Raw genomic sequence first — 144,179 nt, 5'->3', positions numbered from 1 at the left:
AGTTCTCTTGCACAGATTGTTGAATGATATATTGAAAATTTGGCATTGGGTGCTGTGTTTGAAGGTGACTCTGATGACTAACTTGTGTCAATGATATTGTAGAATTCCTTTTTAAAGTATTGGGTTGAAGGTGATGAAACATGGATGATTAGTACTGTTCATCATTGTGGTGGTGCTGTCATGCATCAGGTTTTTTATCATTTCAGTTTTTGAGCTCTGTTCCATGAAGAATTTGTCACAGAAGACTAGCAATCATGGGGTCTCTGCGTTTTGGCACTCAAGGTTGTGAAATTCTGTCAGAATCTTGTGGAGTTCCTATGATTAGTAGCCAGCTACAATTATGTGTGTGAAGTAGTGCTGTCTTTTTTGCTGGTCTGATGGTTGCTTAGAAGGCTCTGTCATAGCCATGCAGTATGACGTTATCCCTTGTTTCCCTCCACTTGAACGAGTAGAAGTCCAGGCCGAGTACAAGGAGAGTAAAGGATGCAGACAGCCGCGGTCTGAGCAGTTGTATGCTGGGTCAGAGTCAACCTAATAAAGGCTGTAACAGCTTAAAGAAGGTGTTTGAAATGTTTGCACTGAGGAGCGGTCTCAAAATCAGAGTGGCCTATTGCAGTGGGCTGCTGTATATCAGGGATGGCAAGCCAGTAACTTGTGAGCCGTGTCTGTGGTCTGTAGTGACACAGAATGAGGTTGAGGCCAATCTGTGACCAACCTCTTTTACAGCATGTTTTGCCTGTCGGGATTGAGGAAAATGATATATCTAGAGACCGCGGACACGGCTCACCGGTTACTGGCTTGCCGTCCCTGATATAAAGCCGCCCACTGTAATAGGCCACTCTGATTTTGAGACCGTTCCGCATCATTTACTCATTGTGCTTGGCCTGGACTTCTACTCGGTCTTTGCCTGAAACAAACCTCCTCCAAGTCACTCTGACCTGAATCTAGGCAAAGTGTATACAGGCATACCATTGTTGATGTCCTGATGTTGATCCTATATCTTTTGTAAGTACCAAAACACCGTTGTCTTGTTGTACGCCATATACACCTCTTTATTTAATACTTATTATGTGTAATGGTGTCTCCACTATAATTTGTATGTCCTACCAAAATCTGTCTCATACAAACAATTTACTCTGCCTCAGCTTTTTTGTTTCATCTTGCACGTCCTTCTCACTAAGTTGGATACAGTCGTGTCCCACTTTATTTTTTTCCGGTTGGACAGCTGTAAAATGTAGTACTGATTGGGTCTATATTTATTCTTTGCTCTCAAAAATCTTTGTGTAGGTACCACTGTCTTTAGAAATAGCTGTGAAACACAGAGCAGTGGTAAGAAATCATGATGGAATGAAACAGTTGTGACTGGTGCAAGTAAGTGGGGTGGGGCGGGGTGGATGGGAAGTTGACAGATGATGGAATAGGCTTTATTTTTTATTTAATTTGACCTATTCCATCGTCTGTCAACTTAACTCCCCTCCCACCCCGCAACGCCCCCGTCCCACCCCACCGCACTTATCTGGGTCCGCTGCTGTTAAAATGAAACTACCAAAGGGTTTTAAAGATGTTATAACAAGACTTGTTAAAACTATCTATTTAACGGTTTCCACATAATTGATGAAAAATTACTCATGTTTTAAATCAATAAAATGTTTGTTTCTAAAAGGTACCTAGAAAGGTGAGTTGGGTTTTTAGTCCAAGAGCTGCATACAAAAATGAAAACGTCTCCATACACCATCACATTGCCATCTCTGCACAGCCAATGTGACTTTCCTTCAATTTGTCTTTATTTAAATCCGGAGAGTGTGCTTTAAGCAGACACAAATAGCTTTGCGGTGCAGACTTGCCATCTATGCCCCTGGGCTGTAAGCATTTCGAGATAACATATTCATGGCACTGCAGTTCTGAATGCATAAAAATGATTTGGCCAATAATTGAGCAGATACGATCATAAAGCAACCATACAGATCTAATTTTTACAGATTCCAAAGTTTGCTTTAAGCAAGCTAAGTCACTTACTCAACACGCCTTTTTATTCAAGAAAGAAAAGGCAATTTCTCTCTTTACTTCCATCCCTATTACTGCTGCCTCTCTGATAAAATCATAAGGAATATTTGATTTTCTGCACACTGAAATTTCATAAAATAAATGCAATATTTAATTATTTTAAATCTCTTTTACAGACCAATAATGAATGTAACTGTACCTTAATATTTAAACATGTCATAACTTCTGTAGAAGACCATATAATTAAATTGTTAGTTTAAGACCTGGTTTTTAAAATTGCACAGAAGTAAACATTGACATTACTAATATAAAAGAATATTTTGCAAGCATTATGATCAGACCCCATGCTGGTAACATGATGAGCTCAATCAACCTGCGGAAAATTGTTTCTTCTTCTAAGTCTTCTTTGTTTTACTTCAAACGTTCACACATAAGTCTATTAACTGGTCTAGAGGTAAACATTATGGAGATTTTTACTTAACATAGAATCCAATTCAAGTGCTGCTTGTGGTTCATTTTTATTGGGTGAGTGCAAAGGTTCTTTTGCTACAACTTCACAAAATGCAATGGAATATTTTGCAATTATGCAGAGTCTGCAAATTTTTGTGGAATACTTTAATAATGAAACCTACTAATTCTTTCTAGTTGCAGTATAATAGTAACACGTTTATGTTTGGAATATTGTCTTGGATCTACTGCCAAAAACTCATATTTTGGGCATTTTGTTTGACAAATCCCTCGTTCAATAACATTCTTTAAAGGTTTCAAATCCAGTGGTTAGAAGGTCTTTAGTTCTGCCAGGACATTACATTCTTCATAAAACTAATAGAAAGAAGGGAACCTCATCCTGACACATTTGTAGGAAGGGATCTGTATATTTTTTTAAAATATTAAATAATATAGGGATAACAACACTTAATTATAGTGGACATTTCCCTTAAAAAAGCTTGTAAGTTTGCTCGCCTTAAGTTTCAGAACCACTCTAACCTTTCTGAGACAATAACAATTTAACAGTTGCTTGATTACCAGGTGCCAAAAGCCCTACCTGACAATACCATTCCTTTGGGCAATTCAGGGACCCTGATTAGCAAATATGGATGTAATCCATGCCTAGCAGTTTTATTACCAGGCACAATTTTACTGAGCCTGTTGCATGCAGATGTGAATACACGGCCCACTGAATCAGCTGTTCTACTTTGCGGTATGACTACACCTGGTAACACTACATTGCAATGTGATGTTTGTATAAAATAGAAGAGGAAACACATCAATATTAAAGTCCTCAAGTGAATGAAAAGCTAGAAGGGACACTCTTCAGCACTCTTCCATCTGCTAAGGTTGCATTCTAACAGGGGCAGCTTGTCGACAGGAGCATTTGGGCCGTGCCCTACTCTCTGTGAGCTGCCATGTAATGCCCTCAGCCTATGCACTACTACTACTTATTTTGGCACGGTTCATGAACACATGTTTGTGGCTTTACATTTTTTTATTTATTGTCGAGAGTGTAAGCAATAAGAACCAAGACACATCATAATAATGCATACATCAGAAAATGTGAATTAATCATATATAACACAATTACTTCACGCATTTCGAGTAAGTCATTGGAGATCGGTAAACCATAATAATTAGCATAATCAACCATCTCTAATCTGGCATCAAATATTCTTTCATATTCCCCCAAATGCGATGTAATTTCAGGGTACAGCCTCTTACCTTAGCTATATGAAATTATAATTCACATGCCTCCATTATTTCTTTCCACCACTCCTCATGCTTTGGTGGAGATACAGATTTCCAATTTCTTGCAATAATACGTCCAGCTATGGAAAGCATATTAAGAACCCAGTCAGTAGCACGTGTCAAGCAAGATCATTTTTAAGGAAGTATCCCTGCATGAGGTTGTACTATATATATCTGCCATTGTATTCAAATACCAAAATTCGTTTAGGACATGAAGCAAACATATGCACATTACCAGCTGCTTCAAGAGCACAATCATTTAGATCATTTGGAAGGACTAAGCCATGTCCTCCCCTTCCCCGGGCCACTATTAGTCCCGGGGACCCCATCCTCACAAGGCTTGGCCATCCTTTATTGGGGGGGAAGGGGGGCCTTGTGACACCCCTCTTAAGGCTAATTATGTCCCGGGGGCCCAATCCCCCGTAGCCGGCCTGCCTTTTATTTTTAGCTTTTTTAGGGGGGCTGCCTGGCCCCCTTTTTAGGCCACTCCTTGAACCGGGGACCCCATCCCCCGGGGCCTGGCCTTTCCCGGGGAGTGGCGGTCCGCGGGCTGTGGGAACACTGAGTGCCCTCCCACATAGTATAATTTGCATAGCCCCGGGGGGGTGGCGGTCCCCGGGGCTATGGGGTTTCCAGCTACTTAAATGAATGCCCCGGCATCTTGGCCCACCCGGGGGCTTTGAAAACGAAGCCCGGGAGACCGCGCTTTGTTTTTTTAAAATTTTCGGATAAATTCGTGCACCATAGGGGCCCTGCCCGAAAAAAATTTAAAAATGATTTTCTGGGGCCTAGGGGTCCCTATCTGAGCCCCTGAGCAGGCCTGGGGTGTAAAGGTGTTTTTACCCTGCCCCCTTTTATTGTTTTGTTATCTTTTTGCTCACTTTTTCTTTCTCTCTGGGTCGACGAACAACATGGCTGTCAACACTTCCTGGTTTGAAGTGTTGGCAGCCAATCACAGTGAAGCTCGTACTCGGGAGGGTTCGCTGAGCCACCACTGCCCTAGATATCGAAACTTTTAATTTTTTTAATATCTCAGGAACTACTGAACGGATTTACACCTTTTAACAAAAAAGGCTCTTTCTGAACCAAGGGCTACCTTTTTGCCAAATTTGGTGTAATTCTATTTAGCAGTTCGGGCTGTAGCTGTGTCAAAAGTTTCCTATGGAAAATAACATGGGGAAAACACGTTTTGGGACCCCTCTTTTTTCTCGTTCCCCACTTGGCAAATCACTCCAAAACAGGACAGGAGCTGACAGGACCGGCCACTAGTTTTGAAAATTTCACATAGATTCATCAACCAGCGCCAAAGTTATTGGGAAAACAAAACACACTTTTCCTATGGAAACCAGGTCCTAAATATGACTACCTACTGGCGACCGCTAGTAGGTTATATATATATACAGGGAGACCCATTATATCGGCCAAAGGCAGCATGCTGGAAAATACATCCCTATATATAGACCACTTTCTCCAGGAATATGTACAATCACTTCCATCCTACTTGCGTGACACAGGGGATTTTTTTAGAGAAGATCAAATTGATCAGATGTCAATCAGACTATTTATTGATAACGCTCGATGTGACTGCCCTATATACAAGCATTAATCACTTGGATGGGGTTTGAGCAGTAGATTATTTTATGAGAAAAAGATCAGTCTCGATGCTCAGTCACAACAAAATGATTAGCGAGATGATACATTTTTGTTTATGCAATAATTATTTCTTATTCCAGAACATGATTTTCCAGCAATTGAGGGGCGTGGCAATGGGGGCCTGCTTCTCCCCGAGTTACGCGTGCTTGCACATGGGACTATGGGAGGAGCAGGTCCTCAGGACAACGAATGAAGAAATCTTGAGTAACAACATAATATCATGGTATAGGTACATTGATGACCTTTTTATTGTTTGGAATGGCTCAAAATCAAGCGTGGAAAGTTTTATTGCAAACATTAATGTAAATAGTCTGAATTTAAATTTTAATCAGCTAACATAAGTGATTCGGTAGTAAATTTCCTGGATGTGGAGATTTATGTAGAGGGGGGTTGACTGGAAACCAGGCTTCACAGGAAGGAGATGGCCGGGAATACAGTCCTGCATGCCTCAAGTCACCACCCAAGTCACTTGGTCCGCAGCATCCCTTATGGGGAAATGTTGTGGATCAGGCGAATCTGCAGCTCGGAATTAGAATGCAGGAAGGCCGAATCTGGCAGTAGGAGTAGATTTCTAGCTAGTGGGTACTCAGTTGGGGTGGTAGCTAGAGCAATTGCTAAGGCCAATCAGATCAGTGGTCAGGAACAGCAGGGGGTGGATGACTCGGTGAGTCAATCTAGCCAGACCACAGGCCCAGACCAGCCAAGACTTATCACTGCTTATAGCAGGCAGCACAAACAACTACATACTATCTTCCGTAGAAATTGGCCCATTGTTAAAGGGGACCCTATCATTGGCATGACCCTGTCAGACAACCCTGAAATTACATTTAGCCAAGCACGCTCAATGAGTGACATGTTGGTGAAGAGCAGCCCAGAGGTGGCCAACAAGACCCAATGGCTCCATACCACCAAAGGCTTCATCAAGTGTGCTGTGTGTAAGGAATGTAAACAAGGGAAGAATAAAACATCATATCAGACCCCATTTAGTAATATACCCATCCCAATAACTAAGAAGATAACCTGCAAAACAGATTTTGTGGTATATGTGCTGGAGTGTGTGTGGCCTGCGATATGTGGGCAGCACGAAGTTGCAGGTCCACAAATGCATACTCTAGCACATGCACGCGGTTGTCAACAGGGATGAGTCTTATCCAGTAGTGAGGCATATCAACGCATGTCACAACAGTGACATGAGTTGTCTGACATACTATGCCATTGATACAGTACTGCCACTACGTAGGGGAGGTGACAGGGAGGCCCAGTTGAGAACATTGGAACACGGTATAATATCGAGCTTAATATCAAGACCCCAAATGGGCTCAACATGGGGGAGGATATGTACACTTGCCTGGGATGTATGTATAGGCATTTATATAGCGCACTACTTACCCGTAGGGTCCCAAGGTGCTTCGACCGCTGCGAAACCCTTCCTGGCTTCCCTGAGAGATGGTCCCTTAATGGGTATCTCCAGGGTGAGACCAGGCATCCCCGGCGGTCTGGTGGGGCCGTTAGTGAAGATGAGGCAAGCTAATGCCCAGAGTTGCCGAGTGTGATCGCTGATCAGAGTGGGCACCGAGGCAGAGAATTATCGAGTCCGCTGACCCTGGTCCAGAAACCTGCCGCGCCGGGAATCGAACCCTGGTCCCGGGCCGTCCTCTGCTCTCGGGTCTGCAGCCTCTAACCAGTGAGCCACACTACATCACTTGGTAGTGTGGCTATCATGGAGAACTGTGTACCCGAGAATCAACTACGGTACCCCATATGATGTAGTGTATGTAGTGTCGCTATCATGGAGAACTGTGTACCCGAGAATCAACTACGGGACCCCATATGATCGGGGGAGTATTAACTGTTACTGAGTCTGAAATTTTCATTGAACATGTAACCAAGCTTCTTCAAAGGGCAAAAGAGAGAAATGTTAACATCACTAAGGAAGGCCCTTTACATTACCATTCAATAACATAAAAAAACAATGTAAATCATGTAGAGGATTACACAATAGGGGTTTGGTTCTCTGTTCCATTTTCTTTCTTTTTTTCTGTTTGTATTTATTATGATAGGATTTGAATGCATAGCACCAGTTGACCTAAAGGAAGGGGCAGTTGGGACACGACAATTCCAGATGACGCAGTAGTGCCGATGGTGGCAATACCAATAAAGCCAAATCAAACAATGTTGCCCACTGGGGCTATATTAAGGATGCCAAAATGCTGATATGACATGTTTAAAGCTGCTAATTGTTGCACATTTTTGCACTAAATTAGAATGCCATGTTGCACTGAATACCTTGCGATTTTGCACACATTTTGCATTAAGAGTGGATTTCTGAATGTTTTTAACAAAAAGTATTTATACTCATTTATACATTTTGTACATCAGATGAATTTTTTATATTTATGTGTTTTACCGGAATATTTATGAATTTAAATATTTGCGGAAATTTGCACATATCTATAAGAAACATTCAAACATGTCAAGCAGGAAATAATTATGGCATCTCAAATGAGTGGCAATGTATTAAACATAGGATTGCACTACAGCGAGGCAGGGGGAATGAAAAAAAGACAAAAACGACAGGCTTTTTTCTATGTCCTTAGGCCCGGGGTCAGGTGACTAGCACATGCACTGTGTAATAGGATGAGGTTTTTCACTAACGTCAAGTGATCAAGGGCTCAAGGGCCCGAAACGCGTCATGGCGGCAATTGTGTTGTACACGGAATAAATTGATGCAAAGTACCTGACTGGGTCCGTGTCTGTTTCTTACCGACGGAAAACTCGAGGAGTGAAACGGAGTTCTTCTCATATATATATATATATATTTATTCTCGCTCTCTCGCACCAACTGGATGCACTCTCGGTCAAGTGCCTTCGTTGCGGCGGTGCAGCCGCGCCCAAAATCCTCGCTCACTCTCCGTATGTCAATACTGAAGTTAGGCACTCACAACGGTCTTTTTTGGGTTATCCGCTTTTATTGCAGGAAACAGCAAACACAACGCGTTTCAGCCTCCGCCTTCGTCAGGTGTTTTGCTCTTACGCCTTACAAAGCCGACATTTTATACATTTATTACAGCAGCTATCTTTTGTGATCACGTGATTAGTTTGGGCATAAAAATCAACGATGGACTACAAATGTTCCGCCATATTGGAACAGATTATGAACCATTATTTCATATATATACACATTTCATTTGCAAACATTATATGTACACCATAATATATACATATATACAAATTTACACAATTTAAAGTGCAGTCGCTTTCATATTGCCCTGTTATTTTAAATGTTGCCGTGTATCGGCTAAGGTGCCTTCGAATGTCCTTGTTAGCACCTCCATCACTACTTTCAATTATTTGTGACTATATCTCGCCGTGTATCAGCCTATTCTCCTGTATGTGATCGTAAAGTAGTTGCAGTTTTTTAAATCTTTTTCTTAAAACGAGTTTCTATTTCTTTCTCTTGTTTTTGTTTCCTTCAGACTGGAATTCATACAATGATGTTAAAACTATCTATTTCCCTAAGTGTACTGCCAATTCTTCTCCACTGTTCACCCCTTTTGAAAACTTGGTTTCTAGATCTATTATAAATCGCGACTCAAGTCTCCTCAGCCTCTTAGTGCTATCTCCTCCTCGTACATTAGAAGATACCTGATCCAATCCAAAGTATCGCAATAGATCCCTATTGTTTTGATAAAATTCAGCGAAGTGCCTCGCAACCGGGTAACTGGCATGATTTTTGGCAATCGCTCTCATATGCGATAAAATACGATTTTTTTACTGGGTTGATCGTACTTCCTATGTACTTTTGTCCACATGGACATACTAAACAGTATATTACATGTGAGGAGTTACACGTTAGGAACTTATTAATTGGCCTTGGTGTTTTTCGTAAAAGTACATCATATGTTAGAGTCCTCCTGCTTGCCACACACGCTTTACACTTTCCACAAGGGAAAAACCCTTGCATCTCTTTAGTGTTCCCCCTGACTTCGGAGCTGGTTCTAAGTGGTTATGTACTAGGGTATCTCTTAATGACTGGGCTTTCCTAAAGGTGATATGGGGTAGTGCGGGTATATCCTGGCCTATCACACTGTCAGTTTTTAAAATATGCCAATTCTTTCTAAGGATTTTCCTAAGACTATTGGCATTATTGGAAAACGGTGTGATTAGTCGAAATCTGTTTTTATCATCTTGTGTCACTTTCTTTGCTTTAGGTTTGAGCAGTTCCTTTCTGGGTATGCTTTTCACTCTGACCAGAGTTCTGTTCGAAAGGCCTGCTTCATAGCCACTAGTCTCAAACCTGAGCTGACTGCTTTCTACTGTCCTTTTGAAGGCACTCTCTTTGGGACTATTTGTAGTAAGTACAAACGAGGTCCAACAGGTAAGTACTTGTAGAAATCAGCTTTAATGCAGCACAGAGCAAGTAGGACCATCCCCCATCTGACCAGAGCTCCAACTGCGAACAAGGCACATGAGAACTCCAGAACCAGGAACCCCCACAACGATCTAGAGTGCCAGCCTAAGAAGAGAGCTAAGCACTGTACAACATATCTTCCCCCCTTAACAAGGAAAAGAAAACAAAAATAAAATAAAGAAACAACAAGATCAATGTACATAGTCATCCAGATAAGTGGGTGGACGCCGAGAACGAGGACTCCTCAACCTAGCCTCAAATGAGGAGGAAGAAGAAGAAATAGGGACAGAATCAACCGGGACAGAATCAATCGTAAGAACCACCATGCACACACAAGGAAGTGGAAGCATCACCACTACCCCCCTCCCCCCGTACAGCAGACTGAGAGGAGGAAGAAGAACCACCACAAGGAGTTAACAAGTACCCATTACACCTCCCAGAACCACCACCCACCAACCCATCAGAAGAAACATCCTTCTTTCTTTGATATAGAGCCACCCTCCTATAATTCCAACTTTCCCCATTGTCCAAAACAACAAAATGTGGAAAAGCTTTCTTGACTCTAAAGGGGCCCCTAAATTTGCTAAGACCCTTAGCACACCTACCCGGCTTTACTTTAACTAGATCACCCACAAAAATAGGTAAAGAATCATCACCAGAAGGTAAAGACTCCTCATTCAAACACCTTAACCAAGCAGGAGTCAATCTTGATACCGGTGCACGCCCACGCATTAATTCAAAAGGAGATTTTTCTCCATTCTTATGAGGTGTTGACCTGTAAGCCCACACAAACTCTTGCACACGCTCATGCGAAAAACAAACACCTTCCACAAACATTTGAATCACCCCCTTCACAAGACGATTCACCCTCTCGCAGAGACCATTCCCTTGCGGATTGTAAAGGCTTGTCTTCTGATGTTTGATGCCACACTCACGTACAAACGAAGCCATCTTCAACGACGTCAATTGAGTGCCATTATCAGAGATAAGGACAGAAGGATATCCCTCATTCAAAAAGACACCCTTCAGGAAATTAATAGTGGTATCGGTGTTAATCTCCTTCACAAACTGCACACAAAGCCACTTCGAGTAACAATCAATAAACACAATGGCAAAACGTTGATTCATAGGTAACTCACTCATAGGGCCTATGAAATCTAAGCAGACACTGTGCCAAGGTAAATTCTCAAACCCAATTTTCTGTGGTCAGTGAGACCCCACGACTTTTAAACGCTTCTCCCCCTCTTTGCAAAAACTACACCTCACCACGCAATCCACAGCATCGCTATCAACAGTAGGCCACCAAAAGTTCTCTTTAACACGACGCTGGGTGAGACTCTGACCCAAATGGCCCTCATGAGCCAAACCGAGAATTCCACTTCTCAATGAACTTGGAGGAATAAAGCGATCACCTTGCATCAACACATCCTTCCCTTCAAAGGAAAGTTCATCCAAAACCCTCAAAAAGGGTCTGACCTGAGGCTCAACAGTGCTTTCCCTTCTTGCCCCCTTTGAGACAAGATTAATAACTGCCCTTAAAACCTGATCCTCCTCCATACCCTTCGACCACTCATCACGAGAAAAGGAACCACCTCCCAAAAACAAAACATCATCTACTACTACCGCAACCGCAAAGTCATCCAAGACAGCACTAGAAGAATCGGCACACTCACCAGATCGTACAGGAAGGCGAGACAAGCAATCTGCCTGAATGTTCTTCCAGCCGTGAACAAACTCAATCTCATATTGGTAGTCTTGTAGACGTGAGGCCAATCTCGCCAACCTGGGAGACCCCTTCCCAGTACCACCAGGAGCTAAAACATTGAGAAGTGGTTTATGGCCAGTACGAAGAACAAACTTGTACCCCCACAAGTAGGTCCTAAAGTAACTCGTGCCCCAAGCAGCTGCAAGAGCCTCACGCTCTATGACTGAGTAATTTGATTCCGAGACAGACAAGGGCCTGGACGCAAAAGCGATAGTCTTCTCCTCCCCTCCATGCTTTTGCAAAAGCACCGCACCCAGTCCTACCCCACTCGCATCAACCATCAAGACAGAGGAACGACCAGTATCAAAAGGGGTAAGAACGTTAGCAGACTTAAGTTCTCCTTTAATCATACCGAAGCAAGACTCATGCTCAACAGTCCAATTAAATTTAACACCTTTTTTCAATAAATACCTCAAGGGAGCAGTCTTAGCTGAGAAATCTCTCACAAATTTCGAGTAAAATTCAATCAAACCCATGAAGGACCGAAGTTGATCTTTGTCAACAGGGGAGGGAGCCAATTCGATGGCCTCTAACAAGTTCTTCTTAGGCTTAATACCCTCCTCAGACAGACAAAAGCCTAAATATTCTATCTCCCTCAGAAGGAACGCACACTTCTCCATCCTCAAAGTAAGACCAGCATCATCCACTCTTCGTAACACACTTGTCCCACCCTCGTCGCCAAATGTAGTAAGTACAAACGAGGTCCAACAGGTAAGTACTTGTAGAAATCAGCTTTAATGCAGCACAGAGCAATTAGGACCATCCCCCATCTGACCAGAGCTCCAACTGCCAACAAGGCACATGAGAACTCCAGAACCAGGAACCCCCACAACGATCTAGAGTGCCAGCCTAAGAAGAGAGCTAAGCACTGTACAACACTATTCCTTTTAATGTGTAAGAATTCCCCGTAGGGGATGCTCTTAATCAATTGTGGGGGATGATTGCTATCGGTGTGTAAAATAGAATTGCCCGCCTGTCATGCAGGGGGATGCTAGTGATGAATGAATGAATGAATGTGGGTTTTGTAGAGCGCGTAGTAACCCGTAAGCATCCCAGCGGTAAAACCAAGACAGCAGATGCAGAGTGGAGTTCCGGAGAGAAGAGGGACGGGGGATCAGGGGAAGAGGTGGGTTTTCAAACGTTTTCTGAAGCGGAGATGATTGGGTTCACTCCTGCGTTTGAGAGGTAGGGAGTTCCACAGTTTGGCTGTGTTCACAGAGAAACGCCGGCCTCCTGTGCGTTCCTTTTTAACTCTATGGACAGTGATAAGGTGTTCGTGATCCGAGCGGAGGCTCCTTGAGGCTTTATAGGGCATGATGAATTTTTTCAGGATGGGGGGGCCCTTGTCCTGAAGCACTTTGTGCGCCAAACAGAGGGCCTTGAATTTAATTCTCTCTCTTATTGGGAGCCAGTGCAGGAGTTTCAAGGCTGGCTTGGCCGAGGTTCTGGCCGGAGTGTTCGTGAGAAGCCTGGTAGCGGCGTTTTTGATTCGCTGTAGTTTGTTGAGGGTGGCTTCGGGAGCTCCTAAGTAGATGGCGTTACTATAATCCAGCCTGAAGAGGATCAGGCCTTGGATGAGCAATTTTCGGGAGGTTTGTGGGAGCAGGGGCAGAATTTTTCTAACTGATCTGAGGAGAACGAAGCAGATCCCAGCAGTTTTTTTCGCTTGGGTTTTGAATGACAGGTCCTTCTCTATCCAGATCCCTAGGCTCTTGATCTCCTCTTTAGGAGCAGGTGGATCTCCCAGGCAGGAAGGCCAGAGGTTTGGGGGGAGGGTTGGCCCTTTCTGTCCAAGGAGCATGATTTCTGTTTTGGACCCGTTGAGTTTGAGGGCTGATTTGTTCATCCACATGAAGATTTCAGAGAGACAGGTGTGAAGGTTGGATGGTTCTTGGTTGGGATGGGATAGTGACACTACCAGTTGGGTGTCATCGGCATAGCTAATGATTTTTACTCCGAACGGGGTGACCACTTCCTCCAGCGGGGACATGTATACATTAAATAATGTAGGGCTAAGGGAGGAGCCCTGTGGTACTCCGCACTGGAGGGGGATCACTGTGGAGCGGGTGTCATTCTCCCAGAACTGGAAGGAGCGGTTGTTTAGGAATGACGCAAGCCATGCTAGGGCGGTACCTTCCACCCTGATGTCTTTGAGTCGTTGGATGAGGACCTGGTGATTGACAGTGGCAAAGGCCGCGCTGAGGTCCAGGAGGATAACTGCCACTGATCCTCCAGCATCCAGTATGCATCTGGTCTACTCAACCACGGCTAGAAGGGCGGTGTCTGTGCCCTGGCCAGGGCGGAAACCCGTTTGCGATTTCTTGAGAAGGTTGTTGGACTCAAGGAAGTGAGAGAGTTTTTTGTTCACTATCTTTTCCGTGATTTTACTTATACCGGGGAGGAGGGAGATTGGTCTGTAGTTGGCCATGTCTGACGGGTCCAGGAGCGGTTTTTTGAGAAGTGCTTTGACAACGGCGGCCTTCCAGCTGGGAGGAACGGTTCCTTGGCACAGCGAGGAGTTGATGAGGTCGGTTAGAGAGGGGGCGATTGTAGGTGCCACTTTTTTAAGGATGCGAATGGGCACCGGGTCGCTGGGAGAGCCGCTTTTGATTGTGGCAAGGGTAGTAAGGACCTCTTCTTCCGATGCCAGGCCAAAAGTGTCTAAGTAGATGTCAGGGGATCCCGGTTGCGGGCTGTGGGCAGGGGGGCAGCAATTTTCGTCTGCTCAGGGGGTTTACTTGAGGTAGAGTGGCGAGGATCTTGTGAATTTTTTCATCAAAGTATTTTGCCAACTTGTGGCATTTGTCCTCGGAGTTGTTCGGAGCTGGGGGAGGGTCAGGGACATTGAGCAGTTCTTTCAGGATGATAAAAGTTTCTCTGGCGGAGCTGGAGGATTTTTTTATTCTATCATCAAAGAATTGGCTTTTGGCGTTGCGTAAAGCTGTTTTATACAATCTGATGGAGGCAGGGAAAGTATCTTTCCTAGATATGGACCCGTCTTTCCTCCAGGCACGCTCTATTTTTTTACATTCTTTGCGTAGTACTCTAAGCTCAGGGGTATACCAGGGGGCGGGATTGACTCTTTTGGCTTGTTTCCAGGTGCTAATTTTGGGAAGAAAAGAGTCTAATGAGTGGGTAAGCCAGGAGTTAAAATTCGCATCACTAGTTCAATTTGCGTGGAGTGATCGCGATAAGGCCACAAAGGAAATTGAAGTACTAGAAGCCGAATTAGATAAAGAAGAAGACAAAAAGAAAATTAAAGAATTCAAAGAAGATATGAAAAAACGCTTGTGAAATACGAAACAAAAATCAAGCTACGAAACCAGGAAAAATTCGAACGAGACGCTGGTGACTATGCCCAAGGTCGAGTTTTAACATTTGTGAAAAAGTTTTATGGCACAAGAAAGGAGATGGCAACCAAACCACCTCCGGTGATGACAGTAAGAGTAGAAACATCGAAATCAGAGGTAACAGGAGAATCCTCTGGCGACGACTTAGCAACCACTTCAACATTTAAGAAGACCCCTTTTCAGGAGGAATTTCGTGTCATGAGACAGACATGGCTACGAGGAGGCAAAAACAAGCCCCTAGAAACCAAAACAAAAAACGACCAACCAGAAGAAGGGGATGGAAGAAGTGGGCAAAGTGCCTCAAAAAGAACAACTCGCAACAAGAAAGGCAAGAAATGAACATAGAAAATTTAACAATAGTAAACTTGACGCCAAGAGCACTATCGAAAGATGAAGAAAGTGTGCTCAAATTGGGACTCACGTTCTGTCCATCATCCAACATGGAACACACACAAACCAGAATTGATCTTTTCAAGCTGATTAGGAAACTAAAACTGCACAAATACTTTAAGACAAGACCAAAGGGTTGCGAAAAAAGGAAACCAAAGAGACAGATTACACAATAATTGAAGATCTAAGCACCTGGGAAACAATAACGTTCATGACTAACGAAAACATCGACATTAAAGGAATACCGTTGAGCAATTTGGAAAGAGTATCGAGAATGGGGGTGGAACAGGAAAAGGACGATAGCCCTTTTAAATCAGAATCACTATTCGTACCCCAGTTACCCAGTGATGCCACAGATGTCTTTTCAGATGCAGTGATTAAGGACTTACTTGGGAACATGGCGGCCGCAGGCTAGAGCGGCACGCACGCTCCTGAGAACAGCCATCCAGAAACCTACACTGCTACCGCTACGATCATGATGTGAGCGGGGAAGCAGGCGAAAAAGAGAAAAAGAGAAAAATTGGCTCCTGATCGGCTCCTGAAACCCATACTGTGCGGCAGTTTGCTGAGGTTTTTCCTTCACCGCTCACCGCTTCCGATGGTGCTAGGCTTGGGATAGGGGGTGGAGTCCTCCACGCATGCATGCAGGCTTTCGGTTGTCAGCGGTGGGAAGGGTTTGCCAGTGAAGGCTCGTAGTCTCGTAAGTGAAAAGATTGAAGCCGTGTGACCCGGTATTCTTCTGGTCAGTGGTGTGCGTTTTCTTTTGGATGTGCCTGCCGACGGTGATTCATCTGCCGGTCCCCGCCTCTCGTTTGTGTTGGTGGCGGGCGGCAGTAGAGATCAGACGCAGCCGGGTGGCCACGGCAAGGAGACTACATACGGTGGCGGGGTGTGGTGGAGAGAGTAGGGAAAAACACCACAAGAGAGCAGTGGGAACCGAGAGAGACTCGGTCTCGGCAGAGCTGGAGCTGGAGGCTCAAGGTGGCAGCGCTTGCACAAGTAAGGTGGGGTTAATTGATGCAAGGGGGTCTGCAAATAGTGACTGTGATAGAGACTGCAGTGGGGATTTGACCAGGGAGCCTCAAGTAAGATTAACAAGGAGCAAGACTAGAACTTTAGGAAACGAACTACAAGACCCAGGGTGCACTTGGGAGGAAGTTCACAGGAAAGCACAGGAGCTAAAAAAAAAATCTGAATCAGTGATAGTCACTAAAAAACAACAAAAACAACAAAGAAACAAGAATAAACTCAAAAGTAAAAATTCAAAAGCCCCCGGTGATATTGTACCATCACTGCGTTCCTATTTTAGAGTTCTACCCCAAGTTTTGCAGATTACGCAGATTACGCAGGACATGGCAGCTGTAGCTATGGATAGCAGTAAGCAAATGCAGAGCAAACCTGATTCTTTACCAACTGGGGCCGTAAGCACTGTACCATCGCATGAGGCTACGGCTATTTTACTTACACCTTTGGCCTCTAATACTTCTAAAACCTCTACACAGAAGGAGAAGGAGAATTACAGTGCAATATCCCAAGAGGGGGTGTCCCAGGAGGCATCAGCTGGAAGGGAGGCCGAACAAAACACCGCTCTAGATTTTGGTAAATCACTCGAGGCTATAGTCTCTCCCATCGCAACAATGAGAGAAGAGATTAGACAGGAATTTGCAGTCTCTAAAATAAATCAAAACGAAATAAGAGCAACCTGTGAGGAACTAGGACACAAGGTCGATGGACTCTACCTAAGGACCGAGACTTTAGAAAGCTCTGTAGGTCTACTAACCAACAACTTGGAGTGCGCTAGATCAAAAATATTTAACCTCCAGAAAGAGGGTGAAAACATGAAAGAACGAATAGAAGTGTTGGAAAATTTCTCTAGACGCAATAACATTCGGCTTCTAAAGATTCCGGAAGGGAAAGAAAGTGGAGATCTCAAGGGATACATAATCAAACTAATGAAAGAAGCACTCAATCTGGAGGAAACGGCAGAGGAACTTGACAGGGATATCCAACGGATATATAGAGATCCGTTTCGCATGAACCCAGCACGGACTAAACCTAGGAAAGTTCTAATTAACTTCCTGACGTACACTCTTAAAGAGAAAATATTAAATTTAGCCCTGAAAGCTGGTACAATAATAGGTCCTGACTTTTCTTTTGAGATCCGCTCAGACCTCTCAAAAACCACGTTGGACAGACAGTGGGAATTGGGTCAGCGCATGGATAAATTCAGATCATACGGGGCTACGGTGCAGATGAGATTTCCTGCATTTCTTCGCATCATATACAATAACAAGATGCATAATGTACGCACTACACAGGACGCAGATGAGCTCTTAGAATCCATTTGTGACCATGCCCAAGCTCAAGATCAAGCTCACTCCCATAAGAATTAGGAAACTTAAACTTAAACTTATATAAATGTATATAAACTTATATAACCAATTGAAAAAGAGAGTGATCACATAGGGAGCTAGTAATATAAAGGGGGAAAAAAAATAAAATAAATAAAAATAAAAAAAAAAATAAAAAAAATATACACACGCAAAATAAATATAGATATCACTGGAGAATAAGCACAGGGAAGGGGGGGCTCAAACTAAAAAAACAAGTTTCAAAAAAAAAAAAGGGACAAAAGAAAAACACAATATATATAAACAAAGGAAAAAAGCACATAACTCCCACCCACGATTATGATTATTAAAAAAAAAAAAAAACCAGGGGGGTCAAAAAAAAAAAAAAAAGCTAGCTAGTTAGTTGAGGTCCTATCCCTTGTTTTTACTTGTTCGCTCATAGACTAACATATTCTTGCAAGGTTAGGTAGCAGTAGTAGCTCATGGACGGGCTGTAGATGGGCGTAAATCTGGCTAAAGATCGAGCCAGAGTAAATAAGGGGGGGTTCCCCGGGGTAAGGGTGGGGGGGGTGGTGGTAGAATTGGAAAAAATCCTCATCTGTGTTCCTATATCGTTCATTTAAATATCCAATCATCATCACAAGCTTTACAAAAACAGGCTTTTTTCATGCCAGATCTAAGAAAATTCCACATAGACAGCAAAAAACGAAGGGGGACTGGGGCAAAGGCAAAGAATGACAGGCACTAAATTTTTGTCCTGGAACGTAAATGGTCTGCGCGTGAGAGGAAGACGTGAGCGCATACTACAATACCTGAGAGACTCACGGGCGCAGGTCATAGCGTTGCAGGAAACACATCTTCTCAGAACAGAGGCTAATACTATATTAAAAAAACATAAGTGGATTGATAAATTTTGTTCCACAGACCATAATGCTAATATAAGAGGGGTAGTGTTCATTTTTAAAAAATCTGCAAAAGCAGAAATACTAGATTGTAGGGAAGACCAAACAGGGAGATGGCTAATAGTAAGAGTTTTGCTTGATGGTCAGATTAGAACTTTGGTAGGCTACTACGGCCCAAACTCGGACGACCCATAACACCTAGACGCAATAAGGACCCAATTAATAACAGTACAGGAGCCAATAATCTGGATGGGAGACTTTAATATCGTTCTTGATCCCAAACTAGATAAATCAACAAGATCTAAAAATATTAGCTCTATTAAATCTAGAGAAACACTTAAAGCAATAATGACACACATGGGTCTGGCAGATCTCTGGAGAGAAAAAGTGGGAAAAAAGATGGGGGTGTCTTATAGGAATAGCCGGTTTAAACACAAATCTAGAATAGACTACGCTTTCTTTAGCTATTGTCTAAAAGATACTCTTGAATCAATAGAATATTTACCATCACATCTATCAGACCATTCGGCACTAGAGTTTACTCTTAAGTCTGACACCACTCCCAAATATCCTTCATGGTCTTTTGACAGGACACTCCTGCTCGAGGAGGAAGAAGTTAGCTTCCTACTAAAGCAATCTATAACCTTTTTTGATGAAAATAGAAATTCAGCATCCCCAACAGTCGTCTGGGAGACATTTAAGGCGTATCTAAGAGGGCAAATTACTAATAGAGCCTCATATAGGCGGAAGGCATATTCTGACAAGATCAACAAAATAGAAAAAGATATGAAAACTTTGGAATTAAAAATAGCCTTGCCGCCAGGAACAGCTGTAGAGCAAGAAAGACTGGCTGAATTGAAAGCTGAGTTAGAAAATACTCTGCAGGAGAGAATAAATAAGAGGTGGGAAGCGAGCAAATCCTCTCAATTTGAGTTTGGAGAAAGTGCAGGAAAAATTCTGGCATGGAAAATCAAATCTGATAAAGCCCTAAACCCTAAACTACATCAGGGAAATCAAGATAGAAGGTGAGTGTTATATCCTGATCATCTCCTTCCCTGCTGCTCAGCCTGTGTGTGTGTGATGTCATTGGAATGTTCCTGTGTGCATGGTTTGAATGTGTAGTCAGTTTGATTGGTGGGGCCACCTTCCTTCCTCCTTTTATCTCCTTCTTACCTTCTTCATTACCAACGTTAACCAATAAATATCCATTTAAGAATACTAACGTCTACAGGATCTAATTACTCAAATAAGTACTTTTTTGAATGCAACAATGGCGACGGGGATAATGCAACAGTGAGCCAGAGACAAGAACCACCAGCCCTGAGATAGGGAGAGCATTTCTGGAGTTTTTTCAGGATATCTATAAAGAAGATCTCCCCAATGATCAAAATGCAAGGGATAGATGGTTAGATAACATTGCACTACCTACTCTCTCAACAACTCAGAGCAAAACAGTAGAGTCAGACATCACACAAGAGGAGGTGAAAAAAGCTATTAGCCAAACTAAGAAAGGGAAAGCAGCAGGCCCGGACGGTTTGCCGGGAGAAATTTATAGAGCCCTTGAGAACATCATTACACCTGTATTAACCGAACTCTTTAATGGCATTTTAATGGAAGAACAGCTAATGCCGAAATCTTGGGGTGAGGCCACAATTGTTCTCATCCCAAAACCAGGGAAATCCCCATTAGAGTGCGGGTCTTACAGACCAATATCGCTACTTAACAACGATTATAACATTTTTACAACTATTATTGCCACAAGATTGGCTAGCGTTATTGGTACTGTAGTCCACCAGGATCAGAAAGGGTTTATAAAGGGGCAACAATTAGCTGAGCTAACGCGGGAACTAATTGGGGCTATAGATATCGCTACTGCTTTCTCTCTGCCTTTGGCCACTTTGACTCTAGACGCAACTAAGGCGTTTGACAGAGTTAATTGGCTTTACCTAAATGATGTCTTAAAGAAATTTAACTGTGGTGAAGTGTTCTGTAGAACTATCAAGCAGTTATATAGTGCACCATCAGCTAGGTTGCTGGTTAATGGGTCTCTGACGGAAGCATTTAGCATCACTCGAGGAACAAGGCAGGGCTGCCCGCTTTCCCCTCTCTTATTTGACATGTACATTGAGCCTTTTGCCCAGGTGTTAAGGGAAGAGGCTAATATTCCATCTTTTTGTTTCGGAGAGTGGGAGAGACGGGTAGCATTATATGCAGACGACATCTTAGTGTTTACATCGAATCCAGTTAGGGCATTCCCAGTGGTCATACAACGGGCGGAAGAATTCGGACACGTCTCGGGCTATGACATAAACTCGAGTAAGAGCGAAATTATGGCATGGAATCTACCCAATTTAGATCTTGGGATAAACATCTCATCCTCAATGCGGTATCTGGGAATCAAAATAACCCAAGATGTTGCAATCTTGCACAAACTAACTTGGAAAGAATACACAGTGAAAGTAAAAGACGTATGAAATCTTGGACACATTTGCCTCTTTCTATAACAGGAAGGGTAAACTTAGTCAAAATGTGCATTCTTCCAAAATTCACCTTTGTTTTTAACACTATCCCAATCGCTATGGACACAAGAATGATGGAAAAATGTCAAAGAGAAATTAACTCTTTCATATGGAGTTACAAGACCACAAGAATTGCATGGAAGAAGCTCAGAAGAAGGAGAGAAAAAGGGGGCCTTGCATTGCCAGACCTAATCTTCTATTCATGGGCCTTTCAGATGTCTTATTCTAGAATGCTTCTCAAAATGCCATCTAATCTGCCCAATACATCTATGTACGGGGCCATGTTAAGGGGGACAAATCTAGCAGCAGATGGCTTTATGTTTAAATTTGGAAGCCAGACATTTTTCAAAAACATAAAATTGAAAATACTATACTCATGGGCCAAAAATTGGTTTAATATCAGAAAAAAATTGGGCTTATCGTATTACTCAAACTATTCCCCAATTTGGGACTCTCCCAGTTTACCCCCATGCCTGAAAGATAATCTGTCCAAAATAATAGAACAAGGAGGCATTATTAAATGGGGACAATTATTCAAAGAAAAAAAACTGATAACCTGGGACGAGCTATATGGTCAAGTAGTCCCTGGGCTTTCCAGATTTAAATATATTCAACTGGATAGCTGGGCAAGATCTGAAACCTGCATAGACAGTAATATCGGGAAGATTAGTGAAACGGAACAACAAATGGTAGAACGACCAACTGGAGGAAGAGAAGTAGCCATATGGTATTGGCTTTTGTTGGAGGAAAGCGAAGGGGAGTTTAAACTCCCAGATGAGCTATGGCGGGCAGAGACCGGAATTCTATGCGAGGAGAGGTGGATAGATTCCTTTGAGGTATTGCGTAAAATCGTAAAGCCTTCTTGGTTAGTACGAAATCATATTTTCTCAGTACACCGGGCATATTTAACACCAAGAAAACTCTCTAAATGTAGTTTAGCAGATGCATGTGATATACATATGTTCTTAGAATGCCCAAGCATAGCAAAATTCTGGGAAGACGTGAAAAACACTTTAAATTCTATACTAAATACATCCCTTTCAATAACTCTACCACTCGTCATCTTCGGGACGGAAGACTACATCAGAGGCAAGGAGAAGTTATTTCTGTTCTACGCAATTTTACTAGCGAGAAGACAGATCTGCATACAATGGGTAGAGAAGACACCTCCTCTACACTGTTCATGGCTCACATCCTTATATGAGACATCCAAAAGAGACCTTAAAAGATCTGTAAGTAAGAAAAAGTTGGCTTTCTGGGATTTCCTGACCAACTGGAGATGATCCGGGGTTTTTTTTTTTTGTTTTTTTTTGTTTTTTTTTCTTCCCCGGGTCCGATGATTATGCCATCTACACTCCTTTGGACCAAGGGCCAGGACAGTTCCGAGTAAGGTCCGGCAGGTTGAAACAAACCTAGATGGAGTCAAAAGAACGCACCGCTAACTATTAAAGCCGGAATATCTCTCCCACCAATATAAGTCATCACGTCAGCAATGGCGTGCAAGGTGGTTGGCATTATCCGTCTAAAGGGGAAGGCAGATGAGGACAAATAAAAAAAAAAAAAAAAAAAAAACAGAATTGATCTTTTTAAGCTGATTAGGAAACTAAAACTGCACAAATACTTTAAGACAAGACCAAAGGGTTGCGAAAAAAGGAAACCAAAGAGACAGATTACACAATAATTGAAGATCTAAGCACCTGGGAAACAATAACGTTCATGACTAACGAAAACATCGACATTAAAGGAATACCGTTGAGCAATTTGGAAAGAGTATCGAGAATGGGGGTGGACCAGGAAAAGGACGATAGCCCTTTTAAATCAGAATCACTATTCGTACCCCAGTTACCCAGTGATGCCACAGATGTCTTTTCAGATGCAGTGATTAAGGACTTACTGCATTAAGAACTAAGAAAGACAACCACAACACAGTTTACAACTTGACTAAAGGACAATCAATTGCGGTGAAATCCATACAGGATGATAAAACGTTAATCTGCAAACCCTCAGACAAAGGGGGTAATATTGTGCTACAAACACAGGAAGAATACTGCAAGGAGGCATATAGACAACTTTCAAATGCAACTTGTTACAAAAAAGTAGACAAAACGTTTTATCTAGAAAGTGTTTCAGATACAACTTGTTACAAAAAAGTAGACAAAACGTTTTATCTAGAAAGTGTTTCCAAATAGAATGAATTAATTAAAGTTTGGCACAGCAAGAAAATGTTAGATACAGATGAATTCTTATTTCTGAGATGTCTAGATACCATTGTTCCCATGTTTTATCATGGTCCAAAAATTCATAAACACGCCCAAAGACCACCTGGGAGACCAATTGTGTCTTCACAGGGAAGTCTCACTGAACATTTATCTGTCTTTACTGATAATTTTCTGTCTGATTTGGTAAAATAATTACCTTCAATTGTGAAGGACTCAAAAGATTTCTTATGTTGTATGGAAGATCTACCATGGGAGGATGACTATAGGATGGTCGTGTTAGATATAACAAGTCTTTACACCTCAATAGATCATGCACATGGGTTACAAGCGATTTCACACTTCCTAGAGAAAAGAGCAGTAAGATTTTGCCTACACGATCAAATGTTGTTACAGTTTGTGGAATTCTGTTTGAAAAACAATATTTCCTTATTCGGGGAGGAATACTTCTGGCAAATATCGGGAACAGCGATGGGCACCTGCTTCGACCCCAGCTACGCAAATTTATTCGTGGGCTGGTGGGAGGAGCAGGTGTCCAGGTCGCCTGAAGGAAAAACTTGGATGTCTAAAGTTATAGCATGGCATTGGTACATAGATGATTTATGCATAATTTGGAATGGCTCAGAGGAGTCAGCCAAAAATGTCATCACCTACCTGAATAAAAACATGATAAACCTAGAATTTACATGGGAAATCAGTGAGCAAACAATACATTTTCTAGATCTGCAAATTGACATTAGTGAAGGGAAACCACATATGTCATTATATCGCAAGCCCACGGCGGGTAATTCTATTTTACACGCCGATAGCAATCATCCCCCACAATTGATTAAGCGCATCACCTACGGGGAATTCTTATGCATTAAAAGGAATAGTACCAAAGAGAGTGACTTATGATCTTTTGTGGGAGGATTACCAGCATATCTACGCGATACCACACATTTTTTGATGGTAGTCGATGGGATACACTGGGAGCCCGGGTATACTTTGGTTATGTTAGATGTAAGTAGCTTATATACGAGCATACAACATCAGTTAGGGCTGTAAGCTATCAGACATTACTTAAAAACCCGGTCTATCTCCCTATTTGTCCATTCTGATGATGTCATATACCGGCAGTCACAAGGCACTGCAATGGGCACCTGCTTTGCCCCCAGTTATGGCAACCTATTCATGGGCTGGTGGGAGGAGCAGGTGGCCACCCAATTGGAGGAATTTACCAACAATGTCCTGTGGCTCCGGTATATTGATGACATCTTTTTAATTTGAAATGGAGATCGCGAATCTGCAGGCAAATTTGTGAGAACATTAAATGACAATGAGCACAATCTAATCTTTACCGAGCACATTAGTAAAACTGAAATAGAATTTCTTGATGTGTTGGTTGAGATTAAAGATCAAATGATTCAAACAAAATTGTTTTGTAAAAAGACGGCTGGAAATAGCATTCTCAGTGCATCCAGTGCTCATCCATGTAAATTAGTATATAGTATACCTTATGGCGAACTGTTACATGCGAAACACAATTGCAGTTCTGAGTCCAGTTACTTACAACAGAAATTAATCATGACCCAACGTTTTCAAAGAACGGGGATACAGCAGCAAGAGCATACTAGATGCCTGTAAGAGGGTAGATTCAGTTAATCGGAATCAACTCTTGCACACTGTCAGAGAACTCACTGAATCACAAGTCCTGAGATTTATTACGACCTACTCAGGACAATCACAAGACATTCGCCTAATTTTAAAAAAACATTGGCATCTCTTGTTGACTGATAGCAATTTGAGAAAACACTTGAGCAGTTGCCCGCAGATTGCGTTCAAAAGAAACAGATCCTAGAGAGATGAACTGAGCCTGAATTCTGTAACAAGCAAAATGTTAGATCTTCCCGTCCAGGGTTCCGTTGCAGCAGGAACTGGAAAGCCTGCAGAAACAGTGATGACTGTAACAAACTATCAATTGTGAGTATTGACAGGGATTAGGAAATCAAAAGAACACTAGCGTGTTGTACCAACATTGTGTATATGCATTAATTTGCCCATGCAGTAAAGCATATATTGACAGTACCATTCATCAAGCCAGAAAGCTTGATGCCCTAAAGTGTTGGAACACGTTAGGGCAATTAGACACAACAATAGACAGTACCCTGTTGATAGACATTTTTTTTTACAATCATTTCCAGAATGAAAAATCATTGAAAATGGTTGTAATTGATAAGTATACGGGGTGGCAACAGAGTCTTGACTCTTAGACAATTGGAGTCAAGATATATTGTTAAGTTGGAAACTATGGCTCCTTTGGGTCTAAATTCAAGTGAAGAATTGGCAGTTCACTTGCATGAGTAACTGTAATAATATGATGATGTATTTTGTAAGAAATGTTGGGCTGTAAAGTTTTTGTCCGTAAGATTTTATTAATTTTAACATTTTTGTATTTATTAAAGGTATGGGTGATCACTATATCGCGTTGATCATCGATGAAATTATATTTTCGCAATTGCTCACTTGGGCTTGATTTTGGTTCAATTATGTCAGCAAAAACTGAATCTCAGTGTAATATATTGCCCACTGGGGCAAAACTTTTCTTTTTCTTTTTCTTTTGATCGTCACTGTGTATATTACAGACAACGGAGCAAGTACTAGGACTTATGCTAAAACTGGAGCATTTCGTCATATTACAACATGTGATTTTGTATTTATTTTTTCACATTTACTTGTAAATATGCAGGAATTTGCTGTTATTTCTACAAAAGGTTACTAATTATGAGGTAGCAATATTCCGTGTGGCTTGTTCTTTTATTCAGTGGGATCAAATGTATGGTATAACTGACTAAATTCAAGTAATGGCGGTTCATGTTTGTCGTTTTATTTTAACAAGCTGGTTAATACGATCAGCAAATGACGATTTAATGCATTTATGAAGCACTGTAATATTGATTGTATTGCATATCATATTAATGCAGGTTGGTTGCCAATGGTTGGTTGTATCCCTACATAATACGTGACCAGTAAACTGAGATTGTGCTGAAAGTATTGAAAAACGTTATCCATACACTATACTAAGATCACATCCATGTTTTGTACACTAGTGGTGGTAACAGTCCTCTTTCTATTGGTATAAATGTGAATATATACGTTGTTTGTAGCTTTGCGTTTTCAGCATGATCAAGGCGAAAGCTGAAATGCGTTGTTTCTGCAGCAATCAATTTGGTTTTTCTGCATATACTCCAGGGTGTCCGTTTCTCTATTTGGATTTTCGGAAGAGTGTGGTTTGCAATATTGAGGGGTACCGGTATATATATATATTTTAACGTAATTTGATTAAAAATATACAATATATTTACCATAGGATAGCGGGTGGGTAAAAATTAGTATTCCCACTCCAGAGAGTGCAACAGTAGGGAAAGCGTTGGATAACATAGGAGTAACAATTACTATTCCCACTCCAGAGAGTGCAACAGTAGAGAAATCATTGGATAGCGTAGAGGTAAAAATTACTATTCCCACTCCAGAGAGTGCAACAGTAGGGAAAGCGTTGGATAGCGTAGGGGTAAAAATTACTATTCCCACTCCAGAGAATGCAACAGTAGGGAAAAGGTTGGATAGCAGAGGGGTAAAAATTACTACTCCCACTCCAGAGAGTACAACAGTAGGGAGAGCGTTGGATAGTGTAGGGATAAAAAATACTATTCCCACTCCAGAGAGTGCAACAGTAGGGAAAGTGTTGGATAGCGTAGGGGTAAAAATTTCTATTCCCACTCCAGTGAGTGCAACAGTAGGGAAAGCGTTGGATAGCGGGAGGGTAAAAATGACTATTCCCACTCCAGAGAGTGCAACAGTAGGGAAAGCATTGGATAGCATAGGGGAAAAAATTACTATTCCCACTAAAGTGAGTTTAACAGTAGAGAAAGTAATGATTTAATATATTAATAAAAAATAAATTAAATATTAATACCAATTAATAATCAATTAAAATTAATTACAATTTAATACTATGTAATAATAAAGTAATTAGAAATACAAACAAATATTATTAAAAATTAATCACATATTCATAATTATTTAACAACTACTTAATGTTCAATAACAAAAACTAATTAATAATACAAATTAATACCATTTAATATTTAATTTACAAAAAATTAATTAGCAATACACAAAAAGTATTTTTAATATGTAATTAATTACAATTAAATTACTTCCCACCCTATTAGCCTATAAACCCACAACCCCTATACGGAAAATAAATTAATAAAATTATCATAATTATCAAATACAAATTAATTACCAATTAATAAAAAATGAATTACCAATTAAAAATTAACAATAAATTTAAAATCAATACCAATAAATAAAATATTTACCTAATTGCAATTAACTTACTTCCCACCCTATTCCTCTATAAACGCTACGGAAAATAGATTAATACAATTACCATAATTATCAATTAATCAAAAATAATTACCAATTAAAAATTAATTAACAATAAATTCTAAATGAATATCAATAAATAAATAAAAATATTTCATTAATTACAATTAAATTACTTCCCACCCCAGTGCCCTATAAACCCACTACCTGCTACAGAACTAAAACGCAAAATTAAATAAAAAATAATTAATAATTTCTGAAAATTCCTATTTAATTTAATATAATTAAATTACTTCCCACCCTATTCCCCTATAAACCCACAACCCGCTACAGAATTAAATTAGGCAAAAATTAAATAACATAAAATTCATTACTTAAAAGAAATTAAACCTACATTACAAAAATGATAAACACTTTTTACACATATACGATATTATTAAAAAATTGGATATATTTTAATGCCTATATTATATACTTTGATATTTTGACTTCTTTATTTTGACTATCGATATTACTAACCTTCAATTCGATATTTTAACCTACTATATTGTGTCCATTCGATATTTTGGCCCTTCTATATTTTTATTTTGATATTATGTCCATTCTATATTTTTTTTCTTCGATATTTTGGCTAGTTACCGTCACGGCCATGCCTATCTAGTCTTGACCCTAAACAAATCCTTGATCTGTCTCTATACAACTTTCTGCACAAGCAATTTGAGAAAACTATTCATTAATCTTCAACCACACTCCTACAAGAACAACTTACACATATCATACTAATAAGAATGAAGCTCAAGAGGTAGCATGGATGCAATTTACATGCATGGTCTTGATGATGTTTGTCTCCTATTGTTTTTGACAGGGTACAAATAAAACACTTAACATTGAGGCAATTAGTGCAATTTGTTGATCCATTTTTGAATACATAAATTACATAGCTTAATTATGTAGATGGCTGTTGGATGGCTGATTAAATGTCCCACTAGGCTGGTCATCCTTATGTCTTGGTTGCTAAAGACCCCTTATTCTCGTCCTGTGCCTAGTTTTAAACATATAATATATACATATAACATATAATTGTTGGCGGCTGGTTGAGGATCGGCCTTATAGCACTGTGGATGGTTATCGCTATTTAGCTGTCTAGGGTGGTTTGTGCGGGTCTAAGCTATCTAATGATGACCACATCTCTCTGTTCAGTTTTCTCCAAGGTGTGTGTCTTAATGCAGTCATGTCGGCTCCCCTTAAGAACATTACCCAGTTTAACCACCCCTTGAAAGTGGCCTTGGTGGTGTCTTTCCACTTGGTTAGTACTGTCATTGTTGCACTAGTTAGGAGGAAGTATCGAACGTGAGAGATTGATAATAACCGACAGTAACATCAAGAACCAACAGGCTAAAACGGTGTACGTTGTCTCAATACAGATTTAGTAATCCTCTTTCTATTGAAAACATAACCTATTCACAACAAGGTTTTGATTTTTATTCTACTTAACATTTTTTCCCCAGCAGAACTCTAACTCAAGTAAAACTACAGCCTATCATGTTAAATAGTTAGCAGATACAAGAGTTATATCACAAATTGAAAGGACACAATGCCATCCTATTGGGTGTCTCATAATCCACGCTAGCACAAAATGAATGCTGCATATTCACTAGAGTTTTAAAGCAGATGCATAACGCCACTAAGTGTCAATGCACAGCTTGACGTGTAGGGGTGCTGTGATCACAGATAGAATGGTTAAGTAGCTGTATGGCATTGTATATTGAATATGCTGTAAGTTACTTAGTGAAGACGAGCGGGAAAGATTGCAAAGACCTTTAATATAGTCTAGGTGGTTTAAAACTAAAGCGATGGTAGTCTGTACCTTTTGGGAGACCCCAAAGTATGGGATGATGTGACACATGGCCCTGATGGTGAAGAAGGAGGTTGTGCTAACTTAATTTATCTTGGGTAATATAGAGAGGACTTTTAATTTGATCACCCACAAGTACATCCTCATAATAGCAGGACCATTGAGACCATCATAGAAGCCTAGAGATATTTAGATGCAGATATATTGCTTGTCTTTGGGGCTACTCTGACAGTTTCCTTTGCTGAACGGCAATCATTGAGTCATTCATGACTATGGGGGGCATATTCCAGTTGCCTTTCTGACCAACATATGCTCATAGTGCAGGAGTATGAAAAACAACTATCTCAGGTCTTGTTGAGTAGACGTGGATGTTGATAGAAAATGGTGCACCTTATCCACTTCAAAATGTTGTGCTTATTTCAGCTTAAGCAATCTCTGTCAAACTGCATCTAAGAGCAGTAGGCAGTCCTTCCTTTCAGCTGTCTTCTTGAGGCCATTAGAAACTAAATTGTTTCTCAATTTCCACCAGCATCCTCCGAGGAGTAAATAATAGTAGCACTATGCATTTTCAAGCATTAGTTACATTTGTGCTTATTCTATTTGAGTGGGTATGCGTGGAAGAGTCATCTTCTTCTACAGTTTGCCTATCAAAATTGCTTTAATCTGTGTTTTCTTCCACACAAGGAATTCAACTGGGGGGTGATGGGGGGGGGGATTCTAACCATAAAGTTTGAGCATGGGAAGCTTATTAGACAATGAGACTTCCTGGTGAAGTGCATTTGCCCTAACAGATTTTATGTTCCTTGCCTACTGCCATTGGGTATGAGGTAGTCACAGTCAGCGAAAAAACACCTGTCTGAACAAGTAATTAAGAGAAGACCTGCTCATGTAAAGAGTGACAATCCCACTTAGCCGGGAAAATATGGCATTTCACTGACAAGGATAAGTAGCTGTTGACCATGGAACCGCCTGAGGCATATGGGCCATTTAGATGTAGTTGTTTAAGACTGATTACCTAACATCACCAATTACATGTATTAGATATGATATGTATGAAGAAAAACACAATTAGCAGACAACCTTCTCTATTGGCAAAGGAAACACAAGGTGAAGCGAAGGAGGCGTTGCTATTTTTTAAGCAGAGAGAAGATTTTATGAAGCAGATGAGCTACTTGAGGCAGCCTGGTGATAGAGAAATGTTAAGAGATCTGAGTTCTAAAGCCACCCTACAATATGTGATACTCCAGGATAGCTTTCCAATCAGTGGACATGCTATTGAGATGTCTGAGTGACATTCCCAATGTCAGCATTTATTGGGTATTATTTAAAAATGACCTAAGGATTTTTAAGGGATAATGCAAATCTGAACATGCAAGATTAAGGTGTGGTGGACCACATCTGAGCATGCACTAAAAAATGCTGAGTATTGAAGTATATAATTGTGTCAACTCAAGGTTACAGTAGGATTCTGTAGGTACTTTTTTAATGAAATGGCACCATCTTGAGGTGTAGCACAGGTGTACCACAGGGTTCTCTTTGTCACAAGTTTTTTTCAATGTTTACCTTCCCCCTCCATTCAGCGTTTTCAAAGACACGTGTTGTTGTACAATTCTGTGCACGTAACTACCAAGTTTAAATCACATTTCATCAGGATGATGTTTCAGAATCGGAACTATGCAGGTTACTGGTGGCGAAGGGAAGCTGGGTGAGTTTTAATCAACTCTGGCTCAACAGTTCAGAATACGAGATCATGGTCTTTAGTATGAAAAGTCACGAGAACCTCAATACTTTATAACTATCTGATACATTTTCAAATGACTACTAACAAAATTGTTCTGTTTAAAAAAAATTATATCTTTTTTGATGAAGATATAATCTTTACGGCTTGAGTACTGAACGTGGAAGGAAACTGCTTTTGCCGAATTGATAAGCTTGAGCTTTGACCCTCAGCTTCCCTTGCTCTCTCTATCACAAAAGGCCTTAGTGGTGGGTGTTGTTCTACGTTTAGGTTTAGACTACTGTGACTACATTGATGCAGATCTACATACTAGTCAGCTAGATTGGCTTCATAGGGCCCAGAAGGCAGCAGGAAGACTGGTTGATGAACTTCATAGGAGAGACCATGTTGCCCATAATAGGAGATCCTTACACTGACTAAAGGTTACGGACAGATTTCACTTCAAAATTGGATGCTTGATTTAAAATTATATTAACAAGCCTGCCTCACTAGACCTTCCACAGTATGCAATGCATCAGAAATTCTATACATACTACAACGCCTTGCATGATCCAAACAACCTGATAAACAACCAAATATTGAACAATATCTGCAAAAAGCAAAGCTCCAAAACCTACGCCAGAGTAAGACAGCTTTCTGGCTGAGTTTTGTAAGATTGTCACTAACATGCTGGCCCCTATACATGCAATGTTATGTACAGCCACCTATATGGTAGGAGGATTAGCCCATATCCACTATACAAGCATTGATAGTACCCATCCCAAAGAAAACTGTCAAGGAGGCAGTAGACCCATGTGCTTGCCATCCATTGTATATGCTAAACCCAGACTATAAGATTCCAAGGAAAATCATTGCTAACCATAATATAAATTATTATGTATGATTTAAGTAGAGAACTGGAAGATTATTGATAGGGCCCTAGCACTGTCCTATGCTTCCAATGTATCTGGAAGCACAATGTGTAAGTTACTAATATTCAATATTCTGTTTGGAACCGTTTTTACCCCTAGAAAGCTTTGTAAAATATGTGAACTTTCCTCTGTAGAGTGCCCAATGTGTAGATTTGGTAGGATACTCTGAAAGCACAATGGGGATAAAAAAACTACTAGACTGACATAACAAACACACTAGAGGAAGTTACTGGGAGGTACATTTACAAAAAGCAGAAAGTGGCCAATGGGGCCAAATGTCTAGATGCCCAGATCTCCGAAAATATACAACTACTACTGCAATTCTAGAAAAAGACATTACTTATAGCTAAATGTTGCTTGGTCATTCAGTGGAAGACTAAAAAAGCATCCTCAATTAACAAGCTGAGATGATAAGGTGGGTGACAAATTAAGCAGAAACCCTACATAATATAGACAAATGGAGGAGCATAATCGACTCCGAAACGCCACAGGAATAGGATGCCCTCCATCTACAGACTGATAACTAAAGAAATTGTCAATGTATCTACTTGGCTCTTATTTTTCTCCTGGTGTGCACATCCAGAAGGTCGAGTTAGTGGATTTTTTTTATAAGATACAGAATTAATCCAAACACGGGCCATGTCACAACATACGACTTGGGGACCTGCTTCTTAAATTAATACCCACAAACCTTGCTCGTAGAGCTCTGAGTTAGGGAAAAAATACATTATCAATAAAGCATTTTGCAAAAATGCCATGCTTCTGTTATGACAATTTCAATATATATCGCCCAGCATATATTTTCCCCTTTACTTTTGCGGAGATTGTACGCAAATCTCTATGTACAAATTAAACGTATGACATATTTGCTTTGTCAATGTTTGGTTTCTATTGATTGCATCTAAAAGTGGATACTTTGTCCCTCATTTATGGCATTTTGGCATACGGCAGAGCAGCCACTGCAATGAACATGTAACGCCTACCAGGTGCAGAGTAAGGCAATGCAGTGATTAGCGCTGCGTTGCCTTACTCAAGATTTAGGAGGCCACTCAAAGCTACCAGGGTGGCTTTACATGGTTCAAAAGTGATGCAGGGTTCTCATAAATGAGCCCCTGTGAATGAAGCAGTCAACAATATATTGTTTCCTGGAAATTAGTTCTCCTTGCCTCTGAAAAATAGTGGAACAGGATCTTTGCCTTAGCCTTCACTGGGTGTTCAAGGATAAGGTAAAAAAAATTACATGAAAGGATATGTTGGAAATGGCCCTTTTTGCAGGCAGGGTTATCTCCAAACCTTTTGCTTCTTTCCTCCTTTATTTTTCCTGACCTGTGGTTGTTGGCTATAGGACTCTGGGCACTTTACCACTGCTGATCAGTCCCAAAGTTCAGATGCTATCCCTAGTGAAATTGGTATTGTGATTGGCTACCCATGATTGGCTTATTTGTTTTACCAGTAGGTCCCTAGTAAAGTGCACTGAGTGTTCAAGGGTGGGTGATGCAAATGCTACTAGTGGACCTGCAGCACTGATTGTGCCACCCACAGGAGTAGACCTAAAATGGTGTCTCTGGCCTGCCACTGCAGTTGTTAACTATCATGTTGTCCTGGCCAGTGTACACACTTGCCAGGCATGACCCTTCCCTTTTCCTACACATTGAACACCCCTATGGTAGGCCCAAGGTACCCCCCTGGGCAGGGTGCAGTGTATGTGAAAGGTAGGATATGTACTAATGTGGGTAACATGTCCTGATAGTGAAAGACTGCCAATTTTGTATTTCACTATTGATAGGCTATCTTGCTCATAGGATAGAATGGGGAATACTGTGCAACATGTTTACCTGCATATCTTTCTTATAGCAGCAAGATAGAAATCTGAAATTTGGCATCCCTGAATTCAGAATTTTTTAACACATCTTTTAGGGAGGATGGTTTTTAAATTCAGTGTTTGGGAATAGCACTTTTAGAAAGTGGCTATTTTGTTGTTCAACAGAAAACTAAGGCTTCCCTTTTCTTGGTTGTAGATGATAGGTCAGACTACAATTAAGCAGTCCTACTATCTAAGCGTAAAGATAAGCTACAGCTGGGGGTATGATCAGGTATAGGGTACACCACACAGTAACAAATTTAGACTTAGGCTCTAATCAGTCTGAGTAAGATTTTTATCTCCCGCTCAATTTTAGATACAATATATAGATACATAGGTGTCAAGCAAGAAGTAATGATCAGATAATAGAGGCTCTGTTACTTACAATTGAGAAATGTATTGTCACAAGAGATAATATTTGACATTCATTAACATTTTATAAAAACAAATTATCACATATGTTTTATTAAAAAAACACCATGAAAGAAATTATTTAAAAGAAAAAAGCACAATAACTGTTGACGCGGCGTTTCGGTGAACAAGTTGAACACCTTCTTCAGGACAATGCTTTCTATGGTTAAAAACAATCTATATGGCCTCTTAAGCGCTGCTGACGGCCAACGGTCGTCACCAGCGCTACCTCCCCAGTGCTGCGCACGTCCATTGGACGTCCATTCAGCCCTAGTTCCATTGGACAGCGCAGCACTGGGGAGGGATATTTACACGCAGCTAAGGTGTTAAAATACATAAACAAAACATTTTTTGTGTTACCAAGCATTCTCATTAAAAATTAACCTCTGTGTTGTTATAAATTTTAATTTTAATCACTCTGATCAAATTTATCTAAAACATCAAATGAGAATACGCCATCTAAACATCTTCCTTGCTGCAGTCAGAGGGTGCTGTTATACATCGTTTTTACAATAAACAGGATCTTTTAGTCTTCTAACATTTGTTACTCCATGGTGCCTCCCATTCTTTTGATCTACTCTTAAGCATCACATTATACTCACTTTTATCTCAATATACTCTGCGTTGTTAGATTTTTGCAGACTTCGGGCTATATGTATCATCAAACTATTTTGCTTTTCCTAAATAGCGAATTTTAAGGAAACGCTATTTAGGAAATGCAAAATGGTATGTATGAACAAAATCGCTTTTTATTTGCGATTCCTTAAGCTTCCTTAATTGCGAATTCGCATTTTGCGAATTCGCAATTAATGAATAATTTCCAATGCATTCCTATGGGCCAGGAGGCCCATAGGAATGAATGCAAAATAATTCTCAAATTGCGAATTCGCAATTTGCTAATCGCAATTTGAGAGTTATTGCAAGGGTGCAGGGGTGTCTCAAAGACACCCTGCTGCACCCCTGAAAAGAACATGTGTGTGCATATGGCGCACATACATGCCCTATGGGCATGTGTGTGCATCATATGCCACCTTTAAAAATGCCAATTTGTGCATTTCTGGAAGAATTCACAAGTTACCATCAACTGAAAGTTGGTGGTAATTTGCAAATTCTTAACCAAAATTCGCAAGGTAAAATTGCTACATACATAGCATTTAAGGAATCGCAAATTTGCGATTCCCTAAATGCTATGGAAAAATAAGGAATCGCACAAGTTTACAATTCCTTATTTCGGGAATGTTTCATACATTCCAAAACGTGCAAAATGGCCGTTTGCGAGTCGCAAAGGCCAAAATTCTGCAATTTCGGCCTTTGCGATTCAAAAACGGCTTGATACATATGGCCCTTCGTGCCCAAAGGTTGCTTTTGTTTAGGACGCTTCTTATGTGATTTGTACTAAAATGTAGAGAGAAATATCTTTACATTGGGTACCCAAACTATTATCAATTGTCGAGAGGTTGCTCAGCGTCTGTTCAGTTAACTTACGTAATGTTATATTCAGTAGGATTTTTACATCTTCTTTGTTACTTTATGTTCTAAAATCCTTTGTCATTTTGCCATTTGGCCATTGACCTAAGTCTGCAGTGAAAACAAAAGGGTTCGTTTTACTAATCTTATTCACTTGCTCAATTCATGTAGGTTGGCGCTAAAAAGAAATTACTAACCTTCAGTAGGATTAACTGATATTTAATTGTTGGACAGCCTGCGCATACTGTGTTGATTTTCAATTTCTTCACAGATCTAGCTATTCTGACTGTAACAAATACACAACAGCGTATGAGTAACTATTCCTTCCTAATTGGGATTTCAAGGATATTTTAATTATCATTCTTAACTCTAGCTAGTTATTAAGAATCTTATAAACAGGCTAGCTGTGGTTTGATCTCCTGGTAGCTGTAGGGGACACAACCAAAGGTTTTTTATTAATATTTATTTTACTTATTGGAGGCTAAATACTTTATTTCTGACATTCTTATTTCTGTTTAATTTCTGATACCTTTAAATTGTATATAGCCGTGGGTGTCTTCTATGTGAGGTTGGTCTACCTCTTCTCCTAGTTTAATATTTTCAGGGGAGTCTGTATCTAAAAGACATAAAGATAGAAAAAGGAAACCTGTAGGTCTTTGGTAAAATACTGTTTCCTTCTTCTTTTATTTGAAAGATGAGTTAAGCTCTGTCTAGATTTACTAGCTGAGAGGGATGCACTTACTTGTAAAGTTTCTAAGCCTGCTTCCACATCGTTCTGGGTCCGGGCTGCAACTGAGAAAGAGCTCAGTTTTGCTGTTATACTTATACTAGAGTTAATTGATTAATTGCCGTGTTGATTGTTTTCAGCTTTGATTAATATCTTCAGAGGCCGGCTTTTTATATGTACACATTTCGGCCATCTTGTAGCGCAATAATAGTGCTTATCGTGGGTCTTGTTGGTACCTCTTTTTTTCACGATATGTAATATAAATGTATTCTGCACTATATTCCGGTGTCCTACACCTGTTTTGTGTATTGGTGATCTAATTATGTTTATTTGGAGAAAATACAGACGGCGGTGATCCGCACTCCATATCTTATGGCAATTCCATGATCGAATTTTAGGCGGACCTGAAACCGCCGTTTCTTTTAGCTTGTCTGCGGCTTATCTTAATTCATTCTTAAAACGCGTATTTTACCCGTTCAGAATACAACTTTATCATCACGGGCCGCGTTAAACTTTTCTTTCAAATCGTTCGGCCATCATGGAAAGGGTTCAGATCTATCCTCTTGCTTTATTATTGTTCACGTTACACTAGCCGGTTTATTAATCAATGGCCTAAGTTGATGGAAAACTTATTACCTTCCATTGTCGGGACTGTTTTGCATGCATATTGCTGGAAGCTGTCATTGTATTTCATGCAACCCCCCCTATTTTGTGAGTGTGGCTTGAGATTATCTACCTCGAGCTATGCGTGGTTCTGCATTAATATTAATTTCAATCGAGTGAGTGTTCATATATACCTAAGTTACATGAATAGGGATGACTTGTATGTTTAGTTATCTACCCTCCCGTGTCATAAATGGCCGGCTATTTGTATATTCAAGTTTCAAGATACAACAAACCATTAGCCAGCCACTTTTATATGCAGACTAAACTATCCCTCTATATTTATCTATCAAAAAGTTTTTTTATTTTGCATTTGGATATTTTCAGCTATAGAGAGAATGCAGAGCTGGGGGCGTGCTTTTCAGAGGATTCTCTCCCATTCCTCTCTATTATCTAAGCCACTTTGAAAGGTCTCAAATTTAGACATGTAAAATTGTTCTCGCTTTCTGCGTTTGGTATTAAGATCACCACCTCTCCTATTTAGATTTACTGCTTCTAATACGCACCATCTTATTTTGTCCTCTTTGTGGTTTTCAGTGGTCCAATGATCCACTAAGGGTGCGTTTAACCGCTTCGTTTTAAATGCTGATCTATGTTCATTGAGCCTCAACCGGATCTCTCTAGAGGTCTCCCCAATGTATGCTAGTCCGCATGGACATTGGATCATATAAACCACATTTTCTGTTCTGCAGTTCACTAATTTATGATGCTTATGGTTGATTCCCTTATATGTGATTGTAGATCCTTTTATGATCATGTTACAATTTTTGCAGGTTCCACAGGTAAAGTTTCCCACAATTTTTTTCCCATCCAGCGTACCTGTCTTTTTAATTGCTGTGTCTGGGTAGGTATGGACTAAGCAATTTCTTATTGTTCTGTTGTGTCTAAACGCAAAGATGGGTTTTGGAAGTACATTTGCGTTTCCATTATTCAATAACTTCCAGTTCCTATTTATCAAATACCTTATTGGTAACATTTGTAACAGTGCGTTACACAAACAATTGTTTTGTCCTCACCAGCTGTTATTTGTTTTGGTTCAAATAAACTCTCCCTGTTGTAATATTTTGCTCTTTTGTAAGCTTTCTTGATCTTTTTTTTGGGTAACCTCTTTCCGTAAATTTTTTTGTTAGAATTTTTGCATGTTTTTCAAATTCCTATTGTCCATGCAGTTCCGCTTGATCCTAAGGAATTGACCAAATGGTATGTTTTTACGTTGGCTAGCTGGATGATTGCTTTCATAATGCAACATAGTGTTGCGATCAGTGGGCTTTCGGTAAAGTTCTACTGGTAGTCTTCCTTGAACATCTTTTATTTTTATGTCTAAAAAATTACAGCTGTTATTGCTGTATGAAGACGTGAACCTTAAATTACTGTCGCCCTGGTTGATCCACTCAATAAACACTTTTAGATTCTCGTCGCTCCCTTTTCATATGAAAAAAACATCATCAATGAAGTGGGACCACCTATCCACATTTTCGTTAAAAGGGGCCCCTTCATTGAAAATGTGCGTCTCCTCAAATCCTGCAACGTCAAGACACGCCAAACTAGGGGCACGTAATGCACCCATACTTGTGCCCTTCGTTTGTGTGAAGAAGTCCTCTTTAAATAGAAAAATATTATTTTTCAGGACCATTTCTTTTTTTTTTTTTTTTTTTTTTAATACATTTTTTTATTTTTCTTTTATGTACAAAGGCACATTTATAATACACAATAGCTTTTACACAATTTGCAGTAGATTAGTTATTACCACATTTTCCCTTAGCCCTTCATATCTACTTAAACTTTAATACAACTAAATCATATATCAATCAGACTCCTAACCGTAATTACACATACCCTTCAATTTTTACTTTTGCTTCTCTTTCCATTTGCTTATAGGCTCCCATATTCTACTCCCCAACCCTCTTCCTCTTCTTCCTTTCCGAGCATAGACATTTTCCTCAATCTTAAAGGCATACAACGTGGCTGCCAACCAGTCTTGAAATTTAGGGGGGTTTTTATCTAGCCAAGCCCGGGCTATTGTCAACCTATACACTGCCATTACTACAAAGAGGAATTCTGCAAATTCTTCTTGGTTCTGTTCAGCTACCCCTAACATAATCCAACATGGTGTGAGGCGAATTATGATCCCCAAAGATCTTTCTAAGAATCCCTCTATCTCCTTGATCAGTGAGAATAGCTGTGGGCATGTTGCAAAGATGTGAATGCTATCAGCTTCCAACTCGTTACATCGAGGACAATTTATACCTGTATTCCCACCCCATTTTGCTATTTTCTCGGGTGTATAGTAAAGAAAGTATAATGTCTTGTAATGTTGAGACTGCAGAGGGGCAGCACTCAAGATCGTGCGACCTAAGTTTAAAGATTCGCAAAAACGATTGCAGTCAACCCCTATTTTCTCTGCCCACTTTGTACTATATTTCTCTAAATCATCCTGCTTTTCTTTCAGCAGAGCTGCGTACAGAGACCTAATTGTGCAATCCCTTGACATCCTAATTTTCTCCATTATTTCAACCTTATTAAAGCCTACTGGCCCTCCAGATTTATTCTTTAAGTAACTTCTGATCTGTAAGTACTTGAAGAAGCCCCTGTTTTCTATACCGTATACCTCTCTCAGGTCTGCAAACTGCTTAAAGCCTTCTTGATCAAATAAGTCCCCAATTTGCGTAATACCACTCGCTGCCCAATCTATCATAGTTTGATCAGCAAAAATCTCCCCCGGGAGCGATCTATTATTCAGCAGTAAAACATATCTATTATATCTGCCCATTTTAACTTTTTTTAAGAAAGCATTCCATATCGTAACTGCAGCCTTAACAGTTTTAAACCTCGTTCTCTTGAAGTAGCTGTATTCTGTACATTTTAAAAAACAATTCTGTGCATTTGGCCCTAATACGACAGTATAAATCTTTGTAGACAGATCTTGTATTCTTACATCATCAACCTTCCCCCCAATTAACCCTTGTATATATTGCAATACAGTAACCACATAGTATAGGTGAAAATCAGGTGCACCCCATCCCCCTCTTTCCCTAGGTAATGTCATATATCTGTACGCTCTCCGGGTTTTGCCGTGGGCCCAAATAAATCTATTACATATGCCTTCTATATTCTTAAACCAACTGTATTCAAATAACAGTGGTATGGCCCTAAAAAAATATAAGAACTTAGGAAAGATCATCATTTTGATAATGTTTGTGCATCCCACCAATGATAGATGTAAATTGTTCATTCTTTCCAAGTCTCTTTTTATGCTGGTCAACAAGGGATCAAGATTGCTTTTAACAATGTTATCAATCTCTGCTGTAATTCTCACCCCTAGATAGGTTGCAGCTTCTACCACTCTGTCGTCATTACAAATTGCCCACTGGTTTTTAACAATTTGGGTTTTAGTGCTGTTCAGGCTATACCCTGAAAACTGACCAAATCGCCCCACTTCAGCTTCAATTGCTCTAATAGCTACTATAGGTTGTGCAGTCAAAATAGCCACATCGTCGGCGTACGCTAACGTTTTAAATCTGCATCCGTTAATAACTAATGGCGGGATTTGGCGATCATTTTCCAGTTTTCCGAATGTAAGGATCTAAATATAGAGCAAACAGCAGGGGGGAAGATGGACACCCCTGCCTTGTCCCTCTAAAGATTTTGACTTCAGTTGATTGTCCTCTGTTAACCCTTATTTTGGCAGATGGATTAATATAGAGAGTCTGTAAGGCCTTTACAAATCCTGCCCCTATGCCATTCCATCTCAGTACCTCCCATAAGTATCTCCAGGAAACCCTGTCGAATGCTTTTTCAGCATCTAAAAACAAAGCAGCTGTAGGGACTTTTAACGTGTTTGCTGCATCGAATACCGTAATCACTTGCCTAGTGTGTTGTGTCGTTCCCTTTCCTGGAATGAACCCATGCTGTGTGGGAACTACCAACGTTTCGATTACCCTTGCTAGCCTTTTTGCCAGGATTTTAGAGAACACCTTGACATCCGCGTTCATTAGTGTGATGGGGCGATACGAAACCGGGAGGTCTGTGGGTTTGCCCTTTTTAGGAATTACAATAATAACTTCTCGTCGCTCCCTTTTCATATGAAAAAAACATCATCAATGAAGTGGGACCACCTATCCACATTTTCGTTAAAAGGGGCCCCTTCATTGAAAATGTGCATCTCCTTAAATCCTGCAACGTCAAGACACGCCAAACTAGGGGCACGTATTGCGCCCATACTTGTGCCCTTCGTTTGTGTGAAGAAGTACTCTTTAAATAGAAAAATATTATTTTTCAGGACCATTTCTATGCAATTTATTATAAACTTTGAATGATCGGATAGTTCTTCTGCATGGACTTTTAAGAGAATCTCAATCATGACAATGGTGGCATCATGTGGAATGTTTGTGTATAGCGCCTCGATATCTGAGGTCACTAGCCACTCGATTTCCATATTATAAGGTGTATTCTCTATCTTTTCAATCATATGCGTTGTGTCTTTTATGTAGGCTTTTTGGGCCATTACTAGGGGTTAGATAAACTTGTCTACGTATTGACTTAAAGGTTCAGTTAATGATTTTAGACTTGATACTATAGGCCGCATAGCGGGGTTTCTTTTATGATTCTTCGTGAGTCCGTAAAGGGCTGGTATCGTTGGTGTATCATTGCGCAGTAGTCTTATCTTCCTGAGAGATGACACCATCCTCCAGTGCAAAATTCAAAAGACTAACTATCCGTTTTCCCAGGTCCATCCATTCCTCTCTATTGCTTACTGTTCAACCTTTGTGTGCCTCTGCCTGTTTTTGAATTGACTGTCTGGTTTGTGAGTGACAGGGGCTGGGGTGGCTCCAGAAGGTTGGGTGAGTCACCACTAGGATGAATAGACCTATCTGCAAGTAGAGCAGTGAGAGTAGTAGCACCTGGGTCTGAATAGGGCTGTACCTGCCTTCCACAATGCTAGCTCCACCTCAAGCGGTGCTAACAACCGAAATAGATTTAGATGTGAATCCAGGAAGTGGATTTAAACCTAAATCTGTCTTTCTTCCTAATATTGAATGTGATGCAATTGAAGTGTTTGAGAGGGGAGTCTTGAGGGATCTCAAGAGGATGAGGTATCAAAAAATTCCGGGCTATAAGAAAAACTTGAAAAGTGAACAAATAACTGCATTGGAAAATCTAAAGAATGACACAACTATTGTGATTAAGCAATCCAACAAAGGTAGAAATGTTGTTGGGAAAGATAAGACAGCCTACCTCAAAAAAGGTTTAAGACAACTCAGTGATCAGACGTGTTATACAATTTCAGATAGATCTGCAGTAACCAAACCCAATTTGAAATTTGGAGAATTATTGGTAGAGTGGAGGGAGAGAGAATTACTTGAATGGGAGGAATGTAATTATCTCAAATGCCCATATCCCAAAATCCCAATATTATATCTACTGCCCAAACTCCATTAGGACCCAGAGCACCCACCGGGGAGACCTATTGTTTCTTCAATAGAATCCCTATTGGTGAATACATCTCATTTCATTGACCACTACTTACGATCTTTTGTGGTAGGATTACCAGCATATCTACGCGATACCACACATTTTTTGATGGTAGTCGATGGGATACACTGGGAGCCGGGGTAAACTTTGGTTACGTTAGATGTAGGTAGCCTATATACGAGCAAACAATATCAGTTAAGGCTGCAAGCTATCAGACATTACTTAAAAACCTGGTCTATCTCCCTATTTTTCCATTCTGCAATATTAGTGGACATGGTGGAATTTTGTTTAAAGAACAATTTTTTCTTGTTTGATGATGTCATATACTGGCAGTCACAGGGCACTGCAGTGGGCACCTGCTTCGTCCCCAGTTATGCCAACCTATTCATGGACTGGTGGAAGGAGCAGGTGGCCACACAATTGGAGGAATTTACCAACTGTGTCCTGTGGCTCCGGTATATTGATGAAATCTTTTTAATTTGGAATGGAGATCTCAAATCTGCAGCAAATTTGTGAGAAGATTAAATGACAATGAGTACAATCTTATCTTTACCGAAAACATTAGTAAAACTGAAATAGAATGTCTTGATGTGTTGGTTGAGATAAAGATCAAATGATTCAAACAAAATTGTTTCGTAAAAAGACGGCCGGAAATAGCATTCTCAGTGCATCCAATGCTCATCCACGTAAATTAGTATATAGTATACCTTATGGCAAACTGTTACGTGTGAAACACAATTGCAGTTCTGAGTCCAGTTACTTACAAGATAAATTAATCATGACCCAACGTTTCGAAGAACGGGGATACAGCAGCAAGACCATACAAGATGCCTGTAATAGAGTAGATTCAGTTAATCGGAATCAACTCTTGCACCCTGGCTGAGAACTCACTGAATCACAAGTCCTGAGATTTATTACGACCTACTCAGGACAATCACAAGACATTCGCCTAATTTTAAAAAACCATTGGCATGTCTTGTTGACTGATAGCAATTTGAGAAAACACTTGAGCAGTTGCCTACAGATTACGTTCAAAAGAAACAGATCCTTGAGAGATGAACTGAGCCCGAATTCTGTAACAAGCAAAAGTAAAAATGTTAGATCTTCCCTTCCAGGTTTCTCTTGCTGCAGGAACTGCAAAGCCTGCAGCAACAGTGATGACTGTAACAAACCGGCATTTGTGACTATTGATAGGGATTGGGAATTCAAAAAAACACTAACATGTAGTACCACACATTGTGTATATGCATTCATTTGCCCATGCAATAAAGCATATATTGGCAGTATCATTCATCAAGCCAGAAAGCTGGTGTTGGAACACGTATGGGCAATTAGACACAACAATAAACAGTACCCTGTTGATAGACAGTTTTTTTGACAATCATTTCCAGAACGAAAAATTATTGAAAATCGTTGTAATTGATGCTGTACCTGAGAGTATACAAGTCTTGACTCTTAGACAATTGGAGTCAAGATATATTGTTTATTTGGAAACTATGGCTCCTTTGGGTCTAAATTCAAGTGAAGAATTGGCAGTTCACTTGCATGAGTAACTGTAATAATATGATGATGTATTTTGTAAGAAATGTTGGGCTGTAAAGTTTTTGTCCGTAAGATTTTATTAATTTGAATTTTTTAACAATTTTTATAGGTATGGGTTATCAGTATATCGGGTTGTTCATCAATGAATTTATATTTTCGCAAGTGCCCACTTGGGCTTGATTTTGGTTGAACTATGTCAGCAAAAACTGAATCTCAATGTGATATATTGCCCACTGGGGTGAAACTTTTCTTTTTCTTTTTCTTTTGATCATCACTGTGTATATTACACGACAACGGAGCAAGTATTAGGACTTATGCTAAAAACTGGGGCATGTAGTCATATTATAACATGTGATTTTGTATTTATTTTTCACATTTATTTGTAAATATGCAGGAATTTGCTGTTATTACTGCAAAAGGTTACTAATTAGGTGGTAGCAATATTCTGTGTGGCTTGTTCTTTTATTCAGTGGGATCAAATGTATGGTGTAACTGACTAAATTCAAGTAAAGCGGTTCATGTTTGTCGTTTTATTTTAACAAGCTGGTTAATACGATCAGCAAATGATGATTTAATGCATTTATGAAGCGCTGTAATATTGATTGTATTGCATATCATATTAATGCAGGTTGGTTGCCAATGTTTGGCTGTCTCCATACATAATACGTGACCAGTAAACTGAGATTGTGTAGAAAGTATTGAAAAACTTTATCCATACACTATACTAAGATGGCGTCCATGTTTTGTACACTAGTGGTGGTAACAGTCCTCTTTCTATTGGACTGAATGTGAATATATACCTTGTTTGTAGTTTTGCATTTTCAGCGTTATCAAGGCAAAAGCTGAAACGCGTTGCTTCTGCATCAATAAATTAGATTTTTCTGCATATACTCCAAGGTGTCCGTTTTTCTATCTGGATTTTGGGAAGTGTGGTTTTCAATATTGAGGAATTCCGACGGCTCCGCAAGACAGCCTCTATTTCCTTACCGGATCGGTGTGATATACATATATATATATATATATATAAAGGTAATATTCATACAAAATATACAATATTTTTACCATAGGATAGCGGGAGGGTAAAAATTACTATTCCCACTCCAGAGAGTGCAACAGTAGGGAAAGCGTTGGATGGCATAGGGGTAACAATTACTATTCCCACTCCAGAGAGTGCAACAGTAGGGAAAGCGTTGGATAGCGCAGTGGAAAAAATTACTATTCCCGCTCCAGAGAGTGCAACAGTAGGAAAAGCGTTGGATAGCGTAGGGGAAGTAATGATTTATTGTATTAATAAAAATAAATTAAATATCAATACCAATTAACAATTAATTAAAATTAATTACCAATTTAATATTATGTAATAATATAGCAATTAGAAATGCTAATAAATATTAGTTATTGAAAATTAATCACATATTCATAATTCATTAGCAACAAATTAATTTTCAATAACAAAAATTATTAATAATACACATTTATACCAAATAATAATTAATTAACATTAAATTAATTAGCAATACACAAAAAGTATTTTTAGTATGTAATTAATTATAATTAAATTACTTCCCACCCTATTTCCCTATAAACCCACAACCCGCTACGGAAAATAACTTAATAAAATTATCAATTAATACAAATTTATTACCAATTAATACAAAGAAATTACCAATTAAAAATTATTTAACAATACATTTAAAATCAATAGCAATAAATAAAATAAAAATATTTACTTAATTGCAAATAAATTACTTCCCACCCTATTCCCCTATAAACCTACAACCCGCTACGGAAAATAAATTAATACAATAACCATAATTATCAGTTAATCAATTAATAAAAAATAATTACCAATTAAAAATTAAGTAACAATAAATTCAAAATGAATATCAATAAGTAAATAAAAATATTTAATTAATTACAATGAAATTACTTCCCACCCTAGTCCCCTATAAACCCACTACCTGCTACAGAACTAAAAAGCAAAATTAAATTACAAATAATTAATAATTTTTAAAAATTCATATTTAATTTAATATAATTAAATTACTTCCCACCCTATTCCCCTATAAACCCACAACCCGCTACAGAATTAAATTACGCAAAAATTAAATAACAAAAAATTCATTACTTTAAAAAAATTAAACATACATTACAAAAATAATATACACTTTTCACACATATACTAACATACAAAACACTTTAAAAAATTCGATATTATTAAAAATTCGATATATTTTAATGCCTATATTATATACTTCGATATTTTGACTTCTTTATTTTGACAATCGATATTACTTGCCTTCAATTCGATATTTTAACCTACTATATTGTGTCCATTCGACATTTTGGCACTTCTATATTTTTACTTTGATATTATGTTCATTCTATATTTTTTTTCTTCAATATTATGGCTGGTTACCGTCACGCACTGAATCGGAGCAACATGATGCCTCGTGTCGGATGCACAGCTTTCACAAATGCTACTACACTTATCTTTTGTATTCCAAATCCTTTTATTTTATGTTTGTCATCCACATTATTTTTTCATTATCTTTGTAATCCACATGTAATCAAAACTTCATACTTTTTACGCAAGTCACAGGAGAGACATTTACGTTTTCACCGTATTCTTAAAGACACAGAAATGCTCATCCAAGCTTCATCCTGCACCCCGAGGGTGTACGTAAATTTTATCCACTAGCATGACTATTTACCCAATGCATTTCGGACCATCCATTCGGCCCTTCGTCAGGGGTTGTCTATCTAAAATGTAAAAGTCTCCCTCGATATTTAAAATCACATTATCGCCCATAGCCCAACCCCCACCAATCAACGTCTTCCCGCAATATACATAGTTATTGTTATTGTTATTTTGGATTTGTAGCGCACCCAATCACCTGCAGGTCTCTAAGCGCTTGGAAATCGATGTTATTACAATAACTTGGCTCAACACCTCAGAGAGACACAGCTATCAGATTACATTGCGCTCAGGGCTCTACCAAACAGCAGTGTTTTCAATGATTTCCTAAACTGCAAAAGGTTCACCTCCCTGCGTAGCCCCTCAGGCCGCTTGTTCCATAACTGGGGGGCCAAAACGGAGAAGGCTCTCCCTCCCTTGGTCACTAATTTGTAGCGGGGGCAGACCAGTAGCTGGGAGTTCGATGATCTGTGTTCTCTTTGGGTTGTATACTTCCAGACGATCTTTAATGTAGGCAGGAGCATGGCCGTAAATCGCCTTGTGAGCTATACAAAGGCTCTTAAATTCAACCCTCTCCTTAACAGGGAGCCAATGAAGATTTTGTAGTAGAGGGGAGGCCTTCGTTCTTCTGGGTAATCCAAAGATCAGTCGTGTGGCGTCATTCATTACGACCTGGAGTCTGTTTGTCAGCATTTTTGGGAGGCCAAGGTACAGGGCATTCCCGTAATCAATCCGTGAGATGACGGTTGCTGCTACAATTGAGCGCATCATAGATTGAGAGAGGAAGGGGGCTAACTTTCTCAGTTGTCTGATGATATTCGTGCAGCTTCCAACAATGGAAGATATTTGGCTGCACATTGACAAATCACAGTCTAGTTTAATCCCCCGCACTCTAAGAGCCCCACCTCTGAAATCAAATCCCCCAGTTGTATCCTCTGTGTCCTTCCCAAAAGGAAGGATTGCAGCCATTTAAAGGCCAGGCCTCTGATCCCAAAGGCCTCCAGTCTTCCCAGGAGCAGGTCATGGCTGACAGTATCGAACACCGCTGACAGATCTAATAAAATCAGGGCGCTCGGTTTCTTGCTGTCAGCCATGCCTCTTAATTCATCTAGCACCGAGAGCATCACTAACTCGGTGCTATGGTGCGCTCGAAACCCTGCCTGTCGCTCATGTAGTAAACCATGGGATTCAAGGTACAGGGACAAGGACTTCAGCACGTGTTGCTCTAAGATCTTTGCGAGGAAAGGCAACTGGGAAATCGGCCTGTAGTTCTTCAGGACCGCCGGGTCTGCGCCCGGTTTCTTTAGCAGGGGCCTAACTCGCGCCTCCTTGAGATCATCCGGTAGATGCCCTGTTTCTAGGGACCTATTGAGGAGAGAGATGATCCGATCTTCCAATAGTGGCCGTGCCACGCGGAAGACACTCGGGGGACACGGGTCCGCAGGGGAACCGGATTTGGTTTTATCCATCAGCTGCTCTAGGCTCAGCTCATCCAGCTCAGGGAACTGTACTATAGAGCAGTGAGCAGGATTATGGGCATCAGAATGTATAGTACCACTATTCACCGTACTACTCTTTATTTCCAGGATGATGGTCTTTACTTTTTCTAAGAAGTACCCCTGGAAGGTGTTGCAGTTTATGGGAGACTCAAAATTCTCCTGTTTTTTACTCAGCTACGACAGGATTTGGAAAGTCTCCTTCTGGGTATTCCTAGCCTTCTTTAGGCGAGACTCATAGTACTCCGCCTTAGCTTGTGAAATAAGTTTTTATACAGATGGAGAGAGCCTTTATAGTGGTTCCTTGCTGTGTCCTGCTTAGTTTTCCTCCAAGTTCTCTTCCGAGCTCGGAGTTTTCTTTTTTGTTCCCTTAATAGTGGGGTAAACCATGGAGCCTCTTTACCAGGTCCTTTTATTAACTGAGTTCTTTCCGGCGCTATCTGATCAATAGCTTCGCTCAGGCGCCGGGTTAGGTCCGCATATTCTAAATCCAGGCTTTTATCTGTATTCAACAGACAAGCCACTTTCGGGAGCACCAAGGTCAGGGTTTTTAAATCAACCTCGGGGTAGGTGCTTTAAGTGGTCATTAACATTTACCTCACAGGTCACCAAATAATGGTCAGTCCAGACACAGGGGACCACATCCCTAAGAATGACATTTGGGTCTGTGGTCCATACTAAGTCAAGAGTATGACCCTTGATGTGTGTGGGTACTTCCACGAGTTGACTAAAACTCAAGGCGGACATAGTAGTGTCCAATTGGCGTGTTGGCAGGTCCCTTTGGGGGCTATCCCAATGCAAATTAAAATCTCCCAGTATCACGATTTTCTTATATCTTGTACAAAGGTCTGATATAATGGGAGCAAATAAGTCATTAAAAAGTGGGGATGAGTTGGGCGGGGGGTAAATTGACAGAATCACCCAGCAGGAGTTATTCAGGGAAATCTTTACTCCTACTAGATCAGCTAGATCCACTGTTTCTGATAGTAATCTCTCCACAGATAAAGTTTTTTTAAATAGAATCGCTACTCCACCCCCCGTGCCGCCCCAGCACGGTTCTGCCATATAGCGTCATAGCCATTTGGAAGGGCAGCAATAATGTCCGGCATGGACATAGCTGTTGCTACATCTCTTATCGGGTATTTGCACTTTCAACAATACCTCTATCCCCTCCTACTTCTCTTCCAGAGCTGTATCCTTTATAATACGATATCCCCCACTTGAATCATGTGTCATTCCTCCGAAGTACCTCTCTTTAAGCTGTCACCCCTCTACACACTCCTGTTACCCCTCAAAAGTGCAAATACCCTATAAGAGATGTAGCAACAGCTATGTATATTGCGGGAAGACGTTGATTGGTGGGGTTGGGCTATGGGCGATAATGTGCTTTTAAATATCGAGGGAGACTGGGGAAAACACAGTCTGATTCATGTGTTTTTACATTTTAGATAGACACCCCCTGACGAAGGGCCGAATGGATGGCCTGAAATGCATTGGGTAAATAGCCATGCTAGTGGATAAAATGTACGTACACCCTCGGGGTGCAGGATGAAGCTTGGATGAGCATTTCTGTGTCTTTAGGAATACGGTGAAAACGTAAATGTCTCTCCTGTGACTTGCGTAAAAAGTATGAAGTTTTGCTTACAGGTGGATTACAAAGATAATGAAAAAAGAATGTGGATGACAAACATAAAATAAAAGGATTTGGAATACAAAAGATAAGTGTAGTAGCATTTGTGAATGCAATGAACATTAAAGCTGTGCATCCGACATGGGGCATCATGTTGCTCCGATTCAGTGCTGTATTCAGTTATCTGCGTGGCATTGGGCTGTCCACGCTCCATGGTTACCGTCACGGCCATGTCTATCTAGTCTTGACCCTAAACACATTGAAAATCCTTGATGTGTTTCTCAATACAACTTTCTGCACAAGCAATTTGAGAAAACTTATAATAAATCTTTAACCACACTCCTACAAGAACAACTTACACATATACTAATAAGAATGAAGCTCAAGAGGTAGCATGGATGCAAGTTACATGCATGGTCTTGATGATGTTTGTCTCCTATTGTTTATCATTCTTTCTGAAAAAGTTTTACACCGTGGAACCATATTTGATCCTTGGAAACAAAGTCCTGAACACGTCTGTCTGTTCGTAACTCGTAGCTCACAGTTCTTGAACTTTGATTCCACTGAGGCTGCTGCACTGGCCTTCTCATATGGAGGGAAACGGAGTTCTATAATTTTTCTCACTTTTTTCAACATGTACAAGGTACTTGGGAGTTTGATAATAACTGACAGTAACATCAAGAACCACCAACAGGCCAAAACGGTATACGTTGTCTCAATGCAGATTTAGCAATCCTCTTTCTATTGAAAACATAACCTATTCACAACAAGGTTTTGATTTTTATTCTACTTAACATTTTTTCCCCAGCAGAACTCTTCCTCAAGTAAAACTACAGCCTATCATGTTAAATAGTTAGCAGATACAAGAGTTATATCACAAATTGAAAGGGGACAATGCCATCCTATTGGGTGTCTTATAATCCACGCAGCACAAATGAATGCTGCATATTCACTAGAGTTTTAAAGCAGATGCATGGGGGCGTGGCTTAGCGCCCGACAAGGATGGCGGCGCTGGCATGAACGTTTCAATGTTGCCGGAGCGACCTGGTGGTTCGCATCTATCTTCAGTTAGTTAGTTAGTTAGTTAATGACATTTGTTAAGCGCCTGGTTGCACAGAGAACAGTGCGTCCCCGCGCTGATAATCCCACCAACATCTCTTAAGCTTAGCTCACAGAGGATGAGCACTAGGGACAGGGGAGACTATGCTGATTATGTCTTGGGGAAGAGATGGGTTTTCAGCCTCTGTCTGAACCTGGTTTCAGACGGCTCCATCCTCAATTCGATGGGTAGGTCATTCCAGTCTTTACTGGCAAGGTGTCTAAAGGACCGTCCTCCCATCCTTGCTCTGTGTATCCGTGGAGCCACTAATAGCATGCTGCCCATCGACCTCAGAGGGCGTGAGGGACGGTAGATTGGAAGCAAGTCCTGGAGATATGGAGGTGCTTTTTTGTGAGCTATACGGTGGGTAATGCACATGGTTTTAAATTTAATTCGTTCCTTTATAGGGAGCCAGTGCAGGGAACGTAATGCATGTTTCCCCGAGGCTCTCCTAGGGAGGTTTAGGACCAGCCTGGCAGCTGCGTTCTGGACGCGTTGTAACTGTGTTAGGCCTTTTTTACTGAGTCCACATAGGAGGGAGTACCCATAGTCTAAATGGGAGGTGACCAAGGCATGTACCATAGTTTTTCTGGAGCTGGGGGGCAGTAGGTCCAGGATTTTCCTCAGGACCTTCAAAAGGCCATAGCATTTACCGGCAACCTTACCAACATGATTAGTGTAGGCTAGATTAGAGTCAAGAAGAAAGCCAAGGTTTTTGACTGTGTCTACCGGGGCCGGGGCAGAGCCCAGTTCTATGGGCCACCAGGCAGAAGTCCAGATGGAAGGACAGGGACCTACGATAAGAACTTCCGTCTTATTACCATTGAGGCGGAGATAGTTCTGCTTCATCCAACCATCAAGTGCAACCAAGCAGGCCGAGAAATTCTCAGCATCCACAACTGGATCACGGGACAGGTTGATCACCAGTTGTGTATTGTCTGCATAGGAGACTATTGCAACACCATATGATTCCACCAGTTTGGCAAGGGGTTCCATGTACAGATTGAATAACGTTGGGCTCAAAATCGAGCCCTGTGGAACCCCTTGTCTGAGACATCTTATACTGGATTTACATGGTGGACAATGCACTTGAAATCTCCTGTTCTTAAGGAAGGAAACCAGCCACTCATGGGCAGGTCCGGTTATTCCCTTTTCACTGAGACGGTCCAGTAATACGGAGTGCGATACGGTGTCAAACGCGCACTTAAGTCCAGTAGGACCAGTGCGGCCGTGTGACCCTCATCCGCCTTACCCCGCAGCAGTTCTGTCGATAGGAGGAGGGCGGTCTCCGTCGAGTGTTTGGCTCTGAATCCCGACTGAGACGTGTGGAGGAGCTTGTTTTCCTCCACAAAGCTCACCAGCTGTTGGTTAACCAATTTCTCTACTACCTTCGCACAGTAGGGAAGGAGGGAGATTGGTCTCAGGTTGTCTAATTGCGTAATGCTGATATGGGCTTTCTTTTTTATTGGGACAACTTGGGCCAGTTTCCAGCTGTCCGGAACTAGACATTCATGGAAGGAAAGAGAGGCCATGTTACCTATGTGCTCCGCTACCTGGGGAAGATGACTGCGAAGAATCCTCGCTGGTACCGCATCTAAGGGAGAGCCCGAGTGAATGTCCGATAGGATGTTGATAAGCTCCTCTGCTTGGGGGACCACAAATTTCCTAAGTTCTTCCATGACCTGATTTTCACAGTTAGGGTCTGGCCTATTTGTGGCTTCAGAGTTAGTCTGAAACGATGCATAGATCTTTTCTACCTTCCCTATAAAGAAGTCTGCAATCTCATTGCATGACTCAGTCGAGGGGGGGACTTCCCCTGAACTCGCTAGAGGGGCGGAGAGTTCCTTCAGAATCATAAAGAGCTCTTTAGATGTGTTCTCTGCATAGTCAATCCTTTTATTGTAGTAATCTCTTTTAGATTTCCTGATCTGGCTGTGATAGGACCTTTCACTCTTATAGACTTCACGTAGTGAGAGGGGATATTCCACTCTCCATTTACGCTCCATGGTTTTACATTTGGTTTTAGCGGCGCGCAGCTCAGCGGTGAACCACGGAGCGGATTCCGAAGACGGAGGATTTCGATGTCGGAAAGCCTCGGGTATGCATTGAGACTTTTTTAGAGGTCTCTTGAGGCCGCATACACCACTTTTCTTCGAGTGCTTCGTCCAGCCACGGCTTCATGACGGCTGCGGCCGTCATTTTCCGACTCTGAGCTCCTGTGACGCGTTTCACGCATGGCACTTCTCTGGCTCCAGCGATCCCTTGCAACGCCTGGCGCTTCTCCCTGTACTTCCGGTGGGCCATTATTTTATTTTCAATGACTATGTGCCTTTTATGGCTTTTCACTCCCTTCTGGAAGCTGACTTCACTTTCCTCAACCTTAGAGGCCATTTTGTGCTCTCTGCAATTTTTACCCTGGACCTGCAGCCTATGGTCACCCTTTCATTGATATGACTTAAAGGTCCTGTTGGCCTATTTCCTTATATGGTGGACTCTAGCTATGCCTTTTAGCCTCTTGTTGCTGTTTATATACCTTGGAGGTTGAAGAGGTCCTTTGAGTGTGTTGCTTGGGTGTTCTCCTCAGTGGCGGCTGTTACCTCATGGGCAGGCTCACAACAGACTGCGTCAGCAAGGTTTTAAAACGCAATTTCATTAAAAAAGCTAAGGTTTTCTCAGCGTTAGCTTAGTTAGAATCTTCTCAAACACCTCCTGTTCACCTGCCACAGTCTAACATGGAGTCCTCTGCGCAGCCCACTGGGAAAGCACTATCAAAAGGCTAAAAAAGGACCCCCCTCACCATCCAACTCTGCTTCGACCATTTCTGTGGAACTGTTGCTAGAAAAAATAAGAGCACTTTGACCTTTTTTGGAAGAAACAAACGCTAAATTACAAGTTCTGACCGACAATTGGTCACAAATGGATGCAAGAGTTACGTCCGTGGAGTGCAGTGTCTCCTCTCTTCAGGAGTCGTCCGCCAAGGTTTCTCATATGCACTCACAGATCTCTTCTCTCCAAAAACAGGTAGAGGATCTTGAGAATCGGAATAGGCGCAATAACCTACGCATTTATGGCCTAGTGGAGGGCTGCGAAGGGAGTGACCCCATTGCTATTTTTAAATCTTTCCTCCCCAAACTTCTGAATATGCCAGAGGACACTATGCTCAATATACAGCGAGCTCACAGACTTGGCCGAGCTTCCTCATCTGCTTCTGCTTCACCGAGCCCGAGAGGCATGATCATGTATTTCCTAGAATACACTGACCTTCTCAAAGTCCTCTCGGCAGCTAGAGCTTCTCCACGTCTTTCATGGTCAGGGTCCTCCTTTTTTTTGCGCAGGACTACGCCAAAACCACAGCCAATCGTCGTAAGGCCTTTCTGGATATGTGGTCTGATCTTAGATCCATCGGTGCCAGATATGGGCTTTTCCACCCATGTCTCTTTAAGGTCACCTACAATAATAAAACAACAACTTATGAGGATCCTGTGCGATTAGACGCCTGACCGGCCTCGAGGCCGGACGTACGTCGCGTCTTCTCAACATACAATCAGGCTATATCATTTATCCATATGACACATAACACAATGCATAGACAATCCGTGCGGCCTTGCCGTTCTAACCGGATGGCGTAAACCACGACAAGGATAGACCGAGCGCAGGTATTAACTGCCTCTATTCCACTGACACGCTCACAAGGTCTGTCCGCGAACTTTATAGGTTTCAGTACAGTAGACACTGGAATGTTCCTCGACGACACAGCCAACAATTTGGGACACACCAATGAGAACTGTTCAGTTTTTTTAGTTAAATCACTTAATTATAAAAAGATAAAACAAGACGTCATTTGAAAATATAATTGCACTATGAGCATACGTGATGTGAAGGATACATTTAATGACTTATATTTTAGGGTCACAGTCGAAGGCAACGTGCACCTTTCTTTTACAACTGTTTACCATTATAATACACCGTAATGTTGCAGCCGGCCCACAGGGTTGTAGGCTCCGCTATGTGTATTGCTCTATTGAATACCAATAAACGTCATACCCAAAAAAAAAAAAAATGAGGATCCTGTGCGACTCCAGAGCTTCTTGAATTTCTGTCGCTCGGCTGACATGGATATTTCCGGTCCCTCTTCTTCGCTCCCTACACGACTTTCCTAAGTTGCTGAAGTTTCTCCCGATTTGGATTCTTATATCTGATGCTCAAGTTTAACAGTTGTACTTTATGTTCTTGTACATCCTGTAAAAGTTGCTTATGTTGGTTGTGTCTCACCACAATTCCTCTTGTTTACTCTCCCTTTGTTTGCTATTTTTGAAGATGTAACTCCTTTGAGGTTTTCACTTTTCTTGTTTTGTTCTCCTGATGTTCTCCTCTTGTTTTCACAGATCATATAATGGGTTCCGTGTTGTTCTCCCGGCTGGACGGCTCGCTGACCCTGGACGTCTTACCTCCTCCAGTTGGCTCTACCCCCCTCCCTTCACGTCTGGTCTTCTCCCTGATTGTGCTTCCTTACCTCCTTCCCTTGTAAGTGCGTTGTCCTTCCCTTTTTGACATGTTTGCTCTTGTTCCTGCTCTGGTCTCCTCTCTCCTGTCATCTTCCCCATTCATTCTTTGCTCAAAGGTGTCACTTCTTTTTTGCTGGCTTCAATTTCTTTCTTTTCTCCTCTTTCATCTTTCATCATTTACCTATTGGATTTATCTACCTTCTTTTCTTGTCTTAATCCGTTTCTTTCTGACGATCTTCATCTTCATCAAATACTCCTACTTTTCCTTTTTGGTCTTTTACTCTGTTGTTCTCTTTCTCGCTTACTTTTCCAGTATTCCACATCTTGACAACTTACTTTTCTTTTTGCACAAGAATATTCCTATCTTTCACTTAGACTGCACTCATGCTCTCCTTTTTAAGCTTTCACTAGGCCTTTCATTCTCTAGTGCATACCTATTTATTCTTACTTTTTTCCTTTCTTTTCCCTGTGATTATTTTGCTCTTCCTTCCCCTGATTTCTTCTCCGTTGCTTTATTATCTTTTTTTCTCTTTTCTGTCTTTCACAAGTATTTACTTTCTTTTCGAGTGCTGTTCCTTATGGGCTTTTTTTATGAATTTGTTCATCACTTGGAATGTTAAGGGTATTAATTCCCTAATCAAACGACAGAGGATCTTATCTCACCTAGCTAAACTGAATGTTGATTTCGCATTTCTGCAAGAAACCCATCTCTCTGATGCAGAATCTGTAAAACTTAAGAGAGGCTGGGTGGGTGAAGTTTATTATTCTCGGGGTGATGGTAGGCGTAATGGAGTAGCAATTTTATGTTGTAAATCTTTATCTCAATCCTCGGTTACTCAGGAGTCGGATGCTGATGGTAGATGGATACATGTCAGACTGTCTCTTAGAGGTGTTCCAATCTCTCTCCTTAATGTTTATGCCCCTACTGGTGGCGATCCTGCTTTTTGGAGTGCAATGTCTCAACACATCACTCGATTTGTTGATGACAATTTCATTCTAGCAGGAGACTGTAACCAATCATTTGACCCCTTCCTAGACAGGAACTCCACTGCTTCTTACTTCCCAAACAAATCACATAAACTTTTTGTTCAAGCCATCTCCCAACACAAACTCATTGACGCTTGGCGCTTATGTAACCCAACAACAACAGAATTTACTTTTTATTCCCGTTCCCATCCTTCCCAGTCATGGATTGATTATATTTTTGTTACTCACAACATTGCTCAGACCCTTTCTAGGGCTGAAATTGGTCCAATTTTATTATCAGATCATGCTCCTGTTTCCATTAATGTTGACATACTGCCTAAAGTTGCTGGACCCAAAAGATGGCGTTTTAATAACACCCTTCTCTTGGACCCTAGGTTCACTGCCTCTTTCACTAAATTTTTGTATTCTTTTTTTTTTATCAATGACGCCCCCTCCATCCCTAAAGACACAATTTGGGATGCTTTTAAAGCTGAAGCAAGAGATTTTATATTTAGATATGTGGTGAAAAAAAAGAAAAGCTGCTCGCAAATCTACTGGGGATCTCCTTCAAAATATCAAGAGATTGGAGCATGCTTACTTTAACTCACACTAGCAAGACAGTCTGACAGCCCTTGTTGCCGCTAAAATGAATTTCAACAAAAAATCCACTGAAGATGCCTCCTTGTATCTACTAAAATCGAGTGCAAAGTTCTACGGGGGTAAAAATAAAGCAGGGAAAATTTTAGCTAACTATTTGAAAGTCAAACATAACAAGTCGAATATTGAATCCATTTATGATATTAATGCCAATCTCAAGCACAAAGATGTTGATATCCCCAATTAATTTTCCCTGTTCTACAACTCCCTCTATTCTTCTGAAACTAAGCCCTCCCCCCAATCTTTAGCACAGTTCTTCTCTACCATAACCAAGCCCGGCCATTTTCCCCTTGATCTTTCTCATTTAGAATCAGACATTTCCCAACAAGAATTGCTCAGTGCGCTCCAACACCTCAAAAAAGACAAGGCCCCTGGTCCAGATGGTTTTACTGTTGAATTTTTTATCCATTTCTCCAAGCTCCTTATTCCGAAATTACACTCTCTCATTGATACTTTTGTTGCCCTAGGCTATTCCTCAGGTTCTTTTTCTGAAGCCCACATCTGCCTTATACCCAAGGAAGGGAAAGAAATTAAATACTGCAAAAATTATAGGCCCATTTCTTTAGGTATTATTGACTATAAAATATTTGCAAAGTCACTTGCTGCACGACTAGACCTTCTACTTCCTGACCTATTGGGTGAGTAGCAGTCTGACTTTGTCAAGGGCCGATTTATCACTAACAATACTAGACTTCTGTTTATTGTTCTATCTAAATCCTAACGTCTGCCTTATTCCCTTGCAGCGTTTGCTTTAGATGCCGAGAAGGCATTCGATAGGGTTGAATGGTCCTATCTTTTCAACACACTTGAATGGTTTGGTTTTGGTCCCAGATTTCTTTCTCTCATTTCCTTACTATACTCCAGGCCGCGTTCAGCGGTTTGCGCTAATGGTTTGGTTTCCTCCTTTTTTGATCTTGGTAGAGGTGTTCGTCAGGGTTGTCCACTGTCCCCTTTTCTTTTCAACTTTGCTTTGGAACCGTTTTTGTCCAGGCTTCACCAAAATCCTAATATTCATGGTTTTCAAGTTATGCACTCCCAAATCAAGCTTGCTGCATACGCTGAGGACATCTTATTTTTTATATCTAATCCTACTGAATCAATTCCTGCTTTCCTTGATGAAGTTCAGGGTTATTCCATGATGTCTGGCTATAAACTAAATAACGATAAATGTGAGATTCTGCCCTTGACTAAGTTTACTTTCAAACCTGATTTTAGTGCTTCCAACTTCACATGGAGTTCTTCCCATATCAAATACTTAGGTTTGCATGTTACCCCCTCTATCTCAGAAACAGTCTCTCTTTGCCCTAATAAATGTATTAAAAAAATATTGGACTTAACAACCAGATGGCATCCTCGTTACCTGCGTTGGTGGGGACACCTTGATACTATTAAGATGATGTTATCTCCTATAGTCCTTTACACAATCTCAAATATCCGGGTACCCATCCCTTCTAAATTTTTCAAGAAAATCAATTTGGTTTTGTCATCTTTTCTCTGGAACAACAAACAATCTAGGATGTCCCTCGCTAGGCTAATACACCCCAAATCAGAAGGCGGAGTTAATTTCCCAGACTTCCCGGCCTATCACAAAGGTTTTTTGTTACGACAGGCTTCCTTTTGGTTGCAGGATCCTGTCTCTCCTTGCCCTCTGTGGGCTAAAGTTAAACGCCTCTCTTTCCCCCTTCTCTTTTGCTTAGTATATTTCCTTTTCACGCAAACCCTCTTTAATTCCCACTCCCATTCACAAATTCACTACCAAATTACTTCTATCTTCCATTCCTCCTCCTACTACTACGGTTGCTGAGTGCCTCAACTCCCCTATTTGGCACAATGTACATCTTTTGATCCATAACAAGCCCTTTTACTGGGTTGGTTTGGATCTCCCAACTCTTTTCATGCTCTACCTTCTTACCTTTTCTAACTCTCCGCTCCTCCTTTGACTTGCCCACTTCATTTTTCCACAAATATCTCCTACTTAAAGAAACAGTGTTGGCGACTTACACTTGTCTCTCACAATTGCATGCCCCTCCCACATCTCCTACCCCCACGGCACAGCTTCATTCCTTTCTGCGCACCACTTCCAAAGCGTCCACTATTTACAAATATCTTCATACCAAAGAGTCTACTAGGCCCAAGTCTAAGGTGGAGGAACAAGGGGAACATGACCTTGCTACATCTTGGCCGATATCTTTATGGGACAAGATATGGACTACGATTCGCAAATCATCCAAGCGGCGAACTTGACACAGTCCTTGTTCTTCATCTATAATAGACTCCTTCTTACACCATTTGACCTTAGCAAGCGGTTTTCAGCAACTCCAGATACTTGTTGGTCTTGCTCTTCTCCACAGGCATCCTTATTTCACATGTTGTTCCTTTGCAAATCGGTCCATGACTTCTGGTTACAGGTGTGGGCCCAAATCAATGTAATTTTTCACACTCGCATTCCTTTCTCCTATACTCATATCCTCTTGGGAAGTCTCTATCCTTGCTGGGAAAATGTTGAACTTAATGTTCGGATTGTTGACTTACTGCAGGCTGTAGCATTTCAACAGATTACACTCAACTGGAAATATTCTTCTAATATCTCCTTCAGAGCATGGAGGTATAATGTATGCTATAACCACAGACTGGACACTGCTTTTGTTTTTCCTATTCATATGGCAACAAAACGAATGGACTTATGGCTCGCTATCACGCTGTAACTTGATGTATGTGCCAACTGTTAATTTCAACCACAACCTGCCCAGCAAGAGGTCTCCAAACCTCCTTAATTGCCCTTTACATTCCTCCTCTCCTCCCTTACCACTTTGTGTATATTCACCTTTGCATTGCTGCAATTTTTATAATTATTGTATTTCTTTTCTTTAGCCCTAAAGCCCATGTATACCTTTTTATTATCGGTTTTGCTGTACCATTCTCCTTGCTTGCTATTAAGTTCTGTATTGACACCTTGTCTTCTTTTTTTTTTTCTTTCTGAGTAATAAAATTCTTCGAACTTGAATAAAATGTAATTAAAGCAGATGCATAACGCCACTAAGAGTCAATGAACAGCTTGAAGTGTAGGGGTGCTGTGATCACAGATAGAATGGTTAAGTAGCTGTATGGCATTGTTATATTGAATATGCTGTAAGTTGCAAAGTGAATACGAGCTGGAAAGATTGCAAAGACCTTTAATGTAGTGTAGGTGGTATAAAACTAAAGCAATGGTAGTCTGACCCTTTTGGGAGACCCAAAAGTATGCGATGATGTGACACATGGCCCTTATGGTGAAGAAGGAAGTTGTGCTAACTTAAGTTATCTTGGGAAATATAGAGAGGACTTTTTATTTGATCACCCACAAGTAAATCATCATAATACCAGGGTCATAGAGACCATAATAGAAGCCTAGAGATTTTAGATGCAGATATATTGCTTGCCTTTGGCTACTCTGACAGTTTCCTCTGTTGAATGGCGATTATTGAGTCATTCGTGACTAGGGGGGGCATATTCCAGTTGCCTTTCTGACCAACATATGCTCATAGTGCAGGAGTATGAAAAACATCTTTCTCACATCGTGTTGAGTAGACGTGGATGTAGATAGAACATGGTGCACCTTATCCACTTCAAAATGTTGTGCCTATTTCAGCTAAAGCAATCTCTGTCAAACTGCATCTAAAAGCAGTAGGTGGTCCTTGCTTTCAGCTGTTTTCTTGAAGCCATACAAACTCATTGCTGTTTTTTTTCAATTTCCACCAGCATCCTCTGAAGAGTACATAATAGTGGCACTATGCATTTTCAAGCATTAGCTACATTTGTGTTTATTCTATTTGAGTGGGTATGCTTAGAAGAGTCATCTTCTTCTATAGTTTGCCATTAAAAATTGCTTTAATCTGCGTTTCCTTCCGCACAAGGAACTCAACTGGGGGTGGATTCTAACCATGCAGTTTGAGCATGGCAGGCTTATTAGACAAAAATATTCCCTGGTGAAGTGCATTTGCCCTAACAGATTTTATGTTCCTTGCTTACTGCCATTGGTTATGAGGTAGTCACAGTCAGTGAAAAAACACCTTTCTGAACAAATAATTAAGAGAAGACCTGATCATGTAGAGAGTAACAATCCGACATAGCTGGTAAAATAAGTAATATCACTGACACGGATAAGTAGCTGTTGGCCATGGAACCGCCTGAGGCATATGGGCCAATTAGATGTAGTTGTTTAAGACTGATTACCTGGCATCACCAATGAAATGTATTAGATATAATTTGTATGAGGAAAGACACAATTAGCAAACAACCTTCTCTATTGGCAAAGGTAACACAAGGTGAAGTGAAGGAGGCTTTGCTATTTTTTAAGCAGAGAGAAGATTTATTAAGTAGATGAACTACTTGAGGCAGCCTGGTGATAGAGAAATGTCAAGGAATCTGAATTCTAAAGCCACCCTACAATATGTGATATTAGGTATAGTTTTCCAATCAGTGGACATACTATCGAGATGTCTGAGTGACATTCCCAATGTCAGCATTTATTGTGCATTATTTAAAAATTACCTAAGGATTTTTAAGGGATAGTGCAAAGCTGAACATGCAAGATTAAGGTGTAATGGGTCAAATCTGAGCATGCACTAAAAAATACTGAGTAATGAAGTGTATCATTGTGTCAACTCAGGGTTACAGTAGGATTCTGTAGGTACATTTTTATTGAAATGGCACCATCTTGAGGTGTACCACAGGGTTCTCTTGGTCACACGTTTATTTCAAAGTTTATCTTGCCCCTCCTTTCAAAGACAAGTGTTGTTGTACAATTCTGTGCACGTAACAACCAAGTTTATATTATACTTCATCAAGATGATACTGCAGAATCAGAACTATGCAAGTTACTGGTGGAGAAGGAAAGCTGGGTGAGTTTTACTAAATTCTAGCTCAAGAGATCAGAATCCGAGATCATGGTCTTTAGTATGAAAAGTCACCAGAGCCTCAATACTTTATAACTATCTAATACATTTACAAATGACAAATAACAAAATTGTTCTGTTTAAAAAAAATGTATATATTTTTTGATGAAGATATCATTTTTACGGCTTGAGTAGGGAAAGTGGAAGGAAACTCCTTTCACCAAATTGATAAGCTTGAGCTTTGACCCTCAGCTTCCCTTGCTCTCGCTATCACAAAAGGCCTTAGTGGTGGGTGTTGTTCTACATTTAGGTTTAGACTACTGTGACTACATTGATGCAGATCTACATACTTGTCAGCTAGATTGGCTTCATAGGGCCCAGAAGGCAGCAGGAAGACGGGTTGATGAACTTCATAGGAGAGACCATGTTGCCCATAATAGGAGATCCTTACACTGACTAAAGGTTACGGACAGATTTCACTTCAAAATTGGATGCTTGATTTAAAATTGTATTTACAAACCTTCCTCACTAGACCTTCCACAGTATGCAATACATCAGAAATTCTATACATACTACAACGCCTTGCATGATCCAACGAACCTGATAAATAACCAAATATTGAACAATATCTGCAAAAAGCAAAGCTCCAAAACCTACGCCAGAGTAAGACAGATTTCTGGCTGAGTTTTGTAAGATTGTCACTAACATGCTGGCCCCTATACATGCAATGTTATGTGCAGTCACCTATATGGTAGGAAGATTAGCCCATATCCACTATACAAGCATTGATAGTACCCATCCCAAAGAAAACTGTCAAGGAGGCAGCAGACCCATGTGCTTGCCATCCATTGTATATGCTAAACACAGACTATAAGATTCCAAGGAAAATCATTGCTAACCATATTATACATTATTATGCATGATTTAAGTAGAGAACTGGAAGATTATTGATAGGGCCCTAGCACTGTCCTGTTCCCCAATGTATCTGGAAGCACAATGTGTACGTTACTAATATTCAATATGCTGTTTGGAACCTTTCTTACCCCTAGTAAGCTTTGTAAAATATGTGAACTTTCCTCTCTAGAGTGCCCAATGTACAGCTTTGGTAGTATACTCTGAAAGCACAATGGGGATCAAACAACTACTAGACTGACATAACAAACACACTAGAGGAAGTTACTGGGACGTAAATTTTCTAAAAGCAGAAAGGGACCTATGGGGCCAAATCCATAGATGCTCAGATCTCCGAAAGTATACAACTACTACTGCATCTCTAGAAAAAGGCATTACTTATAGCTAAATGTTGCTTGGTCATTCAGTGGAAGACTAAACAAGCATTTACAATGCAACGGTTTCGCCTTTGCAATGCCTCTGCACTTCCAGGTCGTGCATCTAAGGATGGAACGAGTACAGAAGAATTCACTTTAATAAACTACCACGTTTACTTCGACTCAAGGTGAAGATTTTAGATGCAGTTTAGGGGCACTGGTCATGGTCCCCACGCAAGAAGACAAACTAACCTCCTACCTCTGGTTTTAGCTACAGGCGGCCATAAATGCCAGTACCTGCTGTGCTTATGACAGCTACGTCCCTAAACATTTGATTTAATGGCCACACTCAGCTTGATTGATGTGGTTCCCCTACTCCTTTTCAAATGCCTTTCCGCCACGTGCGATCCTCGACCAATAAAGCGGAACACGCGCTCAGTGTCTTCTGCATGTGTGTCGTTTTCTTGCGGGTCACTCTTTGATGTTGGTTGCCCCTGATGGTAAATGGTTCTCGCGTCTTTGGTGCATTTGTGCATATTTATCAACACTTAATTAGCAACACGACCCTGTGTGAGGGGAAAGGGTTCAGATATATATGCGTGTCAAAGTTGTAAAGGCCGGTGCACGAAGGGGCAGGGAAGGGTACCGAAGATACAGGTGCGTCCGTGCCTGTGACACCTGTTGCAGCGGTGACATGGGAGGCTGTCGGAAAAGTTGCACTGTGCCCAGATAGAAGCTGTGTGTCACCTTCCCTCTAAAGGACGGTGTGGGGTGGGGCGGTGCTGTCACTAGCACAATGTGATCGCTGTCACTGTAAACAACGTGTTCACACACCCGATGCGCTCCATCCCTCTCGGCGCAGATGTTCCTTCCATAGTACAAGACAGTATGAACATAGAGCTGTTCGACGCCGTGATCCATTGGTGCAGCAGGTGCAGTGGCACCGAGGCCCAGTGCCTTAGTGTGGTGGGGGGTGCATTTCCTCTCTAGCACTAGGGCTCGTGACACACTGGGTGCTCTAATGAGTGCACACATGTTTATAAAAACAAGTCAATTGTTAAATATTAGTTTGCTGCAAATGAATGCTGCTCAGACGGTTCACGTAATCCAGGATCTTCCATCTATTTGCTTCATGGTGTGCTACCAATGAAGTATAATGCTTGACAGACACGTGGCCAACAGTTCCCAAAATAACTTTGTGTCTGTAAAGTGACAAACGTTTCTCCTGTGGCCGTCGCCAGTTCACATTCTGCGTCTCGTGCTTCCATTTCTCGATAACTAAAACTGCCTTTTCTGTACTAAGTATTTGCCTTAAAGGATCATCAGATGTCTTTGAACACTAGCTGTCAAAGAGGACAGTGTTTGACGTCGTTATCCGGATGAATGCAAAGGTAATGCTGTCACTTAACTTTATAGTCACAACTTCACAAGTTATTTTAGTCTAGTACTTAATGTATGATAGCCCGATAGCAAGAGGAGCCCGTTTTAGAAACCTGATACTGGTCGTAGAGTAACATGATTCGTGGTTTAGTTAACGTACGTAAAAAGACTGTTATTGTGATTTCACAGGAAAGTTCATAGAAGTTGCCATGTCGCTTCATTGCTTCGTGTGAAATGGCTGTCCCTTACTGTTAACGTTTATAATCATTCTTGCACGTAGTCGCATTTTGTAACCATCGATTGCCGTACCATTTTACCTTAAACGCTGTGATTAGATGACTCTGCTTCTAATTTAACACGACACTATCGCCCATATTTGCGTTTACTAGATTTCAAGTAAAATAGCAGTAATCTATATTTAGCGGCGGGTGAGCTGTACACAGAAGCGATGCGCACAACAGCTGCCGAAACTGTTCTGCTAGAATTCCATTGGCATGCCACCGTATTTCTTGCTCCGCCTAGACTGTCAGCAACAAGTGCTGTGGCCAATTAATTGAATCATTAAGCAACACCAGATCAGATGCGTCTAAAATTATGCCGGGCTACCCCCAACACTTGTACTCACTTGCTGGGCAAACCCCACACTCTGACCTCACTTCCCGGGCAAACGGCGACGGACAGTGGGCGGGCGGGAGGGAGGCGGCACGGATAGTAGGCGGGCGGGAGGGAGGAGGCACGGACAGTGGGCGGGCGGGAGGGAGAACTTCGAGAAGGCACGGACATTAAGCATGCCTTCATGCTCCTTAGTTGAAAGGGGACTTGTGACCTATTGTTACTTATTCATCAGATGGCCCCTTTAATTCAGCTTCAAGAATCCGAGCCTTTCAAATAATGAAAATCAACTCAATTAAACAGAATCGTGTATAAATCACCACATAGCTACTTGGAAACAAACAGCAAAGTACAGAGCGTGGAGACATACAGCGACTGTTACAAGTCATGTCCTTTGATTGGCAAGAATGAAAGAGGGGCCAAAAGCTTCCCAGGCACTGCTCATGTGAACGAGAAGTTGTCACCGACCCCAAAATATTCATACAATTCAAAAGCGACCCGGCGACTGCAGCACTGGCTTGGAATTTCCATGCATCGCCGTTTTACTTCCACAAGTTGTTGCACGCATTGGTATTCCCAGTTCCACATTTCTAGCATCACACTCGAAAGAATACGGGAAAAACAAATTGACATGCATTGCAAAATGTAGATTGCTGCTGAATAAAGTACCACCACCTTTTCTCCCCCAAAATAAGCCTCTTAACATGTGTCACCGGCAATGCTCTTAACATGAAAAGTACCCGCACTCCCTTCTAAGACTGTTCTTCTGCTGTGCGCGCGCTGGGTGGATTTCTGATGCCGATTCCCGTGGTTTCCCCTCTCTCTCTCTCTCTTCCGAACTGTATCCCTTTCTAGTGGATTGGAAAGAAAGATCCGCCATATTCTGCTTTACCACGCCCGGGAGCAACACCATTGCACAGGCACAGGCTCGGCAGTGCTGCTGGATACATATTGTACACTTGGATCCTTCCAATTCCTGTCTGCCCCCACACACGCCAAAAAGGAAAGGAGGAAGTTGCCCGAAGTTGCCCGTGAATAGAGCAGTCAGGAGGACAGGAACAGACAATAGCAACCAAGCTAAAGCGAAGGCACGAAATTAAAAAAAAAATCAGTCAGAAGAAAAAACAAGTCAGGTCCCGGGCCGCGCTGTGATTGGCTGACGTCACGGGGGTGTCCCGGGCCGTCAGCCAATCACAGCGCGGCCCGGGAATGACGTCACTGGGGTGTCCCGGGCCGGCAGCCAAGCGCGGCCCGGGAAAAAGGGGCGGGGCTTAAAAAAAGCACCAGAAACGCCCCCGAATCGCGTTTTCTGGAGAAAGCGCGATTGACAGCCTCTGTCTCCCAATGGCTAGCCTCCATTTATGGAGCTAGCCAATGAGAGACAGAGGCGGGTCATCAAGCCGATATTGAACTCAAGAGGTTTTTTAGCGCTTGCACACTACGTGCGCAAACCGCAGGCAAAACCTAAAAAGCACCCTCAATTAACAAGCTGAGATGATAAGGCGGGTGAAAAATGAAGCAGAAGCCCTACATACATATAGACAAATGGAGGAGCATAATCAACTCCAAAACCCCACAGGAACAGGATGCCCTCCATCTACAGTTCATGCAGTACAAGGAAGAGAAAGAACACAATATTGTGTGACAGAGAGGGGGGCATTCCTGCCTGCAAATTGATGACTGATAACTAATGAAATTGTCAATGTATCTACTTGGCTCCCATTTTTCCCCTGTTGTGCACCTCCAGAAGGTCGAGCTAGTGGATTTTTTTTATAAGATACAGAATTAATCCAAACACAGGCCATGTCACAACACACAACTTGGGGACCTGCTTCCAAGATAAAGATAGTACCTTAAAAGGTCTTAAATTAATACCCACAAACCTTGCTCATAGAGCTCTGAGTTAGGGAAAAAAACATTATCAATAAAGCATTTTGCAATACGGTGCATTCCTGCCCTTTCTCCCTGCGGCGGTGCTGTTTTGGCAGCCTTAGGCCAATGTTGGCATCATTGCACCATGGTGCAAGTGTGCCTCTATTGCATGTAGAGGTGTTTTTCTCTCATTATGTGTGCTTCAGAAAGCATAGAAAGAGGTAAAAACAAGGAGAAATAAACAAATGTATCCTTGTTACACCTCATCTGGGGAGTTGTACAGATTTTTAGCTTTTCCAGTTTTACATGGTTTTGTAAATTTGAGGTAGCGTCAAAATCCATGGGTGTTGCGTGGGGAAAACCCACTGCAATGAACATGTAAGATTTATGAGGCCACTCAAAGCTACCAGGGTGGCTTTATTAATCAGATTGAGAGCCCCGCGTCATTCAATTTACCACTTTACATGGTTCAAAAGTGATGCAGGGTTCTCATAAATTAGCCCCTGTGAATGAAGCAGTCAACAATATATTGTTTCCTGGAATGTTGTTCTCCTTGCCTCTGGAAAATAGTGGAACAGGATCATTGCCTTAGCCTTCACTTGGTGTTCAAGGCTAAGGTATAAAATTACACGAAAGGATATGTTGGAAATGGCCCTTTTTGCAAGGTTATCTCCAAACCTTTTGCTTCTTCCTCCTTTATTTTTCCTGACCTGTGGTTGTTGGCTATAGGACTCTGGGCACTTTACCACTGCTGATCTGTGCTAAAGTTCATATGCTATCCCTAGTGAAATTGTTATTGTGATTGGTTACCCATGATTGGCTTATTTGTTTTACCAGTAGGTTCCTAGTAAAGTGCACTGAGTGTGCAAGGGTGGGTGATTCAAATGCTACTAGTAGACCTGCAGGACTGATTGTGCCACCCACAGGAGTAGACCTAAAAGGGTGTCTCTGGCCTGCCACTGCAGTGTCTGTGCGCAGTTGTTAACTGCCATGTTGTCCTGGCCAGTGTACACACTTGCCAAGGTACCCCCCTGGGCAGGGTGCAGTGTATGTGAAAGGTAGGATATGTACTAGTGTGGGTAACATGTCCTGATAGTGAAATACTGCCAATTTCGTATTTCACAATTGATATGCTATCTTGCCCACTGGATAGGATGGGGAATAATGTGCAACATGTTTACCTGCATATCTTTCCATAGCAGCAAGATAGAAATCTGAAATTTAGTATCCCTGAACTCAGAATTTATTAACACATCTTTTAGGGAGGATGGTTTATAAATTCAGTGTTTGGGAATAGCACTTTTAGAAAGTGGCTATTTTATTGTGCAACCTTTTTGTGCCTCTGCCTGTTTGTGAATTGACTGTCTGGGTTGTGAGTGACAGGGGCTGGGGTGGCTCCAGGAGGCTGGGTGAGTCAGCACTAGGCTGAATAGACCTATCTGCAAGTAGAGTAGTGGGAGTAGTAGCACCTGGGTCTGAATAGGGCTGTGCCTGCCTTCCACAATGCTAGCTCCACCTCAAGAGGTGCTTCTGATGGCCCTGGCCCACACTCAGAAAGGAAGAAGATGTGCACTGGCAGAATGCACCCAGAACTGGTTTGGGCTAGAACAGGACCCCTCACACATGAAGAACAAAGACTTTTGGGGTATAAGTATCTGAGCTGAAATCCCTGAATTGTAGACTAGGAAAAACTTTGTGATCGAGAAGGAACCCCTGCCAAAGAAGAACAGCCAGGAAGACTGAGGAGTGCTGCCATTGCAGTGTGTCTGGGAGCTGACCTGCAGTTGCTGTTATTGCTGAGGAAGAGGACTAAGGGACTTTCTTCTGTGTGCTGTGTCCCCCTTGCTTGAAGAAGAGCTGTGCTGTGTATGTTGCCCCCTCTGAAGTGTAACTATCTCCAAGGCCTGAGAAGTAAAGTAAGTAAAGTAAAGTATGAAGTCTTATATAGCGCACGACTTACCCTGGGGCATCTCGGCGCTTGCTTAGGGAACCCGTCCTGGTATTCCCCTGTGAGATAGCCCTGGCAGGGTATCCACAAGGTGAAAGCCAGGCATCCCACCGCGAGGGGCCGTTGTGGAGATTAAGCAAGCTATTGCCCAGAGTCGCAGAGTGTGAACCCGTGAGCTGAGAAGGCACCGGAGCGAGAATTAACGAGTCCGCGGAATTTTGAGCCCAAGACCCGCCGAGGCGGGGAATTGAACCCTGGTCCCGGACCGAACTCAAGCTCCAGGTCTGCCGCCTCTAACCCCTGAGCCACACTTCTCCCAGAGGTGGCCTCCTGTTGTAAACTCAGGGATACAAAAGTTTCTGGAAGAAAACCATCTTGCCAGTGCTGTGTGCCTGTCCCCGCACCTAGACTGTGGCCGCGTGAACTCTACACTGCCTGCCCGTGCTTTATTGCCTCAGTATGCTTGTCAGCACACAGCGGATGCTGATCACTAGAACTGTCTTGACCCCAGCATGAATCCTCCAAGCGATCGTCTCCAAGCGATTGTCTCCGCGCGAGACTGCGTATCAGTGCACTACCCCAGACCTTCAAAAAGGGGCCGAAATTACTGGCGCCAGGCCTGGAGTGAAAGCAATGTGTGCCCTCAATCACCGCCGCCAGCCCGCTAGCAGAGAACACACTTTGCCTGCATTCACCGCTGCTGGCCCGAAGTCCGTAAACTCAGCACAGAGCCGCGCTGGGATTGGCCACAGCATTGATGGCTACCCGGCAACGAAGAGGCTCATCCACGCAGAGCCGTGCTGAGTCCAGTGAAGCGCAAGGTGTCCCCTAGCAACCAGGGCTTCCCCACACTCATCAACAAGAGCAGAGCTGCGCCTGAGGCCGGGGAGCACCACAAAGGAGAAAGCTGCATCACCAGAGAACAACGAGGACTGCCCAGGAGAGACTATTTATGTATGTTGGATTTCTGTCGTTTTTGGTCTTGCCTAATCAGATAAAGATATTAATATTTTTTTAAAATATCTGTGTAGTGTCTATTTGTGGTATTTCACTGGGTTACTATGGGTGTTGGTGTAAATACTTTACACATTGCCTTGGGGTTAAGCCTGTCTGCTCGTCCAAAGCTACCAAGGGGATGAGCAGGGGTTATCAATAGTGTGTATACCCCTTACCCTGACTAGAAGCAAGAGTCCCTATTTGGTCAAATGTACTTACCTCTGCCAACTAGAGACCCCCATTTCTAACAGGATATATTTACAAAGATATCATGCATCACAGCATAGCAACGAAAGTTGCTGCAATGTGCTGTGTGGGAGAGATAGAGCAGGACCATGCCATATCTTGTAAAATATGCCACAGTTTTTCTCTCTCCCCTGCCCTGGGGCATAAGACTTCCCAGAACTTTAGTATAGGGTTTGTACTAAAAGAGTACCTTTCCAGTGCAAACTACTATGTCTAGACACATTTTAAAACTTTTCCAGTTGGCATGTGTGTTGCAACAGTGAAACACACATGCAAAGTCAGAAAAGTTTGGAGAAATAAAAGCATTTCCGTGGCTAAACCCAACCTACTATTGTAGAAGATAGGGTTATGTTTAAAAAACCATGGGCCTCATTTATGAAAAGTGATGCATCGCTGCGTGAAAACAGCGATGCGTCACTTTTCACTGTGCACCAATGATGCGTCATATTTAATGTATGACGCATCATGTTGCAAGGACTTACAGATACGTCAGTATTTCTGATGCATCTGTAAGCGCAAAAGTGTTGCATTGCTGGAGTGTGTCACAAAGTGACGCAACTCCAGCAATGCGTCCTTTCACATGGGGAAAGCCCCATGTGAAAGGGCTTGCATCAGTCTTACGCCTGCTGTGAGGCAGGCACAAGATTTTGACGCAACAGCACCCTAAAAGTGACGCAGTGAAATCTCATAGATTTCACTGCGTCACTATTACGAGGCTTTTTGCGGGGGAACGCCCCCTCTGCATACATTATACCTGACGCAGGTATAATGTGGCGCAGGGGTTTAAAAAGTGACGCATCTACCTAGATGTGTCACTTTTTAAATATGGCGCAACAAGGCGCATTTTGTACGCCGCTGGTGCGTCTCAAAAAGTGACGCACCGGCGGCGCAAAACTGACGCAAGGCCTCATAAATAAGGGCCCATAGGTGGTTGCATGGGAAAGTCCATGTACCACCCTTGGAATACACTTCTGATGCAAAGTAATGCAAAGCAGCAAAAAGAGCTGCTTTGCATTACATTCAGGCTACTTTTCAGTTTAAGTGAATTACAAATAAATATTTTGCTCCAGTTTTCATCACTTTTGTGATGCAAACTCACACATAATGTAAGTCTGCCCCCAAGTATGGTTTGTGCGGAACCTCATCTGTCTTTTGCATCCAAGTGCAAATTCCGAAAAGAATATTGCCAGTTACCAGCAGTAGACAGGTTTGAGCATGAAAGTATCTTTCAGAAATAGGTTTTACCATTACCAGTCTGACGAAAGTCATGCAAAAATGTATATTGCAAAATTTCACAAAATTTTCCCAAATTTCTGACAATGTGAAATTCCCAAATTTTGCAAGATATTCCAAACTTTTATCGACCTAGAATGCACAGTGTTGTTGGAGGTATAACTATGCAAAGTCTAGCAAAGGAGTAGCATAATTCCTTCTGTTAACTTCCCTACATTCTGTGATTCCTACATTCTTTGGGAATTCGTTGACCCCAAAATAAAATCCCATTTTTATCTTATCGTTTTATGTTTTTCCATTGCAACTTCCGCTTCCTTTATTCATAAATATTTGTGACTTATAACGAATGTTTTAAGCGCCGAGTTTGTCCTTTCAATAAGTGTCTACAGTGCCTATCGGTCATGTTAGCAGTCGTCTGCAGTAACATCATGCTCCCTATCACAGAATCTGGTATTCAGCACTACATTGACGAAGTTGTAGGATACTTAATGTTGAAAATGGAAATAATGCAGCTGGTAAAACCCATACCAAGCTCTGTCACATTGCACATATAAAAGAGAGAGAAAGGCCACGACTTACTAAAATCAGAATGTATATGAAATCAAGAAAATTTTTCTCCTAGGAAATCTACCCAATGTGTGGGCGCTCTTTGCTAATCTAGCCCTTCTATTAACTAAACCCCTACTGACCATGCATTGGTGTGCACAACAACCCCCGGCCTCCTCCAAATGGCACCGGTCACTACTCCATTGGGGTGATGCAGAGAGGTCTGCATTACACTGGGAAGAAGTCTGAGGAATCTGAAGACGCCCCATAGCAGCAACCTAGGACACCATGCTAATGCCATTCAAAGAACTTACAGCTGAAAACCCCCTGCCGCCCCATTCCCCAACTCCCCTTGCCTTCCATTCCCGGGGCCTGCCAATGCATCCTAAAGGCCTTCTTCCTTGTTCCAGGTGGCCAACAGACGTCTGTGCTCTCCCACATGCACAGTGATTACTGCCTACAAAATCTCGAAGGCTCCCCCCTCTCCTTCACTGAGGGGGAAATTAAGACACATGACGGGATCCAGTCTCACACCATTCACTACCAGACACTCACAGTATTCCGGAGCCCCCACCTGGCCGGTGCCCACTCCATCCCCTTATCCACCTATCCAGGGCACGAGTCGGGGGTCCACGGGGGAGGACGGCGTCCCCCACTTGTTTCACAGGGTGGATGCCATCCACCCTGCCAAGAAGTTAGGCACCCCTAAAAAAGATGCTGAATTCATCCTGGTGTAATTTCCAAACACCGGGACACATTCAGCAGCAACGTGCAGGCAGGGACCTGCTCTCTTATTTCTGACTCCTGCTGGGCCCTTAACAAAGGCCGAGTCTCAGGGGTCATCAGGCCTCCTTTTGTTTGAGTTTCCTGGCTGGCAGCAGTCAGGAGCCTCACACCTAATGCAAATGCAGCAGAGGGGAAACAAAGGTTTGCACCTTGTTAGCACTTCACACATACTTAAGAAAGGCAGCTTTTCACTTTGTTCAACCTCTGTTTAGGAGACATGCATGCACTGTTAGAACGTCAGATGTGTTGATCTGTCCCAGTATTTGCACAAAATAAATATCATTTATACACGCTTACTACCCTTGAGGAGGCTTTATAATAATTTAAATATCACTATTTCTTTTAAAGCACTATTGCTATAGAAAGCTTAACGCTGACAAAAGGTAACATTGTTTTATGTGTATTGTATGAAAGTGTGAATCTTCTGCCTAAATCAGGAGGGTATGCAAGTATACTCGAAATGTGCTCAAATGTACTCATGATACACCTGCTAAACATATATGTGCAGGCTTAAGTTCTGATATCACTTTTTGTGATGCAAGTTCCTGTGATGTCACGTGCTGTGATGTCACGCGTCAGGATGTCACACACTAGGTTAGTCCACCCACTTCTTTTTTTAGGACTTGTGCCCGGCACCTACCTGCCCATGTTATACGCTCATGCATCCCACTTTGTTTCCTCCCTCCATGTTGGAGTTTCCTATTTTTACCAACCTCCTTAGGCTCCATGATGGAGGCCTCAATAATTCAGTAGTTTCTATTCATATTTAGATCACACACCCTTGCTGTACCATATCCAAGGAAGTGTAAACCTGGCTCAGCCGATATTTAAGACTCAGTTCTAGGAAACTGGAAAACAAGCGATAACGAGAAAATGCAACTCTGTTTATAAACCTCTTCACCTGTTGATGTTAAATATCATTATATACTAAATGTATTGTAATGACACTCTAGTGAATCGATCTCTCCTAAAGTATACAATGGAGTAATGATTGCATTCTGTCATGCTTGTTGAAGTGTATTACTGTGTTATGCAGTATTGAACAACCTAAAATCCCAACTAAATTATTTGAAATGAAATTAAGAACATTTTCAGAAATAAAAATTAGCACGTTAATTGACTTTAATACTTTTTGAAAAAAAAGTTTTCAGATTGTCTGAGAAGTTAAGCTCTCAATTTGTTGATAGCAGACTATTTGAATGACTATTAAAATTCCCACTTTGTTCTCTGAGACCAAATATGCGAAATTGAAATTCTGGAAGCTCTGGGGCATATTATCAAGGGGGTTTATCTCCTCTTTTTTGGCTTTAAAAGCCAAGAAAGCAGAGATAAAATTCTCTCCCTATTACCTAGCTGTCAGGAGATAGCGACCATCTTGGGAATATCTCCAAAAGCTAACACCTGCCCCTGAGCAGTTCTTAGCCATGTTATCCAATGGGAGGTGGATAACATGGCTAAGAGCATTAGCTCGGTAATGCATGAATATCACGGACTTTTCAGCGATATTCATGCATTGTAGCCGATTTTTATCGCATTTGCGACAAACCTTGGTAATACCAAGGTTTATCTGCGATAAAAATCGCCGCAGCTCAGCAGTAATTTATTGTCTCTAACCAAGCAATAGCGATAATTATCGCTATAGCTTGGTAATATGCCCCTCTATTCCCGAAGCAGGCTGGACCCATCCTAAATTTATGGCCAAGGATCCTGAAAGCACCGATCCCGCATCAAGTCCCGATGACTATCTACCACCCATTGAATAGCCACAGTACTTTAGTGATCGATTGCTGAATTTAGGGGCTAATTTACAAGCCCCTTCCGCCATGGGTGCGTCACTTTTAATATGGGAAGAGTGAAGTATGGGCGGCGCAAGGGGTTTGTACATAAGCCCCTTAATTTCCTAACTTCAGTCATTTATTTCCGTTTTATTCATGCATCGTAGGAGATACAATTCGCTCTAATTTTCACAAAGATGTTGGCCTCTTTTCGTGTTTTTACTCAGGAATCTCAGGATAATTGAAGAATTTTCAAAGTAAAGGTGGTGTACCTGTTAAAAACAAATACGGAATATTCTCTTTCCATCTTGACTTGCAGGACTTGCCAGGGCGAATTGATGCAGCATGTTTTATGTTCTGCGAGACTGGAACTATTTCTACATTATTTTGTTTAAATATTACAAAGAAATATGAAAATAACTTTCTTTTATTTCTCGTACTCGAACGGGTGTGCACTGCAGGAAGGCAATAACTTATAAAACCAAACTTTTAACCTGACAGTCATATTTCAGAAGGACTATGAATTATCAGAGGCCTAATTTCTCAATTATTTAGATAACTGTAATGGAATGCTGGTAGTTACTTCCTACATAACGTTATCCTTTTAGTAGGTTTTTGTTTCCCCGAAAGAAGCAATCCAGCACACCCTAGACTAACATCTCTGCATCGCGATATCTTTGTGGCGACGTATTCTCATAACGCTGCCAGGTCGATTTCCTTTGGCTGGGACGATTAAGGGAAAACGCTGCTCGCATTCCTCTGCGGTTATTAGTCACAGTAAACGTTTATTTTTTACACAGGACAAATAAACCATAATGCACTCAACTCTGAGTTTCCCTCGGCCATGCTTTGACTTTGTTTGACTTAGGACAAACTCTATATTATGAAAAAGTATTCAATAATGGACGGGGGCGTCTGTTAGAAAACTCTCCACAGCGATATTAATTTGCAAGTACCATGCACACTGCCACTCAATGGGACCACCAGGGAAGCCTCATTATCTTTAAAACTGCATTCATGGGAAAAACTAGAGTAGAGTATACCGGTCACATTCGGGGCAATTTACTCAATTTCGCTCTGATACTGATGTCTAGGAAAAACAAGCATTTGCAATGCAATAGGTGCATTTGAGAGAGTTTAAAGCTATTGGCATTGAAAATGACAATGCCTTTCACTTATTTGTTTTGATAATTAACACATAAATAAAAGGCATTGCCATTTACAATGCCAATAGCTCAAACCCTACTAAATATGGGACCTACTGAATATAAAAAAAGCAGTCGCTATTGTCCCGGGCTCCTTGGAAAGTGAAAGTACACATGGTGCGTTGAATGTTGCAGGAAAGCATGTAGTGTCTGCAGTTGGAGAATCGCAATAAAGAAAGTAGTGTTTACAGACTGAATAAAACGTTCCGCGAAACAACCGAATTAAAACGGCAAGTCCTCATGGGAGGTTACAAATTAAAATAAGGCGGTACTAAGGAGTGATAAACAAGCCTATTAACGAATCAGAAGCCAGCACTACAAAGGACAACGACACAAGCCAATGACGAATATGGGCATTGAGTGGGCAGGGCTTCAAGTCCATATAATACAGCAAGCCTCGCACATGCGCTGCCCAAGCCATACCTAATGAACGAACGCTTCCATGTCGGACATCTGTAGAACCTGCAGAGAGAAATCAATATTTTCAACTACTAAAATACTTGACTAACTTTGAAGAAAATAACGGGGACCATTTACAATTAAAAATGCAGTGCATGGGGGCGTGGCCACGGAGGCGACCAAGATGGCCGCTTCTGCCTGAAGCTCCGCCGGTCGGGCACGTTTGCTTCCGTTTCCCCCGATGTAGGAGTGATCTGCCTTTGCCGGACACTGTCCATCCATGCCCGATGATATGCGGTGCTTGTTTCCATGGCTGGAGGAGTGGCGTGACTTGCCCGGAGGGATCTCCGACGTCCGTGGTGCCCGGGACAATGCTGAGGCCTGAACCATTAGTTTGCGGCGCCGCCGGGGGTGTAGAGAGCCTGCGTCCGTTGCTGCCCTGTAGGCAGCCTTGCTGCCTGTCTCTGCCTCTGGCCCCCCTTCCGTTGCCCGCTCCCCGGCTGTCGCCCTCTCCGGTCTGGTCCCTGGGCCTGTGGCAGGCCTCGGGCCTCTGCGGCCTAGTGCACGCCTCGGAGCCGGGGCCTTGATTTCTGGGGCCGGGGGACGTGTCCGTGGGAGGGCTGGGTCGCGGGTTGGGGGCGGGTGCCTTGGGCTGCGCTGTGGCGGCTAGGGCTCTCTGGGCTTCCCCCCCTCGGCGCCCAGGGGGCTACCTGCTGCCTTCGGTGTGTTGGGGCCCGCACTAGGGGTCTCCGCCTGATGCTTTGGGCCCTGTTCCCGTTTTGGTTGTGAGACTCCCTGGGGAGCTTGCTAAGGTGGTGCCTGAATTTGGTCCCGTGCTGCCGCCTCTTCCCTGCACGCTCCTGCCCTGCTGCTGTTGGCTGGCCTGCCTGCATCCCCGGGCCCCCGGTCCCTGCCTACGGTGACAATGCCTGTGGTTTCGGCTGGACATTGTTGGTGTATCCTGCATCGTCTGCGGCCCTCAGGGCCTGGTCGTATATGCCTGTGCTGTGCCCGGTCCCTGCCTGGTCCTCTTTCTGTTGCTTTGTTTGGGGGCCCGCACCTGGATGGTGTCTCTTTGCCTTGACCTGGTGGCTGTCATCTGCATCACTCCCTGTCGCCCGCTGATTTGGACTGCCAACCATCGCTGGCTATAGCTGGGCTGCCTCGCTTTGGTGTTTGTAGGCGGCTGCTCACCTTCTTCTGGATTCAATTCTTTACCTTTCTCTCCACGCGAGTCGACTGGCGGAGCACCCTTTTTCCGCCCTCTTGGCTCACCTGCGCTCATCGCGAAGCCTGTGATGCGGAGCACTTATTGTTTTGGTTCCAGTGTTCCTACTCCCCACCTGGGGTAACAATGGTGAAAAAGGACCCCAAGCAGCCAAAGCTCCAGTTTGATAAAACCTTGGGCGCTGCGGTGGAGACCCCGGCTGATCAACCCGCGGAGGTCCCACTTCCCCAGGACGCCAAGGGCTCATCCCCCTTTTTTGCGGCCATGTTGGCGGAAATGAGAGCTGGGTTTAACACTCTGGAGGGCCGGATTGATAAACTGGATACCAAGCTGGCTCGGATGAATACAAAAATCCAGGCTCATGGCCGTAGATTGGATGTGGCGGAGTCCAGGGTCTCGGACATCGAGGACGGGGCTTCCTTCTCCTTAAAGCGGCTGGAAAGGGTGGAGAAGATCCTCAAAGAGGTCGCCGTTAAGAACGAGGATTTGGAGGCCAGGAGTCCCCACAACAATATTCGCATTCTTAGCATACCGGAGTCGACAGCCACTGGCCGCATGGACTCGTTTGTGGAACAACTACTCTCGGACCTCTTTGGCAGGGAATCTTTCACCCAGGGCTTTGTGGTCGAGCATGCTCATAGATCGTTGGGCCCACATCCCAGGCCTGGTCTACCTCCAAGGCCCATCATTGCCAGGCTCATGAACTTTCGAGATCGTGACACTGCCTTGCGCGCGGCTCGTGACCTGGGAGAGGTCCAGTGGCAAGGGAGCAGACTCTCATTCTTCCCGGATTTTACCATCATGGTGCAGGAGGTCAAGCGTAAATTCCAGGGGGTTATGGCGATGGTGAAGAACTTGTAACTGCGCTACGGCATGCTTTATCCAGCTCAACTGAAGGTGGACATAAACGGCAGGTCACGGGTGTCCAACACTCCAGCTGAGGTGCAGGAATTCTTCAGTGATTACAAGAAAGATCATATGGCTGAGTCTGGGGGACCGAGGCCTTCTTCCCCACAGACAAAAGTATCGCAGTCAAGTGTGGACCTCTTCTCCCAACACGGGACTGGCTGATTACTTTTCATGTTCTCGTGCTCCATTGATGTGTCCTATTAATGTTTCTTCTTTAATATGTTCACTCCGCAACACAAAGTATTTGATTGCTACTTAGCCCGACCGGCGTGGCGTTGCCATGCCCCATGGTGTACACCACTGTGGTTTGCTTTATTGTTTGAATGTTGCACTGTGCTTCCTTTGTTCCTCTCGATTTGCTTAGATTTCCGTCACACAAGTGCAGAGTTAGCTATGTTTGGGTCTGCCTGTTTTTGGGGTGTAAGAGGTTGGATGGGGGGTGGTGGTGGGTTCATTCTTTGCTTAGTAAGGGTTTTCACAGATTGCAGATGTCGATGATTATTTCATGGTATGTATCAGATGCACGTAACGTTTTGATTGTTTTGATACAATTTGGATGGTACAGCTAGGGAATATGCCCGGTTCTTGCGGGCTTTCACTAATAACATGGAATGTGCATGGTCCGAATAACACAAGAAAGCGCAGACAAGCACTTAATTATGTAACTCGACACAAGGTTGATGTAATTTTTATGCAAGAAACTCACCTGTCTGGTACGGACCGAGTCCCGATTGCCTCTAGCTGTGGCCCCATAGGTTCTTCTCCAATTACAGTAGATACGCTCAATGGGTTTCTATCTTCATACACAGAAGGGTTCAGTTCACACTCTACAACAGGACCCCGAGGGCCGCTTTTTGATTGTTTCTGGATTGATGATGGGGTATAGGGTTTCCTTGGTGGGAATATATGGCCTGAACACTGACTCCCCTTCCTTTTTCCAGTCCTTATTAACTCGTCTCCTCTTGATAGACACCAGGCTTTTGCTCATGGGAGGGGACTTTAACCTTCTGATGGAACCTACTAGGGACAGTACTGCCACATCCCCAGACACCAAACCTCGCGCCCGACAGGCCTTCAGGGAGATTTGTGCGCAGTATTCCTTAGTTGACGTGGAACTCCAGATACACGCTCACCTCCCCGCCTTCACCCATTATTCTGGGTTCCACAACACTTGGACGAGGATTGACTATTGGTTGGTTTCCCCTGGGGTGGTGGGCTGGATTGGGACAGTCCTGACACTCCCCTACACCCTCTCTGATCATTCTCCGGTGGTCCTACAGTTGCATATTCCCAAAGCTGGGGACTATGAGAGGAAGTGGCGATTTCCTGGCCGAGCCTTGATAGATCCCATTTTCAGCAGAGAGATTAGGCAGGATATTGAAGATTATTTTGACTTGAACACCGGGTCGGTTGACACATGGGCGGTTTCATGGGAGGGCTTCAAGGCTTACATCAGAGGGGTTTGCATCGCGAAACACGCTGGTGTCCTGCGCAATCCCTGTTCCACTTTAAACCGTGTCGAGAGTGATATTGGCGCTTTAGATCGCGAGTCGCTTACCGCGCCCTCTGAATCCATTGGCAAAAACAACAATTGATGGACACAATGCAGAACAATGTCATACATTCACCCCAGTACAGAGATCTGGGCCTAAATCGATCGTTTTTTTGCACTCCACACCACCCCAGTTCAGACATGGCCATATGCAAATCAGCCTTGACCCTGTGCCTCATGGGAGCAGTCCAGCCCGAACTGCCAAGCCATGTCTTCCCTGGACCGGAATCAAGCATCCTAGGACCAGTTTCTGGCTATCAGCCATCTTCAGCCAGGATAGCTTGACTCCAGTGATGTGAAGAGCACAGGACTCACGTCTGAGCATACCCTTCCCACTCGGGGTGACAAATGTAAAAACAATTGATGGACAGAATGCAGAACAATGTCATACATTCACCCCAGTACAGAGATCTGGGCCTAAATCCATCGTTTTTTGCACTCCACACCCCCCCTTTTCAGACATGGCCATATTTAAATATGCCCCTTTTGTATCGCTTTGTTCGCCTTAAGTTGGCAGGGTATGCTCTGACGTGAGTCCCTTGCTCTCTTGGCCACTGGATTCAAGATAGCCTGGCTGATGAGGATTATGAATCCGAAACCGGTCCTAGGATGCTTGTTTCCGGTCCAGGGAAGACATGGCTTGGCAGTTCGGGCTGGACTGTTCCCATGAGGCACAGGGTCAGACTGATTTGCTTATGGCCATGTCTGAACTGGGGTGGCTGAGTGAGCTAAAGAATGGTGATGGAATAAACCCAGATCAGTTGACTGGGGTGAGTGTTTGATTTGCTCAAACGCTCCATCCATCATCCCCTTTTGTATCTCTTTGTTCGCCCTAAGTTTGCAGGGTATGCTCAGACGTGAGTCCCTTTCTCACATGCCACTGGATTCAAGATAGCCTGGCTGATGAGGATTATGAATCCGAAACCGGTCCCAGGATGCTTGTTTACGGTCAAGGGAAGACATGGCTTGGCAGTTCGGGCTGGACTGTTCCCATGAGGCACAGGGTCAGACTGATTTGCATATGCCCATGTCTGAACTGGGGTGGCTGAGTGAGCTAAAGAATGGTGATGGATTAAACCGAGATCAATTGACTGGGGGTGAGTGTTTGATTTGCTCAAATGCTCCGTCCATCATCCCCTTTTATATCGCTTTGTTTGCCCTAAGTTGGCAGGGTATGCTCTGACGTGAGTCCCTTGCTCTCTTGGCCACTGGATTCAAGATAGCCTGGCTGATGAGGATTATGAATCCGAAACTGGTCCTAGGATGCTTGTTTCCGGTCCAGGGAAGACATGGCTTGGCAGTTCGGGCTGGACTGTTCCCATGAGGCACAGGGTCAGACTGATTTGCATATGCCCATGTCTGAACTGGGGTGGCTGAGTGAGCTAAAGAATGGTGATGGATTAAACCGAGATCAATTGACTGGGGGTGAGTGTTTGATTTGCTCAAATGCTCCGTCCATCATCCCCTTTTATATCGCTTTGTTTGCCCTAAGTTGGCAGGGTATGCTCTGACGTGAGTCCCTTGCTCACTTGGCCACTGGATTCAAGATAGCCAGGCTGATGAGAATTATGAATCCGAAACCGGTCCCAGGATGCTTGTTTCCGGTCCAGGGAAGACATGGCTTGGCAGTTCGGGCTGGACTGTTTCCATGTGGCACAGGGTCAGATTGATTTGCATATGGCCATGTCTGAACTGGGGTGGCTGAGTAAGCTAAAGAATGGTAATGGATTAAACCGAGATCAGTTGACTGGGGGTGAGTGTTTGATTGGCTCAAACGCTCTGTCCATCATCCCCTTTTGTATCGCTTTGTTCGCCCTAAGTTGGCAGGGTATGCTCTGACGTGAGTCCCTTGCTCTCTTGGCCACTGGATTCAAGATAGCCTGGCTGATGAGGATTATGAATCCGAAACTGGTCCCAGGAGGCTTGTTTCCGGTCCAGGGAAGACATGACTTGGCAGTTCCGGCTGGACTGTTCCCATGAGGCACAGAGTCAGACCGATTTGCTTATGGCCATGTCTGAACTGGGGTGGCTGAGTGAGCTAAAGAATGGTGATGGAATAAATCCAGATCAGTTGACTGGGGGTGAGTGTTAGGGGCGACAGCATAAGTCTTCCATCTATGGAGCTAACAAGGGGCTCCGTCAATGGAATACTTAAGATCTGCCCATCTCAAATTGAGGTGGACGTAGTGAGGGTATTCTGCCAGGTTTGTGATTGAGTACCCTTTTGAACAAACTCTAAATCAGACACTTATTCCTCAGTGGATTACCTGCCTGCTCAGTGGTTTCGCTGGCACGACTTCCATGATGGAGTATCACCCACAATGTCACGTGATGATCCAGCCTGCCTGGTGGGAATCTCACAGTTTTCTTAGCTGCCACTGGTGTATCATTTAAATAGAAGACGGAACTGTTTGCTGGGCAAGCCCAATAGTTTTAAAGTCTAGCTTGGCAAAATGTTTTGTTTGTCTGAACCCACTACCCAACCAAAAATCTCATTGCAGACATTTTTGGAATTCACCTTTTACTTTTAGAATTAATGGGGAGCCATCAATAGAAACACATTTCTGTTCACAAACTCTACCCCACACCCAAGTTCTCTATTAGAGCCATCCTTCTCAAGGTTTGTTCCACAGCCACCTATTATTTACAGAAACATGCTGTCCAGAAGCAGTCCCAACGAGCTGTTCTGATATTCTCCTGGAAGCATAGTATAGCAAACTACACAGTCATCTGGAACAGGGAGTGCAAGGAAACTGGAGGGGTGATGCTGATTAAATGTTAGTATTTTAGTGACTTCCCTAGCCATTTGGCATCTCCTTCCACCAAGCCCCACTGAAAGGTAGGAGTCTGGGAAGCATATGCAATTGAGTCTTTCCTTCTTTGCCCAGGTAACTGCTTTGGCTGAAAACATCTCCTTGCAGCTCTCTGTGCTCCAAAGTCAGGTTAATTCTTCTACTCCTCTGATCTGTTAACTATTTGGAGTTGTTGAGAGCCCTTGAGATGTCTTGTTTACAATATTGCAAAGTCATTGATTCATAGCTACAAAAGAAACTCATTGGGGCATATTCTTAAAGACTTTTCGCTGAGTTAACAGTTCTTTATCGCAGCCAAAGTGGCAATAAACTTATCTCCCCATTCACTAGCTGGTGCTAACAGCCCATATCACCTGTTTACCTGCGAGAGCAGCCGCAAAAAATATCGCCACAGATGACCCCTGCAACTATCGCTAATGAGATGCAGAGTAGGCATTCCCTTCCTAAAAGTTGCGATAACACCACTCCACAACATTCTCAATGACCAGCCAGATCGGCGATAAGAACCCAAAACAGGCGATAAGGTGCGTCAGCAGCAGGAAACTAACACCTGCTCTGACCTGGTGTAAAATCGGACTACAGCCTGCACCACAAAAGAGAGCCCAGCCCAGAGCCACACATGAAGGGAAACAGATGCCATGGAGCCAACGATCCTGCAGCTGGGTGCCCCAACAGGGCTACAACACCCACCGCCACCCCCCCAGGAACCCCCTCCAGGGCACCCCCCCCCCGGGAAAAGACATGCCACATCAACTACACGAAACATGTACCTAATAATCAGCCTGATGTCGCACAATCACATCTGGTGACATGCATGTGTTGTCACAAAAATTAGCATCACTCATTCACCTTCGAATTAACAATCATAAATGTATTCAAAGAAACACAAAACAGAAATGAAGACACATGGCGGCTCTCCTCGGGTGAATCTGTAGGTCACAGCCTGCAAGACAAAAATTCAGATGAGAAGGTGTGTTAAGGGCTCATCAAAGGAGAGAGAGAGCGAAGGAGAGAGAGAGATACAGAGATAGAAAAAGAGAGGGAGAGAGGGAGAGAGAGAGAGAAAGATGGACAGAGAGGGTGAGAGAGAGAACAACGGACAGATCGGGGAGAGAGAGAGAAAGACAGACAGAGAGGGGGAGAGATAGATAGACAGACAGAGAGGAGGAGAGAGAGAAAGACGGACAGAGAGGGGGAGGGAGACACAGATAACAGAAGAGATGGACAGGGAGAGAGAGTGCCCTCACTGTTCACTTGCTGACACCGGTGTGTCTCCAACCACGTGCCGGTATGTAGTGCAGTTCACCAGGTCCCACATCTGAAACAGATCCGTCATCTGAAACAGAAACCAGATACATGTATGGCAAAGTACATACAATTGCGCACAACATCATCGACTGTCTGCCCCTGCGCACCCAGGCAGCTGCACCCGAGCCCCTCCCGCCGTCCAGCATTGCATGCCCGCCCCTGTGCACCCAGGCAGCTGCACCCCAGCCCCTCCCGCCACCCAGCGTTGCATGCCTGCCCCGGCGCACCAAGGCATCACTGCTCACCTTCCGCCACCGGCTTGTCGCAATGATGGCCCACCACGTGATGATGCAAACCCCAAGCCCGGGACCTGCGGACATGGCACCCTCCACATCATGCAGCCCCACTCCGCAGGCCACCAGGTCTCACATTTGATTATTGGTCTTGATTTTGCCATGGCAGAGTACATACCAGTGTACCCAGCATCCTCGCAGGCTGCACAACCGCTCAGCCCTTGAGGTGCCACAAACTCGGTGATCTAGGAGGAAACGCCACGTGGCGGTAGGCCCGTGCTGCCCGCTGGCTCTGGCCTACACTGTGGTCCAGTAGGGCAAACAAATCCTGAGCAGTCCGGACCACCAGGATGGGCAAAATCGCAGGCTGCACTCCCGCTCAGTATTTAAGGTGCCCATACCTCAGTGCACCGAAAGGCACGCCCCGTGGCGGTGGGCATGTGCTGGCTGCAGTGTATTCGGTGCCACCAAGTCTGAGCCACGCAAGTCATGGATCATGTATGATTGGGAATCGTGGTGTAGGCGCCATCATGTTACCTCCCAGGGGGAATGTGATGTTGCAGGGCCCTGGGCCCTCAGGCCTGCAGCAGCACCACACGATACACCCAGAGAGAGGTTGGAAATAGTATCGAGCATGTGTACCTGGCACTTTTTATTGGCAGGGTCACATGTCCTGTGAAGTGTGTGCTGGATGGGTGTGGTGTAGGTGTACACCAGCCATGAGTGAGTGCCTGTGGAATGCTGACAACTAGGCCTGTGATCAGCAGATCACACCAGGGTAGACCTGGGACATGTATCATTGCCGTCCCCACTGTGAGCGTAAGTAGAGTGGGCTGCCTGGTGCATGCCAGTTCAGCGTAAGGGTGTGAACAATGACCCCGGGGCTCTGGGCGTGGTTCTGTGTGGGGCTGGACAAGGAAGTAACTAATGCTTGTTTCCCTGTTGTTGTGTCTGCGCCACCCGGTCCTCATTCAGCAATGTGTCACCCTGTGACCCAAGTCCAACGACATGAGCCACATGGACGTAAAAAGAATTCCCTGAGCCTACATTCATACATACTTCCACACTTGAAAGACCATTGACATGTCACATCTGTGTGATTATGAATGTTTACTACACATTCAGTGGAGTGTTGCATCTGGAGCAGTATAGGGCCCTGCAAACCCCACATGACGATGTTGGCCCATGAAGGGCCAGCCAGAGTCTTTCAGGGAATGACAAGTCCAAAGGAAGGGGAAGAGTTCAGTCCGCAGTCTGATTGCTGTGTCATTGGTGATCAAACAGAATATGGCAGTCCATGTTGAGGTCCAAGGTGAGTGTCGCAGAGTGCATTGGGGGACAGTGGAAGGTGATGATGCAGTGGGCAGGACCAATAAGAAACAGGCTCTATGGCGGAGATGCATGCTACTGCGTCCTTCGTACCACGAAGGCAGATTCATCCGCATCTTGTCCTCTGCTGTTTCATGTGCCTCACATGTGGGTGGTAGTGTTCTGTCTCCTGCGCTGTGGGGCACTGACACTTCAGGGTGTGAAGACGTGGATGTACTGGTAGCAGCAGCATGCATCAGCGCCAGGCCTTGTGGGAGCAATGCCATGAGAATGGTTTTGAGGTCATTGAGGAGCCCAGCTAGCATCGCTGGTGTGAAGCCATGGCAGCTGCTCTTTCCGCATTCGCCTGCTCCATGGTCTCCATTAACCTCTGCATGTTTCCCAACTCCTTTGTGCCATTGCTAAAGATACTCTGACTGGACAGTTGTTCGATTCTCTGAGTCAGGGCTCCAGCGATGTCAGCCATGTCCATTAAAGAGCAAGAGCTGACTGTGGGTGTCTGTTAGGGATTGTGAGTGGTCCCTGATGGGACTTAGACACCCACGTATGTCATCTAGTTTGTCTGCCATGTGGTCAAAGCCCACCCGCACCTGTTCAGCCAACTGCTCCTGGCACCCCAACACACAGTGTTGGGAGGCCTTGTGTTCTTCTTGGGGGTCCTGGGAGGTTACTGTGGTGGTGGGTGCTGCCTGCTGTGTGGTCTGTGCAGGGGGTGGGGTCTCCTCATAGCTGCTGGGCTGCCCAGCTCTTGGAAGTGGGCGGCGTAGGCTCTCCGAGAGCTGTTGGGGGCGTCCGAGTCAAAGCTGTGGTGGTCCTCTTCATCATCAGAGAAGAGAGGTTTGGGCTGCTCTGCAGGAGGTGTTGATTCTCACTCTGCAATGTGAAGGGGAGATGCAGTTTAACAATGTGTCCACATGTATGTTGTCGCATTGTACATGTTTTCATACAGACTACATGACTGTGTACATTGTGGCTGTTTGGGAGGAGCTGCCTATTTTATGGGGGACAATAGACATTTTGACAACAGACGCGCGTGTGTTTGTACTTGTACATTAGCAACTCACATTTCCCTGCAATGCCAAATGTTATTGGTCAGTGTCTGCACCCAAGCGGCACCAGTTGTGTCATGTGTTCTGTTGTGGACGTGTTGCGGTTTGTACCACATTGTTGTCAGTTTTTGTGTGCTCTGCATGTTATGTGTGTGTGCTGCGTTTTGGGGGAGTCGGCCCTGTAGCTCTAATTTTGCTGCCCTTATCCCTTTCATAAGATGTGCCTTTGACTTCTGTGCTTATACAGTGCTGAGAAGTTGCATACTTGGGTACATTAGTCTCTTGGTGGGAGTTGGGGGTCTGGGGCATAGTTTGTCTGTAGATGTGCTCTACTTAATTGTGCATGTGTGCCATTGTGCCCATCTCCCCCGTCCCCCCAGTCCCTGGTCATTACTCACCCTGGTACTGCTGTGTCCGGTCATGTTGAGCAGTGTCCAGTCCCCCAACTCCTGCCACTGTTTCACCACTGATGACTGTGGACACTATTTTCTCCATGTCGTCCAGCTCCTCCTGTGGCGCAGGACTCCCACCTCCAATCTGCATTGCTGCCTTCTGGTTGTTGGTGAGTTTCAGCATGGTTTTGCGCTTCTTGACCTCTTCCATTGTCCTCTTCAGCACTCCCACTGCATTCACCTTGTCCACAATGGACTGCCAACGTCTATTTTTGGTTGCCAATGACACAGCGGAGGTGACGAACAGTTGTTGATGGTGCTCTACCACCTCCGTTATCAGGATCCTGTTTTCCTGCGGACTGACCGCTTCTTCCTACTCTTCTTCTCCTTGACCTTCCCTGACCCCGAGGTCCCAGGCTGGACCTCCGGGGGGCTTGTGGGGTTCTGGTTCTCCTCCGTACTTGCTCCGGAAACATCCATTGTGCTTCACTGTTGTTTGGCATTTGTTTGTCTGTTTTTTTCTACTTTTATGGTGATTTTTCCCACCTGACGCGTCTGAATTGCAGACTTGTCACTGGTTTTTGCAGATTTTTGTATGGCGATTGGCCTCATCGTAGCTTTTTTGCATTTTGTGTTTCGCATCTTTGTGGCATGGCATTGATTTTAACACGGTCATTTGATGTGTTATCTGGAGACTATCACATGGTACCGCCGTGTTGTGAATACTTGGTTAACACGGAGTAATTTTCCTGTGACTTTGTTTCTAGGCACGATAAGGAAAGGATTTCCCCCTTCTGGTGTACAAACGGTTCGCGGCAGTATAATTCCCGCTTGGCTTCCCGGATTTCTCCGTGGATCAACCGTTCCCCTACGATTGCCATTGGGTGCAGCTTATACAAAAGAAAAAATCATGTGAATCGCCCCTGCAATGAATCGCGCACCGCGTTGCGGGCGCTCTACCGCATGACATCACTGCCATCGCATACAGAATACTCACTTCATTCACAGTCTACCCCCACCCGTGCAGCCTCTGTGCTGGCTGAGCAGATACATTCCTATCCAGTCCCTGTCTTGAGGAGAACCTACACTAATCACGGTTCGAAACGCGTTGACCCCCAGCCTGTGACAAGAAAGAAGGGTGCAGCTAGGGACTAACTAACACCACTTCCATGGGCCCTTGCTGACAATCTTAAAAATATTCTACCACAGGTGTTGTGAGACAGGCAGGCAAGCCCATTCCACCTTTAGATCCGCCTGTCCACTGGCATGTTAGTCAAAGGACTGGTTCTTTCCCACTTGTAAATATTGTTCTTTGTGTAAAAGTTGTCCATGTCGCAATTAGTTTGTAATGTAATTTCTTTGAAGGTTCTTGTTGGTGTTGCGAAATCTTGAGTATTTACCTTAAATGTCTGTATATTTGTATATATTGTACATATAACTGTATGTTTTTGAACAGACTGTCTTGATAGAAATTTCCTTTGATGTCATGTTTTTGATCAACTAATGAAAATGGATTATAAATGAAAATAAATGTGTTTGTAATATACAACTGTTGGCCACGCAGTACATACTGGCTGTGTGGGTCTTGAACTTTCTTGAAATAATCCTGATCAGCCACTTTGTTCTGTTTATCAATTCTTGAGATCCAGGCTGGTCAGTTGTAGGATCCAATACCTTCATTTGTATACAGACTGAATTGCAGACTTGTCACTGGTTTTTGCAGATTTTTGTATCGCGATTGGCCTCATCGTAGCTTTTTTGCATTTGTGTTTCGCATCTTTGTGGCATGGCATTGATTTTAACACGGTCATTTGATGTGTTATCTGGAGACTATCACATGGTACCGCCGTGTTGTGAATACTTGGTTAACACGACGTAATTTTCCCGCAATAGACTGCGATGTTGGGAGTTGCGTTAAGTTACTTTTGCGATGGTTATCATACATTCTTGAGAATATGCCCCATTCATTTACTAGACAGACACAAAATCAAGCCAGTAGAATATTTCTGAACCACTGATGTTGCAATGACATATATGTGTCCGGAAGCACTCCACTAGTTTTCAATAAATGCAAGAAAATTCTTTAAATTTCACTGTACTAATCACAAGGCTTTCTAAGGTAGAAAACTTAAATACCAGTACTTGAGCCTAGTAACACCTATGGCAGAGCAATTATTTCCTGTCCTGACCATGTTCTTTCTCAAATCCGATTGCAAGATTTTCCATTCATGTGATGTCCCATCATTCTTGTAGAGTGTCAAAGGTCCTGAGATAGAGAAAGTTGTTTTCTGTCTGTACAAATTACAGTGGAACAGCTGCAACTAAAACCCAGAAAAACAGAGTTTTAAGGAAGTCTCCTACAACTGGGATACGTGTTGTGGACTAGCATTTGAGGAGCCGGTTATGCAGCTTTCAGGAACTTTCTTACAGTCAGGACTGACATCAGAACAAATACAAAATTTGTAGATATGTTACCTCCGGAGGACTACAACAACCTTCAAAGCCTCTCCAAAACACATGCAGTCTCAGTGGCTTCATCGGTTGTTTTTGAATGCTCAAATCTTTATGATAGGAAATTAAAGGCTACAGCACAAATGCTCAACCAACGTATATGGCATCTTGAGCCATTCCCCACTCAGCTTCTACACCGGCCCCTATGAAGATTTTCAACCTCCTGAAAATTGCTGAGTGTCAAAGTAAAAGCTTTCAGCAGGACTGGCATTTTGGCTTCTACTCCATTATGGTAGAATGTGAGTCACGGAAAGTGTGTGTAGGGCCAGGCCAACCACACAGAAGGCATTTTTTTTCATTTTTTTGCCCCAGCCATCCATGGATAACATTAAACACATTTTCATTGCTTTCCAGTATGGTACATTTTTTCCTTCTGACATAGGATCCCTCTTTTACAAACCTTTTCATTTTTGTAACATTTTCCTTAATATATTTTTGTTGTTTTAATTTAATTGACTGGGCCTTTAAGTTCTTGACTTTTTACCAGTATATGAGTAAGGTGTTGCTGTTTGAACCAGGCTACCAAGGAGGATACATATTTCTTTGAGAACAATAGCGGGTCATATTTTTTTGGCCCTGGGGCAACTCCAGCACAGATTCTATAAAGAGAATGGTCTCTCTCCTGTAACCCAATTCTATCCTTCTCCACAATCCCTCATTTGAAATGGTCCAACATGTTGATGTTCACATAGAACAAAACATATATTTACACTTGTTCATTCTTCATCAGTATTGCTAGTACAAGTACAGCAACTGTTGTGGCACAAGGGTTCAGGGATGTGAGGGGCCCAATGCAATCATAATATGATTTACATTTATTAACAAAAACTGTGTACACGGAGGCCCTTTTCCATACTAGAATGAGGGTCCATGGCACCCCTTACTACACCACTACCTTCTGTTATTTTGATGGCACCTAACCTATGGTCTGTAGAAAAAATAAAAGGCTACAAATTAAGAGGTTGAGACTTTTAATCATTCCTAGTTTTGTAGAATGTGCATCCTGTCTTAAAACATGTTTCATTATCAGTTAGGTGTACAGATGAATGGGTGCCTGTAAAGGCCTCATAATGTTGTAAAGGACTTTCTACCATGGGAATATTGGAATGATTATCCTTCCCTCTGCAAGCTCCCGATCGTTAACATATCTAGGAAAGTAAAATAGCACACAGCTTCTAAACGTTGGCATAGGTAGAGAGAGCCATTAGCTTCACTAAACTTAGTAATGGAAAAAGTTGGTATCATGCTTCTTAACATAGAGAGATAATGCTCCACCTTCCTCATATCAGCTCTTGGGAAGTAGTATAATATTGAAGGATACTGTTCCCTCAAAACCTGATGAATTTAAGGTGCGGGGTGGCCTAGGAGCCGACAAAGATTGCAGCACACAAGCGAGCTCTGGGCCTCGTTTGCTAAATGACGCCATAAATCCACACATATCTCTGTTCCTGCGGGTTAGACTTGACAAGGATGACATGGCATCAGTGACATGAGGCAGCGACAGGGTCCTGAACAGGAGAAACAGCGGTCCTGCCACACTAGAGCGTGCAGCCGGGCCAAGCCAGACAACAGGCCTGATGCCACAGAAGCAAAACTGCAACCTGTGGTAGAGATTGGAGCAGAAGATCAGTGGATGGAGCTGTCAGACGAGAGGTGTGTGCCTGCCCCCCCCCCCACACTTCACTCCAAACATCCCGAACCGAAGAGGTACAGGACTGCCCGGTGCAGGGCTCAGCTGGTGACTGGCAGGTGGCCATTGGTGGCTGGGACTCCCTCCGGGGGCCGAGACAGTCTCCTGAGCGTTAATGGGCCCATCCTTGTGAGGGAAAGGAGATGACCCAGTGAATCAGGCACCATGAAGTTATGCTGGGGGCTGGCCAGGCCCATCAAAAGAGCTCCAACAGGAGGCCGCGAAGTGAAAGTGCAAACTCCAGCCTACAAGATAGAGCGCCTGATGATGTGTTGATTGGTAATGGTAATCCGAGCCCGAGGTAGGGTTCGAGGAGAAGGCTCAGCCCCTCAGAGAGAAAAATACCCTAAAGCAGGAGACGGGGGAGCTGCAGGAGCGCTCCGGGAGAGTGGGCCCTATACTACATCCGTGCATTCAGCTAGAAATTAATGCCTGGTGAGCTGACTGGTTGATGAAACTGGCACTGGGGGAAGTCCAGGAAAGCATCAGGTAAAGATCCATAAGCCACATTGCGTACAGACGGCATAAAGAAGGGACCTGGCTGGGTCAGCCTGGGCCTAGTCACAAGAGGTGAAGCCAAAAGCCGGCTGAAGGAACTGCAGGGATGGGGCGGCTTGGAGGACTGGACATGAGAGTCCGGCCCCCTTCTCCCCCTCAGGCCTTCACCTTATATGGTGTTCTGCTGGAACAGGGGCCCTAATACTGCAACAATACATGCTGATAGACCAAATAGGTCCCCTGGAGTAAACAAGCTACTGCTTGCTGTGATCGCCTGGCACGAGGCCACTGAAAAGACTCCAGTGGTGGGACGGGGAGGGGGGAAATAGCCTCTTTTGGTGACTTTATCTGGTCCCCCCTGCCCTTGAGTGAGACCAGCTCTGTAAGTGAAGTGCTATGTGAGGTGGTGGATGGGCACTGATACCTATATAGCAGCAGTGGAGTGAGTTTCTGAGCACAGGGTCAGGACCTGTTGGGGCCAAGTGAGTTCCAATAGAAATATCTCCCCTCTGGGCTACTAAAGCTGTTGGATGAGGCCTAAAGGACAATCAGGGGCACAGACCAATAAAATGGGCAAATACGCCGTTCCAAGGCAGAGTATGAAGCTTCAGGGCAAAAGGTAGGGCGAGAGGAGACACCAAACCAACGCTAAGTGCTATAATGGCAGCAATCACAGACCTGAAAGGGACTTTCAGCCCAAATTGGATGCTGTGACGCTAGACGTGACTCTGCTACGGGCAGATTTCCACAAAACTTCAGTCAAAGTCTCCGCGATGGAGGCCAACATGGTCCAATTGCAGACTTCCTTGAAACGCCTTGAGGATAAGCCTGGGTGGCGAACTCCACTCCGCCAGCAGAGTTTGTAGAGTTTTGCCACCTCCGTCCGCCAATGGGAAAGCGGAGTTCAGGCAAACTCTGACTCCACTGCAGAGCAGAGTTAGCCAAAGCCAATGCCCACAAAACAGAAAAAAAATTCACTTATCTGCTCTGGCGATTCCGGGTTGTCATTCTCGCTGTGGTCTCTCATATTCGCCGTCCTCTTCTTCGCTGGTTGCAAACCCCTACGTTGTACGTCTTGGGAGGACTGCGTATTTGCTCGCATTCGCGCATGTTCAGTCCTAGCAAGACGTAAGATAGAGAAGGAAGATGGGGGTATCGAAAGGATCTACAGGAAAGGACGGCGAAAGGACCAGTGGGAAATGTCGGATGGAGGGGAGGCAGCGGGGGAGGACTGACTGCAAATGTGCTGCCTCGTGTTTATCAAACATCAGTAAAGAATATAATCATCTGCTCCCATGCACACACTCCCATACACACTGCCGGGACTCTGCTGATATCCTTTTTGAATAACTGTGTGGGGTGTGAAGTTGGGGGTCAGGGCTGGTTTGGGGTGTTATTGAAGCCAGATCCACTGTGTTGTTAGCAGGAAACGTACTACGATCAGAAGGTTGGGCAGTGGAGAGGTGAACAGTGATGTAATGTAATGTAATGATGTCTTGTAAAGCACATGAATCACCCCACATGGGGCATCTCTGTGCTGTAGACCGCTGAGGAACCCGTCCTGGCTTTCCCTGTGAGATGGTCCCTACTGGGTATCTCCAAGGTGAACCCAGGCATCCCCGGCGTATGTGGGGAGCCATTGTGGAGATGATTCAGAAAAGGGGGTGGTGATGAACAGAGTGTCTGAATTAAGCAGACCACTCTTACCCAGTCCAAAGATCAGGGCTTGATCCATCACCGTTATTTATCTCACTGCACCATCCCAGCTCAGAACCTGGCTATATGCAAATCAGTCTGTCCCTGGCCCAGTGCATCATGGGAACAGGGAAGACTAAACTACCAAGCCAATTCTTCACCAGAAAGGAGACAAGCTACCGGGGACCGGTTTCTGGCATTTCAGCCGTCTTCGGCCCGGCTTGCTTGAATCCTGATGGTGCAGTGAGAAAGGGACTCATGTCTGAGTATACCCTGCCAAACCTATAGTGGCCAAAAACGATTCAGAAAAGGGGGTGGTGATGAACAGAGTGTCCGAATTAAGCAGACCACTCTTACCCAGTCCAAAGATCAGGGCTTGATCCATCACCGTTATTTATCTCACTGCACCATCCCAGCTCAGAACCTGGCTATATGCAAATCAGTCTGTCCCTGGCCCAGTGCATCATGGGAACAGGGCAGACTAAACTACCAAGCCAATTCTTCACCAGAAAGGAGACAAGCTACCGGGGACCGGTTTCTGGCATTTCAGCCGTCTTCGGCCCGGCTTGCTTGAATCCTGATGGTGCAGTGAGAAAGGGACTCATGTCTGAGTATACCCTGCCAAACCTATAGTGGCCAAAAACGATTCAGAAAAGGGGGTGGTGATGAACAGAGTGTCTGAATTAAGCAGACCACTCTTACCCAGTCCAAAGATCAGGGCTTGATCCATCACCGTTTTTTAGCTCACTGCACCATCCCAGCTCAGAACTTGGCTATATGCAAATTAGTCTGACCTTGGCCCAGTGCATCATGGGAACAGGGCAGACCAAACTACTAAGCCAATTATTATACTGGGAAGGAAACAAGCTACCGGGGACCGGTTTCTGGCATTTCAGCCGTCTTCGGCCCGGCTTGCTTGAATCCTGATGGTGCAATGAGCTAGGGACTCACATCTGAGTATACCCTACCACGCTTATGGTGGACAAAAATGATTCAGAAAAGGGGGTGGTGATGAACAGAGTGTCTGAATTAAGCAGACCACTCTTACCCAGTCCAAAGATCAGGGCTTGATCCATCACTGTTTTTTAGCTCACTGCACCATCCCAGCTCAGAACTTGGCTATATGCAAATTAGTCTGACCCTGGCCCAGTGCATCATGGGAACAGGGCAGACCAAACTACTAAGCCAATTCTTATACTGGGAAGGAAACAAGCTACTGGGGACCGGTTTCTGGCATTTCAGCCGTCTTCGGCCCGGCTTGCTGGAATCCTGATGGTGCAATGAGCTAGGGACTCACATCTGAGTATACCCTTTCAAGCTTATGGTGGACAAAAATGATTCAGAAAAGGGGGTGGTGATGAACAGAGTGTCTGAATTAAGCAGAATACTCTCACCCAGTCAAGAGATCAGGGCTAGATCCAACACCGTTTTTTAGCTAACTGCACCATCCCAGCTCCGAACCTGGCTATATGCAAATTAGTCTGTTCCTGTCCCAGTGCATGATGGGAACAGGGCAAACCAAACTACCAAGCCAATTCTTACACTGGGAAGGAAACAAGCTTCCGGGGACCGGTTTCTGGCATTTCAGCCGTCGTCGACCCGGCTTGCTTGGATCCTGATGGTGCAATGAGCAAGGGACTCACATCTGAGTATACCCTTCCACGCTTAGGGTGGACAAAATATTTAACAACAAGGGGTGGTGATGGACAGAGTTTCTGAATTAAGCAGAATACTCTCACCCAGTCAAGAGATCAGGGCTAGATCCAACACCATTTTTTAGCTCACTGCACCATCCCAGCTTAGAACCTGGCTATATGCAAATTAGTATGTTCCTGTCCCAGTGCATGATGGGAACAGGGCAAACCAAACTACCAAGCCAATTCTTACACTGGGAAGGAAACAAGCTTCTGGGGACCGGTTTCTGGCATTTCAGCCGTCGTTGGCCCGGCTTGCTTGAATCCTGATGGTGCAATGAGCAAGGGACTCACATCTGAGTATACCCTTCCACGCTTAGGGTGGACAAAATATTTAACAACAAGGGGTGGTGATGGACAGAGTTTCCGAATTAAGCAGAATACTCTCACCCAGTCAAGAGATCAGGGCTAGATCCAACACCATTTTTTAGCTCACTGCACCCTCCCAGCTCAGAACCTGGCTATATGCAAATTAGTCTGTCCCTGTCCCAGTGCATGATGGGAACAGGGCAAACCAAACTACCAAGCCAATTCTTACACTGGGAAGGAAACAAGATTCCGGGGACCGGTTTCTGGCATTTCAGCCGTCGTCGGCCCGGCTTGCTTAAATCCTGATGGTGCAATGAGCAAGGGACTCACATCTGAGTATACCCTTTCACGCTTAGGGTGGACAAAATATTTAACAACAAGGGGTGGTGATGGACAGAGTTTCTCAATTAAGCAGAATACTCTCACCCAGTCAAGAGATCAGGGCTAGATCCAACACCGTTTTTTAGCTCACTGCACCATCCCAGCTCAGAACCTGGCTATATGCAAATTAGTCTGTTCCTGTCCCAGTGCATGATGGGAACAGGGCAAACCAAACTACCAAGCCAATTCTTACACTGGGAAGGAAACAAGCTTCCGGGGACCGGTTTCTGGCATTTCATCGTTTTTGGCCACTATTGGTGTGGCAGGGTATACTCAGACATGAGTCCCTTGCTCACTGCACCATCAGGATTCAAGCAAGCCGGGCCGACGACGGCTGAAATGGCAGAAACCGGTCCCCGGAAGCTTGTCTCCTTTCTGGTGAAGAATTGGCTTGGTAGTTTAGTCTGCCCTGTTCCCATGATGCACTGGGCCAGGGACAGACTAATTTGCATATAGCCAGGTTCTGAGCTGGGATGGTGCAGTGAGCTAAATAATGGTGATGGATCAAGCCCTGATCTTTGGACTGGGTAAGAGTGGTCTGCTTAATTCAGACACTCTGTTCATCACCACCCCCTTTTCTGAATCGTTTTTGGCCACTTTAAGTGTGGCAGGGTATACTCAGACATGAGTCCCTTGCTCACTGCACCATCAGGACTCAAGCAAGCCGGGCCGACGACGGCTGAAATGCCAGAAACCGGTCCCCGGAAGCTTGTCTCCTTTCTGGTGAAGATTGGCTTGGTAGTTTAGTCTGCCCTGTTCCCATGATGCACTGGGCCAGGGACAGACTAATTTGCATATAGCCAGGTTCTGAGCTGGGATGGTGCAGTGAGCTAAATAACGGTGATGGATCAAGCCCTGATCTTAGGACTGGGTAAGAGTGGTCTGCTTAATTCAGACACTCTGTTCATCACCACCCCCTTTTCTGAATCAGTTAAATGTAAGCATTGATTTGCACTGTACTGTGCTTACTACCATAAAGGGTATTGTTGTGACATTATATTCTTTAACTGAAGAATGTTTTAATAAAAATACTTTTTATCCATTAAGCCACTGAACACAGAGTGTAGTAAATGTTGTTTACCTGTCACAGCATGATGATGAATGGATCAGACAAGGACACCTTTTTCTCAACCACTCTTGAGCTCATTGCCACTCCACATCTGCTGCTCACAGGCATTACCTTTACTTTATTATGTGAGGCTGCAGTTTGTCGATTGGCAACGGCACTGAGGCCTGTGGAGGAAGTATGTGCCTGACATTACGCTTCACAGCGGGAGGAGCAGGACTCGCTGCCTCTGGGCTCGTTCATGCTCTGATAGGAGTCCAGACTGACAGATAATACTTTGGCATATGATGTCTGCTCACATCAATCTCCAGTAGGGCATACAAGCAGACATCAACCCTTTCCACCTCAATCTGTATGTCAATGTCTGCCCCTAATTGACTTCATAACATGCGTCATCCTATAAAAAGAGACTGGAGTGGCTGTTCCTTGCCTCTCATTTGTATATCCAATGTGGAGAAACAGTGTATCTTGGGTCTTACAGTTTTTGGCTCTGAAATGGCTTGAAATGTAGATGATTCAGCTCCATTTGCTGACTGCATATTTTCCTTTCTATCCCAGCTACTTGGATTTTTTTTAAACCTTGATGTTTACTTTTATTACTGCTGAGGTTAGTGTTGCCTATCCATTCATCTCTAGCTTATTGGCTTTTGCTTTATTTGTCTGTTATGGATGCCTGGGTATTGCTTTCTCATCTTGCTGCTGTGGTAGAGCCAATTAACTACTGTGGATATGTATTATTTTTTTTTATGGAGATTAGGTATAACTTGTTTAGATTGTGTTAGAGGCTTAACCTTTTCCTGGGCGGGGTTGCTGTTGGTCTTGTTTTGGTCTTGTTTTCTATTCTATTGAGATACTAACCCTAAAAGTACTATAATTTGTGGACAGGGGTTTTACTGTTGATAGTGTCCTTTGGTTGTCTCATATTTTACTTGTGTCATTTCTGCTTGTAGACTTCAGAACAAGTTATTGCTGAGGGTACTACAGAAGCTCGGTTTTAAGTGCATTTTGCCTTAACAGATTTTCGTTCTACTCACTCGTGCAGCCTGTTCAACAGTATAGCTATAAGGGGGGAGAAAACTGCTTTCATGAAATATGCCTCATGTCAAGCACAAGGGTGTCCACTAAATTCTTTTCAGAGGGGGCATAATTAAGAGAGAATCAAGACTGTGCTGTCAGTATTATACCGGTATCATGATCTTGACATTTTTTAAAGGGGAAGTGAAAAATCCAGGGGTCAAGTGCCCCCTTGTTCTGTAAGCAAATGCTGCAGCACAAATGTTTAAAAGCATGCAAGTGAGGGAAGCAGGCTTGAACCCTGACTTGACTAGACAGTTAAATCAGCTACCGGCTCTGTTCCATCCCTTGCCCTGCACCTCTCTTCCTGGTATCTCCAACACAGAAGACGTATTATTTTATGCATTGAGACTTTCAGTCTCTCCTGCTTTGCAACAAAGTGAATCAAAAACAATCAAATAATTTTGGTTACTATCTCCTTAACTGACAAAAATGTTATCAGAAACAAAAGACCCATATAGGCACACACTTCCTGCCAAACAAGCATAAGCGTGACAAGATTCTTCATTCAAACTTATTTTGTACTGATTGAGTCTTTTCGCTTAGTCTAAAGATATCTTGACTAATCATCTTTTACTCCAAGCATCCTTATTAAGCAAAACTGAGCTTTTTGTATACTGTAATTATCTGTACAGGTGCAGTTTAAAGTGATTCACCTTTTTTGTTTTAGCTTGTTTTTTTCAATCTAAACCCCCTCTCCAATTAGAAAGGTATTGAATAGCTCCCCTTGATGCCTGTCCATTGCCTCCTTCCTTCCAAGTGGCCTCCTCCCACCGAAATCTGCTAGGCTGCTCCTGCCTTGTGCGGGTGAGTCCCTGTAGGAAGCCCATCAACCAGCTCTTAGTTCTTTATCATTTATTTTAGGTTTATTTTAGTTTGTAGTTTATTTTCAAATGTATACCCTGAATGTAGGCTGAATGTAGGCTCTGCTGCCGAACCCCACTTTATCACCACTTTTACAGGTACTTTGATCCCCAACCCATCAACCACCTCAGCCTCCTCACTCCAACAAAATCCTTCCCTGACAAACATCTCAATGCCTGGAAACAACTCGCCACACCAGACACCACAGCCATCATGAGCTCCATCCCCTCAGGAGCACCCAGAGACCCCTGCTCTGACCACCTCTTCAACCTAGGAAGCAACGAGATCTGCCAACTACTCTTCACCATCCTCAGTGCATCTATCACCACAGCCACCTTTCCCAATGCATGGAAACATGCAGAGGTCAGATACCTTCCTCCAGAAACCCTCTGCAGACCTAAGGAACATCCAAAAGTATTGCCCCATCTCACTTCTCCTGTTTCCCACAAAAATCCTTGAGAAGTCCATCAACCTGCAACACACCTCCTAATCTGATTTCTGACAGAACCAGAGCACTAAGATCACCCTCATTGTTGTCACATAAGACATCAACATCCTACTCTGCAGAGGAGAATCTTATACTACTCTGACAACATGCAATTCATCACCTCGTTCCTAGCAGACCCCAACACCACCATGACCAACTTCCACAACTGCATAAAGAAATTCACAGCCTAGATGAAGGTGAAATCTTTTAAGCTCAACACAAACAAGACTGAAGGGCTGATCTTGGGCAACCATGCCTTCCTCTGGAACAACACCTTGAGGCTCACTGAACACAGACCCACCCCCACACCAAAACACCACACTCACTACCTCAGCATCATCCTGGACAGCAAATTTGTTATGAAATTACAGATCAACACAGTCTCCTCTGCCTGCTTCCACACTCTTTGAATGCTATGAAGCATCTTCTAATGGCTCCCCACAAACTCAAGAAAAAAAGTCATGCAAGCCCTAATCACCAGCCATCTGGAATATGGCAACACACTATACGCAGGAACTACCACGGAACTCATGGTAAGGCTCCATACAATCCAGAATTCAGGGACCAGATTGATTCTCTATTTGCCCAAATGGACCCACATTACCCAACATCTGAGGAACCTTATTTGGCTGCCCGTCCAGAAAGATGCCAGTTCAAACTGCTGATACATACCTATAAAGCACTCCAAGACCAAGGGCCAGCATAAATGAACCACCTTCTTAACTTCCAGCAACCATCCAGAAACATTTGCTCTGCCTCCCTCACCCTTGCACAGACACCACAGATCCACCATAGCCACAGTAGAGGCCACTCCTTCTCCCACCTCGCTGCCAAGCCCTGAAACACCCTCTCCCTCCACCTCCGAACGTCACCCTCGCTGATGGACTTCAGTTAGAGCCGCAAGACCTGGGTTTTGGACTAAGCCCAGCTACCCAGCACCTCGATACTCTGATGGGTGATTAGCAACGCTATACAAGTACTGATTCATTGAGTGATTGTTTGAAACTCTTTTTTATTCATACCCTGTTTACTGTTGAAATCTGTTTTGTGAAATCCCTCTTTCTTTAAAGTTCTCTGAGCAACATCTTTACATTCTCCAGAAATATATTTGACATCCCTAGAAATGAAAGCTTTAACCCAGTTGAAACAGACTTTAGATCTAGTGTTTCTCTTTCTAAGGAATTGAAAAGGTGAAATACCAGTTGTATTATGTGGAGTCATTAAATATTAGGCCCCGGCAGGGTTTTCTCAAAAACACTCTGCAGCACTACACCAAAATCCGCGAGCGGGCGGAGTTTGCCTATGTGCTTGTTCCTGTGATGCACGCAATGCAAAGTGCTTTCTTGCACCAGAAATGCACATAAACTGCACCATGATATTCACATGGGTGTGTCTATCTTGTTTGAATCCCTTTTAAACCTAATTAATCCTACCCCACTGAAACTTATCTACCCCTCATTTTAATGTATTACCTTTCTGTGTGTCTTTGCATTTTTGTATTTAAAATGTTTGTCTAATTTATTTTGTGTTTTTTGCATGCCTTTTGTACTTTTTTATTTTTCACTTTACTTTCTTATTTTTTTTCCTTTATTCCTTATTCCTTCCTGTTTCTACTTTCTTCTCTCCCCCCACCCAACACCATGGCAGAGTAGGGGAGCAGCAGTGGCAGGACCCCCCAAACCAGCACCACCAGCCCCAGCTGCCTACCATGCTGTCAGCTGCACTGTGAAGGGGTGCAGCCCCACGTGATCTTCTCAGAGGTGGAGGTGGCTGCACTAGTTTTTTATGTGCAGAACCACCTCCCCTCTAACCTGGCAGCAGGACTGGCAGATATTTTGTAATTTTTTTATTTATTTTATACGTATAGCGCCAGAATCGCCTCCTGAAGGAGTATCTTTGCGCTTTGGACGAGGAGCACAGATTAAATGCAACTGCAGCCTGAATCTCAACAGGAGAAAAGAATAGTCTCAAACAGCTTCCTGAATTGTAAACGATTAGGGCATTGACGTAGATTATGGGGAGCTCATTCCAGTAGAGCGGACCGATGTAGGAGAGGGCCTTTCCACCTAGTCTTATCCTCTTAGTTTGGGGACCTTCTAATAAATATTTAGAACACGAGTGGAGAGACCTAGAAGGACAGTGGCGCAAAAATTTCTCCTCCAGATAGGAGGGGCCAAAGCGCCTTGTGAATGGTACAGCAGATTTAAAATTTTACCCTCTGGCATATCGGGAGCCAGTGGAGCTGCGCAAGAAGAGGGCAGGAAGTGGTCCTAGGGGCCACATTAAGGACTAGCCATGCTGCCGTGTTCTGGACCCCTGTATTCTGCTGATCAAGGTCTCACTAGCAGAGATCAGCAGACCATTACTGTAGTCCAACTGGCTTAGTATAAGTGCCTGAATCAGAGTCTTTCTGGTGGAATCAGGGAGAAGAGTAAATACTCGACAAAAAAGTCCCAGAGTATGGAAACAGGCACAAGCTGTCTGAGTGATATGCTCTTTCAGGATGAGGACTTTATCCAGGCAAATGCCTAGATTCTTAACATTGGAGTTAGGATCAGGAGCGGGGCCAAAGTCAGGCGGCCATCACTCGGGAGACCACAATAAAGGGGCCTACTTAAAGAGCCAAATCTCAGCTTTTCTGATGTTACACTGGAGGAAATTTCTACTCATCCAGTGTCAGATAGCTCTCATTCTCGAGGAGAAGGCCAGCTGGTCCAGCAGTGTAAATTTATCAAAAGGGAAAAGCAGCTGAGTATCTTCAGCATATGATATTGGAGTAAACCCATGGGTCCTCAAGAGGTTGGCCAAGGGAGAAACATAGATATTAAAGAGCGTGGGGCTCAAGCATGAACCCCGAGACACTCCCTTGGACAGTTCCAAAGGTGCCGAGCAATATGGGCCAAGATTGACAGTCTGAGAGCGACCGGATAGGAAACTCGACATCCATTTAAAAGCCGAGCTTCTTAAACCAATCTCCTGCTGTCTTCTCAGTAATATTTGGTGTGAAACCATGTTGAACACAGCAGATAGTTCCAACAGCACAAAAATCATAGAGTGGCCCTTGTCTTGAGTCATCCTGATGTTATCGGTGACCGCTAGCAGGGCTGATTCGGTGCTGTACTTGGGCCTAAAGTCAGACTGGGATGGATCGAGATAATCAGTAAGTTCAACATGGCTTGGGAGATGAGTGTTAATATGTCTCTCCAGAAGTTTACTCAGAAAGGGGAGCAACGAGATAGGCCACTCTTTTAAGGAATACCCACCTGTCTGGCCGTCATTTATGTGCTGTGAGGGCAGTGGTTGCAGCAACATCCCCTTCAGAGTACTGCAGATTTGGTGAACGGGCACCATTTTTTAAGGACCAGCTCAGCAAACATCTTTGTATTGAGAAAATGAACTATCAATGCAGGAGTTTGTTTTCTCAATACAAACGTATCTCTAATTAAAGAGAGGGACCCAAAGTACCAAAGGGGTAGGGTACCAAAAGACAATCTTTCATGAAATATAGTCCCCTTTGGAACGATAATAAGCAGTCAGACACACTTACATACAGCGCCTTACTAATTGGTGCATTTTTCTAAATAAGAGCAATACTACAAGATAATGCAAAAATTAGTCAGAAATCATAAAAAGTACAGTTTAATAATGCTTTTAAAAAAAAATTTTCATTAAAAAAGGATAAACCATATATCCTAATACAGTATATGCATATAATGATAACACAGTGGGAACAAAAAAACAACACAGTGGTTAAAAGATAAAACAGGGATACAATAGTGTAATCTCAGTAAATCATATTCCAATTTTGTAATTCATATCTATCCAATTGGAAAAGTTGTACAATCCAATGATTTAGTGTATCCCAATACACAAGGGCATCGACGCGTTTCGGTTTTGGCAAATTAAATTTCCAAGCCAACACCTTCATCAGGATGCAACTTTTAAAAATTCCCACAATATAAGACACATCTCATACAGTAAGTAGCCACAGGCCAAATTTTGGTCCTTCCAATATTATGGCACAATGTAGGAGGTGATTGAATACACAGCTAAATACTGTCACCCGTGAGGACTAGGTGATATATTTCGTCTCTCGGTGCTTAGCAGGTAGAGTATTTGTGAGGTAGAAGACAGCTTGCCGTCTGTCTTAAGGTTTTCGAGCAAAGGTCGGCGTTGGATTGATGCGGCTTCTCTATTACGACGAAGCTCACGCCTAAAAACGCGAGACCGCCAGCAGTCTGTGAACACGGAAAGTTCCTTCCTACTTGGCGACTGACTGGGTACTGAACCAGAGGGATGTCAAGTAACTATTTCCCCTGTACCTAGGAGACAAAACGTAGTAAGGATGAGGGAGGAGGGCATGCACAGGTAAAATCTTCTTTCCTGGAACGTAGCAGGTATGAGACAGAAACTGAGCAACCCAAACTGGATGAATATAGTAACAATCTATGATATTTTATGTTTCCATAAAACATGGTCATCAGGTTCTATCTTCCAAGATGGCTATTGTTCTTTTCAAACTCCAGCAATGCGCTCTAGGGTAGGTCGAGCGAGATGAGCTTTCATTATTTTGATGGCCAATACCTTAGAATTAAGGTTTTGAAATTTCTGAATGAATTGCCTTGTTTTCAGATCCTGCTATGTGAAGGTCTTAATGAATGGGATTGGTTCTTAATACATTTTTATAACAACAAATTTGATGGTAACGTGGCAGATATGGTAGACCTATTAAAAAAAGAGGTAGATCTTATTTGCGCATCTCACCCTAACCAGTTAGATATCTTATGGGTATGTGATTTCAATGCCTACAACTGTAAAAATCTTGTTAGCTCTGTGTACGGGCTAGTTGGTAGCGAAGGGGAGGCAATACCCCATTTCGTCCACAATTAATATGGCAAGGCACCTAACAGGCTACCCATGATCTGGAGCCTAAATATAATCGATACGATAGACATCTATAGAGGACAATTACAAAGACGTTCAGATGCTCAGAAAATGGTTCTTCAATTGACTATATTTTGGTGTCAGAAGTTGTATCCAAACAATTTCTACAAGTAGAAGTAAAACCACTTAGTTTTAGCGATCATGCTGCCCTTTGTTGTTTGTTGATCTGGGAGGATAAACTTAAGCGATCATAGGATAAGGTCCTAAAGCCACTGATCACAAATCTCTTTATTCCTAAATGGGAGAAAGCCAATAAGGAAATGTTTTTCCCACTGATATTGGTCCAAAAAAAGTCTGAGATCCTGAAATGTTTGGAATCTAACCCAGACCTGGTAGAATTGATGAGAGCCTCTGAGGAACTCCTTGGCTATATAAAATGCAGTCTGGGAGACCCTGCCCAAAGATTCAGCTGTCAAGTGTACGATGTTTTGACTCTGCCTGTTTGAAGTCCCTAAAGAGCCTCATTGCTGCCCTTAGGTTGCACCTCAGAAGTAAGGCTTTAGTGCAGAGCCTGCGTATACCATCTAAGAAAGCTGGGAATGCTCAATTGAGGATTCTGAAGGAACAAGCGTGGGAGAGTTTGAGAAGAACATTCTGGACTTTTGCAAAGTGATAAACTTTCCCTTTCTTAAAAATGAGAGCAACCCGACTCTAGAACTACATGTGGCAGAAGAAGTTTGGGTGGTGCATTTTAAGAAAGTTTTTGGGGCCCCAGACAATACGAATATCCCCCCTAATACTACGCAGATACCTGACCATATGCGTAATCTGGTATTTGATTTGGCAGAGGTAAGGTGCAGGATGGGGCAGTGTACTTTAGAAAAGGCTGCTAGGCCCGAATGGGTCCCTATAGACTTTTTTTAGTACAATGAGGGCAATGTGCACAGCTAGTAACAAGTATACTGAATGTTATCGCAAAGGTAAGCCCACCAGATTCCTGGGGAAAAAAACCTCGTTATCCCTATATATAAATAAGGGGATGAGGACCTGCCTATCAATTACAGAACTATATAATTGAAAGATGGCACAGCCAAGTTAATGGGGAGGCTATTTCCAAATAGATTGGAGGATTGGTTGAAGAAATTGAACATTTTAACAACATTGCAATATAGCTTTAAAAAGGGGGAAGGTACCATAGATCAATGTTTAAATCTGAATCTGGTCATTGATAAATATACAGCAGCTAATAGAGGCCAAATATAAATTGCCTTTATGGATCTCTTAGCCTCTTTTCATTGTATCGTCCATTTAAAACTATAGACCATTATGGAATCAATGGGGATAAAAAGACCATTATTGCCTTCCTTCGCCATGTGAATGTACCGGTGTCTGCCTGTGTGTGGTATGGAAGGGAGGGGGAATGTACTATGTAATTTGAGATTATGAGAGGCGTCAGACAGGGTTGCGTCCTCAACCCGTTTTTCTTTTCAATCTACACTAATGGGGTGGAGGCTGCTCTGATTGGATCTACCCCGGATGTTCCGTATATTATTTCAAACCCCATCCTAATATTACTATACACTGACAAAGCTGTTATGATTGCTAGATCTGGGAAAGACCTGCAGGTACTGAATGGGGTGTTTAAGACCTTTATGGAAAACTTGGACCTCCAAGTTAATGAAGCCAAAACGTATGTATTAGTCTCAGGAGATTGTCTGAAGAAATAGCCACCCTTTCTTAAAAACACACAAAGGCTTGAGGTGTTAGATACTTTTTCCTATCTAGGAATTATTCTTGATGCCAAACAAACCTGGATTAATATGATAGCTAACAGAGCTTTTTTAATGGGAAAATGTGTAATGGCAATTTTCACATTTATTGAGAAATTGGGGTTCAAACCTATTCCTGAAATTAAGAAAATATACCACGCTAAAGTAATTCCTGTGGCCACTTATGGGGCCGGGATCTGGGGCATGGTGCCAACTAACACCCTACAACGTATAGAGGATGGCTTTGTAAAAGGTTGTTAGCTCTGATCATTAGCATCTCAAGTTGTATTTGTCATTCTGAACTTGGAGCACCATATATAACAGAAGTAGTCTGTCTAGCATCCATTTTACTGTGGCACTCAATTTGGAGAAGAGAGACTGTAAATATGAATCAGAGTATGATTAGGGACGGCGAGAAATTGGATTTGCAAACAAAATAAGGTGGTTACAATAGGTTAGAAATTCATTGAGGTCACAGGATCTACTAGAGCTCAATGACAATCCTGACAGCTGTGCCCTTATTTCAAAGCCAGAATTAAGGAAATCGTTCTAGCGAAGATGGAGATAGATAGAGAGAGAAGGGAGGCCAATTACACCAAGCTCATAGAGATGGCATATTTTACATTCCCTCCTATAATGCAGAATTTCAATACTTATTAGTCACAGTATCGAATACCCAGCACAGTTTTATTCTAGTGAGGTTCAGATTAAATCATAGTCCACTAATGTTGGGCTATCCGAGCAATGTGTACTCAGTAAAGGTTTGCCATCATGTACTTGTGATAGGTTGTCACCTCAAACAAATTTACATATTGTATTCTTCTGCAGATTTTAAAATGCCCAGAGGAAAAGATTCATTTTACCCCTTCTGCGCAGACACAGATTTAGACAATGGCAGGTATGCTTGTGTTTTATCCAACAGCTAGCACATCTCTTTGTATGTTACTCCTTGGCTTCATTTTTACGGTCTTCAGTAAAGAGTAGGAGAACACATTTCGACATACAAAACTGAGTTTGCTTATGAATTCGTGATATAATGATTCTATTGCAATATCCTAATGCTTTTTGGGGTGAACTTTTCATGACCGAGCTCTTTTTTTTATTATTTTTAATCTTTGAGAATATGCTTTTAATCTTCTTTGCATTTTGAACTATTTTAATAACTGATGTGTATATATTTTATGTACTTTTTATGCTATAGAACAATAGCAAAATAAAAACTTATGTTAGTTCTGTTTGTTTGAGTGTTTATTCTTCTATCTTCAACTTTTGACTTCTGTTTAGGAAGATGTAAATCAAATCAGGTGTTTGTTAAGCATGACTACTCACCCGTAAGGGTCTCAAGGCGTTGGGGGTGTGGGGGGGAGGTTTGCAGGTTCCAATCCATTAAGAATGGGATCTGTCAAAGAGCCAGGTTTTGAGGTTTGTTGCGAAGATGGGGAACGATGTTATCTGTCTGAGGTGGAGCGGAAGGTCATTCCAGGCACTGGCCGCGTGGAAGGAGAAGGAGTGACCTCCCGATCTGGTCTTTCTGGTGCGGGGGATCCACGGCTGATAGTAGGGTCCTTTGGTGTGCGTGGAATTTGAGTCGGCTGTTCAGGGATGCTGGTCCAGTGTCGTGGAGGGCCTTGTGAGCGTGGGTTAGCATCTTGAAGGCGACTCTAGCTTTGATGGGGAGCCAGTGGAGTGTGCGCAGGTGCTGAGAGATGTGGCAGTGGCTTGGCAGGTTGAGGACCAGTCTTGTGGCGGCATTTTGGATGTTCTGTAGCTTGCGGGTGAGGTTTTTGTTTATTCCGGCATAGAGTGCGTTGCCATAGTCGAACCTGCTGGTGACCGGGGCGAGAGTGACAGTCTTTCAGTGTTCGAGGGGGATCCTTTTGAAGGTCTTACCTAGGAGGCGGAGGGTGTGGCAGCAGGAGGGCAAGACGGAGTTGAGCTGGCGGTCCATTTTGAGCTCTGAGTCCAGGATGGTTCCTAGGTTACGTGCGTGGTCAATGGGGGTGGGCGGGCTTCCAAGGGCGGGGAGCCACCAGGTGTCGTTCCAGGCATCTGGGTTTGGGCCCATGGTGAGTACTTCTGTTTTATTTGTGTTTAGTTGTAGGAAGCTGTTTTTCATTCATTTGGCGACGGCTTCCATGCCTTCTCGAAAGTTGTGTCTGGCAGTGTTGGGTTCATTGGATAGGGAGAGGATGAGTTGGGTGTCGTCTGCGTATGACACAATGTTGATTCCGTAGTTTGACGATGGGGGCGAGCGGAGCCATGTAGACGTTGAAGAGCGTAGGGCCGTGGGAGGACCCCTAGGGGACTCCGCAAGTGGTAGGTAAGGGTCTGAGAGGAAAGGGGGGGGAGTCTGACCCACTGCGTTCTGCCGGAAAGGAAGGAGTGTACCCAGTCGAGGGCCTTGTCTTGGATCCCAGCATTGTTGAGTCTGCTTATTAGGGTGCGGAGAGAGACTGTGTCAAACGCCGCTGAGAGGTAGAGTAGGATGAGGGCTGCTGTTTCTCCTTTGTCCAGTAAGATACAGATGTCATCTGTTGCGGCAAGGAGGGCTGTTTCTGTACTGTGTTTTTTTCTGAAGCCAGATTGGGAGAAGTCAAGGATGTTGTGCTCTTCGATGAATGTGGCGAGTTGGCTGTTGATGGCTTTCTTGATGACTTTTGCTGGGAACTGGATCAGGGAGATGGGTCTGTAGTTTGAGGTCGGTGGGGTCCGCCAAGGGTTTCTTCAGGAGGGGGTTGATCTCAGCGTGTTTCCAGTCATCAGGGAACAAGGAGGTTGACAGGGAGCAGTTGATGGTGTGGCAGAGCATGGGTGCGATAGTGTCGGCGGCTCTGTTGAAAATGTGGTGAGGCAGGGGTCCGTGGGGGACCGTAGTGGATTCACTTTATTGTCTTCAGTCTGTCTTCGGTGGTGAAGGCTGTCCAGTTGTCGATCGCTGGCTTCAAGGTGTCAGGTGGTTGGTGAGGGTTCAGTGTGTTGGTTGTCCTGGTCAAAGTTGTTATAGATGCTCTTGATTTTGTGGTGGAAAAAAGTGCTGAGTTTGTCGCAGAGGTCTTGTGAGGGAGGGATGTCGGTGGACTCGCTGGTGGGTTGGACGCACTCCTTGATGATGTTGAAGACTTCTTTGCTGTTGTGTGCATGAGTGGAGATTCTTTCTTCAATCACTTTTTTCCTCATTTTTCTGATGAGTTGGTGGTGGGCGTTCGAGGCGGCTCTGATTTTGTTGTGGGCTTCTGTGGATTTAGTGTTCCTCCAGGCCTTTTCAAGGCAGCGGCAAGTGCATCTGGACTCTCGAAGTTCGGTGGTGAACCGTCTAGCTTTCTTGGAGTGGGTCTTGGTGTTTTTCATGAGGGGGGCTATGGTGTTGGCACTGTCGGAGATACATCTGTGCAGGGTTCGGGCTGCGGTGTTGACATCGTCATTTTCTGAGATAGTTGGGGGTGGAGTTGCTGAGTGATGAGGTTAGCTGGTCATCTGTGATTCTGGTCCAGTTTCTTCGTAGGAGCAGGTGCTGGTGTCTGTGGGTGGTTGGTGTTCTGAAGGTGAAGTGGATGCATCAATGGTCAGTCCATGGGACTTCGGTGGTGTGGCTGAAGGCAATAGAGTTTCCTGTTGTGAAGAGGGGGGTCGAGGGTGTGTCCTGCTTTGTGTGTGGTTTCGGTCATGATCTGGTGGAGTCCAATGTTGTGGAGGTTGTCCAGGAGGGATGTGGTGTTGGGGTCCAGTTTGTTGTCGAGGTGGAAGTTTAGGTCTTCCAGTGGGGTGTAGTTGGTGGACGCGATGGTATGCGGGGACATGATGTCCATGATGGAGTTGGCGAAAAGTCAGCGGGGACCGGTAGATGAGGGTGGAGGTAGGGCTGGCCAGTATCTTGAAGTGAAGGTGTTCCATCAGGTCTGTGGGCTCATCGGGGAGTGTGCTCAGGCGGTGATTGGATTTGTGGACAATGGCGATTCCTTCTCCAGGGCCGGTGGGGTGGTCCTTCCTGGAGATCTTGTATCCTTGGCGAATGGCAATGGCGATGTCCGGTCCCGAGGTGATGTTGGTCCAGGTTTTGGTAAAGAATGCTACGTCCAGGGTAGTGTTGTTGAAGAGGTCCCAGATTTTGGTGGTGAGTTTGTGGAGGGATTGGACGTTGAGGAGGATGCATTGCAGGGACTTCCGTTTGATTGTGTTCTTGAGGGCAGATTGCGCTGGGTCAGTGGTCTTGGCGGTGCTGCAGGTGTGCCAGCCATGGTGACAGCTGAAGGGTCCATGGGTGTTGGCTGGTGATGCTAGCTTGGAGTTGTTGTTGTGGCCTGGGTTGAGAGCGTAGAGTGCCGCTGGGTCGTAGCGTTGGCGGTGCAGAGATCCAGGGTTCCTGGCGCTGGTCGCAGTCGGGTTGCAAACGGGCGCCGATGGGCTTGCCTTTGGCGCCATTAAGTAGGGGTCGGGGAGGGTTGGACAGCTGGGAGGCTGGAGCGGGGAGGGGAGGGGAGCTGGATTGGGCCGGTCGCACTTGTCGTGCTAGGGGGGGAGGGGCCGTGGGGGCAGCTGTCGCAGGGAAAAACGGGCTAAAAAAGGTCAAAGGGAAAAGGGAAAACAGAGAGAAGAGTGCAAATAAGACAGCAAAAGTGCAAGAAAGAGTGGAGGAAATACAAAGAGGACACAGGAGAATGAAAAGAGGAGATTGAGATGAGGGTAAAAAACTAGTGAAAAACGAAGTAAAGACACAGGAGAGTGAAGGGGGAGCTTGAAATGAGGAGAAAACGACAGAAAATGAAGGTTAAGACCCAGAAGGAGAGTGAAGGGGGAGATAGAAGTGAGGGAAAAACGAGTAAAAAAGGAGAGACAAAGCGGAGGAAGAGAATGGAGACAGAGGTCCACTGGACAACCAGGGATAAGGCGCAGGTGAAACCTGCAGGTGGAGGAGTGCCTCGAATACCAACACTCGAGATTGCAGGGGCTCGTGGGAAGGCCTCACTTAATGGTGGAGCTGCGAGGGAGGGAGAGCAATTTCATTGACAATGAGTCAGTGGCCTTGCTCTCCTGTCCCCGTAGTGGCCGCCATTAAGTAGGGGTCGGGAAGAGCTGGACAGCTGGGAGGCGGGAGCGGGGAGGGGAGCTGGATTTAGCGGGTCACACTGGTCATGCTGGGGGGAGGGGACGCGGGGGCAGCAGCTGCGGGGAAAAACAGGCTGAAAAAGGCCAAAGGAAAAAGGCAAAAAGAGACAGAAAAGTGCAAATAAGGCAGAAAAAGTGCAAAAAAGAGTGGAGGAAAGACACAGCGGACACAGGAGAGTGAAAGGGGAAGATTGAGATGAGGCTAAAAAACGAGTGAAAAACTAAGGAAAGACACAGGAGAGTGAAGGGGGGAGCTTGAAATGAGGGCAAAATGACAGCAAATGGAGGTTAAGACCCAGAAGGAGAGTGAAGGGGGAGATAGAAGTGAGGGGAAAAATGAGTAAAAAAGGGGAGAAAAAGCAGAGCAAGAGAATGGAGACAGAGGTCCACTGGACCACCATGGATAAGGAACAGGTAAAACCTGCGGGTGGAGGAGGGCCTCGAACACCAACACTCGAGAGTGAAGGGGCTCAGGATAAGGTCTCACTTAATGGTGGAGCTGCGAGGGAGGGAGAGCAATTTCACTGACGATGAGTCAGTGGTCTTTGATCTAGGCCCAAGAACATATATAAATTCCTCCATAGATAATGGCGACCATAATAGGTTTTTGTCTTAGGTAGTTTCTTCTGTTCTTACTTTTAAGCTGTCATGTTTCAAGAGAATCATTGTAAAATTACAGTGTAAAAAAGACTATTAACAGTAATCTACTCTACACTAAGTTGACATGAATGTATTTTTGTGCAACTTTTGTCTATGGCAAAATAAAGTATTTATGAGTTGATGTAACAACTCTACTAAACTCATAACTTGCATGTATATTTGTTTTCAATTAATAAATTGAGCGACCTTAGGAAATAAGCACATGGCTGGTGGCAATTTAGAAGAAATTGGCCAGAAATTATGGGGTGTGGCTTTTATCCTTTGGGGATGGATCATTTTTGCCTAAAGCGCAGCAAAGATGTCTGCCACCTCCCCATGGGCAGACTAAGAATTAGCTCAGCTAGGTGAAGCCTGAACACATAATTAATGTCCAACCAGAGGCATACCTCTTATGTCTGAAACAAATGCCTCTCATTTTAGTTTCTTACAATGCATTGTAAGGCAGATGCACAACTTGCTTAATGTATGCACTGTTTTTTTCTGTCGGATGGTTTCTATGCAGAGGCAGTTCCCTTGTTTAGGCATTGCATTGCAGTGTCCTCCATCTTCAAATTAACTAGTGTAATTTGGCAACAAAATGCTCATGAAATATTATTCTGCTGGCAAACTAAGACTTATATTGTCAGAAGCAGCATAACAATAGCTCTCTCATGCCTACTCAAGGCTGTTCCTTTCGCTCCCGTAGCCACGTTAATTGCTATAGTTAAAATAGACGTTTAGAAACAAACATGATAGAGATAATATGGTAAACTTCTCATAGAAATTTTGGAAACATTAGTTACAATGTTGCATTTTCAAATGCATCTTGCACCTTCAGGACTTTAGAAACACATCGATATTTTAATAGATTTGACACGGTTTGTGCTGGGGGCTTCATAACAGAATTGAAAGCATGTTTCTTCTTATTATAAATCATGCTTTTAAGAGACACTATTTATGTTTTTGTTGGAGTGACCTCTTTGCAGGACATTGCCCATCAGCTGCACATTCTCTGTTTTCAGGACTTGAAGGAGACTTGTATTATTTGCATGCTAGAACAAAAATGTGTGAATGTTATTTCACGGCAACTAATTTTTGCCAGTTCTGTAGGCTTGGTGGCTTCCTGCATGGACATAGTTCAGTCAACTTCTATGAGAATTCCTCAATGTGTGTTGCTAACAACAAATATTTTATTTTGATTTAGAATAATGCAGATTCCTGGTAGAATACATAGCATATGGTAATACTGCCAACTGATTGGCACTCTTTTATTCAATCTCAGGAGAAATTGAAGATGCATTAAGAATTTAGCCCGATATTTGCTACTCACACACATCAAAATCTGGTGCATTACTCACTAGGATCTATATTATGAGCCCTGTACATATGTGCGACCTCAAAGAAACATACGTTGCAACGTCCCAATGAACAGACTGAAAATGTTAATTTGGTCAACAGTCAAACAGAATTGTCTTTCTGAAGATGGAATTAAAAATATTCAGTGAGCTTGTTGTCCTTTCATAGAAGGAATTTTCAGAGAATTGGCAGAAATGGATCCTCTTGTTAAAATAACTTTGCAAAAACAAGTTATGAAGGGATTTGTACGGAAATCTCTGGAAGCTAGATTTTAGCTATCAAATCATTAACTCCCACACCTAAAGAAGTCAGTAGCCAAACAATGTAAAATCCATGAAAATATGTTTGATGTAATTGCATCAGAATTGACCAATCTGTTTAAAAGGGACAATTTATCACTCCATTTTGTTGTATTTTCTCGAAGGATAGCTCAGCCCAATTGCTTCTATTGGATGAACTATTAGCCACCCTGTCCCCCTCCAAAGATCAGGTCTGATTGCACCTCTTTGTGCGCCCACACAAACACGCGCACACACCCACCCACACACTTTCTCTCTCTTTTCAGGGGTTTTTACAAAGTGTTTTACAAAGCATACAATTCATTTGGTCAGATTCCATATTTATTATGAGTTACTGGAGACATCATGAAACTGTGTCTCAGGCACTTTCTTACTGTCACCAAACTGACCATTTTTAAAGAAATGCTCATGAAAGACTGTAGTTATGGAATTGAAGACAAATACATAACTTGTATGTCCCTCCACCTAATAATGAGGTGTTGGACTTGGCCCTTTTTGCAGGGTCATCCCTGAACTTGTTGCCTTCCTCCTGTATTTTTTCCGACCTGTTGTTGGCTGTTTAATGACTATGGGGACTTTACCACTGCTGATCAGTGCTAATGTGCATATGCTCTCCCTATTGTAAATTGATGTATGGTTTAGTGATTCCATGACTGGCTGGTTTGGTTTACTTGTCAGACCCTAGTACAGTGCACTGAGTATGCCCAGGGCTTGTAAACCAAATGCTGCTGGTGGGCCTGCAGCACTGGATGTGCCACCCTCAGAAGCAGTCTGTCAAAGTGTGTCTAAGGCCTGCCATTGCAGAGCCTGTGTGCTGTCTGGTGCTGCCATGCTGACTGGGCAAGTGCACCCACTTGCCAGTCCCTAAACCTTCCATTTCCTTCATATCAGACACCCCTATGGTAGTCCCAATGGCAGGGTGCATTGTAAGTATAAGGTATGACAAGCCCTGATGTGTGTGGTATGTCCCAATGGTGAATTACAGCCCTTTTCATTTATCACTATTGCAACGCTATCTATACCCCATAGGCCAGAATGGGTTCGCTATGCTTTTTTACTGTTCGCAATCACTGCTTGCATGCTCGGGGGGAAAAATCTCCCGAACACGCATTTGAGAACACGAACAAGCAAAAGATTTCGCGAAGTCGAGGAACACAACATTTTAGGCAATTTCGCAGATTTCGCGAATGAAACAGAATTTACCGCCCAGGCCTACTAAAATGAACACTCGCGAGGGTAAATGTACATCGGCATTGACTGGAGGAAGTGTTGTTAGGACCCTGGACCAACTTTTAATCAGGGCCTATTCCGTCTTAGCTCACTAAATTGATCTCACCGAGCAACAACTTTCTGTTGATCCCCTACAAACTAAACGCTCGTCGCTGGGTGGCTTGGTATCTGCACGCTCTCCAGAACATCCCCTGGTCACAGTGATTGAATCCCATGACCCAACAAGAGGCACTAGTCAGTCCTTGCAGGTGCACCCAGAAAATTCACCATTACTGGAGGAGCCAGCTGCCCTGTACCTATGGAGGAGGTCAAAGAGGTCGTGTCCTGTGGCTTAGATCCACATATTGCCACAAGGTTTTATAGTCAGTTCCTTTTGTAATTTGTATCACTGTATTTTTAACCAGGACAGACTCGTGTGTTCCATAAATAAATACTTTCTCTCCCTCTAAATTACCTGGGCTCGATCTTACCGCCTGCCCGCCTTGGTCCGACCCGGCAACAGTGCCGTTGTGCGGAGGGCGGACAGGCAAGAGCCAGGCAGACAGCACTTCCGGTTTCCCGGAGCTGAGGTCAGCGCTCTAGTGGCTGCCTCACTCCGGGCTATTTAGCCACGCCCTTCCCATAAGCGCGCAGCGATTGCGCGCAGGGGGCGCCTTCGAGCGCGCCTAAGAAGCGCCGAAGAAAAGCCCGTCTGCGTCCATCCGCGACAGGACGGGGCGAGGGGCGATGGACCCTGGTCCCTCTCCACAAACCTTTACCGGTAAGGTCACCCAATCCCTCTGTTACTCATCCCTCACTTTACGCAGTCTTAGACCATCTACATGTTGTAGTACAGTCATACCTTGGCATCGCATTGAGGTTGCCTACTCCTGTCCTCAATGTCGACACCTATCTAACAACAACGCGACCCCCCCAGACTCTCATACTTCTGTCAAGGGTTTGAAAAGCTTTCTCCTAAATGTACGTTCCTTACCTAAACACCAACATCAGGTCTGGGACTTAATACACTCCATCCAACCGGACATATGTTTCCTTGTGGAAACCTGGCTAAAACCCCACACTATCACAGCCATTGCAATGGGGATTCCCTCTGGGTACAAGATTAAACACCTAGACAGAGACATTAAAACCGGAGGCGGGTTAGCAATTATATATAGGGACCATATACAATGTACTATTATTGAACAACACTCAAACGCACAACTAGAAACTCTGCTTTTTAAAATTCACTTAACTAATCACCTCACCTGGAAAGGGGCCTTGGTTTATCGACCCCCGGGAGCAGATCCTAATTTTTCACTCACTCTTCAAGAAATTTTAGCCCCACATATAAAATCTAAAGAAGATTTTTTGCTTCTAGGTGATTTTAATATACACGTAGACCAGCCAATGTTGACCGAATCCACGGCTCTAATCACAGATTTATCGAATCTGGGCTTGGAATTAAAAAATCATGGACCTACTCATATAGGAGGACACATGCTAGACCTCATTTTCTCTAATTCTACCAAAATAAACTGTTCCCTGGCTACAAGTATATCGTGGACTGACCACTTTTTGTTGGAGTTCACATTACCAACCTCTGCGAGACCCATAAAGAATGCCCCTTCCCTCCCTTCCTGGAGACGTCAATGGCACAAAGTTAATGCCAATACGGCTCAAGAGGCATGGACAGATCCAAATTTTTTGGAATCTGATACAGCAGACACTGCTTTAGCCAAGCTGAATGAATCTATCAAAAAAGCTATCGACACTATTGCTCCCCTAAAAAGACATAAACAACATCCAGTGTCAAAACAAGAAAAATGGTATACAAAAGAATTGAGAGCAGAGAAACAAAAATGCAGACGTACTGAGAAAGCCTGGAGAAAAACTAAAACTGAAAACAGCCGATTGATCTTTCTAAAGGCTCAATCAGAATACTACAAAAATATAAAGTTAGCGAGGAAACAACAATTGACACAACAAATAGCAGAAGCAGGCAACAGCCCTAAAGAACTCTTTAATATTCTGCAAAACTTTATAAAACCTACGGCTTGTGAAAGCTCAGATGATTTCTCACAGGATTTGTGCGACAAAGTCTCGCTGTTTTTCGAGGATAAAATCATCATCTATGAAAAAATAGTAGCTGCCAACAATTCCAGCAAAAATAAAACTAAAATCTGCCCCACCATAATCCCTACCTTAGACAACAAACCTTCTTTGACGTCTTTCCCCTCCATTACTCACACAGAGCTTCTTACTCTCTGTAACCATATAAAAACAGGATCCCCCAATGACCTTGTAGCAGCTAAAATGGTTGGTCCTTTGATCCCTTTATTAGGTCCCCATATACTTGAAATGGTAAACATCTCCCTTAGAACAGGCCAGGTCCCGGCAGATTGGAAAAAGGCAGTGGTGAACCCGATAAGAAAGAAGGCATCATCTCCCTGGACAGACCTATCCAACCTACGTCCCATCTCTCTCCTATCTTACTTGGGCAAGATCACGGAGAAGCACGTGAACACCTATCTTTCCCAACATCTTGAAGCGACGGAAGGCCTGGACCATTCTCAATCTGGGTTCAGGCCGAACCACAGCACAGAATCAGCACTTCAAACAGTGATCAATAACATCAAAATGGCACTGGATGATGGTTGCTCTATGATTCTGGTGCTGTTGGACCTTTCCGCCGCTTTTGATACGGTGTCTCACAAGGTGCTTCTCCATCGCCTAAAGGAGGTGGGAATAGAGGGAGAGGCTTTGACATGGTTGGAGAGTTTCCTGTCCGGGCGCTCCCAAGAGGTTAGGCAGGGCTCCCATAAATCCACCCACAGGGAGCTCAATAAGTGGGTGCCACAGGGCTCCTGTCTGAGCCCCACACTTTTCAACATATATGTGGCCCCCCTTGCCAACCTAGCAAGATCTTTCGGGTTCACCCCCGTATCGTACGCTGACGACACCCAACTCCTTTTTCCCTTTAAAAATCTTACACCTGCAATAAAAAGATCTTTTGCAGATGGCATGAGAGCCATTGCAGACTGGATGTCATCAAACTGTCTGCAGTGTAATGTCGGGAAAACCGAAGTTATGTTGTTCGGTCAAGCGATGACACACTGGTCATCAGACTGGTGGCCTCAAGAACTGGGTCCTGTTCCCACCCCCAAAAGTAAGGTCAAGAACTTGGGAGTATTATTTGACCAACAACTTACTTTCAAGGACCACGTCAATCAAGTAGCCGGCACCTGTTTCCGGGCTATAGGGATGCTAAGACACGTGTTCCCCTATCTCCCGGATCACCACAGAAAAACTCTGGTGCAAGCTCTTGTTATCAGTAGGGTTGACTACTGCAATGGATTGCTCCACGGAGCCAATGAGGAGCAACTTAAGAAACTGCAGGTCATTCAAAACACTGCCGCAAGGATCGTCATGAATGCTCCACCTAGGACACCATCCTGCCCCCTACTGTCTCAGCTTCACTGGCTTCCTGTGAAGAAGCGAGTTCAGTTTAAGATCCTGTGTATAATACACAAGAGCCTAACGGGGATGGGCCCTAAGTATTTCATAGACTTTTTTCAGCCCTACATCCCAGGACGCTCTTTGCGTTCCAGTAACCAGCAATTACTCAAAATACCCAGAATTAAGAAAACCAGACAAGGTGGCCGTGCATTGGCCCACACCGGACCTACACTATGGAACTCTCTGCCGTTTGAACTGAGGTCAATCACCAACCATATGATGTTTAGAAAAAACGTAAAAACCTACCTGTTTCCCAGCTATTAATGTCATTTTATCCCTGGACACACTTTTACTCTCACTTCCATCTGCAGTTATAGCGCGGAGATACCCCTTCGGGGGTCTAGTCTGGCGCTTTATAAGCATATAAAATAAAATAAATAAAATAAAATAAACAAGGTCCACCCTTAAACTATCTATGGTGACCACAATTGCAACACCGGTGCCGGCGACAAAGAGGAAGAGGGGAGGGGGCCCTCAAAGGCAGAAAACCCCCAAAGTGCAAAGGACCAATAAGAATGACAGGACAGCATCCCCATTGCCCCTAGTTCTTCTACCGGCAACCTCTACTCCAGATTTATTGGGTGGCCCCTTGTCCAACCCCCATGAGTTTTTTTGGCTAAAGTTGGGGCTCTTCCTTCGTCCTCCTGGTTACCGATCCTCAACAGATTGTCTTTGATAGAGGAAGGAGTAACCAACTTTGAGCTGCATGTTGCATCTAATTTCTGTTCTATTGAGGACACTTTGGGGGAAATGAATCGACCACTTGATACTGTAACAAATGTCCTGTGTGACCCTGTAAACTTTAGATCTCCTCCCGTTATACCCCCCTCACCTAATCCTCCGCCTGTGCCCCTTTGTAGGAACGTTGAGGTGAGCACTGCTCCTAAGGATGTCCTAGTCCCATTGGGGGATCAGGAGGATGAGCTAGGGAACATGTCAAGTAAATTCGCTCAGCTGATTCAGAGTTCCCCTAGGTGGGATGGCAGTAGACCCCGGGGCAGGTCTCCGAGTAGTCACACCCAGCATTATTATAACTGTGGGATTGAAAATCAGCCCAATTCGGCGCTGGACATAATAACCGTGACCCCCTAGCCCTCCATAATCCCTTGGGTTGTAGCAATGGTTGTATGGTCCTGCACCTCCCACTGGTTGCTGCCCCTCTGGTGGTGGTCCTTAAGAATGTACCGCCCCTACAAGAAGGGCAGACGGAATCCACTGAACAGCTAATGGCCAAAACAATGCACTAGCTTAGTGCTCAACTGAAGGTGAGGGGGTTACAAGGATGGGATATCTGCAACCAAATGAATATGGTTAGACGTGCACCTTGGGTTGGTCACTCTATAAAGGAAGGGTGGGGTGATTGTGAAGTTGCCAACTTCAATAATGCTCACGTTGTTAGATTTCTACTGGGTCATCTAGGGAGTAGAAACCATTGGCGTCCTTCTGGGAAAATCTCACTTCTGCCTCTAGGTTTCTTCTACAGAAACAATCATCTCTCTTTGCAAGCGGGCAGGAGTAGTTCAACACCACAACGTTCTACAGGTGGCCCCTTCAATCTTAACCTTGCTAATAGATTTGCTACCTTGGCAGGCTTAGACTCATGCGATTGACTGCCTCCCCTGTAGCTTCATCTGTAACTGAGGCACAAACGAATCAACCTGCTCCTTCTCCTGGGATAGCCCCAAGCTCTCAGTTGGCTACATTTGGGGGGTCTGAGCATATGGAGGCCCTGACATTTGTTAGACCGGAGGGAAGGTAATGCTAATGTGGAACATTGCCTTATTATTACCGAAGGCTTCTTCTTCTGACTGGTCTTTTTTTATCGAGTTCTATGATATCATTGCCCTGCAGGAGACCTGGTTCTTCAGCACCATCTTTCGACCAGGTTATCTGGCCTTTGGTAAACCGACCATTGCAAAACCGCAAGGGACGTCCCTGGAGGGGTTTATTGGTTTGGGTAAGACAGCGTATGGGCCTCCAGGTAAAAGAACTTGGGATTGATAACCCTGATATCCAAGCACTTAAAATACATTTTGATTATGACCCTGGTTTTATTTTGATTTACGTCTACACTAGACATATGGCCGGTGGGAAAGCCTCACCAACCATCACTAGCCTAGAGCACTTTATTAAGTTAATGGTAGTAACTGGGTCATTGCAGGGGATTTCAACTGTACGTTTGAGCCGCTTGGCTTAGAGGATGCCAGTCTTACTAGCAAAAAGGATGTGAGTTGAGGTGTTCCGTCTCGAACGCTCCCTCCAATTAACAAATGGATGGAGGCAGTTCTCCAATTAAAAAGTTTGACACTGGAGGGTGGGCTCCGGGCACTCAATGGGAGAACTAAATCTGATGGTAAATGGGAGAAGAAGTAGCAGGATCGACTACATTTTTAATAATTTAGATTTGTGGTCAAGAATAAAGGTTATGGAGGTTTCAAATAGACCAGAGAGCAACCACAACCCATTGTCATTGACACTAGAGGTAAAGGGTCGCCCACTGTTGAGGTCGGGCTCGGAGAGTGCTTTGGCAGATGTTGTTATGTCCCTTGACTGCCGAAGATTAAAATGGGTACGGGTATCGGAGGATGAGGGCACCATGGCACAGATAAGGTCTACTCTCGATGAGTCCCTTGTGGCCCTATCCCATCTTAATTCCAGTGAGGCTAGCCTTACAACACTTATAGAGGCCCACAAGTCCCTGTTTACTAAGGTGAAAAGTTATTTTACAAAAAATACAAAAATGTCTATTGTCCTTCCCACCCACAAGGCTGTGAAATGGTATGATGGGGCATGTAAGATAGCTTTAGACAATTGTCCCAAGCCATAAGGGCGGGCTCCACACAGTAGATAAGGAAAGTCAGGGCAGACTATAAGGCCACCCAACACAGGGCAAAGAAAGCCTTTGATGAAAATAGATGGAGGGACCTCCTAGATGCAATCAATGGGAAAAACTGGTGTTGGTTCTGGCACATAATAAAATGGGGTAATAGCAGTGCTGGCCCGGCTCCAGTTAATAATATTCACCCAGAAGTTTGGATCGCTTATTATCAGGCCCAATTCTCATCACCCAGAAAAGGTACTGGACATCTGTCCTGTGTAGCGATGGACTCTGTCCTACCTTTCACATTAGTGGAAATTGAGAGAGGCCTTGATGGTGTGGCTGCAGGCAGGGCGCCTGGTCCGGATTGTATTCCGGCGGACATACATAAATCAGATCGGGAGAACGGGGTATAATACATCCATATCCTTGCTAATGGCTTGGCAGAGGTGCCCCTATTCCGGACTCCTGGCATGGGACTGTAATAATCCCTATATACAAAAAGGGGGATTGCGCTTGTCCCTCCAACTACAGGCCCATAAGCCTTACAGACACTCTCCAAAAAATTGTGGCGAGATTAGTGCTTAGTAGGGTAAACAGGTGGATAGATGAGAAGGAAATACTAACCACTTATCAAGCAGGCTTTCATTCCCATGTTAGCACTATCGACCACGTTTTTAGATTCATGTTTTTATACTGGAACACAGTGGTCTTAGCAGGGGGGGACATTCGATGCAGCATTTGTAGACCTCAAATCTGCATTTGACTTGCACCCCCGACCCAAGATGTGGGATACCCTTAAGAAGGCAGGGATGCCTGCTAGGTTCTTTTCCTTCATTGTAAAACTCCATGAATCAACATATGCCCAAATACATTGGGGTCAGCAGGGTGAGTTAACAGACTGCTGTCCAGTGTGCAGGGGAATAAGACAGGGGTGTGTTCTGGCCCCTACCCTTTTCTCATTGTTCATAAATAATGTTATCCCATACTACAGTGATTTTCCTACGGACGCACCTACTCTTGCGGGATGTAGGGTTCCGCTCTTAATGTTAGCAGACAACATTTTAATTTTGTCCAAGACGCAATCTGGTCTGCAACGTGCCCTTGATCGATTCACCTTGTTCTGCAATGACCATGATTTAGTAGTTAACGTCGACAAGACGAAGTTCATGGTCTTACATAAACGTAAAGTAGTGAAAGCTAGAGTGGAAATGAATAATGTGCCCCTGGAACAAACTGACTCCTTTGCATATCTGGGCGTTACTTTGGGAAAACATCAGAACTGGAAGCCACAATTAGATCTACTAGTCTTAAGGCATGACCAAGTTCAAAGAATTTAGGTTGTCTCAAACCAAAACAGTTGGCCCGGCCCTATCTATATACCAAGGTAAGGTTATAGCTTCAATAATATACGGGCGGAACTATGGCGGTTTGAAAACTTAGCACCATTAGTCTTAGCCCAAAACAAGTTTTTAAGGGCATTGACCGACCTTCCTCAATCTTCCCCTCTCAGGTCCCTACTATTAGACCTAGGATGTATCCCCTTTGAGGAGGCTGCGGGTTTTAGACCACTTGCCTACTGGCGAATACTTTGGACTACCCCGGAGTTAGCTCACTATGCAAAAGATGCTAAGTCTATTAGAGATGCTGACAAGGCAAACAAAATGCCCTTGCTATGAAAGATCAAGGCATTGTTATTAGAAATGGTCCTCATCCAGTTGTGGGAGGACCCAGAAGGAAATTCAGGGTTAACATAAAGTCTTTGTCATCTGTTTCTAGGGGTTCCCTCACATGCCTGTTTTTAGATTTTAAATAGGAGTATAAGCTGGAGGCCTATTGGGATACTATCACACGTCCTGGTGATAGAAAACTCTGTCATCAATTTAGAGTAGGAACACTGCCCATAAAATCCTTCACTAAAAAGTGGGGGGACGACCGGGATATAAAGTGTGATACTTGTGTAACAGTGGATGAGACTTTATCGCATGTATTGTTTGTGTGCCCTGCATACAAGGGCCCACAATAGAAATGGCTCAATCCGATTTGTAAAAACCTCGGAACAAGATCAATCCATACTGCTTTGCGCATTTTAAAAACCGGAACAACTGAAGTAATAATCATTGCTATGGCTAAGTTTCTAAGTTGGACTTGGGTCCTCGAAAGGAAAAATTTGCCTGGCAGCATGTAACCTGTTTCTCATATCTCGGTGTCCCTATGTTCCCCCTAGCCAGTCATCTTAAATATTGGAGACCAAAACCTAGCCTATGTAATTTTGAACTGAGTTTTCAGTGTTCCTCAATTCTCCCTTTTAAACATAATCATGGTCTTAATTAGTATGGTTATAATTACGCTTGGGATTTTAAATGATATGCTCTTTTAAAATAATGCTTTGTATGAGATTTTATGTCTTTTATATCAGATTTATTTGTCTATATGTGTCTTTTATGATTGTTTATGATCGAATAAAGACGGAAATTGAAATTGGTATAAAAGAGGGGTCCCAAACCCCAGAGAATTAGATCACTTTTGGTCAAGAAGAAGAAACCTTTGCTGAGGAGTGGAACTAGAAGAAACTGAGGAGAGACTATCCCTAAGCTGAAGTGCTGCTTGGGGGATTGGCCTGCAGTGGTTGCCTGATTGCCCAAGAAAGGAAGAAGGGACTTTGTGTACTTCATCAACTTGTAAGGATCTCTAAGGGCTTGAGAGAAGAGCTTGCCTCCGCTGAAGTCTCAGGGAACAACAGACTTCAACCACAAGCTCCCCAAGAGTTCTTTGGAAGTGCCTGCTGCTGTTTTGGGCCTTCTGAGGGACTGATTGTCGCAAGGAGCTGGAAGCGCCACTCATGAAGAAGAAGGATGTCGCAGTCCAACCGCTGCATCTCTGAACAAGGGCTTCGTCGCTGTAGCTGGCTCATTGCACCATATCACAAGAAACGTCTCTCAACATCAAAGAAGCAGGTCGCCATCGCTGCCGTCGCATTTCTGAACAAGGATGTCGCTGCTGTAGCTGACGCATCGCACCGCATCACAAGCAGTGCCTCGCATCCATGGAGAAGCGTGCCACTGTCGGAGCCGCTATTGTCTCATCTCTGAAAAGTGGTGTAGCCGCTGCAGCTGTCGCATCGAGCTGAAGCGTCTCACATTAGGGGAGAAGAGTGTCGCCGCCAAAGCCGCTGTCGACGCATTTCTGAACAAGGGTGTTGCAGCTGACGCATCTCACAACATCGGAGAAACGCGCTGCATCAAGAAGAAGATGCCATCTTTGTTTCTTTGCATCAGATCTTCAACACATCACCATCCTTGGTGCCAGGGACTACCGCATCACCTTTCCTGCAACAATTTTCGTTGCCCTGCGTGTTGCATCTTAAGGTACATTGACTCAAAGTGTCGTATTTTAAGATCAAAGGAGAACTAAGCCAATTCTACCATTTTTATGTACAGTATAGTGGATTTTTGTCGTTTGTGGTCTTGTGTTAAATCTATATAAAGAATACTTATTTTTAATATACAACTGCGTGGTGTCCATTTGTAGTGTTGTCACTGGATTCCTGTATGTGTTCACAAATGCTTTATGCACTGCCTCTGAGATAAGCCTGTCTGCTTGTGCCAAGCTACCAAGGGGGTGAGCAGGGGTTATTTTAGGATTGTACCCCCTTACCCTGACTAGAGGCAAGGGTCCCTATTTGTCACAAGTACCTACCTGTGCCAACTAGAGACCCCGAAATCTAACAATGAGGCATTAATCTGCACCCTCAAATAGGCTGTCCCTTAAACAAAAAAATGAAGTTGCCTGTAAAGCCAACTTTTTTATTCTCTAATTCGTGATTTTAATCATTATTTGCTCTTTTCGATCACTGATAAAGAATGAGCTCCCTAATGTTTCTGAAATCAAGATACTAGGACCCAGCCTGAGAGGGATGTGAGCGTTAAAGTTAGGATGAAGCACTCAAAGGCGAAGCAAAAACCAGGTAGCTTGCGGCAATGCTGTTTACAATAAGAAATGGCCCAATTGATATGCTTCCATACCTACTTAGAATTCTGTTCTGTCACATCTCTTTCAGCCCCTTAGCTCAGCTATTTGAGCATGCTTGGCAGGTGCCACGACAAAGAAACACTGGCAAAATTTCAATAAAATATGACTGAATCAAAAGCAAGATGAAGGAATAAAGTTGTTGCTTGTGAAGCATTTATTTAAATGTAAAACACACAGGCTGTTCGCTTGAATCCCTAAAATTGTTGTTTTAAGAGCTTTAGGAGAGAAGCATTCAGACCAGACAAAATATGGATGCTTAAAATGTACTGCAAAACCCAAAAACTGCAAATGCGTAATCCACAAAATCCAAGCCCCTGTTTCATAGGCTAAATTTCGTTTTTATGAGAAAACAACGTAGACAATCTGTACCTCATTTTAATAGATACAATTGTGACCCCGTTAAAATGAGAGCTAAATTAGCCGGTGCATTTATGCTTTTGATTATTCATGCATGTAAAGAAAAAGCTGTACGCTGCTTTCCCCTGAAAATAGAGCAGATATGAAACGGGTTGCTTCACTAGTTATCTCTATGCCTACAACCCTAGCATCATATTTCTGGCAGAGCAGGCCTTTGGCAGTAGTATAATCGCCGACATCCCTTATAACAGCCACTTTAGCACCCTAATAAGTAACAACAATTTTGCAATGGAATAGAATGAAGCTTTTAGAGCTCACATTCACCAGTCATGCACCTCGGTGCTGAAAAACAAGACACATATGGGCATATTTATAAGGAATTACCACCATCAGGACACCACCAAAAGTGACTTTCTGGTCGCGTTAAATCCTTCACCTTATTTACAAGGCATCGTTAAGACACTTAACGTGGCTTAACACCGCCTTGTAAATAAGGACTCCAATTCACACAGAATGTAGCATGAAATGGGCGTGCAATGAGTCTTGTAGTGGGGGTTCTGCCACAATACCCATTGCTCTTAGACACTGACCCATATTTACAATGTATGGGGGAAACGGTCTTATACAAGCGATACAGGGAGAAATGTTTCATTTATCCTCGTATTTTCTCTTTCCATGTGTGCTGCATTCTGCAGCACAAATAGAAACAGCAAATTACCTGTAAAGATTGTTTATGTGCAGGAAGGTGTCCCTTCCTGCACGTAAACACTTCCTGCCTGCAGCGCAGGCACCCTAGCAACATGACGCAAGGGTCCCTGCGCTGGCAGTAGACTGCTTCTTTAGCACCAGCATTAGGGAAAACGCAGGGGTGCGCTGCATTTTTTTTAAATATGGTGCATCCCTGTGTTTTGAAACTGCCAAAGCGTGACATTAATACTTTTGGCATAATACCGCACTCCGCCAGTTTCTAGTACACATGCCCCGGAGTCTGACATATTGAGCAGTAAGGAATCACCAACCAATAGAGCAATTAGCAGAGCAGATCCAGGTTTAATTATTTTCTATAGGATAGACGAGAGGGTATAAATGTTAACCCCAAATGTAGTTTATCCCATGTCTGAGATCGGATAGAGTCCTACCCCTACATGTTTTTCTTTATGGCTGGTACCAAGAACAATAACTGGAAACTAGAACAAACTTGTCTGGATCATTTATAGTTCTCAATGTAGAGTGTAAGAAGATATTTTTCCATACCATAAAATATTTTATACATAATCCCAGTGCTTTAAATACCAACCTCTCCTAGACTCTCAGCCAATATAGTTTGATCACAGCCTGTCACACATGATTGTACTTTCTAAATCCAATAACTGCCCTGACTGTCAAATTCAGAATCCTTTATAAAGTATTTAGTGAGGATAGTTGCCAGTCTAAATATAGAAGTATATAATGGACTTGTCTAGACAAAACTCTTGTGAGACTACCTGTCCATACAAAGGTTTTTTGGAGAAATGACAGAGCTTTCCAAATAGTTTTGAGTTTAAAAAAACACGCTTAGGAAACTCCCTTAGTTTGGTGTTTTAGAGATAGCTGTTCATCCAGATGGAAACCCAGTGACTTGATTTTCGAGGAAGGCGAAAGAGCCACATACAGAGAGCTGGGCCAAATAGAGTTGTATGTGAGAGGTGTAGCGCTCTAGTTGTCCGTAGCTCCGGCCTCGGCCGGAACTACGTAAGCAAAATGTAGCACCTTCTGGCCAGGCGTGGCCCGAAGGCTATAAATAAATGGGGGAAGGTCGCTCGTGACTTCCGGCCCGGCTAAACCTCCATAGCGTGTGTACCTGTGTACAGTTATTGCTGCATAGTATAATGTGTTATATATACTGACCCCCTTACACTGGCGACGAAGGGTGGCCAAGAACTGCGTCATCCCTAACAGCTGTCCGTCAGGGCGCCAAGCACAGCGGAGCTCCTCAGGAGCCGACGCGGAAGATCTGCGCTGCGACAGTACCTGTTGTGAGGCGAGGCTCAAGCAGTGCCCGGAAGTCTAGCGTCATCTGCATCACCACCGGTGAGCAACACATGCCCCTGCGCTGCTCGGAGGCTCCAGTGCAGCAGAGACGCGATTGAGTGGAGGCCCAGCACAGCGCCGGCACACGCTGGTGTGTCTCGGCCTGGTTGCGTCAGGCGCGCATGCGCACAGAAAGCAGGGCCCTGCTGCAATGCCCAGAACCAGCGCGTGTGAGCGCGAGGGCCGCGTGGAGCCCCTGAGATTCCAAGGCGCCCCGCTAACGGCCTGAAACAGAAACCACCGGCACCAGGGCCGCACCTGAGTGCCAGAAAAGATCACCGTGGGCAGTTGAGGAAAAGTAAAACGAAAAAAATTATAAACAAGCATTGCTATACCGAACATTGTGCAATCAAGCATTGGCAAATTCAAGAAAAAAAAAAACTTTTGATGAACAATAAAGGATAGTGTGAAAGTTAACAACAGGGGTCTACGCAAGCCGCAGGTCTATATACTCACTGTGCAGTGGTGCCCAACGAGCCCAGTCATACCGCACAACAATCAAACCACAGGCGTAAGACACACGCGCAAATAACATGTCGGTCCAACCAGGCAACCAAAACCAGCAAGCAGCGCCACAACAGCCTGCTCAACAGCAGGCCGCGCCACAGCAAGTAGTACAGCAACTGGCAGTGCAGCAACAGGCAGCACCCCCCGCACAACCAACACACCCCTCAGCACATTCGCAAATTCAAGCGCTCCCACCGTTCAGTGAACTGATTGAACCATCCACGGCAGCACCGAGATGGGCAGTGTGGATAGGGCAACTGAACAACTACTTTGTGGCCACTCGTGAGACCGATAACACGTCAAACGCTCCTTACTGCTACACTTTGGGGGCACCGAGATCTACAAACTGTTCTCCCACCTTCCGGATACCGGCAACGCTAATGATTATGACGCCGCCGTGCGAGCACTCAATGCTCATTTTGACCCCCAGCTTAACCTGCACTATGAACGATTCAAATTTCGACAATCTAGACAAAGAGAAGGTGAGACAATGGACGCCTTTCATGCCCGTCTAAGAGAACTTGTTAGCACGTGCACCGACGATGATCACACTAAAGAAGTCACAGCCCAGATCATTCAAGGGTGCCGGAACAAAACTCTAAGGACGCTGATAATGCGCCAACCCAACATCACACTTGATGAAATACTCATGCTCGCACGATCACACGAACTATCCGATGTCCGGTCCACCACAATGGAAACTGCCATGTCCACCCAGGCTGAAGCTAGTGCCGTCGTAAAGACAGAACGAGTCGATGCCGTCCGCGCATCCAATAGGGGTGGACGAGGAAGTTGGCCAACCAGAACTCCGAGACGAACGTCTTGCGGTTACTGCGGACGTGATGAGCATAGCCAAGATGGGTGTCCTGCGAGAGGGAAGACATGTTCCAAATGCGGAACACCAAACCACTTTGCCAGCGTGTGCAGAGGAGGATTTCGCGGAAGGAAAACAACAGGGAGACGGAGCGTAACAGGAGCAGTCAGACAACTAAGTCTGGAGGAAACTCAAGACTAAAGACCCATGTTGACTAGGCAACACTGCCATGCAGGGCTAGATGACTCCTCCACCGACGATGAAGGAGAATGCTACTTCGTGTCATTCATGAAAGATCTGAAAAGAAGGCGGAGACCTCAACCAAAGTGCCAAATCCAAATTGACGGATCGGAAGTCACTGGGGTCATAGATACCGGTGCGACAGTGAATGTCATGGGCATGCAGCACTACAGGAATCTCAATCCAAGACCTCAGTTGACACCGTCCAAAATCAAGATAATGACCTACGGCAGTCAGACTCCACTCCCGTTACGAGGAAAAATGCAAGTACAAGTTAAAGCAGAAGACCGTGAAGTGACAACAACGTTTCATGTAATCGACAAGGAAGCAGATCTGTTGGTAGGAAGCCACACTGCGGAGGACCTCAACTTAGTCGCATTCGCCAATGCAGTCAAGACACTCCAAGTAGAGGACATACTACAACTATTCCCATCACTGTTCAGAGGACTAGGCACAATCAAACGACAGCCAGTCAAACTTAACATTGACAAAGCTATTCAGCCAATAGCCTTGAAACATCGAAGGGTCCCATTCCACCTAAGGGCAGCCGTTGAGCAAGAACTAACACAACTCGAAGAACAAGGAGTCATCAAGAAGGTCACTGGACCAACGCCATGGGTATCCCCCATGGTGATAGCAGAAAAGCCCCGGCAACCAGGAAAAATCAGGATTTGCATAGATATGTGGCTGCCCAACAAGGCAATAAAGAGAGAGAGACATATAACGCCCACCGTAGACGACATACTAACAGATTTGAATGGGGCCCAATGGTTTTCAAAGCTAGACCTCAACGCCGGGTATCACCAACTCCGATTGGCGGAAGAAAGCAGGTACATCACAACTTTCTCAACCCACCTTGGCCTCAGAAGGTATAAGAGGCTCAACTTCGGGATCTCATCGGCGGCCGAAATATTTCAAAATACAATCCGAGAAATACTATCTGGCCTACAAGGAGTACTAAACGTAAGCGACGACATCCTGATACACTCCAAAACCAGTGAGGAACACCACCGGAGGTTGCGATCCACGCTCAAAAGACTAGCCGAACACGGTGTGACACTACACAAGGACAAGTGTAAGTTCTTTCAAAAATCAATAGAGTTCTTCGGATACGTGTTCAGTGCCAATGGAGTTCAAGTTGATCCCCGGAAATCGCAAGCCATAAAGCATGCCCCCGCGCCAACCACAGCCTCAGAAGTGAGGAGCTTCATGGGCATGGCTCAGTACTGCACCCGATTCATACCGAACCTGGCAACTATTGCCGAACCTCTCCGAAACCTCACCAAGAAAGAAAGTCCATGGAGATGGACCGAGACTGAAGAAGAAGCATTCCAGAAGATCAGGATGCCCTCCTTGATGGGACAACCATGGCATACTTCAACACGACAAAACCCACTGAAATATTGGTAGATGCCAGCCCAGTTGGGCTAGGAGCCCTTCTTACACAGGAAACGGAGCCAGGCGTATGGGCCCCACTGGTGTTCGGGAGCAAGGCCCTCACTGCCACTGAAGCAAGATACTCTCAAATTGAACGAGAAGCGTTAGCCGTAAAGTGGGCGTGCAACCACTTCCACCTCTACATAACCGGACGGATCACCAGCCCCTCATACCTTTGTTCAAAGGGACAGCTCCACACCCGCCGCCGCGGATTGAAAGGTGGGCCATCCAAATCCAACAGTACCAAATGGACCTCGTGTACAGACCAGGAGCAAAGAACCCTGTGGATTTCCTATCTCGACATCCGGCAAAAGAAGAAGCACCAGACGAAGGATTCGAAAGACAGACTGAGGAGTTTGTCAACATGATATCCCAAGGATCATGTCCGCAAGCAATGTCGATTGACAAAATCATAGCACAATACACCAACGATGCCGTCCTGAAGAAAGTGGAGAACACTGTGCACACAGGTGCGTGGGAAGGCTTCCTGCGAGACGTGCACGGTTGGAGTGAAGAAGACCGTGCACGGCTAAATCAATTCTGGAAGATACATAACAAAATCAGCATCACTGAGAATGGTCTCATATTGAGAGGCTCACGAGTGATAATCCCAAAATCTCTACAAGAACAAGCAACAACCTTGGCACACGAAGACCACCAAGGCACGAGAAGGATGAAGGCACGGATGCGGGAAAAGGTATGGTTCCCGAACCTAGAAGATGCTGTGGACACCATGGTGAAGAATTGTCGGGCGTGTCAACTGACAGGAAGAGCTGAAGCCCCTGCACCAGTCATCACAGAGGAACATGCGCCAGCACCATGGTCCTGGGTAAGCCTGGATTTTGGCAGCTTCCCAGATGGCAGAGTCACAGTAGTCCTAGTGGACAGCTACACGAAGTATCCAGTGGTCGAAGTAGCCCAGTCCACAAGCTTCACGAACATACAACCTATATTGAGCAAAACGTTTGCACTATTTGGGATTCCTCAACAACTGAAAACAGACAACGGACCTCCCTTCCAAGGGAGTGAATTCAAAGAATTCATGCAAAGACTAGGGATTCACCATCGCCGTATCACGCCACAATGGCCTCAAGCCAATGGCGAAGTCGAGAGATTTATGAGGACAGTCAATAAGGTGCTAAGGATTTCCACAGTGGAAGGCACTAACCCCGAAGATGCTCTCCAAAGCTTCCTACGAGAATACAGAAGTACTCCCCACAGCACAACACAAAGATCGTCGTGGGCGCTCATGTTCACAGGTCCCAGGCGTGATATGCTACCCATGGCGGATGAGTGGAGATCTGAGCCATACCATCCAGAAGGAACTCAAACTCGACGGAGAAGAACCAATGACCAGGCAAGCAAGAGGAGGGGTGCTCAAGACCGACTACTGGCTCCAGGGGATCATGTGCTAATTCGAGCCCGGAGACCAGGGGGAAAGTTCAGAACACCCTATGAGGCCAAACCATGGATCGTCCGAACAAGCAGAGGCACGGCAGTCACAGCCCGGCGTGAAGGCGAAGAAATAACCAGAAACGTGTCGTGGTTCAAACGAATTCCACCAACACCGGCCAACGCAGAGCGGCAAATGGGATCACCGGAAAGGCCAGACGACGGCAGTGAACCAACGGGTGCAACCCTGAGCAGTCCAGCATTCACCCGGTCGACCATGGCCGCAGAGCCACTGACCCCATCTGCGAGGGTATGCCCAGAGAACACTCCGGTAAGAGGAAGAAGGCACTACAGCCTTAGGCCAAACCCTAGGCCCAGTCAATGACTTGCAGACTTTATGTGTTGAACTAATTTCCTTCAAAAGACCAACTTGGGAAGGGATGTAGCACTCTAGTTGTCCGTAGCTCCGGCCTCGGCCGGAACAACGTAAGCAAAATGTAGCACCTTCTGGCCAGGCGTGGCCAGAAGGCTATAAATAAATGGGGGAAGGTCGCTTGTGACTTCCGGCCCGGCTAAACCTCCATAGCGTGTGTACCTGTGTCCAGTTATTGCTGCATAGTATAATGTGTTATATATACTGACCCCCTTACAAGAGGGACAGGATGCACACCCTTGTAATCCATTTTAATCTTTAGTCTTTTTTAATCTCAACAGTTTGCGTGCTGACAGGTGCTGCGTCAAGCCCCATAACGCCATCGTTTTACCCAAACATATGGTGCAAGATTGCACTCAGTCATCTGTCGCACAGCAAATTCGGAAATTAATCCACAACTGATTATATCGGTTCGATCAACTTTTTTAATCATGTTATCCATATTCATCCATCATGTACACTGAATTGCGTCACATTATTTAATCCACATAGATGTCTGCATATATCCCCAAAGTTTCTAATGGCGCAAGTATGTCTATCCAGACCTTTCCTTTTGCAGCATGTGGGCATAACAGTTCATCCAGGACAGCTTAAAACATTATCACCCAATGCATTTCTGGCTCATTTAGCCCTTCATCCGGGGTAGCTACAAATATAATATAAAACCATTATCAGTAATTAGGACCTTAGAACATGGAACATACCTATAATAAGTATACACGCATATTGCAAATCAAATTACGTGCCTGAAAAAAAGTTATCATATGCCCATCCCTACCAAATAATATCATGTCTCAACCTCCTACATGTTTCTAAAATAATCTGCGACGTGTTTCTAAAATAATTCAACCCTAAAATATTACAACCCCTGCTTCGAAAACCTGCCCCCCGTTTTTGTGAACACAGAATATACACACCAGTGTGCTTGAAAATCCCCATGATCATCTCTTTATACCCGTATAAACGGAGCGCTGTTGCTGGGCTTTCTAACCGGAAAACTTCCTCCATTTCTTCACTGCTGTTCTGCTAATGTGACGAGCCCCACCTATATAACCATCCTTGCTGTTCAAATCAACTCCATGACACCTGTGAGTAATCTTCTCACGCCAGTCTCCTGTTTAGAAACTACAACTCCCACAATCCCTTGTGTTGTATTCCAAACGTGTTACCCGACATTTAAAACGTGAATGAAATAAACCCCATATCAATCCTCTACATTAAATTCAAATACCAAACCGAAACTAAACAGCAATAATTGTGAATGTCCAAAGTCCATTAGTAACCATGGAGTTACTCATATGCAGATTGTCAATAAAATTGTTTCACGATGTTGAAAACAAACTCGCTTCCTCTCAGAACCTGATGTTATCCAACTGCCATCCATATGGTTATATTGTATTTCACTTTCTCTATGTAATCAAATTTATTTTTCTTGGCTGCAAGCTGTGGGGGGGGGGCAAAGTAATGGGGTTGTGCTATCTGGTCATTTGGTTACCCACCACCAGTAATTCTCTCTTATAAGCATTAAGCTGAAGGAAATTAACAGATATACAAAATTGTACTGCTGTGAGACACGATGTAATATTTGACAGCCATGGGGCATATTGGTCTAACTTTGTAATCATCTGAGAGTGAGACCGCAATACACTCCAATGATTTAATAAGAGCTATTAAACACCGAATATAAATGTCCCAAAAGATTGGTCCAGCACCACTTGCAAAACATATATGATCAGGTCATATTATACAGAGTCCATATTGAAGAGATGATTTGTGATTCTTGCTCAAGTGCTTTTATTTTCTTCGAATTTTGTATCACAGCCGCCGCGTTTCGTTCTGTAAAACAGAACTTCTTCAGGGCTGCAAGGTTAAAACATATATAGAAAGACATTATATAAAACACATGTAAAACTACATATTAAAATACACACATGAATATATACATAAAAATGCATAAAGATACGATAACAACACAATATACAATTTTTGTTGAGCTTTTCAAAGGCCCATGCCAATAGTATGTTTGTTGTGATTCTATATAACACAAATCAAATGACAATACAGAACCACATTTAGCCAAGACTCTTATGACCTGAGTAAACATTCGGAATTTAAAATACCCCAATTATTTCTCTACATCAGAAATCTCAGTATTTTGCACTTTGTGTTAATATCTATATGACCATACACCCAATAGAACCCTAAATTGTTACAGACTGCAAACGCAATAGGTCCCATCTTTCCATGTCTAGCACAAAAACACGGTATGTCTAATTTATACCACATGCCCTAACGATATATGTTAGGGCAGAGACCTAAAATTACTAACTTGTCAACCTAACTAAAAAAGAAATATAGAAAAATAGAAAAAACTGAAAAAACATACCATTCTCATGTCATTCAGAATGAGTCGGTATCTCGATGTTATGCAACAAATTATTTCTTCCGCGTAATGGATGAGTCGTTTGTACATTTTAATCTGAATTTATCAAGCGTGATTTTCACCAAGAAAGTTTACAAAGACTAAAAAGAAAAGAATGGCAGACATGCAAGAGAGAAAAAATGACAATAAAACGCCTATTAGTATCTTCTTTAGCTTTATTGCCTAAACTACATATAGATTGAAACTAGGACATTATAACCATATCATCGTTTACATTCATTAAGGTATTAAACATGTGTAGCTAGGCAAAGCATATCCACATCATAGATGGCAAACAGCTACAACTTCATTCGAAACTTTACGGGTGTTACTCGAATTAAAACGCCCGTATCCCCGTAGTGCATACAGATGGTATATATTATTCAGTACCCAACGAACGCGTAACCAATAGCGGTCGAACTTTGGACAAGGGTAGAAAGGTTTCAATATCGTCAGCTCAATATAAAATGCCCTCTGGGGAAAATCCCTAACATTTTTCCGTGTCAATGGGCCCTATACGTCCAAACGCCGATCTTCCATTACAGGCGCAATCCCGCCAGAACTTCAAACAGGGGCGGAGTACGTTGTCCATATCATGCTGCGTCAAGTCATCACGTGACGTGCCTCGTCAAATACGCTTGTTTGACACTTGGAAAGCCTAAAGGATAGCGGACTTCAACACGCAAAACGGCCATTCATGATATAGATTGGTCTACACACTTTTTGAGGTTGGCGCTGTTTCCAGGTCAACTGTTCCACTGTCCGGTTCATGTGTATGTAAACGCCGAATATAGATTAGAAAAAGTGCTGGTGGCCAAGAAGAGCCCTGAGGGGCTCTGCAAAGAATCTCCTCCAAAGCCAAATTATAGTGCGGCATGCAGCAAAAGGATGGCAACTGAGGGAAAGGATAGGAATGCTCCATATAATGTTGAATATGGCAAATTGCTGCCATTTCCCTTTCGTGCAGTGCAGCAAGATGGCTTGCTGCACTGAGCTGTGAGAAAGTTTGATAAATGTGGCTCCATGATCAGAGGGTTACCCAGTAGTGGGTATCTGTCATATAATCAGACTAATGCTGCAAATGCTGTATACATTTTGTCACTTGTTTCTCAAGTCCTATCTTCTCAATCTCAGATTGATAGTTGTAGTTGTCAGCCATAGTGCTGGTAGGCTTATAGTACTACATGCAAACCTCACTGTGTTTCATGGCTAAAAGCTGTGGAAAGAGCAACAGAGACCGCCTGGTCAAGTCTGAAACTACTTAACCTGACTGATCTTGCTTCTGAAACGTAGGTACGTGAAATATTGGATACATGGAATATAACAGTCTGTTTGGGCCTTGAACTGCCAGGCACTCCAAAACTATAATGGGAGAGTAAGGAAACTAGAAACAAATATGATATGTCATCTGAATCTCTCTCTTTACCAAGAGGTCAAGACCTGGCCAGTTGAGAAATGTATGCTAATCTCTTGAGCTCTGCTTTGGAGAGAGTGTCTGGATACTTGGATCAGACAAATAACAACCTGATCTTTTTAAAATTATCATAGCACTGCAGATGGTGACACTGAAGATAAGCAGATATGGAATTCTTACACATCATTACTAATTAAACTTTGGGCTTGGCTACCTTATTGGAAGTTCTGGTGCATTAGGATTTATTTATCCTGGTATAAATAGTAGGACCTCTCCATTATTTACCTGTATAGTCGCCCATATGTAGGCTAAAGTTCTTGGGGAGCGCCAAATTGGGATGCCAACTTGCTTTTCAATTTTTTAAGAATGTTTAGCAAGACTAGTGAAGTGTGAGGCTTGCACATTTAAAAACAAAATGAGGTAGAGCTCCAGTACTGCCCTCTTGCCTTCTGCGTCTCATATCCAAGACCTGTCCTCTGTTTTGGCTGGCTCTCCTTGGCCCACAGTATCGTCAGAAGTTCCCATGACCTTTATGGCAGATTACCCTCCATCCATTGCAGCATGGGAGCCCTTCATTGACTGTTGCTGCTGACTGGGGACCTCATCCTCATCGAGCTTTGCGCCCAGAAGGCACCTACACATCCCTTGTGTGCCCGGAGATGCAAAAATCCAGCTCAGGGCTCCGGCACCACGGGACGCGGGCAGGTGTGCCTGGGCCACACCCAGGCCATGGGCTGGCCCATCTGCGCCCATCAGTGGCAGGAAGAGGCAGGGCAGGCCCCCCCTTTCATTTAGCAACAATCAAGTGACTGAAGTGAGTGCCTAGCCATACCATCGTAAACCGTTAGAACGGACATTAAGTCTCAATCATGGGGAAACGTACAGGGACACTGCCTCTGCAGACGGCTACTAGTAGCATTGATAGTATGTTGGAAAGGGTTGTCAGTATTGTCTTTAGCGAAGTCGAACTAACAGAGCAACGTTTGTCCCTGTGCAGAGAAGCACTACTGAGCAGTCCAATAATAGGAGGAGCCGGCAGACCCTGTCTTACGACCGGTTGTTGGCAGTGTGCCTATAATTGCACCTCACACTTCAATGCCTTCGGGACCCAGCTCCAACCATATAGCTTTCCCCAGTGGGAGTCCTAAGGGAGATGATATGACCGAGCAACAATTAAATATGAACACACCAGCGCCAGTAGCAGTCCCAGTGGCTAAGTGTAAAAGGAAGCCTGGGAAGCCTACCAGTTCCAACGGGAAACAACCTATTCGCTCCAGCTCATCACAAACAGTTTTGAGCTTGTGGATACAGCCTCCCTCAAATGTTTGTATCCCTAAGGTTGTATTGATTAGTTCAATCAGCACACAGACTGAGGTTGCATCTCCCAAACCTGATCATAGTGTTTCTGGGGACATGGTAGTCAAAAATAATTCTATCAGACTGGCTCGATTTAGTACGAGAGCAGGACATTCTTATGTTTCAGGAAATCTGGGCTACGCAAGATCTATATATTGAAGGGTTTGAATGCTATAACACTCTTTCCTTAATTCCAAAGCTTGGTTGCCCCTCTGGTGGTCTCTTAATCTGGGTTAATATTGCTGTGGGAGGTAGTGTCAAGGTTTTAGATACAAACAATGATACATTTCAAGCAATAACATATAGAAGGGCTATGTCCATATGTTTAATTAATTTATATAATAAATATTTTTATTCTGTACCCAATGTAAATTTTACTCATTTGTTTGAATGTATTACAACCCTACAACATCGTAATGGATTTGGCAACACAGTTGGTATCTGGTTGGAGGATGATTTTAATACCAAGATCCCTAAGGAAATTATCCCAATTATAGGAACCAGTACCAAGGTGCATTCATGCAATAGGGGTGTTTAATTAATGGATCATCTACTCAATCACAATTTAAATAATGTGATGGAAATTGCCGTCATAACAAAATAATAATAACCCCCCTGAACCAATGTTTAGAGGTAGGGGTAGTACCTCTACTATAGATTATGTTTTCATCTCCCCCACTTTAGAGGATTGTTTAGTGAAAGCTGAGGTTGTCCCAACTACTCATGACAACCACAATCCAATTATTATACTATTGAGAATCTCCTCTAAGCCAACATATAATAGCGAGTGCAGCACTATGAACCTGATCCCCCCGACAGACAACTTCAGATTGGTTTGGCGAGGAGTCAATAACATAGACCGTTTTCCAAGATGATAAGGGACCACCTGAGACTCATTGACTCTTGTTTGTTATCACAAGATTTTAACCCAGATGTAATTGGTGCCTTTTCAAAATAATAGAGGGTATCAAATCGATATTATCTAAACCAACCCCAGGAGCACAACACGGACTGAGATGGTTTAACGGTGACTGTTCTTTAATTAACAGACAGCTTTGCAAGGCACTAAGCATGGGCAGAAAATCCGTTACGCTCGCGGATTTTGCGGATTTTCGGTAAATTCGCAATCCGCGAACGCTCCCGAATTTACCGAAAATCCGCAAATTCGCACGCAGCTGATTTTTTTTTTTTGGGGATACAATTTTGTGGCGTGAGGTGTAAGTTCGCAATTGCAAACATGTAGGTGCGGCGGGCAGCAACAATCTCGCACTCGCGAAATTACAAAAGTTGCAATTCTGCACAAGAAATCCACTAGCAAGCAGCATAGACCTTCTGAAAATGATGATTTTTATCAGAATAACTCCTCAGGTTGACATTTGCCTTCACTTTTTTGGATTTGAGGCCTTTTGACTTTCTTTGGATCACTTTTGGATTAGAAATCAACTTTCACAAGTAAGCTTGTTTGGGGCATTACAGTTTCTGTAATGCTGTTCTGCAGAAAAACGAGTTTTGCAAAAGTGAAAGCATTCAGCAGGTGCAAAAGTTCAAACTCATCATTAGTAACCATTCCCTGTAGTGCTTCCTGACTGGGGCCCCTCCAGAGTTCAGTTGCTAGTTGCAACAATTGTATGACCCTGCTCTGACCCTCACAGCAGGCTCATAGAATAGCTACAAGTAGGCCACAAAGGTCCTGGAAAAAAAAATTGCACTGCAACAGAAAGCAAATTACAGATAAGGAAGCAGGTGCCAGACTGGAATTTTAAAACAGTGACACATTAATAAATCAACCCCAAATTAGTTCATGTCAGTTGAAGCAGAGTAGGTGTGCTTGCTTTTCCCCCCCATAATCTACAGTGATGATGAACCAGAGGGTGGCATTGATGTACCAGAGGGTGGCATGGGTGAAACAGAGGGTGGCAGGGGTGAAACAGAGGGTGCTGGGAACCTGCGATGATGAACCAGACGTAGAAACAACATAATCGCGACCGTTGCGAGCCGACATGTAAGTTCGCAATTGCGAACTGGTACAAAACCCTCGCGAACTGGCAGAAATCCTTGCAAACACAAAAAAAAAAATCCGCAAATTCCCAGTTCAGTTGCTAGTTGCAACAATTGTATGACGGTGCTCTGACCCTCACAGCAGGCTTATAGAATAGCTACAAGTAGGCCACAAAGGTCCTGGAAAACAAAAGTGCACTGCAACAGAAAGCAAATTACAGATAAGGAAGCAGGTGCCAGACTGGAATTTTGAAACAGTGACACATTAATAAATCAACCCCAAATTAATTCATGTCAGTTGAAGCAGGGCAGGTGTGCTTGCTTTTTCCCCCTATAATCTACTGTGATGATGAACCAGAGGGTGGCATTGATGTACCAGAGGGTGGCATGGGTGAAACAGAGGGTGGCAGGGGTGAAACAAAGGGTGCTGGGAACTTGTGATGATGAACCATACGTAGAAACAACATAATCGCGACCGTTGCGAGCCGACATGTAAGTTCGCAATTGCGTACTGGTACAAAACCCTCGCGAACTGGCAAAAATCCTTGCAAACACTAAAAAAATCCGCAAATTTGCGAGAATTCGCGGATTTTGCGGATTGCGAGTTTGCAAATTCGCAAAATTCGCGAACGCCAGATTCGCAAAAGTCGCCCATGCTTACAAGGCACTCTCATCAAGCCCTAGGAATCCTTCCCTTATCAAACTCCTAGGGAAAAAGTACAAGGCAGCCATTTCACATAATAAGGAAGAAATTGTGAATGAGCGCTGGGATGCACTTGCACAGGCAGCCACATTAAAGAACTGGAATGCTTTTTGGGCAGTGGTCAAAGAAATGAGAGCTATGGGACAACATTTGACCCCGTTAAGTTGTAACATAACTAGTGAGGCATGGGAAGCCCATTTTTCTAAGAATAACTCAGTTCCAACACATAATGAGCCCCCCCTAGAGTATCAGGTCCCTTCTGGGATTCCAAAATCCTATATTCGGACGATGCAGTCCAGGTCGGGCGCACACCCAATGCTCTACATATTTTAGAATGGAGTATTGTGGATTTTATGGCTTGTTTAGATCTTTGACCAATTTTAATGAATTGTTTATTATGTCCTTCGGACCGAAAAAGTATTTTTAAACTCCATCCCTGTGGGGGACCGAAAATTACAAAGCACTTACACTTTCCCCTACTTACGGCTAGTTTTTGCCTACTAATGGTTCTTGGGCTTATCATGTGGTCTATAGTAGGAACACGTTTTCAAAAGCTATTAATTCAATCCTTGGCCTCCTTCAGTCTAAAAGGACAGGGGTAATTTTAGCAATTTCGAAAATCTATAAAGGGCAGTGTATTCCACCAGCCACATATGGTCCGTAGGCCTGGGGCTTCGCAAAGAGTAATAGTACCCAGCATGAAGAAAACAGATTCTGTTGAAGACTCTTCGGAGCACCGATCTCCACATAACAATACGTCTGCCGCAGTGAACTGAAATTGCATTACATAAAAGATTACATAAAGGCTCACCCTGCCTCCTTCTGGTTAGCAACTAGGAAAAACCCAGCAGCATCCCTTACTAGAGAGGTAATAAGAGACTGCCTAAAGTGTGAGAAGGGAAGTGATATACTGCGGCTCGCCGCAGTGAGGGAGAGTTTGAGTTGTATTAATCAGGTACAGGTCTTCTCAAACCCAACTGAGATAAATACTATGAAATAAAAAGTCCTTAGACGGGCCTTATATGCACATTATAGTAAGGTAAGACACAAGAGGGAGGCCCAGAAAACAACTGTGGCAACCTACATGTTTATGTAGGACATTTCATGCATGCCATCTAGTTACCTTTTAAAACCGATAGGCGATTGGGAGAGAGGACTTCTCTTCCATTTGAGGGCAGGCACAGTTACATTTTTACTTTGTTTCCCTTTGAGGTACAATATTAACCTAGAACATTTACCAAACCCATGCGATGGTCGGAGCAGGCAAACAACACTTAATTTTTTAGTTTTCTGTAATTTTTATATGAAGTATACAAAACGGCTTTTGATCCTGTTTTAAAAAAAAGTTTGCCTCCCCATTTAGAAGTAGCCTACATGGAAATTCTCAAACTGGAAGATGATGAATTAACTTTTCGTGTAGGTACCTTTTAAAAAATTGTAGTACGCGCCCGTAATACAATGTGCACTTTATGAAGGTTGTTTTACTGGATTCATTTTTATATACTGCCATTACGCTTAATATGAATTCAATGGATACTGTCTGTAGATTAGTTTTTAACCCCCCACGATGACTATGAACGATTTCAAGGGTTTTTATTAGTAATTATCTGTCCCAAGATGGTTCGACCTAACATGCTCAAGGGCAGGGAGGAAACTAAAGGAAGCTTTGAAAATGGTCCCGAGAAACAAAGATGTAATTGGTGCTTGCCGCCATGAATATAAAAAAGCTATGGCTGCTCGCAAAAGTGAAATTAAAACTGGGTTGTGGAGGGACCTGTTGGAGGCCAGTACCTTAGGGAACAGCTCTAAATTCTGGGGCATAATCAATCAACCACTGTTTGAGAATTCTCGCGGCGGTGATGTAACAACTAATATAACGGAAGACCAATGGCTGTCCCATTTTAAGGGTATTTTTAGTGTCTCACAGGACATGTTCCGGCCTCAGCCCACTACTACTGGTAACGTCCCACTAACATTTGAGCTAGGCGAGGTGGAAAAGGGTATTCCCGGTCTTACCTGCAACAAAGCTCCTGGGCCGGATGGCATTCCCTGGATCTATATAAATCTAACCCTAGGCTGTGGGGCTCGGTTTTGCGAGCAGTAATTAATGCAGTGGCCAGGTCCGGTTGCCCATAATCCGGGGGAGTCTCCACGATCGTCCGAGTTTTCAAGTAGGGAGACGGTAACTGTACCACATGTTACAGACCGATCTCTCTTTTTGACTCTGTGGTGAAAGTGGTAGGTGGGGTAATCTTGGAACGACTCGCAGTGTGGGCTAAAGTAAATAGAATCCTGGCAGATTCACAGTATGGCTTTCGCCCTGGCCATTCCACTTTAGCCCAGTGTTTAAACTTATACCTTGTTGAAGTAAAGTATACGCTGGCGCACCAGGGTACGATCCACATGGCCTTCATGAACCTCTCCTCAGCGTTCAACTGTGTTAACCGGGGGAAGCAGTGGAGGGCCATGAGTGCCATGGGGGTGGAGGATACCCTGGTTAACTTTTTGGAAGATTTACACTGTAACAACATGGCGAATATCAGATATGCCCAGGACCCCCAGGTATCTAGTAAATTTAAGAGAGGGGTGTGCCAGGGATGTATCCTGGCCCCCTTTCTCTTTACAAATCAACAAAAAGAGAGGTAGGGAAAGAAGCGAACACTCTAAGTCCCCACTGTAACTAGAAAGAAAACAACAAAAGAGTGTTCCTTGGTTTGGAAGCACAGAAGTAAACGAGCACAAGAGACCAACAACACCAATTAGGTTTGTTTAGAAAGCCCTTACTCACCGACCTGGTCGGTGACATGCTTCATCATCGGGCCCCACTGGGTGTGACCGAATGTCACCCCAGTGTGCTTCAACGCCAGATTTACTGCGGAGCGAGTAATGTGAAGGTGTGAGGGCTAGGTGATGAGTTACGTGAACAGAGTGAAGTGGTGAATTAAAAATGCCTTGTATGTATCAAAAATTGATTTAATGACTGATCATCAAGGACATAATAAAAAATGTGTTGGTAAACAAGGCCAACTAAATTGGATGGTCTGTTTACAATAACATTACGTGATAGTGAATGGTCAACATGTTTCTGCCAATGTTGGTGTAGTTAAACTGGCATTCGTCAGGACCTAGAGTGATTAAACCCCGGCGGTATGGGCACGCTAAGGCCCACCCTACCAAGGCACGTGAAAGTGAAAATGTCTGTCGAAGTGCAATGTAAAGGGAGCTTCACCGAACAAAAAAACGGGAGGCACACACCCTTCTTGTCTCAGGGTCAGAGACAACAAAAATTAAAATGCACTTTGAAGGAGATACATTTTCAAACCCCTTAGACGGCGGGAGGGGGTGATGGCGTATTTGGCACATCGCCCACAACGCCAGGCACCCGATTGTACACCTGACCAGCCCTCAGAACCGAGTCTCGATATTCTATTGAAAAGATCACAAAAAGTGTATTTTTTATATATCTTCTGTTATACTTTTGAAGTACTTACAGACTGCCTTCTTTTTTGCCTTACATGTATGTTATATGTTTTTACATATTTGATAGCTGGACACAGGTTGTGTCCCGCTTGGTAACTGTTTTACAACTTGGATATATATTACTATTTTATACTAATAAAATCTGTCTGGCTGGACAGCAAAATATAGATTTCAATTTTGGTCTATATTCATTCGGATTGCCCTATCCTTGCTAATGTTTGGGACCATTGTCTTTTGAAACATAAGATATTTTCAATAGCATAAAAACTGTAGGCTAAATGTATTGTAAGTTTTGCTTAGTGTACATATCAAAGAACTGCTGAAACACGGTTG

Source organism: Lissotriton vulgaris, chromosome 4_1, assembly GCF_964263255.1.
Source record: "Lissotriton vulgaris chromosome 4_1, aLisVul1.2, whole genome shotgun sequence".
NCBI classification, from domain to species: domain Eukaryota; kingdom Metazoa; phylum Chordata; class Amphibia; order Caudata; family Salamandridae; genus Lissotriton; species Lissotriton vulgaris.
The sequence above is the reverse complement of the archived record's forward strand: the minus strand, read 5'-3'. Positions refer to the sequence as shown.